General features: G+C 37.3%; 3 protein-coding genes across 9 annotated transcripts; 1 reads left to right on the top strand and 2 right to left on the bottom strand.

The window, feature by feature from the left end:
• Nucleotides 1-54,388: 54,388 nt before the first annotated feature.
• UCHL5 (ubiquitin C-terminal hydrolase L5) lies at nt 54,389-137,050 on the bottom strand. Of its 6 annotated transcripts, XM_036084185.2 has the most exons (12): nt 136,906-137,050; nt 88,636-88,699; nt 87,127-87,232; nt 78,202-78,355; nt 72,701-72,826; nt 72,558-72,619; nt 72,350-72,480; nt 70,725-70,788; nt 65,668-65,770; nt 64,244-64,357; nt 62,178-62,276; nt 54,389-56,746 (listed from the first exon to the last, which is right to left on the bottom strand). In XM_036084185.2, the coding sequence occupies exons 4-12, from the start codon at nt 78,208-78,210 to the stop codon at nt 56,702-56,704; spliced, it is 753 nt and encodes a 250-aa protein (XP_035940078.1). In that variant the 5' UTR covers nt 78,211-78,355; nt 87,127-87,232; nt 88,636-88,699; nt 136,906-137,050; the 3' UTR covers nt 54,389-56,701. The 6 variants fall into 6 exon arrangements, with proteins under 6 accessions (XP_035940078.1, XP_035940072.1, XP_077934476.1 ...); XM_036084179.2 differs by lacking the exons at nt 78,202-78,355; nt 136,906-137,050 and adding an exon at nt 97,374-97,781; XM_078078350.1 differs by lacking the exons at nt 78,202-78,355; nt 136,906-137,050 and adding an exon at nt 97,374-97,781 and having other exon boundaries at nt 64,244-64,354.
• Nucleotides 97,341-125,608, top strand: RO60 (Ro60, Y RNA binding protein). The gene is made up of 9 exons (XM_036084169.2): nt 97,341-97,471; nt 107,326-107,925; nt 111,253-111,473; nt 111,969-112,115; nt 112,578-112,715; nt 115,751-115,867; nt 116,825-116,938; nt 117,222-117,368; nt 119,165-125,608. Exons 2-9 carry the CDS (start codon nt 107,346-107,348, stop codon nt 119,315-119,317), a joined length of 1,617 nt encoding a protein of 538 aa, XP_035940062.2. The 5' UTR covers nt 97,341-97,471; nt 107,326-107,345; the 3' UTR covers nt 119,318-125,608.
• GLRX2 (glutaredoxin 2) lies at nt 129,680-137,034 on the bottom strand. Of its 2 annotated transcripts, none has more exons than XM_078078354.1 (4): nt 136,906-137,034; nt 133,596-133,659; nt 130,840-131,016; nt 129,680-129,964 (listed from the first exon to the last, which is right to left on the bottom strand). In XM_078078354.1, the coding sequence occupies exons 2-4, from the start codon at nt 133,656-133,658 to the stop codon at nt 129,833-129,835; spliced, it is 372 nt and encodes a 123-aa protein (XP_077934480.1). In that variant the 5' UTR covers nt 133,659; nt 136,906-137,034; the 3' UTR covers nt 129,680-129,832. The 2 variants fall into 2 exon arrangements, with proteins under 2 accessions (XP_077934480.1, XP_077934479.1); XM_078078353.1 differs by lacking the exon at nt 136,906-137,034 and adding an exon at nt 136,528-136,803.
• Nucleotides 137,051-144,179: the final 7,129 nt, after the last annotated feature.

The raw sequence follows: 144,179 nt of genomic DNA, 5'->3' as shown, positions 1-144,179 counted from the left end.
ACATTCATTTTATATATAGTTGACCCTTAAACAACACAGGGGTTAAGGGTGCCGACCCCACGTGCAGTCTAAAATCCATGTATAGGGCGCCTGGGTGGCTCAGTCGGTTAAGCATCTGCTTTTGGCTCAGGTCACGATCCCAGGATCCTGGGATCTACATATACAATATACAATACTACATATACAATATATATATATACAATATATAGAATAATAGAGATGTACCTGTTCATGAAATTCCTATGACTTCATTTACTTACAGCACTTCACAGGGCACCTTGCACGTACGATATACTTGGTAAATTTAAGAAGTTCATAAATTAAAGTTAACCCTCTTTCACAGATTTACTGCTTAGAGGAACACCAAAGAAGTAGCAGAGGTCTCTCCAGTGTCCACACGAGCCCCACCCCCCCCCATATGCCCGATAAAAAAATGGAAATCCAGGGCCCCTGAATGGGGTCTGTCACTGTCATGTGGCTTGTGAGTGGTAGGACGAGAGCTAGAGCTACCGATTTCCTCACTTCAAGCACAATTTACCATTTGGAACTTTTTACTCCAAAGATATCCTTGATTATCTTTTCTTAGGAAAACATTATCTTTCCCAACTAGGTTGTAATCTCCCTGAGAGCAGAGATAGTCTTTTATCCTTTTGTACACCTGCTTCCCCCAACAACACATCTACAATAATTTGCCGATGTTATTAATTAAGAAAGAGGGTAGGGGGCTTGGAGAACATGATGGTTTTAAAAACTTCCATAAAAATATGGAGGCTAATTCTCTCCTTGAACATAGGCAGCCATAGTGACTCACTTCTAATGTTCTATGACCATAACAATAATGCAGCAGAAATGTGCCTTCTGAGGCTGGGTTGGGAAAGGGGATATGGCTTCTGCTTGGCTCTCACTCTCAAGACACATGCCTCACCAATACGTAAGACCATAAATCTCATCTAAAGGTTGAGAACACCTCTAAAAGGTTAATGGTACCATTACCCCACTTTGGAAATGAGGAAACTGAGCTATAGAAACAGTGAGTTCTCTAAGGTCACACATCAGATCAGGAATTGAATCCAGTTATAACTGACCCTTTATTACATACATACTTCTCTAATTTTGATCTCAAGCCACCCAGTTAAGTCCTCTGAAGCTCGGTCATTTGTAAAGTAAAGTGGTTATGAATAATCTGCCTGAGTCATGGGATTCTCGAAAAGACCAAAGACGAAAATAGGCAAAGTTATGCATTGTAAACTAATCTATAGTTAGCACTGAAATTCAGCTAAATTTATAATCATGCTTGTAAAAAGAAGGCTTTCGAATTAATAAATATGTAATCTGTTATTATTTCTGACCTATTTCTTACAAAACCCATAAAAACAAATTAATTTCAAAGATCTGTGTGCTGTGTTTAAATGAATTTGGAGGAAAATGCTATTTCTTGAAGCATTTTGAGAAAGCATCCTTAGTTTCTGATGAAGCCTTTAATTATTCAAACCCGCTATAAGCAAGAAATAACTCAGAACAGTAATTTCCAAAATTTCATCTTTGGAGACCTAGGAGTTCTTCCCCTGGAGCTGTTCTCTCTCTCTCCACATTGTACATCGACTGCAGGAGGAAATGGTATCATACATATATTTGTTTCTGGGGAGACAGCCGATAGTTTTTATCAGAGTCTCAAGAATTCAAGACTCATCAAAGGTCCTAGAACATAAAAAGAAATGGAAGAGATGTGAAATGTCATCTTTTCCAATCATCCATCTGAAAATGGTGGACCACCTTCAGAAATAGCGTGTGCCCTCTCCCCAGGCGGCCAATTCCGTCCCTAGGGGATTCAGACATTCGGGAAGAAATTGTTTTCCTGTATCTTCATGCACCCTTGGGCCGAAATCCCTGCACCTTCCTGCAACAACACTTGGTCCATATTTTACCACTTGGTATTTACCACAAAGCCAAACTCTTGTCCTCATGCTCACCCTTAAAATATTTGAAGGCAAGTATCATGTTCTCTCCTCTTCTTAATGACTCTAACTTTCTCAAGAGGGGTCTCACAGGAGGACAACATATTCTGAGTATTACCAAGTCAATAAGGAGAAGACTATCCTAGTCCTCCCCATTGGCCCCATGCATGTATTAATACAACCTCAAATTTAAATTGCTCTAACAAATCTATGGATATGAACATGGCATTCTAGCATTCTGGGTATTAAAATATGACATCTCCCCAAACTCCTCACTATCTAGATACTAAATAAATAAATAAGAAAATGAACAAAACTTAAAAGAGCTTGAGGATTTAGGGTCAACAAAGAGGACTGTAAGGTAAATAAGGAAATGGCCATTTTATTCTCACATCCCCCAAGTATAAAAAAAAAAAAAAAAAAGGAATAGATAGAAGGATAATTTGGAAGGCTGGAAGAAGAGAAGTGAATATTTGTATAGGAACCAAATAAGAAAAAACTCCCCAGGACTCATTTAGACATTTACTAATTTTTAAAAAGGAATTTCCACCTTTACCCCCCCACACACACATACATATTCCACACATACACATTCACCTTAACACCACCAGCATCATTTCCGTAATAGAAAACAATACTGAAGAATTTAAATGTATCTGTTTTTGTGAGTTAAAACAATGTTTTAGCTGGGAAATAAGGAACAAAACATTGACAGTTTGTGGACAACAAATAATAAAAATATTATGCCTTTATAAAACTCTTAAATAGGGGCGCCTGGGTGGCTCAGTCGTTAAGCGTCTGCCTTCGGCTCAGGTCATGATCCCAGGGTCCTGGGATCGAGCCCCGCATCAGGCTCACTGCTCAGCGGGAAGCCTGCTTCCCCCTCTCCCTCTCCCACTCCCCCTCCTTGTGTTCCCTCTCTTGCTGTGTCAAATAAATAAATAAATAAATAAATAAATAAATAAATAAATAAAATATTTTTTAAAAAATAAAATAAAATAAAAAAAAAAAACTCTCAAATAAAACTTTTGGCCATAAATAACACTGTCTCCTAGAAAAAAATTAAAAATTAGTATAGTCTCAAGGTTTCTTTCAAGTGCATCTTAATCAAACTGTTCTACCTTCTTTGTCCTTCTTAGGTGGACTTCCCCCCACCCCCGTCTTCCATTTCTCTGGCATTACAACAATTTAAGGACTATGTCAAATTTGTGACCTCCTCTTGCTCCATGTAATTCTGTGTTCTGTGCTTTTTCCCACAAGCAAAAATGGATTTGTGAGCATCGTTTGCCTTTGACATCATTTTACTAATAAATTAAATTGTTTAGTTGGCCCTGTTCCCAAAAGTATATTCCACACCAGAATCTCATTGTCATAGCTCAGGGACAGGGGAGCGTGGAGGATGTCACTGTGACTAGGGAATAGTGGGGATGGTACCTAATGAAGTGGATTCGAGAGAGAATGGAGGAAAGGAAGTATAGACAGCTCTGTGAGACAGATTTACTATTGACAGTTCTTAAGGAATTTTGCTAAAAGGGAATAGAAAATGGTGGAGCTGTAGCTGGGGTCATGAGAGGGATGCTTTGAAGATGGGAGAAATTATAGCTTGTTTGTACAAAACGAGGAATGATCCTTTAAGGCAGGAAAATTGAATGATGGAGGCTAAAAAAGAGACAGTTATAAGAGCACTGTCCTTAAATGGGTGAGGGGTGAGGAGAAGGGATTCAGGGCAACCTAAAGGAGGGCTGGCCTGTGGTGGGCATGCACCTTGCTCATCCAGTGGGATGGGAGGGCAAGCAGAGTGTGTGGGCACAGGTGCAGGGAAGATGACAAGTATGGCCATGGGAGCATGAGAAGGTCATCTGGCACTTACTGCTAAGGTCTCACTTTAAAAAGCAGGGAGAGGGCCCCTCGGTGGCTTAGTCGGTTAAGCGGCTGCCTTCAGCTCAGGTCATGATCTCCAGGTCCTGGGATCGAGTCCCACATCAGGCTCCCTGCTCGGCGGGGAGTCTGCTTCTCCCTCTACCCCTACCCCCAGCTTGTGCTCTCTCTCTCACGCTCTCTCTCATGCTCTCTTTCTCTCTCAAATAAATAAATAAAATCTAAAAACAAAGAAACAAACAAACAAACAAAAAGCAGGGAGAAGGGGTAGTAGAGTGTTAGGGGAGAGTGTTCTTCTAGAGGAGGAAGAGAACAACTAAACTGGATAACTGGAAATCCTGAAGGCCCAACTGAAGTTAGTGGTTAAGTTTTGGTGAAGAATTTTAAGTGAGATCAGTCAATATGTTTGTGTGTTTTTCTCAACCATGTGAATATATATATTCAGGTGAAGAGTAAAATATAAGTAGGGGTTGGTGTTCCGAGGGATGCATGCAACAGTGTGGTAGACAGAATAAGATGACCCCCAAGATTCCCTGCCTCCTGTTCTATACCCTTTCCCTGTAGTATGGCAGGGCTTGTGGGTATGATAGGATATCACTCCCATGATTACATACATTATGTGTAGAGGGAAGAGATTTTGCAGGTCCCTTATCAGTTGACTGAGAGTTCTTCCAAAGGGATTATCTTGGATGGGCCTGACTCATCAATTAAGCCTTCAGAGAAAGGTCAGGTCTTCCCTGAGCAAGAGATGCTCTCCTGAGGCTTTGAAGAAGCAAACCATTTTATGAAGCAAACCAGTATGCATGCTACAGCTACAAGAAATGAATTCTGTGTGCGTTTGGAAGAGGACTCCATGCCTCAGATGAGAACGCAGCCCTGCCAACATCTTGGCTGGTTGCGGCATTGTAAGACCCAAGGAAAGGACTTGCCTAACGTGTGATTGGACTCCTGACCCTCAGTGGCTCAAAACAACACCAAAGAGGTGTTGTTTTGAGCCACTAAGTCTGTGATAATTTGTTATTACAGTATACAAATCTGAAACAGAGGGGGAAAGAGGCAAGGAAGTGAAGGTATAGATGAAGACTGGTTATAATGAAGGATTACAGAAACTAAGCTGAGTGAGGAGGGAAGTGAGAACATGAGGAAGGTAAGGTACGGTGAAAGAGCATGAGCATCGGTACATTTAGTGTTTGAATATTAGCTGAGTGTCTAAAATGTGCTATGTGCCATGCTAAGGGAAAGCCTGCTAAACATGATATTGTGGCAACTCTTAAATGGCCCAAACAGCAGGCTCCACGTGGCTGTGATGTCTGGCAACCCAGTGTGGTTTGGAGCCACAAAAGATGGGGGTGGGGGGGTGGTTTCCCCAGAGACGCATGTCCCATCCCATGACACTGGCCAGAATGTTAACAGGTTTGCTGGGCCTCGTCAAAGGGCCCTCAACTCAGATCCTAGAGCCACAGGAAAGCCTATTTGACTCAACGCTCCTACGCTGAGGACCAGTTTGTATCAGCTCCCAGACAGGAAGCATCCCTTGCAAAGGCCCTGAGGAAGGAGGTTGGAGGGCACTTCGAAAAAACTGCTGGAATGCAGAGACCCAGGGAAAGAGGGTGTCAGAGCTGGAAAGAGAATCTACATATTTGGGGCAAAGCAGACTCCCCTACATCATAGGCTAGGACAGGGCAAGAACAGTGTTCTGAAACCCTTAATTAAGAGATGAGGCTTCAAAGTGATTTAAATGACACCAAATCCTAAGAAGTGCTCTCAAGTTGAAATGAATCACCGGCTCCATTGTGCACTTGTTTTTCCTCTGAGCCTAGATATTCCCACTGCAACTATCTTCAATAATCTTAAGTGGCGTCAGAATGTTCAAAACAAAGTTATATTTAATTCAAACAGTAAAGCTAGCCCACTACAGCTCTTAGGAGAAAGAGTAGAGAGTGACAGATGGAAAAAAAAAAAAAAAATCAGAGGCTGTCACAATACCAAGAGGTTAGAAATCATTTGCTCAAATCTTTAGTTAATAAATGCATAATGAAGTTTCTGATCTTACCACTGCGATTGTTTGTGTCCTGTAATGTGGGATTTTACTGTCATTTCATAATGTCATTTTATAACGGAAATGATGCAGAACAGGCAGGGTACTTTAGGAAATCGTATTTTCCTTAGCTGTACCAAAGTATCATCTTTTGTTAAACTCTTGCTGTTGTCTTTCAAGAGCTATCCCTTGCACAAGTATAAAAAAGAGTCCATTTAGTGCTTGTTTCCTACCATTAGCTGGTCTTCACTGTCTGTAGAACACATGATTACAAGGGAACCAGCAAGAACAAAATAGGAAAGACATTCAAGTAAGAAAAAAAGTAATTGGGTAGCTGCAAGATGGGTCTGCTCTAAGGTATTGTTTCTAAGCAATCAAGAGAACTCAAGTAACTTATCAATACTAACATTAAGTACTATGATCATTTTGGAGGATTTTCTATGAGACCTAACCTTTGTGTCTGTTGTTATCTTTAAACATTAACACAAGACTTAGAGGGAGGCTTTCTGACAAGGGCAATCCCAGCCTCATTCTCAAAGCCTGTTCTTCCCTTGGCTTCCAAGACAGCCCTCTCTGAAGTTTTCTCCTACTTCTAGGTCTCCTTTGCCAGCTTGTCTTTCCCTCCGAGACCCAAAAGGCCCAGACTTTCTGCCTACACTCTGTGAGGGGTTGAGCTTGTCTGGTCCTGCAGCTTCAATACTCACTTTATCTGGACCAAAGCCTCGAAAGCCTCGAGCTCTGACCTCTCCTCTGAGCTCCAAACCAAATTGCCAGCATGTTTTTTTTAATTTAACTTAAATTTAACTTATGCCTCTGTTGACCTCTTTCCAAGACTTCCTCTTGCATTTAAAAGGAAATGCAAACATCTCGAATGGCCTCCACTGTGCCCCCATCACCCCCCCACCCCCCTCCCCTAGCTGCTCCCCACCCCCCCCAGCCCCCAGCTGCACTGGCCTTCCTGCGTAGTTCCTGTCCCAGCCTGAGGAAGCACCACAGGCTATGGCATTTCCTCGCGCTGGGAAGTGCTTGTTGCTGATCTTCCCCAGGCTGGCGCCTTATTCCAGGTCTCTACTCAAGTATCCTTCTGCAAAGAGTCCCTGAACACCCCATCTAGAATAGATCCTCCTGCTCACACCCACCCACACTCTCTCTTCCCTTGCTTTATTTCTCCACAGAACTTTGTACTACTTCAAAATATTTTCTTACTTGTTATCGTCTATCCACTATAATGTAAGCTCCCTATGGCACTGACTTTGTATTATTCGGTGCTATATCTTCCAGGCCTAAGATAATACCTGACGTAATATGAATTTGTTATATAGCATTATTATTTTAGAGATAAGAAACTAAAGCTTGAGGTGTGTATTAGTTTTCTACTTCTGCTATAACTATCACAAACTTACTAGCTTCAAACAACAACGTTTGTTGGCAGGGTTGTGTTCCTTCTGGAGGGAGGCTTCGAGGGAGGATCCATGGCCTCACCCTTTCCAGCCTCTAGAGTGGTTTGTATTCCTTGGCTCACGGCCCGTTTCTCCATCTTCAAAGCTCATCATTCCAAAGTCCAGTTCTATTGACACATGTCCTTTTTCTGACCCTGAGTCCTCCTATGTATCCTCTTAAAAGGACACTTGTGATAACATTGTGCCTTCCTGGATGATCCAGAATATTCTCTCCGTCTCAAAGTTTTTAATTCAATTATATCGGTAATGAAAAATCCCTTTTGCTATGTAAGGTAACATATTTACACATTCCAGGGATTAGAACATGGACAGCACTGGGGAAGAGGTGGGCATTTTTCTGTCTACCACATGACGTTAAGTAACTTTTTCAAGGTCAATTAGATAGCAAGTGGCAAAAATGAGTTTTTAACTTAAGCTTTTTTGACTTCTATGGTCTGAGCTGTCTTTGAAGCCAAGACATACCACCATCCACGCAGTGCCGGCAAAGCCCAGAAGAAGGGCTCAGCCAGAAGTGTTCCAAGACTCCAAGAAGGAAATCCCAGTATTGTAGTAATGGTGGCAACATTAGTGTTCTCCCAGGTTCTCTTCTCCATCAAGGTATCTTTACAATATGTAACAAGCCATTCCTATCACTCCGGAAGAGTTTAATGTAACGAGTCTGTTCTAAATGTACAAGTGCTACACACTGATAAATACGTCACAAGCTTTGCTGAAGAGAATTACTTGTACGATTCTGAACTATACTAAAGAATAATAATACTGATCAGACCTACCATTTTCTGAGCACTGTTATTTCCTAGATAACTTCACATGTTCATTATCTCCTTTAATTCTTACTACAACCACTAATGATAGGTATTATCATTTTTGTTGATAAAGAAATTGATGTTTATAGGTATGGAGTGAATTACCATACAGCTCCAAGTGTAAAGAGGGATTCAAAGACTCATCTGCCTGCCTCCAAAGTTCATACTCTTCCAAAAACCCAGATACCTTCCAGGGCAAAGGAGAGATTTCCTGCTGAGCTATCAATAGCCAAAGGGGGGAAATTGAAATGTAGGGCACTAGTAGATTTCTTTCTGGAATTTTTTCTTGGGAACTTCAAAGACTAGATAGTGGCTTGTGAGGATTTTGATTTAGAATCCTCTACCCCTTGTGGGTTAGCATAGTGCCCAGAGCATTATAAATACCTAATAAATATTGGTGAAGGTTACTGAATAAATTTAGATGCAAATTTGCAACTTTTTTCAGAGGACGAGCTATTGTTCATTTCTTCTATGAGATCACATGGAATTTAATTGGGAGGAGATAATATAACCCCAGGTAGTACGCTAATAGCAGGATTCCTAAACAGAACCGGGAAGGGATGCTCGTCATTGCAGTGCTCCACGCCCTGATGGGAATGACAGTTTTCAAAGAATGAGTCGGAGGGTGGTAACCACCAGTGCACATATCTACCAGGTAAAGCTTTGAAATCCTTTAACTCTTACCAGTTTATCCTCTGAACCTCTCCCCGCCCCTCTTTGTTCATTTATTTACACACTGAGCTAGCATACATGGAATCCCTACAATGAGACCGCCTCTGTGCTGAATTATAGGGATATAAAGATAATTAAGAATCAGTCCCTGACCTAAAGAGGGTAAAAACAGTAATAGGAGAAAGAGATATAAAATAAGTGCACTAAAGTATTACAGGGGCTATATACATTAACCACGTATAGTGAGAAGCTCAAAATGCAGATTGATACATTTTCCCTAGTGAGAGGTAGATGTGGGATCAGGAAAACTTCAGACAAAGGAAGCTTTTTTTTTTTTTTTTTTTTTAAGAAAGGGAGAATGAGAGAGAGAGAGTAGACCATGCAAGTGGGGGGTGGGGGGCAGAGGGAGAGAGAGAGAGAGAGAATATTAAGCAGGCTCCATGCCCAGCACAGAGCCCCGCCCGGGCTCAATCTCGCGATCTTGAGATCATGACCTAAGATCATGACCTAAGATCATAACCTGAGCCAAAATCAAGAGTCAGAAGCTTAACCAACTGAGCCACCCAGGCACCCCAGACAAAGGAAACTTTTAAGGAGTGTAGGTGCTCCTACATTTAGAGGTGTAGGTGCTCCTACATTTAGAGGAAAAGTTAGGACTTACGTGAGGGGAAAGGATGTTTCCGGATAGAAGAAATAACGTGAGCAAAGATGCAGCGATATTGAGCCATTGTGTTTTATAGAAGCTAAAAACTAAAGGTTGGTTTAGTGGCTCCTTTTCATTGTGAAACTGGCCATCAGACAGAAACATAACTCGGTGTAACACAGCAGGTCCTTATGAGTGCCTTCCAGCCTGCTGTCTGCACTTGTCTGGACGTGGCTGCAGGCGGCGCTGCCGAGTTCCCCAGGCTGTGCCGACTTCTAGACCAGCGCACAGCAGGACGAGCTGCAGCTGGACGGGGGCTCCGCTTCCTGCCGCGGAAGACACGACGCTCCCCACTCCTGCTTTTTGACCCTCCCAGGGCTTCCTCCACACCCCGCCTCCATTTCTTCTCCGCAGTGGGACCTTCCAAGCAGCGAATGTGTACCTAGCTGCCAGCTCTCATGTGAGCCAATAGAACTAATTGAAGAAGTGGTGGAAAAACAAGCAGAGATTTGATCCATCATTAAGCTAAAATAAAACAGAGAGTCTCTGGGAGTTTTGTGTATGTGTCTTTCCTGTGTTCATAAACCCTAGAGATGAGAAAGTGAGGTAAGTAATTAAGGGAAAAGTTTTAGTCCTTGAACCTTCCATACTTTTCTCCATCTTGTATTAATTTGTACCCATCACTTAATCTACACAATAGGGAAATCTCCTACGAAAGATCATGTTAGCGGATGATTAAAATTTTGACTTGATATATTTTTACATCTGCACTGCAAGCTTATCCGGGGATAAGTATCTTGGAAACACAGTATTTCCAAATCTAAATGTCAAAGCAAGTTCAAAAATAGCCCACTGGAGTGTTTCCCTTAAGCAAAGCAAATCCCCCTCCAAGTCCAACATGGGCAAAGTTTAAAACAAGGGTGGATAACTCTACAATAAAGCCCAAAATACTGGCAGGCCTGTAAAAGATTTAGGACTGGTCACATATTATGAAAGACTATTTTTATCACTTTCCTCCCAGACAACGGGACTTTCTACATTTGCAAAGAGCTATCCCGGAGAGTCATCAAAAAGTAAGTATCATGAGTAAAGACTTCCAAAAATAAAAGTATAGTTTCAAAAATACTAATCTAAAAAGAAAGCATTTCACCACCACCCACATTTACAGTTTTCTTTTCTTTTTCAACTCTCAAACTTTTATATATCTTTAAGAATCATGGTTTCACTTCACCTTAGATATCATCAGCTCTGTCCCTTAGAGTCAGAAAGGATCCAAAGTATCACTTAATCCCATCCTTTCATTTCACACACGACCAACTTGACAAATTGTATGGAGCACCTGGTGCTACCTAAGAAGCAATGTACCAGGAAAGACACTAATATGAAAAATGCATGATTCCTCAAATCATTTAACAAAAACAATTTCACTTATGCCTTAAAGAAGTTTTCCATTTATTTGAGGAGACTGATACTGTATACATGCAGAGAAGGATAATTGCAAAAAGATTAATTCAAACGAGGTGCAATCCATAGACAGAAGGAAGTTATTTGGGCTGGTGAGATGTTGGAAGTAAATAGGTTGTGAACTAAATTTGAAGAAGGGATATAGTTTCACTAGAAATAAGCGCAGTAAAAAGTTGTTTTCCATAGATGTAAGTGTTGGTAAAGATTCATTAATAGTAAAAACTACGTGTATCCCAGGAATGCTACAATGCAATTTGATAGAAGCAATGAAGAAAGTATCCAAAGTTGGAAAAGCACAGAATTAGGCCAGGTGGAGAAGTCTAATTGCTTTTTCACCACTTTTTACAGCATTTTCTTTAAATAGAATTTTTGATTGGAAAAAGGAAAGAGAATAGGGATTATATCTATAAAAGCACTGGAGTCAAAAATTGACTGAGTTGCCAAGGGTCCTACATTAAGATTAGGGCCTCCTAATGTTGAGAGTTTAGCAATCAGGATGCTTCTAGCTGCAAGAAGCAGAGGACCTCAATTTCAACAAATCAGTCAACTTAATATCTCATGTGAGAAAGAAGACCAGAGGTAGGTTCTTCCAGGATTTGTTTCTCAAATTCATCAGGAAACCTTGTTTTTTCCATTTTTCTCTATTGTGCCATCCTTGCCATGTGGGGTTGGATGTCCCTTCATGTCATAAGGTGGCCTATGTGGCTCTTGACATCACTGCATGTACCACAGCATCCAGTATAAGAAGAGAGATGATTTCATCCCTGGGCCTCCTTTTAAGAATGAGAAGATCCATCCCATGAGCTGTCCAGCTGTCTTCCCATTTGGCTTGACCTACATCATATATTCATTCCTAAACCAATCTCTGAAAGGGAATGGGATTGCCAAAAGCAACCAAGATTTTACCCTTGATCTTCAAGGGAGGGGAGTGAACATCTAAACAAAGTCAGGGCTTTGCTAGCAAGGAGAAAAAAGAGGTTGGCTTTTGAGCAAGCAACTCAACCCCGTAAGTGACCACAGCTATTCCCTAAACCCTGTTTTGGGGAACTGTTAAAGTAAAGGCCCTCCCTCCCTATTCAGAACAATGGCTCATGCACAAAGCCTAGAGAAGATGAAGGCTGGGGGGTTCCTCCAGGCAGCAGCAGGCCGAGTATAATAAACAATGGTTTGGAGCTGGAGCCAGGGTGCCTTCACATCCTAGTCAAATCACTAGGTGGTCAGGTGCATGAGGACAGAAGCAGAGGGAGGAAGCAGTTCAAGATGCCAAGAAAAGGCTGGAAGAATTTAAAGAAGACATTTGGAGAAAAAGTAGGATCTTCTCGGCCCTCTTGGTGTTGGGCAGGATTGCCCCATCACCTCATTAACCAGTCTTAAACACTCGGAGGGTAGGTCCTTCCCAACTGCGTGCCTCTTGCCCGTAATGTAATGCTCAATACATATATTTAAAGATGTCTCAAATTAATTTATTATTTTCTCCATTACTTTATTTCATACTATGATGTCAGAATTCTTAATACCTCAGTAAAGGTAACGTTTTGGCTAAGGTAACTGTTGCATCCTGCGTCAGGGCACACAATCCCGGCAACCAAATCAGTTTTCATAATCGTCTGTTGCTACATTGTCATTTTAGTAAGGAAATGATGATGATGTTTCGTGAAACCACATTTTTTTTTTTCCCACTGTTTTCTACCTTATGATAAGAGAGAACACAAAAACAGAATGAGTCACTCTTTCCCCACCACTTCCCTTCCATTTTCCTTCCTGTTTTCCCATTGGAGGCTGTATGTAAGGTCAGCAACCGGCTCATTCGTTTCTCAAATCACACATAGATAAAAGTATTGAGATGTTTTGTCCTGCATTCTACAAATATTTATTCCAGACACTGTGCCAGAGAATAAAAACTCCACTAGAGAATGAAAATACAAGCCGTCTTCAAAGTGCCTTCATGGGGACACCTGGGTGGCTCAGTTGGTTAAGCAGCCGGCTCTTCATTTCATCCCAGGTCATGATCTCAGGGTCCTGGGATCAAGCCCTATGTTGGGCTCCCTGCTCAGCAGGGAGTCTGTTTGAGGATCCTCTCTCTCTCTCTCTCTCCCCCCACCACCCCTCCCACTACTCCCACTTCCTCTCTAAACTTAAAAAATCTTTAAAAAAAAAAGTGGCTTCATGAAGAAGCCACTGAAAATTATATTTTTTAACAAAAAAGTACACACAATTTTTAAAGTTTTTTAATGTACATTTTTTGTAATCATAAAACCAAAAAAGAGAACTAACTCTTTTCATAGCCTGAAGTTGTAGATCCTTGAGACTAATTCTTTCAGATTACAGTAACCCAAAGTGAGTCCCCAGGTTGGGGTCAGCCAGTAATAAATTTTCACCAGTCTAAGAAGCAATAAGAGAAATAAGTACAATGTAGTGAATTTGGTATACAACTTAAATCTACTCAATTTTTTGTGTGTGTCTGTCATTAACAAAACAAAAAACTGACAACCCTATGTTGGTGCCTCCTCATTCATTTTTGGTTTTTCACCCATGAACGAAAACTTAAGTTCAGTAAACTGCTGGACTATAGTTGTCCTGTTTCACTAGAAACTGAAAATAGCCAGAAAAAGGAAAATAAGCTAAGCAAAAACACAGGAAACACAAGAGAGAAATCAGAGAGTTAGAGGAAATTCCAATGGTCCAGGAGAAAGTGTGGAGGTGGGAAAAGAACTAAATTTACTAGCAAATATAGCATTTATTCCCCAAAAGGTTGGAATAAATCTTTAATTTTATTTTAAGAGAGACACAACACAGTATATCTTTCTTTTAGATTTTTCATACCAAATGTCTAGGTCACACATCTGTATTTTTAGGAGACTCATTTGGGGCCTGAAATATAAGGCAGAGGGATAAATTTCCTTTCTTTATGAGATATGTGTCTTCTGCACAACTGGCTATCAGGAAAAGTTTTTTACCCCGTGAATCTTTATTCTCCCATTTTTTTAATGCTGAAAAACCTCCCCCAGTCGATTGTGTTCACAAGTCTAACAAGGAAGGAATTGTTCTGGCTTGTGGAATGCAGCAGAATTGCAGGGTATTTGCTGGGAATTTCACCTTATAATTCACGTTTCCTTTGTGTGATCTTTTTTCAGCGTTGCTCTTGTTCTCCATTCTACAGTCCATCTACTCGCAAGAGCTTGGCCCTCATTTGTTCCTTGAGTGGTTGTATTCTGCCAGCCACAGGCACATAAACTCCTTGAGATTAGTTCTCTCGTTTTCTGTTTGTATCCCTGCAGGGCACCTACGCCCAGACTCATTCAAGTCTGTTTACCTTCTTCTTCCCACAGTGAGCAATAAAGAAAATGACCTTAGCTCCATAATCCTCATCCCTGATTTACAGACTGAGGTTAAACCATCAGTGGTTTCAATTTCAATCCTATCAATCAATTGTGTTTGGGCAGGATATCTCAAAGTTAAACATCATAAAGCTAGATTTAATGGTAACTTATTGCTATATAAATGGAAATATCCTTTTCATATTTCACTTTCCATTTATGTTGGATCATAATACAAATTAAGTCCGTCTGCCTCTAGCATCTGCATGGCATGTTTAGTTAGAGACAAGAGGAATAGAAATTAGAAGGGTAGATCTGAGGACAGGTTTGAAAATGACAAACAGATTTTCAAATTAGATTTTACCTTTAAAGAGCAAACGTGTGTGCTTTGTAATGAAACGTGTTTGTTTCCTTATAAATAATGAAAGAAGAGGACAAAATTTAAAGCTGCACATGTACATTTTAGAAATGTTAATTTTTATCAGATAAGAAAATATTTTCAGAGTATATCATTATTTTATTTTCTTCTCAATAATTATTTTTTTAAAAATTGATTTATTTATTTTAGAGAGAGAGAGGGCAGGAGGGAGAAGCAGAGGCAGAGAGAGAATCCTTTTTTTTTTTTTTTTTTTAAGATTTTGTTTATTTATTTGACGGAGAGAGACACAGTGAGAGAGGGAACACAAACAGGGGGAGTGGGAGAGGGAGAAGCAGGCTTCCCGCGGAGCAGGGAGCCCAATGCGGGGCTCGATCCCAGGACCCTGGGATCACGACCTGAGCCAAAGGCAGACGTTTAATGACTGAGCCACCCAGCCACCCCAGGAGAGAGAGAATCTTAAGCAGACTCTGTACCGAGCTTGGAGCCCCATGCTGGGCTGGATCCAATGACCCTGAGATCACGACCTGAGCCGAAACCAAGAGTCGGGCGCTCAACCTACTGCACCACCCAGGCGACCCTCAATAATTATTTTTAACATACAAATAACTTATAAACCTATTTCACCATCAATGGTTTAAAAATTGCATAAGTATTTTTAGTAAAACACATAAACCTCTCCTTATTCCTATTCTGCTTTTTTTAATTGCCCTACCTAAAAATAACTACAATAATAGTTGTGTGTATTCTTTCCCTCAGGCTATATTTTAAGCAGCTAACAATGAACCCAAATTCTTAATAACTCAGAGCATGTGTCAGAACGATACATAAATAAAGCATAGAGGCTTGCATTGAAAAAAATTAGCAATATCACTACTTCTTAAGATTAGCAGTAACTACCATCTAGTGAATACTTACCATATAGCAGGCACTATGCTAAAAATTTCACACATACATACTCATACATACATAACAGACATAATCGTTTATTCTTCATAATGATACTACCTATCGGTGCTTTTAATGTCCCCATACTACAGATAAGGAAATGAGACTTGCGGAATGGAGATACTTGGTTAGTAAGCAGCAAAGCCAGGAATGAAATCCAGTCTGTCTGTCTAACTCTGAAACCCATAGGCAATCGCCTGGATAATTATAAAACATGGAGGCACATTGGAAGCCCTGTAACTCATGACCACTCAACTCAAATGGTACCCAACACTGTCTAACAATCTTACTACAAATTCTCTAGTGAGAAGACACTCTCACTCTTTGCCAAGACCATTTCATACTTCCTCAATGCTTGGCACACAGGAGCCTCTCTCAATAAATATATGTTTAATAATAATAGTAGTGGTGGTAATAGTAAACACTTAGATAACACCATACTCCAAGCACTTCTCTAAACTTCATATATTTTTTGTTGTCAATTTTATTTTATTTAAATTCAATTAATTAACATACAGTGTATTATTAGTTTCAGAGGTAGAGTTCAATGATTCATCAGTTGCATATAATACCCAGTGCTCATTACATCACGTGCCCTCCTTAATGCCCATCACCTAGTTGTTTCATATATCTTAACTCATTTAAATCTCACAACAAACTTATGAGGCAGTTACTGTTGCTAACCCCATTTTACAGATGGAGAAACTGAGGCACAAACAGGTAGGAAAAAGTGGTTTGGGTCATACAAGTAGTAAGTGACAGAATTAGACTTCAAGCCCAGGCAGTCTTATTCCATAGTCCCATAACCTATAGCCTAAATAAATAGATGAATGAATGAACCAGAATGATTTTTGTCAACATAAATCAAATTGTATCATTGCCTTGGTTTAAACCCTTTGGGGACTCCCCATCAGGTGTATAATTAAAATACTAACTTCTCTGCCCAGCCTGTAGTCTTGCATGATCTCCTACTTCATCTTTTGCCTCACATTTTATGCCCCTCACTCTCTTCAGTCAGATACAGCAGATTTCATTCAGGACTTTCTTTCCAATTCAGGCACTTCACACATGCTGTTTCTCCTCTCTGAAAGGTCTTCCCCATACTCTTAACTGGCTAATTCCTACTCATCATTCAACACTCCACCGAAATGTAACTTCCTGCGAGAGGTTTCTCTAATATGTCTACATAACACAGATGTCCACTTTTGTTATATAATCCAATAGCATTCAAAACAATTTCAAGTTGTGTGTGTGTGTGTATAGATCTGATTGTCTTTCTCTTTTGACAGCCTGTAAGTCTGATGAGGGCAGATACTATGATTCTTTTTTCTTTCTTTTTTTAAAAAAAGATTTTATTTAGGGGCGCCTGGGTGGCTCAGTCGTTAAGCATCTGCCTTCGGCTCAGGTCATGATCCCAGGGTCCTGGGATGGAGCCCCACATTGGGCTCCTTGCTCCACAGGAAGCCTGCTTCTCCCCCTCTCACTTCCCCTGCCTGTGCTCCCTCTCTCGCTGTGTCTTTCTCTGTCAAATAAATAAATAAAATCTTAAAAAAAAAAAAGATTTTATTTATTCATTTGAGAGAGAGAGAGAGAAATCACGAGCAGGGGTAGAGGCAGAAGGAGAAGCAGACTCCCGCTGAGCCAGGAGTCTGGTGTGGGGCTCTATCCCAGGACCCGGAGATCATGACCTGAGCTGAAGGCAGACGCTTAACCAACTGAGACACCCAGGAGCCCCTGATTCTTTTTTTTTCTATTAATGGCCTATACTAGGTACTTGATAAAGGTTGTTGGAAGTAAGAATGAGTTAATGAGTGAATGAATGAATGAACAGCGCAATCAAGAGCATTAGTCATGATGAAATCTCATAATATTGTATATGCATGTGTATGATTGCCAATTGCCAGATACATCTTGCCAAGCACTAACTTAAAAACCAAGACGTGTTTGAGGAGCTACGATTGAATATGTTATCGAGTCAAGGATATAATGAAAACAAAGGCAGATCTAACTCCTCTTTTCCAACTCATGATACGAAATATGGTAACTATAGTTTTTATCTGCTAAACCTGTTTGGTAACAGCACGTTCCCTCTTCTTTGAGGAAGATCACCTGCATATGGCAACACTGCCACAGGTGGGAGCAAAGAACCATGTGAAACCAATCAGGGTCTCCCATACCTCTAACAACAGTAATTCACTCAGAGATGAGCACAAGGTCCCCCATGGGCCAATCAGAGTCCTGCATGTGCCTGTTAAGTTGTTCAAATAAGGTGCATTTCCTCTTTGTCTTTGGAGTCACAGATATGGGAAGATTTAAATATAAGTTTGCTTAATTGTCATCTTCCCAAGTCACATGGTGGAAACTGTTCTATATTACAAGAAAAAGAGGCCAAGGTGCTAACATAAACAGAAATAAACAGCGATAAGAAACAGAAAGAGAAACTGCTAGCAACATTTAAACCCTTGTGCCCAACTATACCTCAAGTTAGCTGTATCCCAGACTTCCAGGTATGTGAGCAAACAAATATTTTTCTTTTATGAAGTTGATTTGAGAAGTCCTTTCTATTCTTTGCAGCCATGTGCCCTGATTCACACAAATTCCCAACCAACAACATTTCTAATACTTGAAAACATAAGGCCTTACAGAGACCTGTCTCAAGATTTTCAGAAAACTTAAAGGTTATTGCTTTGGCTCAGGTTTATGGTGAGCTTACATGCAGTGTATAAAAACAGAAAATACTGTCCCAATCATAAAATCATACCAGGCCATAGAAAGGCAAAGAAAGTACAATGTCCCTGGGGAAGGAAGCAAGAAGGAAGAAAGTACCCCTTCCAGAGACGAGCTTCTGTCCCCCTCTCCACTGAGGGCCGTTGCTATTATGGGTAAGGATCCTGGGAAAACACTAATTGTGTTTCCTGTATGCCCTAGTGAGAATTCCATCAGATCAGGCCTGGCTTCCTCAAGAGAAGTGTGACTACAGAGGCTGCTATCTGTTTCAACCTAAATCTGGTTATAAACTTCAAGAACACTTAATCCTACCATCATCTGACTCTTCGGTGCTCTTGTAACAGTTGAAATTTCACATCCATTTGTGTGATGGGATCAACTTGGGAATTACACACCAATATTTTTATCCTTGTTGTTCACAGTGTTCCTCAGTGTCTTACGAGAGGGCAAAACAATACAGAAAGAACAGCAAATTTAAATGATCTTCTAAATAGATTTTTTTAACTTATACCATAAGCAATGGTCTGAAGGCAAAGTGTGGGCTCACCTACAAGGGTGAGTTTTTGGACATAGAAGTCTGTTTTTTAATATTTTTTTCTATCCCAGGAGCTTGGTTTTCCAAAGAGAAAAGGACTCAGGTCATATATTTTTTTTTTTTTAATTTATTTTAAGCAGGCTCCACTGGGTGTGGAATTCAAGGCAAGGCTTGAACTCATAACCCGAGTACAAGACCTGAGCTGAGATCAAGAGTTAGACATTTAACCAACTGAGCCACCCAGGCACCCTTGGACTCAGATCGTATTAATCACTAACATTTAGAAAGCATTTACTGTAAGGCAGATGCTTCTTCTTGTTTGAAATATTTTAACCTTTTTAATAATTGTATTGTCTAATTTTGCTGATGAGAAAATTCAAAGAGATTCGATTCACACAGCTTTGGGACCACAGTTCTGTCTACTATTGCCTTACCTCTACCTTTTCCAGAATCTCAAAACTGCCTACCAGTCTTGGGTATCTCCAATTCAGTTCTTTCTGCCCATTTGTAGATCAGCAATTTTAAATCTTTACTACTCTGCATGAAATCTTGACCCTATACTTTGTCTTTTGTTCTACTTTCTGGAAGATTCCTCAACTTTATCTTCCATTTCTTTTATAGAACTTTTAATAAACATCTTTAATTTCCAAGAACTGTCTTTCGTTCTCTAATTTTCTTTCTCATGGCATCCTTAATCCCTCTTGTGAGGATACTTATTAGAATTTATTCACATTTCTCTTTTGTTCCTTGCACTATATTTATTTCCTCAGGGATATTTTGTTTGTGTGTTTTCCGGTGGTGTTGGAGTGTTACCTCAAATGCACAGTAACCCCATAGTCATCGTTCATATTTGAGTATAAGGCACTAATAAGCCAGCTGGAGGTTTCATTAACATGAATGAAGTTTTTTCAACTGACAGTTTGCTTTAAGATCATAACTTAGTGAATAAGCCATTATACCAGGGTTCCTCAAAGATACTATTTGGAGGTCATTTGTGAGGGAATGCTGTTTATTTAGAGAAGAAACCTTTGATCTTCTGTGGATTAAAGGGAATCATACCAGCATTATGCACATTGTCGCAATTGACAATTTCATATGTAGACTTCCACTCCCTTGTTATGAAACCTGTATCTCTGAGTCCTCTCCAGATTCTGCAGAGCAAATCAGCTTTCTTCTTATTCCTTTTTTTTCCAAGACTCTCTGGGGTGCAGCTTCCTTGCGACATCTATGAAAACTCTATTCACTTTCTACCTTCTAGAATTTTGTTGAACTGTCTCATCTTCCAGTGGCACCTCTTCCATTCTCTCCTGTATATTTACACGAACTTATTCTTTTGTGATCATTTTATTACTGGGTCAGGAGGAGAAGTGATAAATACTGACTCCAACCAGAAGTCTCATCTCTATCCCCACCACTGCTTGGGATCCCACTCGATCTATCTCTGTGGGACTTCACTCTTTTTTTTAATAGATTTTTTTTTATTATTAACATATAATGTATTATTTGTTTCAAGGGTACAGGTCTGTGATTCATCAGTCTTACACAATTCACAGAGCTCACCATAACACATACCCTCCCCAGTGTCCATCACCCAGCCACCCCACCCCTCCCACCCCCTCCACTCCAGCAACCCTCAGTTTGTTTCCTGAGATTAAGAGTCTCTTATGGTTTGTCTCCCTCTCTGGTCTCATCTTGTTTCATTTTTTCCTATCTTCCCCTATGATCCCTGTTTTTTTTTCTCAAATTTCACATATTAGTGAGATCATATGATAATTGTCTTTCTCTGACTGACTTATTTCGCTTAGCATAATACCCCCTAGTTCCATCCACATTGTTGCAAATGGCACGATTTCATTTTTTGATGGCTGCATAATATTACGTTGTGTGTGTGTGTATATATATATATATATATATACACACAGACACACCACATCTTCTTTATACATTCATCTGTCAGTGGACATCTGGGCTCTTTCCATAGTTTTGCTATTGTGGACATTGTTGCTATAAACATTGGAGTGCACGTACCCCTTTGGATCACTACATTTGTATCTTTGGGGTAATAGTTTTCTGAGTACAGATCAGTGTGGGGAGATCATGAGATCATGACCTGAGTACAGATCCTTTGCCTCTTTGGTTAGATTTATTTCTAGGTATCTTATGGGTTTTGGTGCAACTGTAAATGGAATCGACTCCTTATTTCTCTTTCTTCTGTCTCATTGTTGGTGTATAGAAATGCAACTGATTTCTGTGCATTCATTTTATATTCGGCCACATTACTGAATTCCTTTATGAGTTCTAGCAGTTTTGGGGTGGAGTCTTTTGGGTTCTCCACATAAAGTATCATATCATCTGCAAAGAGTGAGAGTTTGACTTCTTCTTTGCCAATTCGGATGCCTTTTATTTCTTTTTGTTGTCTAATTGCTGAGGCTAGGACTTCTAGTACTATGTTGAATAGCAGTGGTAATAGTGGACATCCCTGCTGTGTTCCTGACCTTAGGGGAAGAGCTCTCAGTTTTTCCCCATTGGGAATGATATTCACTGTGGGTTTTTCATAGATGGCTTTTATCATATTGAGGTATGTATCGTCTATCCCTACACAGTGAAGTTTTAATCAAGAAAGGATGCTGTAGGGGCACCTGGGTGGCTCAGTTGTTAAGCATTTGCCTTTGGCTCAGGTCATGATCTCGGGGTCCTGGGATTGAGTCCCACATCAGGCTCCCTGCTCAGTGGGGAGTCTGCTTCTCCCTCTCCCTCTGCTGCTCCCCCTGTTTGTGCTCTCTCTCTCTGTCAAATAAATAAATAAAATCTTTTTTAAAAAGGATGCTGTACTTTGTCAAATGCTTTTTCTGCATCTATTGAAAGTATCATATGGTTCTTGTCCTTTCTTTTATTAATGTATCACATTGATTGATTTGTGGATGTTGAACCAACCTTGCAGCCAAGGATAAATCCCACTTGGTCGTGGTGGATAATCCTTTTAACATACTGTTGGATCCTACTGGCTAGCATTTTGGTGAGAATTTTTGCATCCATGTTCATCAGGGATATTGGTCTGTAATTCTCCTTTTTGGTGGGGTCTTTGGTTTTGGGATCAAGGTAATGCTGGCCTCATAAAATGAGTTTGGAAGTTTCCCTTCCATTTCTATTTTTTGGAACAGTTTCAGAATAATAGGAATTAATTCTTCTTTAAATGTTTGGTAGAATTCCCCTGGGAAGAAATCTGGTCCTGGGCTCTTGTTTGTTGGGAGATTTTTGATTACTGCTTCAATTTCCTTGCTGGTTATGGGTCTGTTCAGGTTTTCTGTTTCTTCCTGGTTAAGTTTTAGTTTTGGTAGTTTATACATCTCTAGGAATGCTTCCATTTCATCCAGATTGTCTAATTTGTTGAAATATAGTTGCTCATATGTTCTTATAATTGTTTGTATTTCTTCGGTGTTGGTTCTGATCTCTCCCCTTCCATTCATTATTTTATTTATTTGGGTCCTTTCTCTTTTCTTTTTGATAAGCCTGGCCAGGGGTTTATCAGTCTTGTTAATTCTTTCAAAGAACCAGCTCCTAGTTTCGTTGATCTGTTCTACTATTCTTTTGGTTTCTATTTCATTGATATTTGCTCTGATATTTACTAATTCTCTTCTCCTCCTGGGTTTAAGCTCTATTTGCTGTTCTTTCTCCAGCTCCTTTAGGTGTAGGGTTAGGTTGTATATTTGAGACCTTTCTTGTTTCTTGAGAAAGGCTTGTATTGCTATATACTTCACTCTTAGGACCACCTTTGCTGCATCTCAAAGATTTTGAACAGTTGTGTTTTCATTTTCATTGGTTTCCATGAATTTTTTAAATTCTTCTTTAATTTCCTGGTTGACCCATTCATTCTTCAGTAGGATGCTCTTTAGCCTCCATGTATTTGAGTTCTTTCTGACTTTCCTCTTGTGGTTGAGTTCTAGGTTTCAAAGCGTTGTGGTCTGAAAATAGGCAGGGAATGATCCCAATCTTTTGGTACTGGTTGAGACCTGATTTGTGACCCAGGGTGTGATCTATTCTGGAGAATGTTCCATGGGCACTAGAGAAGAATGTGTATTCTGTAGCTTTGGGATGAAATGTTCTGAATATATCTGTGAAGTCTATCTGGTCCAGTGTGTCATTTAAAGCCCTTATTTCCTTATTGATATTTTGCTTAGATGATCTGTCCATTTCAGTGAGGGGGGTGTTAAGGTCCCCCACTATTATTATATTATTGTCGATATGTTTCTTTGATTTTGTTATTAATTGGCTTATATAATTGGCTGCTCTTATGTTAGAGGCATAAATATTTACAATTGTTAGATCTTCTTATTGGATAGACCCTTTAAGTAGGATATAGTGTCCTTCCTCATCTCTTATTATAGTCTTTGGTTTAAAATCTAATTTGTCTGATATAAGGATTGCCACCCCAGCTTTCTTTTGATGTCCATTAGCATGGTAAATGGTTTTCCACCCCCTCACTTTCAATCTGGAGGTGTCTTTGGGTCTAAAATGAGTCTCTTGCAGACAGCATATCGATGGGTCTTGCTTTTTTTATGCAATCTGATAGCCTGTGTCTTTTGATTGGGGCATTTAGCCCATTTACATTCAGGGTAACTATTGAAAGATAGGAATTTAGTGCCATTGTATTGCCTGTAAGGTGACTGTTACTGTATACTGTCTCTGTTCCTTTCTGGTCGCTGTTACTTTTGGGCTCTCTCTTTGCTTCGAGGACCCCTTTCAATATATTTTTTTAGGGCTGGTTTGGTGATTGCAAATTCTTTTAGTTTCTGTTTGTCCTGGAAGCTTTTTGTCACTCCCTCTATTTTCAGTGTCAACCTAGCTGGATAAAGTATTCTTGGCTGCATATTTTCCCCATTTAGTAACCTGAGTATATCATGCCAGGCCTTTCTGGCCTGCTAGGACTCTGTGGATAGGTCTGCTGCCAATCTAATGTTTCTACTGTTGTAGGTTACAGACCTCTTGTCCTGAGCTGCTTTCAGGATTTTCTCTTTGTCTCTGAGATTTGTAAGTTTTACTATTAGATGTTGGGGTGTTGACCTATTTTTATTGATTTTGAGGGGGGTTCTCTGAGAGTCCTGGATTTTGATGCCTGTTTCCTTCCCCAAATTAGGTAAGTTCTCCACTATAATTTGCTCCAATATACCTTCTGCTCCCCTCTTTCTTTCTTCTTCTTCTGGGATCCCAATTATTCTAATGTTGTTTCGCTTTATGGTATCACTTATCTCTTGAATTCTCCCTTCGTGATCCAGTAGTTGTTTATCTCTCTTTTTGTCAGATTCTTTATTCTCCATCATTTGATTTTCTATGTCACTAATTCTCTCTTCTGCCTCATTTATCCTAGCAGTTAGAGCCTCCATTTTTTTTTTTTAAGATTTTATTTATTTGACAGAGAGAGACACAGCAAGAGAGGGAACACAAGCAGAGGGAGTGGGAGAGGGAGAAGCAGGCTTCCCGCTGAGCAAGGAGCCCGATGTGGGGCTCAATCCCAGAACCCTGGGATCATGACCTGAGCAGAAGGCAGACGCTTAACAACTGAGCCACCCAGGCGCCCCTAGAGCCTCCATTTTTTTATTGCACCTCATTAATAGCCTTTTTTATTTCGACTTGGTTAGATTTTATTTCTCCAGGAAGGGATTCTCTAGTGTCTTCTATACTTTTTTCAAGCCCAGCTAGTTTCTTTATAATTGTTATCTGATCTCTAGTTCCAACATCTTACTAATGTCTGTATTGATTAGGTCCCTGGCAGATGGTACTGCTTCTTGTTCTATTTTTTGTGGTGAGTTTTTCCATTTTGTTATTTTGTCGAGAAGAAGACTAGATGAATGAGAGAACAAAATGCTAAAAGGGTTAACAATGACCCCAGAGAAATATACACTAAACAAATTAGAAGAGACCCAAAACTGGGGGGGAAAGAAAGAAAAAAAAAAGAATATGATCAGGCTGGTGAATAGAACAGAGCCATACACTAGATTCTGGGTATATTTTGGTCTGTTAGAAGAAACTGCACCCCAAAATTTTAAAGAAAGAAAAACTTATATATATACAAAAAATGAGGTTAAATACAATGAAAGGACAAAATATGACTGTAAAAATGAAAATTAAAAAAGATTTTAAAGAAGGAATTGATAAGAAGTTGGTTGAAAAAAGAAGAAAAATTTTAAAAAAAGAAGAGAGAGAGAGAATGTGATCAGGCAGGTGAATAGAACAGAGCCATACACTAGATTTTGGGTATATTTTGTTCTGTTAGAAAAAACTGCATCCCAAAATTTTAAAGAAAGAAAAACATATATATATATGTTTTTATATATATATATAACATATATATATTTTTATATATATATATTTATATATATATATATAATGAGGTTAAATACAATGAAAGGATAGAATATGACTGTAAAATGAAAATTAAAAAGGATTTTAAGGGGCGCCTGGGTGGCTCAGTTGTTACACATCTGCCTTTGGCTCAGGTCATGATCCCAGGGTCCTGAGATTGAGCCCTGCATCGGGCTCCCTGCTCGGTGGGAAGCCTCCTTCTCCCTCTCTCCCTGCTTGTGTTCCTGCTCTCACTATCTCTCTCTCTGTCAAATAGATAAATTAAAAAATCTTTGAAAAAATAAATAAATAAATAAAAAGGATTTTAAAAAGGAACTGATAAGAAGTTGGTTGAAAAAGGAAAGAAGAATAATTCAAAAAAAGAAAAAATAAAGAAAATTTTAAAAATTAACTTTGAAAGACTAAAGCATCATGGGAAAAAAGCCATGAATTCTATGTGCAGTATTCCCCTAGCGCTGGGGTTTTGCTGTTCTCATTGATCGGTAAACTTGGTCTTGGCTGGCTGTTCTTGCTGATCTTCTGGGGGAGGGGCCTGTTGCCCTGGTTCCCAAACGTCTTTGGGAGGCGGAATTGCCCCGCCCTTGCCCTTCCATGCCAAGTAATCTGCTCGGGTTTGCTCTCGGGAGCTTTTGTTCCCTGCAAGCTTTCCGTACAGCTTTGGAGGCGGAGAGTGAAAATGGCGGCCTCCCAGTCTCCGCCCCAGAGGAGCCGAGAACTCGGGGCCCCGCTCCTCAGTGAGCCCCCAGAGAAAAGCAGTCAGTCACTCCTGTCTCCCCGGTCTCCGGCTGCACTCCGTTCTCACCCGGCCTGTGACCGAGCGTTTCTATCTCTGGTACCCGACCCCATGTGGAGTCTGCAAACCCAGCAGATCCCTGCAGTGCACTCCCGTGCCGCTCCTCCCAGGGGAGGAAGGGGAGTCTCCCCAGATCTGCCGCTTGTTGGGTCCCTGCTAGAGGAGCAGTGGCCCGACTGTGCCGCGGATCCCGGTTTATGGCAACCCCGAGCTGAGAGCCCACGCCTGGGCTCCGTCTCTGCAGCCGGCTTCCCCGCTCCGATACCTGGGAGCTCTGCCGCACTCAGTCACCCCCGGTCTTTCCGTGACCCCGAGGGTCCTGAGACCACACTGTCCCACGAGGGTTCTACCCCCCGCTTAACCACCGGAGTGATGTCCCTCAGCGGAACTGAGTTCTAAAAGTTCCGATTTTGTGCTCCGCGGGTCTATCACTTGCCAGAAGCGGCCGATGGAGTCCCCCTCCCCCGCCATCTATCCTCCTGAATATCGCCTCAGATTCACTTCTCCGCACGTCCTACCTTCCAGTAAGTGGTCGCTTTTCTGTTCAGACAGTTGTTGCTATTCTTTTCTTCATTCTCCAGTTGAGTTCGTAGGTGTTCAGAATGGTTTGATCCCTATCCAGCGGAATTCCTGGGACCAGACGAAATTTAGGTCTCCGCCGCCGCCGCCGCCGCCGCCATCTTGGACTCCTCCCGGCCTGTGGGACTTTGCTCTTGCCACGACACCCCGACTGTCATACATCTCTTCTGATCATTCCCTCTCTAATTGGCTTTTACCATGGCACATGTTCAGATCTCTATAAGCTAGAAGAAGAAGGAGAGCAAGAAGAAGGAAAGGAGAAGAGAGGAGAGGAAAGGAAAAAAAAAAACTTTTTTTAAAGATTTTATTTATTTGAGAGAGAGAGAGAGAGCACAAGCCAAGGGGAGAGCCAGAGGGAGAAGCAGACTCCCCGCCAAGCAGGGAGCCCGATGCGGGGCTCGATCTCAGGACCCCGGAATCATGACCCGAGCCAAAGGCAGATGCTTAACCAACTGAGCCACCCAGGCACCCAAGAAAAAAAATTTTTTAATAAAACGGTACCTAAACCCTATTACACCTTTTCATGACAACCTCTTTCCTCTCTCAAGAGCCAAGAATATTGAGGTTATTGTCTACATTTGCTTCTCTAGCTCCTTATTTCCCAGTGATTCTTCAGCTACTGCAATCCTGCCTTTGCTGTCATCCATGGAAACTGTCCTCATCAAGTTACATCTTTGTTATTAAATTTAATTGCTACTTTTCATCATCATACTTGACCTCTCTAGCACTTGACACCAATGCCTCCCCTGTCTTCCACAAACCACAATATCTAGGTCTCCTCTATTAGTTCCTCCTTAGTATTCCCCATGAGTTCCTCTTATTCTGTTTATTTTTTAAATGTTAATATTTTTCAAGATTCTGTGCTGAGTTTCTTCTATTCTCACTCTAAAAATTATTTATAAATTACTTCTTTTGGGGCACCTGGGTGACTGAGTCAGTTAAGTGTCTGCCTTCGGCTCCAGGTCATGATCCCCAGGTCCTGGGATCGAGCCCTACATCGGGCTCCCTGTTCAATGGGAAGACTGCTTCTCCCTCTTCCCCTCACCCTGCTTGTGCTCTCTGTCTTGCTCTCTCTCTCTCTCAAGTAAATAAATAAAATATTTTTAAAAAGAATTTTTTTCTAATTCTGTAACTATAGTTATCAGTTACATTTTAATAAGTCAAAAAAACTATAATTATAAATCCAGTATAAATTTTTCTCTTTTATTCCAATTACGTACTGGGCATTTGAACCAATTTGATCCATGAACATTCCAAAATCAACATCTTTTTCCCTCATCTCCCAATCTCACAAATCCACTTCTCCTATATTCCTCATCTATGGATGCCACATCATCCACCCAGTTGCCTAAACCAGATACTGTGTATCTTCTCCAAGGTCCTAGTTCCCCTCTTATATGCAATATCAACTCTTTTTTTATTCTGTTCTGTTCTATTCTATTCTATTCTATTCTATTCTATTCTATTCTCTGATATCTCTACAACAGATCCAATTCTACCCAACCCCGCTATTCTTTTCAGGCAACAGACATAATTTGTCCCTGTGCCTTGAATCTTATTCTCTAGAAAGGCTTCCCTGAAATTCCTCCCCCAGCCAGTTTCTTCCTTTCACATTCTTATTCAAATCTGTACTCCTCATTCATAGCATGCATCACAATTGTAAATAAATGATTCATTATGTTGTTTGCCATTTGTGTCCCTCAAAAAATGTAAGCTCCCTGAGGGAACATAACACTCATAATATTTGTTGGACAAAGGAACGGATAAATCCTTCTTAAATCCATTTTCCACACTGCCACCAGCCTAATCTCTCTAAAACACAGTCATGTCACTCCCCTGTATAAAAGTTTTCGAGGGACTCCCACTGCCTTTAGCAATTGACTTTACATCTAAACCTTTTCAGCATGGAATACAAGATTCTCTATGACCTGGCTTGCTTACCTCTCCAGCTTTGTTTCTTATAATGAGTGATTGCTTAATATCACTGCTCTTCTTCAACCTTACTGCAGATAAATTAAAAACTTCAAAAACGAAAAAGGAGAAAGAACACCCTTTTAGTACTTTATTATGCTCACATTAAGAGAACAAATGAATAAAAATTATTAAAGAAAGCAGCAGCCTTATTTCAAATAAACACCCTAAATTACCTAAATCACCTGGGATGCTTCTTTATTAAAAACCAAAGAATATGGTTAGAATATTCTGGTTAGAATAACCAGGTGAGTTAGAATTAAGTATAGCACACCCAGACAGAATTCCTTAACAGGAGTTACTTACCTAGTATTACTCACTTTGGACATCAGAATCTTAAAAAAAAAAAAAAGTGGTGTCCATTAGGTTTAAGCAGATAGATAGATAGATGATAGATAGATAGATAGATAGATAGATAGATAGATAGATAGATCAACATGCGGGAGGATTTCCTGAGAGTATAAAGGAATTTATTGAAAATAACTAAACTGGGGCACCTGGCTGGCTCAGATAGAGCATGAGACTCTTGATCTCCAGGTTGTGGGTTCAAGCCCCATGGTGGGTGTAGAGATTACTTAAAAATAAAAATCTTTAAAATAAAAAAAAATTTAAGGAAATAACTAAACCAACTCTAAAATAAGAATTATATAAAATTTGTTCCACATATCTAGGAAGGTAGATCTCTATGCCCTTTCTTCCCTAGTAATTGACCTCTAATTAACCCAAGACAGACTCCTAACAAATAATTTAATCAAACCCTTGCAAAAAGGTAGTTTCTAAACTTCTATTTTGTCATTACATAGCTAGAGGTATGCTGAAAAAGAAATATTTACTCAGTAAATGGTCAGCTTCCTATATTTCTAATAGACCCAAATCTGCATAATTCAAAATTGAGGAACAGGGTGGGAATTAAATGAAATACTCCATGTATAATATCAATTATACCTTTGGGGAATAACTTGACTTCACAAATTTGACAATAAGAAAACATGTTTCTTCTTTCTTAAATGTATAGTCTGTCTTGGAAGGAGTTTGTGTGGGTGATTTTGTTTTTTGGGAGGAAGGTGGGAGATTCAACAGTTATTTGCCAGACAAGTGAAAGAATAAAGAGAAGTCTACAACTCACACTGGTGCAAGCCTTAAAGAGAACCAATCTTGAGTGTCTGATCAGTTCTTCGGGGTTCTGGGGTACCAAGGTCTCTGGTACAGTCATTCTCACTCCCAAAGTGAGCTAAGGACTTAGAGCACCAACACCCACCAAAGACTCTCCTGCATGAGTCCTACCAAATTTCATTCTGAACAGATCCATTCAGATTTGGCTAATAATACTGCTGAGAAGGAAAGTGTGTATCTTGAGAGGAATGTCAACCCTCATGAGTAAAGACAGAATTACCTAAAAACTAAATGGGGAGTAGTTATGGTTTCATGAGTTTATACTTATCCCCAAACTCATCGAGTTGTATATATTAAATATGTACAGCTTTAAATGTATATATATTACAGAAATAAATCCAAATACATCACTAATCACACATCAAAAAAAGAATATGAGGGGCGCCTGGGTGGCTCAGTCGTTAAGCGTCTGCCTTCAGCTCGGGTCATGATCCCAGGGTCCTGGGATCAAGCCCCACATCGGGCTCCCTGCTCCGCGGAAAGCCTGCTTCTCCCTCTCCCACTCCCCCTGCTTGTGTTCCTTCTCTCGCTGTGTCTCTCTCTGTCAAATAAATAAATAAAATCTTTAAAAAAAAAGAATATGAAACACTGTGGGCAGATTTAGAAAGTAATGCTCTTACTGGATGTTATACACAACTGATAAATTGTAGAACACTACATCTGAGACTAATGATATACGATATGTTGGCTAATTGAATTTAAATTTTAAAAAAATGAGGTGCCTGGGTGGCTCAGTCAGTTAAGTGTCTGCCTTTTGCTCAGGTCATGATACCAGGGTCCTGAGATCAAGCCCTGCATTGGGCTCCCTGCTCAGTGAGGAGCCTGCTTCTCCTCTCTCTGTCCTGCAGCTTGTGCTCTATCTCAAATAAATAAATAAAATCTTAAAGAAAGAAAGGAAAGAAGGAAGAAAGAAAGAAAAGAAAGGAAGTAATGGGGATGCCTGGGTGGCTCAGTCAGTTAAGCGTCTGCCTTCAGCTCAGGTCATGATCCCTGGGTCCTGGGATTGAGTTCCACATCAGGTTCCTTGCTCAGTGGGGAGCCTGCTTCTGCCTCCACCTCTGCCTCTCCCCCCTGCTGTGCTCTCTCTCTGACACATAAATAAATAAATTTAAAAAAAAAATAAGAAAGGAAGTAATGTTCTTGCAAAGAGGTCCAAATTTGAAGACAGAGGGAAAGAGAGTTGATGACAACTGTAAGGTAACTAGTCCATGGCAGATTCAATTTCTTACATGCTTTTCCTTTGAACATGAGGAAAAGTCACCTTTAGAAATAGGTTTTTTTGGGCACCTGGGTGCCTGAGTTGTTAATCGTCTGCCTTTGGCTTGGGTCATGATCCCAGGGTCCTGGGATCGAGTCCCACATCAGGCTCCCTGCTCGGCGGGAAGCCTGCTTCTCCCTCTTCCACTCCCCCCTGCTTGTGTTCCTGCTCTCGCTGTCTCTCTCTCTCTGTCAAATAAATAATAAAATCTTTAAAAAAAAAAAAAGAAATAGTTTTTTTTTTTCTCATCCCACACTATAATTTCCATTTGTCACCCAAACCCATCAGTAAAATCTAATATGCCCACACAGTCTTCTGTGTGGTTAATATGGAGAACAAAGGTGCAGGACAGTAAAGGGAAGTATGATTTGCCCACATCTCATAAGTTTGGTACTTATAGGAACAGAGCTGTTACCACTCAAGAAAACTGGGTTAGGAGGCAAAATTTGGCTCCTAATAGAGGTGGAGATGACGAGAAGGAGAACATGCTTTGGAGAACATTTACGGGACACAAACTTGAGAATAGATATAAGACACCCTCCTTTTTGACCCTCATATAGCAGCATAAGAGGACATGTAAGGAGAAGCAAAACTGGCACCTAAGTTATAGCAGTTATATTGAATGATCTAGAATGTGACATTCTCCCAGTTCTCACCAAGGTACTGGTGATCGCAATTAAGTGGCTTGGGTTAAAAGAACTGACTCTGGGCTTGGAGAATTTTCTTTTGTTTCCCTCAAGCTGTTGTGTCAAGATTTTTCTGAGATATTTTCATCTTTTCTTCAAGGCCTTTGCAGATGAGTCTTTGCTTATTAATCCTGGGATGACTGTGTAATACTCTGTTTTCCTCCCACTGGAATGATCTGATTCGTTATCCTATGTGCTTTCTTAGATAACCGCCTTCTCTAAGCAGAATTAGCATTCTTTGATCTGACTGCTTTATTCTTTTGTTTGTTGTGACAATGGGAAACGTTTCAAAGCTTCTCTGGCTAAAAGCGACTATTTCAGCTGGAGTCCAAAATGAAAATACATCTAACACTTGGAGAGTGCCATTAAATGTCCTTCTGTAGTGGATGCCATGATGACCACCTAGGCACTCACTACCTCAGGACTCAGGCACTCACTCCTCAGCCCCAGTCTGTGTTGTCTACTCCTGGTTCATATCTGAGAACCTCCTAGGGAACTAGCCTCAGCTGAGGGAGCTGCCTTGACTCTGTACATGTTCCTCTCCCCACCTAGGATCAGCCTGCTTCAAAGTAGATACAAAGGCTTGGCCCCCTTGCCTTAATTGGGACAACGTTGAAGACCACCCCAGCTCCAGAACTCCTGCAGAATAGACTGAGATCACGGCAATCAGGTGGGCAGATCAACTTCTTTCTCTGTCTTCCTTCCTTTCTTATAAAACTTCTACATGCAACCATTCATCTCAGAGCCTGGAATCCAATCTAATGACTAATACTATAAGGTTTAATGATCACTTCATTTCCAATATCTTATGGGTTAGAAAGATATACTGAAATTCATTAGATCCATTGAAATGTGGAAACAGAAATTAATAATTGAGGACAGAGCACCTGGGTGGCTCTGCCGGTTAAGTGTTTGCCTTCAGCTCAGGTCATGATCTCAGGGTCTTAGGATCGAGTCCCGCATCGGGGTCCCTGCTCAATGGGGACTCTCCCCCCCTTCCCCTGCTGGTGCTCTCCCACTCTCGCTCTCTTTCAAATAAATAAAATCTTTAAATAAGAAAAAATGTAATAATTGAGGACAGATTCTGCCATTATAAAAGAAATACCTAATTCATAATTATTTAAATATTCCTCAAATTATTGGTCATTTTGCATTTAGTAATTTGTACTTATTCATGTATAGTTCTTTTATTAATGAGTTTATAGGGAAAATATGAATTCAGTGAAAAAAAATGCACTGACTCAAGTTTTATTCAGTTTTGAATACTTCATTTGTCCTAGTTTTAGTGTAAAACATTTCTAGATAATTTGAAAAAGCTTGTGCATAACTTGCCTTTGTTTTCATTCCAAAACTTCAACTTCACTGTTAAATATGAAGATTGTTTTTTAATCTCAAGAGAAGCTTCAAGTATAACTCTAAGTTTATCTGCCCAGCATCCCTTCCTATGGAAAAATTTCCCATCCCTACAACTTATGGTCCTGATGGGGTGTCAGTCATGATGCTACTCTACCCCAAGGCATGAGCAGTGATCCAAGCTGGGCAATAAGAGTACTCTATCTCCTAGCATTTGAGTTTATGAGCTAAATAGGGTGAAAGGGACTCTTCCCTGGGATGGATATACACATGATGGAAAGAAAAAGGATATGGCCTTGAAGCTTCCTATAGCCAACTTTGCCTCTGTGTGCCAAGATCTTGCCAAAAGAATGAAGCCAATACCCAGAGAGAAGCAAAGCCGAAAGATGATAGCATTTAAGCCCCTGGTTACCGTGAGGGGTTCAGCCTATCTTTTGGACTTCCCAATTATATAAGCCAATCAATTCTATTTTACTTGACTAGTGTGAGTTGGGTTTCTGTCACTTCAAAAGATACCTAACACAAAGTTTTACATCAGCACCTTTATACTCACAATCATCCCTCTGAGGACTCAATTTCCAGCATCTTTTTTCTAAGAACAAAAGCAAGGGCTACTATGTTCCACACTCAACTAGACTTTCCCAAAATTTTTCCCACCCTCTTCTAGCTATTTTCCTCATGTAGCCATAATACCTGGTAGTGGTAGTCAGCCATTGCTTACATTTATTCATAAAGCAGCACTTTACCATTTTGCAGGAAATATCATTTCCCATTTTCAAACACAGACCAATTTCTATTCCAGAGACATAAGTCCTGGTGTGCTACATTTTCTCTGACTTAATAATTTGTCTGTGTGCAAATGAGCTTTTGGACTATGAAACCGCAGCCAAAGCACCACGGTTTCCCTGATGGCAATTTTCTCAAATTGCTGACATATTGCTTAGGAAAAAATAGCCTCTGGAGTGCTAAATTTGCAAACTTCAATCTGTTGAGGCAGCAAATATCACATGCTTCATTAGAATAGTGAAGGGAAGTCAGTCATAGGACAATTAATTATGGAAACCTGCCACTCAAGTGCCTAATAAATAAGCATCCCCAAGACTCGGTGGTGCTGGCTTTTCATGCCATTTTCAATCCGTTCCAAGAATCACAGTGACAAGATTAGTTCATCAAACAAGTGATTTTTGCAGCTCTAGAGTAAAATTATTCTACAAATGAAAAGCCCATGACTTCAGCTATAGAGCAAGTTTAAGTTGATGTTCAACGCATCTGTTAACTGCTGACATTTTTACAGGTGCTCAAGAAGCGTGAATAGGGAGGCTCAAATAGAAGCACAAGCAGAACACACACAGTTGATCTCTCTCTGGTAGTCAACAAGGGAAGCTTTGTAGCTTATATAAAGCATGATTCGTACCCTATTTGCATAAGCAATTCTCGATTATAGAATCACAGGATGTTAGAATCAGGAAACACATAACAGATCATCTAGTATAATTCCTTGAAATTGAGACTCAGGGAGGTGCAATGATTCACCTAAGATTTCACAGCTAGTGAATGACATAGCCAGGAGCAGGCAGGTCCATTTCTTTACAATTTGTCTGGAGCTACCTCACCACTTCTCTTCTGTAAACTGTTTCTTCACGATAAATCATTGGTTTGTTCCAACCTCTAGCTGTGATTTGGTGGCAAAACCATTAGACCTAGGATTAGAGTGCCAAGATTTAAGTCCTGGCCTCAACACTCTAGATTTATGATCTTGGGTCAAATCGGGTAAACTTTCTGAGCTCCATTTTCTGCATCTTCATCTTTAGATGAATAGAGGTATCTTATGGGGCTGTTACTAGAATTAAATAAAATAACACATAAAGTGCTTTGGTAGACTATAAATCACTTTGCAAATACAAGGTATAATATTTATAACCAAACTGTAACCATGGTTAAAAGAAAAAAATCAATCATAGTAATCATCGATAACTGTTCAGTACTGTTCTTGGCATAGTATTGAGGTAATTCTTCTACCAGAACTTTCCCAGAGGGTGAATCCCTATCGACAAGCAGTTTATATTCCAAAGAACAACAAAGGAACAAATGGATTTCTGTTCTTTGTCTAAGTCACAAAAGTCAGAATATTTTGCCTATTAAACGAAGATATGATGAATCTGGGAGGCTGTCATTTAAGATGCCTTGGGCTGTGGGTACCAGGAAGCCCCGACTCATAGTGTCTTAAACAACAGAGGTAGGACAACTTCAGCTATAGTTTGTCAGGGTCCCAGTTCAGCTTCTTAGCAATTCTCTTGGCTCTGCCCTTCTTCATATGTTGGCATCTTCCTCGGCTGGTAGCAAGATGGCTGCAGCATTTCCAAGTATGTGATACTTGGAAATTTGATTAAAGTTGTTGAAAAGGTCTGTATCTTTAGTGTCACCTACTTAAAAGCAAAGAAATTTTTCCAGAAGTCTTCAGCAGACCTGTCCCTGTATCTCTTTGGCCTGAAATGGAAACCATAGAACTCCTCCGAATGGCTTAAGATAGTCAGAATACATTTGCCTGAGTGGCAGATGGAGCCAACTTTTCCTTGAGCTTAGGTTGTATGGTGAAGGGGTGGATACTTAAGCAAAATTAGGAAGGAGAGATGCAAAGAATTCTGATGCCATACTTTTCTCATTGTTCTGTGGCTTCATCATTAGTAATGCCTCCTAGGCAGCAATTATCAATAAAGGTGATGGCCCTGGTAGAGGCAGAGGGGAACCTGTTTATTGATACCAGTTCAGTCTCTAGGTTTTCAATTGTGGAACAGTGAGAAGTACCTGGAAACTAAATCAGTTTGAGTTTTGTCAGCACTCTGTTTCTTTGTTGTATGTTACCTTGCTGTGTGGCGTTTCGGTGAGAAGCATGCTGGAAAACAGAAGAGCAAGTTGTAAGTAATCATTACAAGTTTAGTGGGAAAAAAAAAACAGATTTTCAGAAATCTAGAAAGAAGAGCAGCATCAGTCTGGAAGACTGAGAAAAATAATTATCTGAGGTTGAGAAAATGGCATCAGATGGATCCAAGAATGGCATAGGAAATATGACTGAACACATGAAGAAGGTCAAGCAAAAAGCAGGAAATCAAAGAGCAAGGTTGGCAGGACAGTCCAAATGGAGAAAGACATTCACATTCAAAACAAGTTCAAGAAAATGTACAAGCCAAAAGAAACCCACTTGAGAGCCTAATTTGGTTCTTGGGCTGCCAATCTGTGACTCTTGGTAGAAGAGTTGAGAAGAATCATTTGAAGGTATCTAATTTCTAATGTTCAAATGTAGAAACATTTGCAGAAGCCTAAAGTTTGATCATTTTTTCTAAAACATTTCTGTCCTTTATTTTGTGTTTAAATTTTCCATATATCCAATTCTTTTCCAAAAACCAATTCTATTGGGTTCTATTTCATTTGTATGGATTTCACATATAATATCAAATGTAAAGAGTTTCTCTAAATTATTATCCCAAAACATTTTACATTTTCAAGACTGATTCTCAACATAAGTAAAACAGCTCCTATTCCTCAGCAGTAAGATTCTTAAGTACCCGGGCAATTCAATCATCTTGTTTTATTTCTATTCGAGTGGCAGCGGATCTAGCAGGAATTCAATGTGCTTTTGTTCTATCCAGTGTATCAAAGATGGCTGCTTTCCACCTCTCCTCTAAGCATTCTGAGCTGTATGTGCCAACCACATGCAAACAAAGAGAGTGGATGATTTCCTACACCATTTTATAGAGGGTTTTGCTTTGCAGGCATAGTGCTAAGAGTCACCCTGAAGCTCAGCTTTGCAATCTTATTTCCTCTCATCCTATTCTTGCCCCCAAATTGAATTACCATAAAAGACAACTGAAGTCACTTTCTCAACCATGTCAGGAGACCAACAAGATGACTGCATAAATGTCAAAATAAGTCAGTGTTCATAAATGCATTGAGACAGGGCAAATGTACCTGAATCTATTTTTGGCTGGTGAAAACTCTTAACCATTTTTGGCAGTGTGAACAGCCACGCACATGCAAGCTCAGCTCAATGCAAACACTGGCAGTAGCCTTGATTCGTTTCCATGGTTTCAAATCACTGCAGATGACAGCCGTGATGCAGCTTACAGTGATGCCTCCTGGGAAAACTCTGGTTGTGATACCCTCCTTCTCGAGCTCCCTTTAAGAAATACTGTTACAAAACCAGCAATTCTGATTTTCTGAGGTTGGTTTTTTTTTTTTTAATCACTACTTTAAGTGCTTGATATGTATTTGATTATGGTGTAGAGAGAAAAAGAGTTTGGGTTAGGTTAATGAAATATCTAAGTGCTAAGGAAGAAAAATGTTAAGTTTTGAATTTCAAGATTGAAGCACTAGGCCTCCTCTTATGTTAACTGGCTGATTCTCCTGACTCAATAATCATCACTGATATTTTTTTATTGTTTGTTTATTTGAGAGAGAGAGCACAAGCAGGGTGGGGGAAGCAGCAGAGGGAGAGGGAGAAGCAGAGGGAGAGGGAGAAACAGACTCCTGCTGAGTAGGGAGCCCGATCCCAGAACCCTGGGATCATGACCTGAGCCGAAGGCAGACACTTAACCAACTGAGCCACCCAGGCGTCCCTATCATCACTGATATTTAATGACATCTCAATGTGCCCACTCCTGTCTTTTGTTTGGATGGTATTTTACTATGTAATTATTCACTTTGGTCAGTTGAAAACATTTAAATGGAACATTATTAGATAAGTCAAATACCTAAGGCAATCTTTAAGAAATTTAAGGAGTCACAATCAAAGTTAGATAGATGTATTCATTATAATGAGGGTAGCAAGGAAAAAAAGAATTTCTTATGATGAAGATAGGAAAGAAACTTTTTTTGAATTCTAGACCCACCACTTCCTGCCATAGTAAATTTGTGAGAGACATTTGCAGAATGGATACTCTATAAAAATATACACTTTATTCTATAGGGCTTTGACTAAAAACTCCTATGAGACTCTCACTCTTATGTAGTGGGTTGAATAGTGTCCCCCAAAACTTTAGATCCACTCAGAACCTTGGAAGATCATTCTATTTGGAAATAAGGTCTTTGTAAATGTAATTAACTCAGATGAGGTCATATTGAAGCAGGGTATTGGGGCTCTAAATCCAATCACATTTGTCCTTATAAGAAAAGGAGACACATGAGGAAGAAGTCCAAGTGATAACAGAGGCAGATACTGGAGTGGCAGATATTGGAGCTCCATGCCAAAGAACACTGAAGATAACCAGCAACCACCAGTAGCTACAAGAGAGGCATGAAACAGATTCTCCCTCAGAGCCTCCAGAAGGAACCAAACTTGTCAACACCTTGATTTCAGACTTCTGGCCTCCCAAACTATGAGAAAATAAATTCCTATTGTTGTATGTCACCCAGTTTGTGGTACGTTGTTATAGTAGCTCTAGGAAATTAATGCACCTTATAGGGGGCTAAGCCACGTATATCCCACAAGGAGTCCCTTTACCCATATTCCTAAGGCCTAGACTAAAAGTTGGCTCTCTTGGCTCCTTTCTTTAAGCCTACAGCCTACCTTTAGCCACCAAGGTCTTCTACCCCCACAGCATGACCAACTCAAAGAAAAAGTTTTTTTCTTAAAGTCTTGAGCTTAGGCAGCCTAATAGTCCATCCCATGGCTTCATTCCCACTAGATTCCACCTTGACCCAGAAAAAGAGCTAAGGATCCTTTCCAGGTCAGAAGCTTCACCCATCCTAAGGCCTTCTTATGATATCAGCTAAATGGGGATTTAGAGAAAGAAGGAATTTAAGGAGCAGTCCAAATTAAAGAAAGGATTCTTACCTCTTTATTTTTTTTTTATTTTATTTGTTAAAATGTAAAATTGACATACGACATCATCTTGACTTCAGGTGTGCAAAATAATGATTTGTATATACTGCCGAGTAATCACCACAGTAAATCTAGTTACTATCTGTCCCTATACAAAGTTAAACTTGGGACACCTGGGTGGCTCAGTTAGTTAAGCATCTGCTTTCAGCTCAGGTCATGATCCCAGGGCCTGGGATCTAGTCCCACATCTGGCCCATTGCTCGGCGGGGAGCCTGCTTCTCCTTCTGCTTGCCATTCCCCCCTGCTTGTGCTCTCTCTCTCTAACAAATTAATAAAATCTTTAAAAAAAAAAAAGTTAACCTTTAGGATTTACTCTATTGACAACTTTCAAGTATGCACTACAATATTATTGACTACAGTTACCATACTGTACATTATATCCCATGACTAATTTATTCTATAAACAGAAGCTTATACTTCTTGACCCCCTTCACCCATTTCATCCACTCCCCATCCTCCCTCCCCTCTAGCAACTACTCTGTATGAGTTTTGTTCTGTTTTGATTTTGTTTGTTTTGTTTTTTAGATTCCACATATAAGTGAAATCATACAATATTTATCTTTCTCTGTCTGACTTATTTTGCTTATCATAATACCCTCAAAGTCCATCCATGTTGTCACAGATAGCAAGATTTCATTCTTTTCTATGGCTGAGTAGTATTCCATAATATATATATTATATTAATAATTAATAATATTTTATATATATATATATCCCACATCTTCTTTATACATTATCCATCAATGGACATTTAGGTTGTTTCCATATCTTGGCTATTATAAATAATGCTGCAGTGAATATAGGGGTACATATATCTTTCCAAATTAGTGTTTCATTTTCTTCAAATAAATACCCAGAAGTGGAATTGCTGGATCATATCGTAGCTCCATTTTTAACTTTTTGAGAATCCTCCATACAGTTTTCCCTAGTGCCTGTACCACTTTACATTCCCACCAACAGTAGGCCATTGTCTTCTTTTCTCCACTTCCTCACCAACACTTGTTTCTCATCTTTTTGATAATGGCCATTCTAACAGGCATGAGGTGATATCTCATTGTGATTTTGATCTGCATTTCCCTGGTGATTAGTGATGCTGAGCATCTTTCCATGTGACTATTGGCCATCTGTATTCTTTGGAAAAAAATGTCTAGTCAGCTCCTCTGCCCATTCTGTAATTGAATTATGTGGTTTGTTTGTTGGTTGCTATTGAGTTGTGTGAGTTCATTATATATTTTGGATATTAACCACTGGGGTTAGCGTAACTTGAAGAGAGTAGTTTCCATGCAGTGATGGCAAATACCTGTTGCCATTGTTATAAGAGAAAAGGAAAGGAGAGAAATTGATGACAGGGAATAATAATACTTTTAAGAAGGAGATTTGCTGCAAAAGGAAACAAGGAAATTGAGTGTTAGTTGTTGAGGGAAGTGGAGTCAAGATACTTTTTTTTATAAGCTAACTGGAATGATCCAGTAAAAAATGAAAAAAATGATAATGTAGGAGAAAGAGGAGAGAATTTCTGGAATGTTGTTCTTGAGCAGACAAGAGGGGATGGCATCTAATGACAAGTGAAGAAGCCAGCTTTAGATAGGAAGATGGGTGGTTCATCTGCAGGAACAGGTAAGAATGCAGAGGAGGTGCTAATGCTTTTAAGTAAGTAGTTGCAGTGGTGGAAGTCTATGCAAGTTTTCTTCTGATCGGTTCCATTTCTCAGTAAAGGAGGAAGTTACAATCATCAGCTGAGCATAGGAGAATGTTGAGATTTAAGTAAAATGAGGGAAGTCCCTATATAATCACCTCAAAAAGAGAGATGAAATGGCCTACGGATGTATAGAATGCCTACCTAATAGAATTAAGGGCCCACTTGAGGTTCATGATCAGAATTTCAAGGGAAACAAGGTAACTTGGTTTAGTGTTTTTTTTCCACCAAATCAGATGCAGGTTCAGAATAACAGCGATTTGGACTTAACCAGAATGTAGTTTTGCCAAAAGAATAGCACAAAGAGAAGGGCAAAAGAATTAAGGGTGTATGCAAGAGAGAGCCTGTAATAACTGACCATGAAACTTAGGCTGGGAAACGAGACAATAAGGATATCAAAAAAAAAAAAAAAAAAAAAAGAGGAAAATTGGAAATGTGGGATTGATGGAAATGAGGGCTCCAGTGGAGTCAAAAGATTGCTGGCATTAGAATTCTGGAAGGAGCCAGATGGGGGAGATAAGAGGTGGTGTTCAGAGAGTGAAGGGCATGAAATTTGGGTTAAAGAGATGCAATTATTGGTGATAATAAATGTCAAGGGTATGATCGCAGCATTGAGTGGCTTGAGGGCAAGACTAGAGAATATTGGTGAAGAGGAAGACTTCAAAGCCCTGAGTGACCAGGGCGCTCTGCATTGAAATAGTCAAGAATTGAAACTAGAGTTGTGTAGGAGTAAATAACATGACTTGGGAGTTAAAATTACGAAGAAATGATGGGTGTTGACAGTAATGATGAGTCATATAATTTGATGACATGAGATCCAAAAACAGCAAGTTTTAAGGAGGAAAGAGGAAGAATGAAAGAGGCAATGGTGAACAAGGAAGACAAGACCTACCCAATCTCAAGACGCAGTGGGAGGAAGAAATAGCAACTGCTATAGGGCAGTGGAGAAAGTCACATTTTCGTTAGAGCAAGAAGGTAAAAGAAATGTTTAAAATCTAGATTGAGGACATAAATTACATAAATTACACTGTGGGCAATGTGGAAAGGTTTCCAGAGTTGGAGAGGGTGGCAAAAGGACACAAAGAGTCTACAGGTGAGTAGAGTCAGGGGGATAGGGAAGATGTGGGAGTCTGTGGAGTTTTATGGTACATAAATAGATATAAAGAGCATGATGGGCATCATGCTTTATTTGTCCATTCCTTTCCATATCCACGTTTGCTCCCTCTTTATCAATTCTCTGTGTTATAGCAAGTGTGATCTTATAAAAATGCAAATTTGACCATATCCTTCCCCTTCTTAAACTTCTTTAATGGCTTCTATTAATTTTAGTATGAAGACTAAAATCCTTAGTGTAATTCACAAAACTCTGCACAAGCACCCCTCTCAGCTCTCCAGACTCAACACATGCATTTGCTTTGTGCACCCCAGTCATACTGCCTTTTTAACGTTCTGAAACACTAAATTCTTTCCTGTCTCACAGACTTTGTACTTCCTTCTGTCTACAGTACTTCCCTCCACACACAAACCCCAGGTTTTGCCTACTTAACTCCCACTTGTCCCTCAGATTTCAGCTCAAACTGTAACTCAGATAGGTCAGGTTCTCCTGTTTGATAATCTCATAGAAATCTTTGCTTTCACAGCACTTACAATGGTTCGCAAATACGTATTTGTGATTATCTGGTTCACGTCTGTCAACCTCACTAGAGTAAATCCCATGAAGACAAAGATAATATCTGTTGTTTTTACCATTACATGCCCAGAACCTCATTAACCTGATGCTTAGTATATGTTCAATAAATATTTATTTATTTATTTTTTAAAGATTTTATTTATTTGACAGAGAGAGACACAGCGAGAGAGGGAACACAAGCAGGGGGAGTGGGAGAGGGAGAAGCAGGCTTCCCGCGGAGCAGGGAGCCCGACGCGGGGCTCGATCCCAGGACCCTGGGATCACGACCTGAGCCGAAGGCAGACACTTAACGACTGAGCCACCCAGGCGCCCCAATAAATATTTATTAAATGACTTGATCTAGAGGCCACGGTCTCCAGCACTACCAGGCAGATGTCATTAGCCTTAAACCATTCATGTCAATGTTCCTCCTTATTAATAATCTGATGGTAGAGAAGCATTAGGAATAAGATTTCAGCTTTCCTTAGAAAACAAAATTTCTTAATATCTAAAAAGCTCTTACAAGTGAATAAAGAAAATATTCACACAGCAATAGAATAATGGGCTAAATACACAACAGGTACTTCATTAGCAAAGAAATACAAATGGCCATCAAACACACAAAAGATTAACTCCACTGATAATCAAGGAGCATGGAAACACAAAGTATGTCATTGCTGCAGAGATAAGAACTACATGTATTTTTATATTTTTATTGAAATTACTGTCAATTTTTTTTAAATAATTAAAAACTATTAGTAAACATTGACAGTTTTTACATATAGGAATGAACAGAGAAAGAAATTCATTGTCTACTAATGCTGTCCTGGGAGTGGCCTAGAGCTCCCACTTACAAGAACTTTAATTAATTAAATTAATTAATTAATTTTTTTAAATGGATGAAATGAACAAAGTACCAACAAAATAGTAAGGAATTCCCAGACCAAAAGAAAAAAAGAAAAGAACAGTTTAAGAGAGATAAGAACACATGAAGATGTTTTTGCCAAACTCTGAAAATTTTAACTTTCATTTTTATGGCCTCCCAGGTCAGCGGGAATAAAATTCAAAGCCCTGTCTCCCATAAAATAATTCAATTGGAGACCCTTCCCACAAAGATCCTTGGGACTCCAAAGGGTTATACACCATGATAAGAGAGACCATACTTAGATCAGCCTTGCGTCATTTTGTAGTCCAGGTTTGAATAACTTGGGTAGTCCAGGAAACCCTGGGTCTTCAACATAGAATAAGGGGCACCTGGGTGGCTCAGCGGTTAAGTGGCTACCTTCGGCTCAGGTCATGATCCCAGGGTCCTGGGATCGAGCCCCGCATCCCCGCATCGGGCTCCCTACTCAGTGGGGAGCCTGCTTCTCCCTCTCCCTCTGCTTGCTGCTCCCCCTACTCTCTCTCTGTCAAGTAAATAAATAAAATCTTAAAAAAAAAAAAAAAAGAATAAGGCTCTTCCAAACTTGCTGAGCCTTTAGGTGCTGCCATAAGCAATGTAAACTGGAGGAAAACTTCATCCTAGGCCTCGAAACATTCTTACAAATAACTTTTCAAGAACGATGAGGTAAGAAACACATCCATGCATCCATGCGCATGCACACACACAGACAGCTTGAGCAAGAACTAACAGAAACCACAAAAATTAAAAACAGACTTCAGATATTGGAATTATCAGACTCATTATGTGGTAGCATAACCTTATATCAAATAACCTTATTATCAAAATCCAAGCAATGTAGTATGAGAAAGGCAAAAAGGAGACCGGTATTACTGACAGATACTTGAGGCACAAATTCCAAATAACAGTAGAGTCCAGTAATACATAAAAATACATACTATAGCAGGACTGAATTAGGTTTATCCAAGAAATGTAAGGTGGGTTTAACAATGGAAATACCTAAGTGTTGAGATCAGAAATACTCAGGCATTTCATAGATAAGACTCTTCCTCCAGACGTTCTTCAATAAATTCTATGACTCTATTGTATCTGCACTTCTAGAGCTGGCCGTTCCTTTTTGATTAACTCCTTGCTTTACATAAGTATATTTAATTATGTTATAGCAGAGATTACAAAGTAGAGACTTTGGGTCAGGTTCAGCCCACAGATTGTTTTATTTGGCCTGAGATGTTTTAAAGAAACTGAAGCCCACATTTACAAACTGAGAAACTTCAATAAATTTAGATTTTTGGTGTCTCTCAAAAAAAAAAAAAAAAAAAAAAGCCAAACAGAAATATCTGGCAATACTAGCCCATTTCTACCTGGAAGTAATCAGCTACAGCTGAGGAGTAGCTGTTCCCTTTAGATAGGGTGTCCTCTCCTGTTTGCTAGAGTCTCTGCCACTCTGGCCAAGTGTCATTCGCCATTAATCTGTGTATGTTCTTTCTTCCCCCTTCTTAGAGTAAACTTGAGAGAAAAAAATAACACTTGTTGTTCTAGCTCTCAGATGAGGGAAAGTAGAAAACTGGACAAAGAATGGTCTATATGTCAAGAAAAATGGAGGAAAGCACATATATTGATGGAAGTGGAGACTATCACTTTGTGGTTACTACACCATTATCTGGTCACCTTCACTCCTTCACATTACTCACCTAGCTCGGTATGTGTTATGTTAGTGACCTCTGAGTTGGTAACAACCAAATGGCCTGGAAACAGTCTGTTTCATTCTAGGAACTTTCCAAATTCATACTCTGTTATGTGTTGGCCTTACAATTTAATTTTCAGAATGCAATCTTACTTCTCTAATTCCCAAGTTCCTGGAAAGCACCTCACTAGCCCCCAAATGCTAATAGAACTTAAAAGTTGCAATTGCTACTTATTATCTACCTTGAACCTTAACATAAATACAGCTAACACCTCAGTTCTCTTTTCTACTCTTGTTTCCTCCTCCCAAAATAAGCTGTTACTAAATCTTAAAAAAGAAAAAAGTTGACAGGAATGTTCACTCTGTGACCACAAAATATAATAGTAAGCTGGTATCTCAAGTGTAAGTCAATTCTCATAAACGTTTGTCCAAACTACATAAACATTATTACTGCATATGGGGCAAAATAGACTTATTCTAAGACTGTTTTGTCTATTCACTGGTAACAATTACTTATCATAATGTTGTCCCTGCTCTTTGAGGAAGTTATCACCAGTGAGATTTATAACCCCCCAAGGCTAACACCCAGTCCAAGCTCACAGAGCAAGACCATGTCTTTGCATTCATGTATCCCCAAAACAGAATTAAATCTCACTCTGAGTAGATGCTTAATAATACCTTTTGATTGAATGAATTAATGAATGAACATTCAAGCCCATCTTCAATCTTACTTCTTCTATTATAATACTATCATGTGGTATTTATAGTAGGGCTTCTGTCCTGACATATACTGATGCTAAAATATATCATCCAAAATTCTTTAAATGATAATTCTATCACAAGTCTCCAGAACTGTCTACATTTATTTAAATATGTATCCAGAAAGGAGTTGATTTTCCTTTTTGTGAATAAAGATTGTGTATAAAAATGACTAGATTTCAAATTGGAGATGCTGTGTCAGAATAGTTCATATAGATGGTTCCCAACTTAATAATGCTTCAACTTACAATTTTTCAACTCTTCAATGGTGCAAAAGCGATACGCATTCAGTAGAAACTATACTTCAAATTTAGAATTTTGATCTTTTCCTGGGCTGGTAATATGCAGTATGATGCTCTCTTGTGATGCTGGGCAGCTCCCAGTCAGCCAGGCAATTATGAGGGTTAGGCCAACTGTGGGCTAATGTAAGTGTTCTGAGCACATTCAAGGTAGGCTAAGCTATGATGTTTAGTAGTTTAGGTGTATTAAATGCATTTTAGACTTAGAATATTTTCAACGTACAATAGGTTTATAATCGTAAGCTGAGGAAGATCTGTACTAGCTTACACTCTTAATACCATCTTAGAGGTTAAAATTAGCAAAAGGACTGCCTCAAGATAATAATACAAATTAGACGTATAAGTTTATAAGGTTGTCAATGCAGGAGGCTGAGAGATCCCCAAAGCATAGGGATAAAAGCTTAGGAAATGTAACCAAACTTTTTCTAAATATCATCTGTGTTTTAAAAGAAAAGAAAGTCCTATACGTGTGATTTCTTATGTTTAGACTCAACAATGAGAGACAGCAAGAGAGGGCCAGAAGTGTTTGTGCCTAATACAACAAAGCTTTAATTTTAATTTGTTTTAGGGGTGGGAACATACGTGAAATTTGTTTGCTAAGTGCTATTTGAAATTCATAAGAAAGGACAAAGTACATTCCTGCAGATAACACAGCATAGGCCAAGATCATACAATAGTTAACAGCACAGCAGGACCAGAATCCCAGGTCTCCAAAGTCCAAGTCTGGTAGTCTGCTCTCCCACATACTGCACCATGAGGTTACAATTTGAGAATAAACTGGTATGCAGGAAGTTTAGTGTCTTACCTGTGACATTGTGTTTGCCAACTTCAAGAAAGTTGGCAAGAATGTATAGTTCGTAGAATGATAGCAGAGGCTAGAGTGGCCAAGTTACTCATGGAAGATATAATGAGTCTACTTAGGTTGACACACCATTGTTTTTTATTGCAAATGTTAATTCAAGTAAATTTTGGCCTAAAATCTGAAAGAGTAACTGCATCACCCAAGGCGGTCACTGTATTAGCAACACAACTATCCCAATAACAATCCTGTGTGCTCTAAGAGAAACACTTCCCACATCACCTTAAGTGTGCAGGGCATCCCAAATATGTAAGTTAGATATAAACTATTTCAGGCAGGCATGCGATATTAAGGAAGGTCATAGTGGCCATATTAGACCAGAAACACTGATTCCTCACACATAGGCATTACATAGGTTATAGAAAATATATATAGAAAATTCATGAGGAAGCCAGATAAAAATAAAATTGAAATAAAATGAATATAAACTTAAATTACAACATATTTGAGAACATTTTTTGATATGAGAAGGGGAGTAGGAAAATATCAACCAGAAAAGTGATCACTATGGAGTTTAAAATTTTGTCGTTGTGTCTCTAGTAATGTGTAGAAGGATGCAGTAACATTTTGGCCAAGAGGTGTGTAGTGTACCAGGCAGATTTGGTTAGTGTCTAGTATGGCAAAACATCTAATAGGTTATCACAGCCAGTATCTCTAAAAAACAAATAATTTCCTTTGGACCAGTTCTATAGTCATCCTACCTCCTGGTCTTAATTTGGTTTCCTTGGTAAATTTATCTGCCAGGGAGAGAATGTATTGATAGGTTGATAGAAATGTCTGGTCTGCTTGGCAGTTATAATAGTAAAGTAAATTAGTAAATTGTCTTTCAGGTGTACATTAGTCTCTAAGTTTTATTAAGTTGTCTCAACTACCTAATGTCCTTATCACCTTCAGTGAGTGTACACTCAATGCCTCAAATCATAAGCTGAAAGGGCAGACCTTGGACTTTGGTAACTTCACTAGGAGACACAGCCTGGGAGGCCCAACCTGGTTAGCTTGTTAGTCTCTTATCAAAATCATTATAATTACCAGCCCACAGAGAGCCACTGGATCCCAGAGCTCACGATTACCACTTACTCTATGCATTCCTTAATAATTCAGTGAAGGTAATTAATGTCTCCTATAGAGCTTCTAATAAATCCAGAGATAGGGTAGTTTTTTTTTTACCAAGAACCTCCACTTTTCGTTTCTGTCCGTAAGGCAACTTTCACCCCTAAGAATGAGGGAAGGGGGAGTGGAGGAAGGAAGAGAGGGAGGGAAGAAGGGAGAAAGATAAGAAGGGAGGGAGGGAAGCAAGGTAGGAGAGAGGGGGTTGTTAGTGAGGACGGGAGGGAGGAAGGAAAGGAGGGAGGGAGGGACAGAGGGAGGGAGAGAAGAATTCAGGACCCAGTTAGTTGGGTTTGAATCCTAGGTCTACTGCTTACAGAGCTGTGTGAACTTGAGTAAATTACTTACTGTTTTAGTGCTTTAGTATCCTCATATGAAAATGGGAATAACAGGATGTATTTCATATCTTGTGAAGATTAGAGTTAATATGTAAAAATACTTAGAACAGTGCCTGGCACATTGTGAATGGTTTTGCATTTTCTTTCTCCCTCCCTCCCTCCATCTCTTTCTAATTTTCTTTTATTTTTAATTCTTTAATTTTTTTTTTTTTTTATATTTTAAGTAGGCTCCATGCCCAACATGGGGCTTGAACTCATGATCCTGAGTTTGAGTCACATGCTCCACCGACTGAGCCAACCAGGCACCTGCTGCATTTTATTTTTTTTATATTTAAATTCAATTAGCCAACATATAGTACATCATTAGTTTTTGATGTAGTGTTCAATGATTCATTAGTTGCATACAACACCCAGTGCTCATCACATTACATGCCCTCCTTAATGCCCATCACCCAGTTACCCCATCCCCCCATCCACCTCCCTTTCTACAACCCTCAGTTTGTTTCCCAGAATCAAGAGTTTCTCATGGTTTGTCTTCCTCTATGATTTCTTCCCATTCAGTTTTCCTTACCTTCCCCTATGATCCTCTGCACTATTTCTTATATTCCACATATGAGTGAAACCATATGATAATTGTCTTTCTCTGATTGACTTATTTCACTTAGCATAATACCCTCCAATTCCATCCATGTTGATGCAAATGGTATGTATTCATCCTTTTTAATGGCTGAGTAATATTCCATTGTATATATGAACCACAACTTCTTTATCCATTCATCTGTTGAAGGACATCTCAGTCCTTCCACAGTTCAGCTATCGTGGACATTGCTGTTATGAACATTGGGGTGCAGGTGCCCCTTCTTTTCACTACATCTGTATGTTTGGGGTAAATACCCAGTAGTGCAATTGCTGGGTTGTAGGGTAGCTCTATTTTTAACTTCTTGAGGAACTGCCATACTGTTTTCCAGAGTGGCTCTACCAGCTTGCATTCCCACCAACAGTGTAAGAGGTTCCTCTTTCTCCACATCCTCACCAACATTTGTTGTTCCATGTCCTGTTAACTTTAGCCACTCTAACTGGTGTAAGGTGGTATCTCATTGTGGTTTTGATTTGTATTTCCCTGATGACAAGTGATGTGGAGCATTATTTCATGTGTCTGTTGGCCATTTGTATGTCTTCCTTGGAGAAGTGTCTGTTCATGTCTTCTGCCCATATCTTCACTGGATTATTTGTTTTTTGGGTGTTGAGTTTGATAAGTTCTTTATATATCTTGGATACCAGCCCTTTATCTGATATGTCATTTGCAAATATCTTCTCCCATTCCATAGGTTGCCTTTTAGTTTTGTTTTTGTTTCCCTTGCCTCTAGAGATGTGTCTTGCAAGAAGTTGCTGTGGCAAAGGTCGAAGAGGTTACTGTCTGTGTTCTCCTCTAGGATTTTGATGGATTCCTGTCTCACATTTAGGTCTTTCTTCCATTTTGAGTTTATCTTTGTGTATGGTGTAAGAGAATGGTCCAGTTTCATTCTTCTGCATGTGGCTGTCCAATTTTCCCAGCACCATTTATTCTAATCAATTTTCTAAACCTACTAATTCTAATGCTACTGAAACTGCAAAAATCCTAAGATCAATTTCTTAAGTGCAGAAAATATAGTACAATATCCACTGATTATGAAAACAGTATTTCCATAAATATAACAAATGAGCCTGTGCTTGTTAAATTTGAATGTGCACAGGAATTAACTAGGCATCTTGTTAAAATGCAGATTCTAATTTCATTGGCCTGGGATTCTGCATTTCTAACAAGTTCCGAGGTGATGCTGACACTGCTGGTCTGAAGACCACAATTTTGAGTAACCTGGTTATAGATGACTTGATTTAAATACATACATACATATATACATACATAAGATGAACAAAGTAAAATAAAATATTTTTAATGCTAGGGATGGAGCTAGAGACTATTATGCTAAGTGATATAAGTCAGAGAAAGATAAATACCATAGGATTGCACTCATATGTGGAATTTAAGAAACAAACAAATGAACATGGGGGAAAAAGAGAGAGAGGCAAACCATAAAACAGATTCTTAACTATAGAGAACAAACGGAGGGTTGCTAGAGGGAAGTAGGTGGGCGATTGGTTAAATGGGTGATGGGTATTAAGAAGGGCACTTGTGATGGGCACTGGGTGTTATCTGTAAGTGATGAATCACTAAATTCTACTCCTGAAACTAATATTACACTATATGTTAAGTAACTGGAATTTAAATAAAAACTTGAAAGTACAAAAAATTAATTAAAAAATAAACTGCTATGAGAATAGCCACCAGTGGGGAGTACGCCATAAACACCAGTATTATTGCTAGGAAGACATAGGTATGCCTTAGATTACACAATAATTATATTACTCAAATGTATGTGTTATACATGTATATATATATACATATATATATATGCTGCATTTATGTTTTGTTCATATTTAAATGCATTTAGGGAGCATCTTATTGAAAGAAATCCTGACAATACTTTTGTCACAAGAATAATTGGCTAACTTATTGATATGGTTTAGAACACAAAAGTAATATATTCTGGTAGGAAAAAATTCTATCATGTCAGAAACCTGTAACTTTAAAATGGAAAATTCCCCACTTCACCCTTCCACTTCTAAGCCCCTGGGCTACTAACTGTTAAGAATCTCATGTGATACTTTCAAATATTTTTCTGTTTTCATGTATACACATGTAAGAGTTTTCTTCAGAAAATGTATTTATACTATACCACTATAGTGTAGCTTTCCTTTTCCTCAAAAAAGGATCACAGACGCCCTTCCATTTAAAACATAGAAATTTATCTCATTATCTTCAGTGATTTGCATAGTATTCCAACATACTATAACTTATTTTCCCATTCCCTCTTGCTATGCTTTTAGGTTGTCTCCAATTATTTGCTATTACAAATAACGCTATGATGAATCTTCTTATACGTCTTTATACAGTTGTGTGAATACGTATGTAATATGGTTCTTGGAAGTGAAATTATTGTAAGGATATGTACCATCTAGATTTTGAGAATTGCTAAATTGCTTTTCAAAAAGACTTCTACCACTGGTCCATCAGCCTGCCCATTTATGCCCACACTGTAAAGTGGATGTTTACAAGCATTTCAATTTCTTGATAATCTGACAGGAAAAAGGCATCTCTTTAAATTTTGATTTGTATTTTCTTGATCACTAGTGGATTTACCATCTTTTACAATGTCACTAGCCATTGTTTAACACCTTCTGTGAATTGCCTGTTCATATCACCTGCCAATTTTTCTCCTGGGGGAGAACTCTCTGTATATTAGATATTAATTATATTTCTAATATACATATTACATTTTGTTATGTATGATGAAATTTTGTTGTCTTGCTTTTAAGTTTTTGTGGTGTTTGTTGTACAGAAATTTCTATACAATCAAGTGTTTCTCTTCTGGATTCTTTTTTTTTTTTATGTTTTATTGCTTGCTTAGGAAGCTTTTCTCTATCCTGAAATAATAAAATATCCTCCCATATTTTTCTAATAACTTCATTGTTTTAGTTTTCATGTTTACTTCTTTAATCATTGTATATGTCAAATTGTTTTTAAAATATACTTGCATGAGACTTTTCCCACTAATTTTATGGTTTAGTCAATACTATACTACATTGTTACAAGAAAGTGTTATATAAGTTTATGTAGAATATCTGGATAGCCTAAAAAAGCACATAGGCCAGTGGTCCTAGCGTTTCCTACATGTAATTTTTATTCAACCTATTTTCATATTAAAAATCAAATCAAAATCACCCCAAATCAACTTTCATAAACCATTTAACTATCATACATTATTAAAAATTAATATTCAGAATTACTGCATGTTGATTCTGCCTGTATGCAATCCTCTTTTGTAGTGCTGAGTCAGTACTACAGAGAAAATTCTCTTCATTTAGATCTCTGCTTCAATATCATCTCTTTAAAGGTATTTTCCATGGCCATCCCATCAAACCTCACCTCCCTCCATCCTTTTGGCCTGCTGTTTTTTTTATAGTTCTTACCAGTACTTGAAAAACTGTATTATACAGGCGTGCCCATTGCCTCTCACCTTGAGGGCAGGGTCTTGATCTCCAGCATCTAGAACAACTCAGATATATGTTGGATAAATTATCAAAGAAAGTTCTCAAGACATTAATATAAAGTCAAAAATAAAAAGTACTAGGTATGCTAGAAGTGGTGACTCTGTGACCTCTCAGTCATTGGATTTAAGCCAATTAATCACATGTTAAGGAAGAGAACAAATTGAAGAACATTCATATTTGACAGATCTAGGAATTCATGTCAGTTTAAAAAATAAATTCCTCCCCCCAAAATCAAACTATCCAGTTTGCCCATTTCATTTCTATGCTTTATTCCACACTACTAGGGCCTTGTTAAATACAATAGAGCATACTTATATAATGGAATACTAAGCAACCATTTTAAAAAAGATGTGATACAAGCATATTTATTAATATGAGAAGTTTGTGGGGGGGGAAGCATGCAACAAAATATTTAATTGTAATCCCTCTTTCATAAAAACAAAAATATCTATTACATGTGTGAGTGTAAACACATTCTCTGGTGAGATATACATCAGAACGCTAACAGTGATTATCTCTGGGTAATAGGATTAGATTTTATTTTCATATGTTTTCTCTGTATTTTCTCATTTCTCTAAAATAAACACGTATTACTTCTGTAAAAAGAAAAAATTGTTACTGTAGAAGAATGTAATAATGTGTGATTGGACTTGCCAGCCCCCTCCTAGAATGCCTTCCTTATCTGCAGAGACTGCAAAGCTAAAAACTCACTTCCTAGATTCCCTTGCAGAAAACCTAATATAAGTTTTGAAAGTCAAAAGGCGGAGGCCATCTGACTGTTGCTTTAGCTATTCTGAGCGGCAGAATTTATTCTAAGTGGCTTTCACTATTCTGAGTGCTTAGCCGTGGAGAGGTTGAATTTTCCTACAGTTCTAGTATATATATACGTGTATACGTGTATACACGTATATATATACAACACACAGCTGAAGCACATTCCTCATTCCCAGACCACAGCTGTTGCAGCAGGTCCTAACATCAGGGACTCCAGTGGTGAACCCCTGACTGCTGCAGATATAGCAGTTCTGCTGGTGGGCCAGTAACATAGGTTTTGCCAGGAGTCATTCCTGGAAACCCAAACTTGAGCCTACTCCTCCATATCTTCCAATGACCTTGTAAGAAACTAGGTAGCTTTCAAAATGCTCAATATTAATCCCCATTCCTCTTCAAATAGCTGGAGTGGTTTGTTTCCTGTGAATAAGTTGTCAGTGTTACAAAGATGATAAATTGCATATCATCTGCTTTAAAAATAACTTATAGTACATAAACCTATTTTGGCATATGGGGAGGGCATGCAAGACTAACACACAGAAACGCACACATATGGGGGAAAAGAATCACTAAACACACTAAAATGTCAATGTAGTCATCCCTGATGGTAGAACGATGGGTAATTTAAATTTTATTTTTGCTTATCTTTCTTCAAATTTTTTAAAGGAAAAACCTTAAAAGCTTTTCTCCCCCGCAAGACACAAAATACTCCTACAGGGAAAAAAAAAAAAAAAGTGATTTCTGAATGTATCTTGAAATATTTTAGGCAACTAGATTAACTGAAGTTATTAATCTGCATGTAACACCATAATACACACTGAAGTATGTATCGTGGTCTAAATAGGGGAGCAAGTCCCCATGGTTCACGATCTCAGAACAAGTATTTGTCTATTCCAGTGGCACAGTCAAGCAGACTGCTCTCTGCTAGAAAAAGGGCAGCTGTCTTGGGAACTGAACACATGAGGTGAGACTAGCCAGGGCAGCAGCTGCTGGCAAGCTTTCTTTGTTTATGATAGCAAAAGTATATTGCTTAGAATCGGCTAGTTATTTTAAAAGGCACAAAACAGAATGGAAGTGCCTTCACCTATCCAAGCATTAAATGAGATTTCAGAAAAGAAAGGGCAAAAGTGAAATGAACAAAGGAGACTTTCTTTTAAATACTCCTTTCAATACACCTTTTTAAAAAAGAAAAAACTTCCCACATAACTAACATATATTTCTGGATTGTTCTTCATTCATCCATTTTCTCTACCCACCAGCTTCATGACCAAGACCCAGACAAAGACAAGTCATATTTCTTTATTCACTGGCAAACATTATCATGAAGGATCACAATGCATTTACAATTATCCAAAGAAGAAGCAGATAAAATAAGCCATTCTTAAGCTATGGAAATTCCTATCAAAGAATTTTATTAGAATTAGATTATAAGAAAATATCCTTATACCCATTAACACAGTTTTATAAAGCTATTTTTAATGTCATTTGATACTGGTTATTCTTATTAAAAGCATCTTTCAATGACAAGTTTTTAATTTTTATAAACAGATTTTGGATCTTTTATGGTTATTGCTTTCTGTGACCTAAGAAACCTTTGGCTACACTCAAGTCACAAAGATATTCACCTATGTTTTCCTCTAAAAACCTTTGTACTTTAGCTATTAAATGAAGGTCAATGATCCATCTCAAATTCATTTTTGTGAGGAAGGTCTTGGTTCATTTTTTTTCCACATGGAGGTTTAGCTGTTCTGGCCTCATTTATTGAAAAGACTTTCTTTTTCTGTTGGATTGCTTTGCGACCTTTGTCAAAAATCAAGTAACCACATAAATGTGGATTTATTTATAGGATTTCTCTTCTGTTCCACTGATCGATTTGTTGTTGATCCTTATGCTAGTGTCACACTGTCTTGATGACTGGATACTACTGACTATAATATTCCTTGTATTGCTTTACAAAATTTAAGCCTCTATGAAATGGGTATATAAGGGCACCTGGCTGGCTCACTCAGTAGAGTGTGCAACTTTTGATCTCGGCATTGTGAGTTCAAGCCCCACGTTGGGTGTAGAGATCACTCCAAACTAAAAAAATCTTAAAAAAACAAAACAAAACAGAGTATATAAATTAAGTTGAAATAATTGCATGAGATCAAGATGAGCCTAAAATAATCCTTAAGAAATCACTTTTTAAAATTGTATCATGGCTTTGAAAGCACTCCATAATTACTATTGTATCCAGAGCAAAATACATTTACCCACAAATGAAAAACTACAAATTCTTTATTACCTTCATCTAAAATTATGTATGAAAAATATTTCATTAATTTTTCTACTCAATTTCCCACCAGATTTTTTCACATTAGTTATTTAATAATACCACAATGTAGTAAGTTTTAAAATAATCCTTAAAAAATTCATGTGTTTGAAGCTAGAAGATGAATAAGCAGTCGCTCTATGTATGTTTAAACTTTTCCATAATAAACTGTTAAAAAAAAAAGTCATGTATCAATTTCAGAAATGAATCTAGTAAGAAAAAAAAACTAGATAATTTCCTTTATAAAAAGAAGTTCCATAAAATCTCCTTTAAAGTTTAACTTGGAGAAGATTAGGAGCAAGAATACAATTATTTCATAAAATTAAAAAAAAAAACAAAGCAACTCCCAAAAGTAATTTTAAAAATTCCATTGTGAGTGAACTGTACATGGTTCTTGAAACTATTGGGCTCTACCAATTTCATTCAAATTGGCATAGAAGAATCCTCCACCACCACATCCTATTTTTTTAAAAAAGCAGATAGCCTAAATTGTCAAACATCTGATTTTTTATAAAGATACAGCTTAGCAGCCTAAAAAATGTTGCCAGACTGACAGTAACACCAAAAATCTTTTAAGATCTTTCATTTGTTCTTAACCTGAAATTCTGCTTTGAAGCATAATACTCACACCTTCCTGAAATAATTCTAATAACAAATAACCCCAAACACTTAAAGAAAGTCTGCTAAAATAAACTGAATGTTTATTACTTTTTCTACTGGCAGCAATAAAAATCACTAGAAACTATACTTTTGTCTTTTTCAAATGATCTGCATTAAAACCATACTTTCTCAAGATAAAATTCAGTTTTAAAATCCTCAAAATGTTTAGATATCATACACAAATACTGATTTTTTTCATTAATGATGAGGAGAAACAAGAGATCTAATTTAATCAAGATCTGACATTCATAAATTTTAAGCATGTAACTGAGCTAAAAGATTGAGAGATTAATTATAACAATTACAAGTAGAGAATAACATTTGTGTAATTCCTAGGTTCATTATGATAGTATATATCCACAGAACCAACAGCAGAAGTTCTCAGATCCAATGTCAAATAATGGAATTTGGGCAAGCACTCTGAATATCACTTTTATTTAATATGCACTACATGCACATGATGCAGGTAGGGAAAGAATCCATGCATTAAAGACAAGACAGACTGGTACTATTGCCAAACGTGCATTGAGTCAATTAGGATGATGCTCAAAGTTCTTTATACTTAATGGTTTCCATGAAAATAAGTGCAGAAGCAGAAATGTGTATACATCCCAAAGCATCTTCTTCATTTGGTTTCCTGTGCTTTCTTTGCATTCTGTTTTTCTTTTGCCTAGAAGTTAAAGATAGTATTCTATAAAATCTTAAAAGTCCATTTTAGATCACGTTAAAATGTGTGTAAGTGGGCATTCTTAAGCTAAAAGGCTTGAAATGCATTGTTTTCAAGATTTCTAGAGTATTATCTTTCATAACTCAAGACTTGCAACAAACTACTGCTGGACAAATTATAGTTATGTTTTGCCCTCAGTAAAAAAGGATCATGTTTGGTTTACAGTTCTTTCTTATCTGCAGTTGAAATATATTATTATAATTGTAATAATTTAAATATACATAATTACTCATGCCACAAAGTCATACTCATTCATAAATACTTCAAAACGATATATTTACATATGTGCCCATTTCTCATTCAAATTGAGTATAAGAAAAATCTTATATTAGTTTCTGCATGTTTGAATGAGTTTAACAGAATATCAGTAAAGGATCACATATCTGTAGTATTAAGAAACATTACTTATAGAACTTTTTTTTTTTTTTTTTTTTTTAAAGATTTTATTTATTTATTTGACAGAGAGAGAGATAGCGAGAGCAGGAACACAAGCAGGGGGAGTGGGAGAGGGAGAAGCAGGCTTCCCGCCGAGCAAGGAGCCCGATGCGGGGCTCGATCCCAGGACTCTGGGATCATGACCTGAGCCGAAGGCAGCCGCTTAACCGACTGAGCCAGCCAGGCGCCCCCTTATAGAACTTTTTTAAAAAATGCTCTCTTACCTTATTTCATTTGATCCTCATAACAATTATATAGCTTGAACCCAGTAATTCTATTTTTCAGCAGATGAGAAAGACAGCTTATAGATATCAAACTTGACAAAAGTCACACAGCTAGTATAAAATAGAACCTCAAAAGGTCAAAAGACACCTGTTCTATAGTGGTGCTTTTCAATGTACAGACCAATGACCTGGGGACCCTGCTATAATGCTGATTCAATAAAAAGCCTGAGATTCTAAATTTCTAACAAATTTTTAGGGGATACCAATTCCACTGGTCCTCAGATGACACTTTGAGAAATAAGATTTTAGAGTACTAGAATATAATGTTCTTTCCACTATGGCACTTGAATCAGAAAGGAACAAATAGAGTTTTGTTATCATACAACTAAGAATAAAAACTTCCTTAGATTAAAAAATAGGGTAATTAGAACTACAATATTTTTATAATGTATTAGGTAGTATAATTATACAACTATATGATAAAGTGCTATGCCTTAGAATATATTAAGGCAAAATATTATATGTACCATATAAAATAAAATTGCTTACATGAACATCTTTAGTTAGCATAATTTATAATTTGATATGTATATGATTTTTAACAAAGAAGTTCTGTTTCCAAATAATAAAAATACAATTTAATTTCAGATATAATTTGAAATAAAAATATGTACTTTTCCCATATTGATCTCTGAATATACTCTGAATATACAGAATGTTTAGTAGAATTAACAAAAATAAACTTACTGGTTTATGACATAAATTTTACAATATAATTAAATGAGCAGACATCTAATACAGAGAGTGTACATACATTTATTAAACTATATAATTCAGATAAAGTTAAGAATAAGTGAAATAAGTTAAAAATAATTACCACCATTTATTGAGCACTTATTTATGTACTTTATAGATATTTAGTCCTCAAGAATGTGAAGTAGGTATGATTCCTAATTTATAGATGAAGAAATGGAAACTATAAACAAATAACTTGCCTAAAAGCACCAGCTAAATTCACACCAGCAATCTAAAACCAAAAGCCTGTATTCTGTTCAGCCTTTGCTATAAATAAAAAACAATATTACGTTTCTACATAGCATGGAAAAAAGGTACATTGTTACCTTCTATACAGTATGTCAATGAAACATCAAAAATCATTGACTCAAATCAGGTAATTCTGTAATCACAGATATCAATGTAGATATTATTGTGAATACCAACTATTCTTCTACCTTATTTCTATTAAGGAATAGAAAAAGTAAGTTCTAAAGATTATTATTATTTTTTAAAGATTTTATTTATTTATTTGACAGAGAAAGACACAGCGAGAGAGGGAACACAAGCAAGGGGAGTGGGAGAGGGAGAAGCAGGCTTCCCGCCGAGCAGGGAGCCTGATGCGGGGCTCCATCCCACTACCCTGGGACCATGACCTGAGCTGAAGGCAGACGCTTAACCGACTGAGCCACCCAGGCGCCCCAGTCCTAAAGATTATTACCAACTGAATTATAATGTCTTAGTAAAATGTGGACAAAATTCAGTATTTTGAAGGTGCTTTGAATCCCATAGCAACTGATTCTATGATTTTATATTATGGTAGGTTATTGGTGATTATTAAAAACCTGGGATAGACAATGATCCAGAATTACTAGGTTAAGATAAAAATATTAAAAGAATTTTACTAAGTATACCTGAACTCAGTAAAAGTTTCACAAATGAAATCTTCATCTAGCTGATTTTATATGTTAAGAAATAGATTTGGTATAGGGCACAAGAAGTTTTATAGCTATGTATTTTTAAGTTATTTCCCAAGCAGGTATTACATAATGTATATTCAACTCCTCAGAAAGTAGTAGAAGCCTCATATAACAAAAATACTTATAAAAGGTAAGATCTTAACCTAATTCATTATAGCCATACGCCCTCAGGAGAATCAAAGTCTTGATCTTTTCTTTATTATTCTGTAAAATAAAAAGATGTTCAAATTCAAATACTTTCATGCCATCACAGGCTCTAACCAACTACCTCAGTTACTCAGAGATCTGATCCTGGACAGGGTTGGCATTTACACCACTGCCAAGAGTAGCCACATCTTTCCTCTTTGGTTCTTTCTACCTCTTTTATACTTTGTTCCTTTATTCTACTTTCCCTTGGCATAGGGGACTGAGGGGTCGGGGGAGGAACAGTTAAACTTATTAATTTCTTAGTAATTTCAACTTATGCATTTCTGAATTCTACATGTTATTTTTCTTAGAAGTATTACTATTAAGCAATTATCACTATTAAAGCCTTTGTATTGTATATAATTATAAAATCTCATCATTATTGTTTTTTCATTTGTAACATGTTTATCTGCAGAAAGTAATATTCAATATGATATAATGATTTCTTTTTTTCAAAATGAGATGAACAAAATACATTTATGCTTAAGGAAGCTGATTTATTGGTAGAGAATAAGCATTTGATTCTAACCACAGATTTAAAATTTTATGGATGTGAAACTTCAAGTGGCATAAGGCTATTAAGGAGCCACCCTGTGCTCCCCCAGGACTTTCAGCATGTATTGATTCTGGCACTTATCAGAACAATCCTATTCAGCACAATACTATAATTATTTATTCCTTTCCCCAACTATATCATGAACTGCTTAAGAGAGAAGAGTATATCTTAGTTATACATGTATCTATAGACTTTAAGAAGTCCTGCAATATACTTACAGCTAGATAAATGTTTGATGAATAATTTTAAAATTTCAAAAATTTTAATCAAATAATGCATCTGAATTCCTTATATTCCTTAGGGAATATTCCTTAGGGGATAACAGAATGATTCCTTTAAGGGAATTCCTTAGGGGATAACAGATATTGTATATACACAAGGAATAAATGTAACCTCAATATTGCTTATGCAATATTATGAATCAAAGAGTAGTCTGAAGAAATAGGCAAAAGTAGATCAATAACTATCCCTTCAAAAAAAAGGTGTAAACACAAGAACACACTGAGCTGGTGTCCCACTAACACCAGGCATTCATATACTGCCACCCTGTGTCCAAAATGTGAAGTAAGAAATTACAGTTCAATGCCTGTTCTCCAACTATGCTTTCAAAAATATCTGGGGATATATTGTCATCAAAATCAAACAAGAACGGTCGTTTTCCTAATTTGCACCAAAAAGTTTATTCACAGACCAATTTTAAAGGAAAATACATATATTTTAAATTTCTCTAATAACATTTGGCCTTTAGTAATATTTAGCTATAGTTAAAATCTGATGCAACAGATCATATGATTTAACACAACAGTATATTATTATTTTAATATTTTTAATAGAGAAATATTTCATAGTGTTTCATACAAAGAACACAGTATCTAGGAACTTCTGAGAATCACAGAACCCTAATTGTTCATCTAAAACTTTTAAAATCAGTTTCCCATCTTAGAATAACACCATGGGATACATGAACAGAAAATCTGTATGGAAAAGAGAAGACTTAGCAGTTTTCTGCAATAATTTGTGCACTTAGTGCTAAAAGCAGAAGCACACGTTTCAGGATCTGGATAATAAGGTATACACAAAAACCTTAATTCTCATTTCCTATTATTTATGATGATATAAAAAGGCTGGGTTGAAATGTATCTTTGCTTCAGAAACTTTAAAATTAATAAAAACACATACCTACCATGTACTCTGCTCTTAAGTTAATGGTCCAAACTTTTATTTGCCTAGTAGTATCTTCTCAAAGTGTTCCTCAAAATGTGGTACACAAACCAGCTGCATTAGAGTCACTTGGGGTAACTTATTAAAGATTCCTTCCCCTATATCAGAATATCTGGGGAGGGGCCAGGTAACATGTATTTTAAAGAGTATCCAGTGATGGTCACTTTCAGAAACACTGATTTACAATATAAACTTAAAAACAATTTAACTGTATTGCAATTGTGCAATTAATATTTAAGTGTCTTATACTGAAGAAAAAAAATCTTAGAAATCAGAATTTTTCACAAACCTATGTGAGCTTTTCTTTGGCAGAAAGAATACTAGCTTAGGAATGAATTAAAAAACCCATTTATTAGTCTAGGCTATAGTTATTTTTTCCCCCTTCAATGTCCATTCTAGTTTTAAATTCTATGATAATTCAAATTTTTCCTAAATTAAATAATAAGGAATCTATTATTTCAACTGTTAACATTAAAAAGTTGCTTTCAACTTAGGGGCGCCTGGGTGGCTCAGTCGGTTAAGTGTCCGACTCTTGCTTTCGGCTCAGGTCATAAGCTCAGGGTCATGAGATCAAGCCCCACGCATCAGGCTCTACACTCAGCATGGAGTCTGCTTGAGATTCTCTCTCCCTTTTCCTCTGCCCCTCCCCACTTCTCTCTCTCAAATAAATAAATAAAATCTTTAAAAAAATTTTGCTTTCAGCTTAAAGACAGGAAAAATTTTAAATTTTATTCTAATATTAGGTACAACCTAAGTTCTTAACACTAAGGATTTGGGAAGGCTAAAGCAATGGGACAATTCCTTATTTTGATTTTATATCAGGCTGAACTAAAAAAAATATCAGGTTGAACTAATGCTCATCTAGAATATACAACAATAGATAAATGCAAAAAAAATTAAAATAGGACTGCTTCAACAAATTTTATCTCTACTCAAACCAAAAAAACATCTTGTTTTGGGGGAATCTAAATCTAAGTATTCATCAGTAAAATACTTACCTTTTCTACTAGTGGTATTAACTGTTGGTGTTCTGCTAAAGTCTTTAATAATTCCATAATGAAAGGCAGGTAATTATGCTTCCTTCTGATATTTTCGATCTGAAAATAAAACAAATATCAAACCACGCTAACTTTACATTTCCACTAAGTTTCTGATATTTTGATCTTTGCATCCAACTCAAAATAGAAATGGGAGAAAACCTTCCATTCTCATAAGAAAAAATATTAGAAATAATGAGATTCCATCCCCACGGAGAATAAAGACTAATACAATAAAACATGTGAGAGTTTCTTGGGTGTGGCTTCCTACTCTTGGCTTAGCAAATAACACTTTTAAAAGTCTAAAATTATTTACGAAAACTTAAGATGAAAGTAAATTTAAGAAGCCCACATGATAAATTAATACTCTTACTACAACTATGCAAATAATCAGGCCACGCCTAATGAAACCAGCTTTATTTTGTGATCAAGAATAATCTTTCTTTGAATAACTTTTAATGAAGAAGATAGACTATAGGGAAAGATCTGTGCTTCAAGTGAAAACTATGCATTGTCTAGAGCACCCCTCCCAAGTTACGTGATTCTAGTTTTTCACTGCCATTGAGCTATTAAATACTCTGTCTGGTAGAGGTTCAATTTACTTCCCTTCTCCCATAGAAAAAAAACAGTTTCCATCTTCAGTAAATTCATTTCAACATTCCTTTACTTCATATAAACTTGAGCTGCTTTAACTTCTCGTTTGAACTAGTTGTGACTACAGGTTCCTTCAATTAATTAATGAATTAAATAAAATCTTAACACATGTTCATTTTATAGCAGTAAGAGAATCATTTCACCTTCTTGAACAAGCATTTTCAAGCAATGTAGCAGGTAAAGATTCTGAAAACTTAATTTGTGTTTTATTTTAGGCTAATATTAAAACTTCGTGATGAAATAACCCTGCATTAAGAATATATAAGTGATGGCTAGTTATTTTTGTATACCACATAAAATGGAAGATTAATATTCAAGCTTTCATCCCTTACTTTCCTATCTCCATTAACTTGGAATACTCTGGAGCCAGCCCCTACCATTTCCAACTGAAGAAACCGTACCAGTTCAAGGTTCATTTATTTTATTTAACAGTCATTTATTGGCTGTTAAGTATGATACAAAGCACTATGCTAATGCTTTGGTGAGCAATAAAAAAGAAAAAAGGACGATCCTTGCCTTCAACTGAGCTTCAAATGAATAACAATGCTTTTTCTACTATGATACACATGAGAAATGACATAACTACCATTTCCAAACTCACACAGCTTAAGAGAAGAGATGCAAATGGTTAACTTCAAGTATAAAGCCCTTTAATTCTTTCTTTTTTTTTTTTTCAGTAGGTTCCACGCCCAACATGGGGCTTGAATTCGTGACCCTGAGATCAAGAGTCGCATGCTCTACTGACTGAGCCAGTAAGGTGCCCCAAGCCCTTTAATTCTAAATTTGAAGACTGAATTCACATTGTACAAATTCACATTCTATTTTCTCTTCAAAACTAAAATAAGAAGCAAACAAAAATGTATTTCTTAGCTCTGAAAAGGCCTAGACATAATGACTAATCAGTATCACTGAGCATCCAAATAGTGGTTTCTAAATAAGATTTCCCAACAAAAGAACCCAGGGCTTCTTGAAAAAAATGGCTAATCCAAGTCTGAAGTAGAAAATGGACAAGATGAGTCTGAACCATCTTGTCATACTGGAAATCAAGGAAGCTATCAAAGATGAAGAGAATCATATCAGAAGGACTTAGGACTTGAAGTGGATCCTAATGGCCAAAGATAAGACAATTTGATCATCATTAATTGCAATGAACTGAAACATCAAATAGGTTAAAAATTTGTTCATAATGATACTTCAAAAAAAATTAAAAAGAAAGAGACCTCCTAGTTACCTTTGTGGGGTGCCAAGAAACCAACTCATTATTCTGAAAACTAGTAAATGATGGGGGAAAAAATCAAATATTCAACATACCTTCATGTCAAAATATACTACTCTATATTAAAACAAAGGAACAAAAAAAAAAGAAAACATACCTTATATCTTTTTAGTTTCTGTACTTCTTCTTCAATAAGCATCTGGTTTTTGGCAACCTCTGACTGAATAGCACTTAACATATTATTACCCTGGTCTGTATCCATGGGTTCCTCCTTAGGGTAAAGAAAAAGGAACAGCATACCCTAATGATTGAGGCTTGAGTCCAAAATATTTTAAAATGATAAACACAGTACAATTATTTTCAAATTTTACTCTTAATATTGGTGACAGAATACCAGTCTAACTGCAATATTAAAGGACAAAAGCCCTAAGTAGTACCTCCCATATTTCCATGTTCTACAATAACACATATGAATTTTTATCTAAAAAAAACCTATACTGCAAAACACTATATTGCTACAATCTTTTGCTTAGCTATAAAATAAATATGCTTAAATATGCTATTAAGAAAATGTCATCAAAGGAATGTAAAAAAGGGACTATTACTAATTATCTTCTCCAATCATATTTACTACAAAAAAACAATCAATTACATAGACTAGTAAATATTACATGTAAATCTAAATGTACCCAATTAATTCTGTGAGAAATATATTCTAACTTGCTTAATTATAATAATGAAATTAAATAGTTAATTGCTAACACTTACTTAGCATGTAATATTTGTCAGTCTGTTTTAAGTGGCTTACATATATTATCTCAGTTAACCCTCACAACAGCTTTCTAAGGTAAATACTATTAACTTCATTTTTCATTAAGAAACTGAAGCACAGGGGCAGGAGCTCCTGGGTGGCTCAGTCAGTTAAGCGACTGACTCTTGACTTAGGTTCAGGTCATGATCTCAGGGTCATGAGATGAAGCCCCTCGTGGGCTCCATGCTCTGCATGGAGCTTGCTTAAGATTCTCTCTCCTTCTCCCTGCCCTGCTACCACTTGCACGCAAACGTGCTTGCTCTCTCTCTCAAAAAAGAAAGAGAGAGAGAAAGAGAGAGGGAAAGGAAAGGAAAGGAAGGAAGGAAAGAGAGAGAAAGAGAGAGAGAGAAAGAGAGAGAGAGAAAGAAAAAAAGAAAGAAAGAAAGAAAGAAAGAAAGGAAAGAAAGAAAGAAAGAATGAAAGAAACTGAAGCACAAAGAAGTATATTCCAATTCATACATCCACTAAGTGGCAAAGCCAGGAGCTAAATCTAGGGAGCCTGACTCCAGAGTGTATTCTCTTAATCATCACTCAGGACACTTAATTAAATCAAGAAGGGAGGAAGGGAGGGAGGGAGAGAGAGAGAGAGAGAGAGAAAGAGAGAGAGAGAGGGAGGGAGGGAGGAAGGAAGGAAATGAAAAAGAACAAAGAGAAAGAAACAAAGAAAGAATAAAGAAAGAGAAAGAACAAAGACAGAGAGAGAGAGAGAGAGAATACTTTCCCTGAGACAACTAAACTAGAACTTTGCACCTAAAAACATGGTCACAAACCTCAGCAAGTTGTCTTTGTAACTCCGCTATCTTCTGTTCATATATCATTTTTCTGTCAGACACAATGGCCATTAAGTTAAATCGAATTTCACCTTCACTGTACCTAAAAAAAGTTAAAGTTTATAATGTAATAAACAATTGTAACACTATTATAATTAAGATAATCTATTGTGACTACCCCATGGTTCTTTAGGATAAACACAAATCTATCAATTGGCTAGCAATGAAAATTGACATTTAAAAAAAGCTTTCACATATGAAAGGCTAAAACTGCAGAAAAAAAACTAGCTAAATTTAATCACAAACATTTTTAAATCTTCTAAAATAAAATTATACCACTAAACATGTGAAATAAAAAAATATTTTGTTTTCCTACTTTTATAAGAAACATGGCAACCATCATTTACTTCAGATCTCAGAAAAAAATAACTAAGACCTCACAGTTGTTGGATTAATTATACTGGCATTATGATGGTAATTAACTATATACTTTTTTCCAAGTCATGATGTAGTTATTTTTAGTTCATATATTTTTATATTTCACTTTTACTTTACATTTTATTTTAAATTATAAAATATTTGTATAATATTTTATTAATATAATATGGTTATATCCTGTTGCAAAATTTCTGAACGCTGTTTTATTTTCACTACTCTGATACCAGAGTATCACAATGAGATATCTCATAGTATGTTTATTTAAGGTAAAGATTGACATTAGAAGAATTACTGGTAAGATTATGGAAATGGTGCTTAATCAAAATGAGAATATATAGAAAATGTAAGCTTGTTTTTGCATTATTCACTTATAACAGTTTCTCATACATATTTCTATTCACTGAAAGAATATGGAGCAATATTAACTACAGTGCTTTGAACTATGTAAAAATGTTGTTTTTAAAACTCTGCTGTGGGGGTGCCTGGGTGGCTCAGTCATTAAGCATCTGCCTTCAGCTCAGGTCATGATCTCAGGGTCCTGGGATTGAGCCCCTCATCGGGGTCCTTGCTCAGCGGGAAGCCTGCTTCTCCCTCTCCCACTCCCCCTGCTTGTGTTCCCTCTCTCGCTGTGTCTTTCTCTGTCAAACAAATAAATAAAATCTTTTAAAAAAAATTAAAAAATAAAAAAAATAAAACTCTGCTGTGGACAATTATCATATGATCTCGCTGGTATGTGGAATTTAAGAAACAAGGCAGAGGATCATAGGGGAAGAGAGGACAAAATGAAACAAGATGAAACCAGAGAGGGAGACAAACCATAAGAGACTCTTAAGCATAGGAAACAAACAGCGTTGCTGGAGGGGAAGGGGGTGGAGGGATGGGGTAACTGGGTGATGGACAATGGGGAGGGTATGTGTTATAATGAGCACTGGGTATTATATAAGACTGATGAATCACAGACCTGTACTCCTGAAACAATTAACACATTATATGTTAAATGAATTTAAATTTAAAAAAATAAAATAAAATAAAAAAATAAAAAATAAAATGGAACTTCCATTTCCTTATTTCTCTCACTAAGAAACACCAAATAAAAACACTAGACATAATATATATTTTTAAAAAGAAAATGAAAGGATGAACGAAAATTCTGAAAGGTGGAGAGAAGGCAGACAAGCTAGGGAACCAGGACCCAAAAATGACACAGTGGTGAACTCCTTGAGTTATCTCATTTGCCTTCATATAGCCTAGACTTGGAATTAAAGAAGCCAGCAACTAAGAAACGCCAACAGGCACAGACAAAAAAAGCATCAACAAAAGTCTGCTCCTTCTTTCCAAATAGGAAAGGGGCGACTCATGAAACAGAAAACCTTTAGACAATTACCACTCTACCATAGGTAAACACAACTGAAAAAACACTGTGCCCTAACCCTACCCACCAGCAAAGACTGAGTAGGGAGATAGGACTTTCATCCCTGTGGGCAGTAATGACACCTATTTGCAGTGTCTAGAAGAGACTAAATGGGAAGCCAAGTGGGAAGTCACTACCATACAGTGGTAAAGAAACCTCCCCCACTTCAGCGACAGTGAAGCCATGTAGTAAGGAGTAACAAGGCATTCCTACTCCTTCCAGCCAGGGTAGTATCAAGTGGACACCCTTTTGGGGGCCAGAACTCCCACCCCTGCCCAGCAATAACAGGGAACCTCTTCCCATCTCAAATGTCAATGGAAGCAGAGTGGGGAATCTGAACTTCTACTCTCACCTGGCAATAATGAGGTAGCATCCTGATTTACCCAGCCAGAGCAGTGCTCATAAAAACCAGCTTAACAGAAATTTTATTTAAAAAAATCCAGTGTCTTATTATATAAAACCACAAATGTCCAGGTTTCAATCTATAATCATTTATCATATTAAAAATGATGAAAATCTCAACTTGAATGAAAACACTAAATCAAAAGAAAGCAGGACTGGGGTGCCTGGGTGGCTCAGTCGTTAAGCGTCTGCCTTCGGCTCATGTCATGATCCCAGGGTCCTGGGATCGAGCCCCACATTGGGCTCCCTGCTCCGCGGGAAGCCTGCTTCTCCCTCTCCCACTCCCCCTGCTTGTGTTCCCTCTCTCGCTGTGTCTCTCTCTGTCAAATAAATAAATAAAACCTTAAAAAAAAAGAAAGAAAGAAAGAAAGCAGGACTGGCTATATTTCTATGAGATAAACTAAATTTCAAAACAAAGAAAATTACTAGAGAAGGACATGACATAATGATAAAAAGATCAATCCACTAAGAAGAAATAGTGATAAATGTTTAGTTTATGCACCAAACAATAGACCTGCAAAATATGTAAAGTAAAAACTGATTAAAACTGAAATTAGAAGTAGACAAATCCAAAACTGTCCCTATTTGCAAATGACATGATTACGGAGAAAATGCCAAGGAACTCACAAATAACTTCTAAAGCTGGTGCATGAGTTCAGCAAGGTTAAAGGATGCAAGAAAAAGAAAGAAAACAATCAACTGTGTTTCTACAGACTAACAATGATCAAATAAATCAAATATGAAAATACAGTGTCATTTGTAATCACTCAAAAGACTAAAGAATATGTGGGTATAAATCTGACAAAACATGTACAGGACCTGTATGCTAAAACGTACAAAATGCTGATGAAAGAAATTAGAGAAGATCAAAGTAAATAGAGAGACATACCATGTTCATGCACAGGAAGACTCATCATAGTAAAGATGGCAATTCTCCCCAAATGGATATAAATGTTTGACACAATTCCTATCAAAATCTCAGCAAGAATTTTTGTGGATATAAAAGATTATACTAAAATTTATATGGGATTATTATACTAAAATTTATATGGGAAGACAGAGGAACTATAACAGCTAAAACAATTTTGATGAAAAAGAATAAAGTTGTGGGTATCAGTTTATCTGATTTCAAGACTTACAATACAGCTACAGTAATCAAGACTGTGCAGGATTGGCAGAGAGCAGACAACCAGGTCAACAGAACAGAGTAGTGAACCCAGAAATAGACTCACACAAATACACCCAACTGGTTTTTTATAATTCTACCAAATTGCTAGAGGAAGGATAGCCTTTTCAACAAATGGTGCTAGAGCAAACGGACATGCATAGGCAACAAAATGACCTTTGACTTAACTTCAAATATGTACAAAAATTAACTCAAAATGGATCACAGACTTAAATGCGAAATGTTAAAATATAAACTTTTTAGGAAAAAAGACAAAATCTTTAGGATCTAGGACTAGACAAAGAATTCTTAGATTTGACAACAAAAAACAATTCATAGTGGAAAAGATTGATAAATTAGATTTCAATGGGATTAAGAGCTTTTGCTCTGTGAGAGACTGTATTGGGAGAATTAGGAGATAGGCTTCAGACTGGGAGATAGTATTTGCAGGCAACGTGTCTGATGAAGAACTAGTACTATCTAGAGTATGTAAGGAAACTCAAGGCTCAACGGTCAAAAAACAATCCACTTACAAAACAGGCAAAAGGCATGAAAAGATTTTCAACATAATTAGTCATCAGGGAAATGCAGATTAAAACAATAATGAAATATCACTACCCACCTACTAGAATGGCTAAAATAAAAAATTTTGACAAAACCAAATGCTAGCAAGGATGTGGAAAAACTGGATCGCTCATACATGCTAGTAGGAATGTAAAATGGTACAGCCACTTTGGAAGAGTCTGGCAGTTTCTTAGAAAATTAAACATCCATTTACAACTCAGCAGTGGCACTCCTGGGCATTTATCCCAGAGAAATGAAAACTTATGTTCACACAAAAATGTGTACACAAATGTTTCTTGCTGCTTTATTCATCACAGCCAAAAACTAGAAGCAATCCATATGTCCTTCAATGGGTAAATGGGCAAAAAAAAAAAAAAAAAAAAAAGATCCTACCCATACCGTACACTAGCACCCATCATTAGAAAAGAATGAAGCACTTATGTACTTAATGACCTGGATAAATCTCCAGAAAATTATTCTGAGTGAAAGAAGCCAATCCAAAAAGGTTACATATTGTATGTTTCCATTTACACAACATTCTTTAACTGACAAAAATTATAAAACTAGGGATTACAGATGGGAGGGGAGAATGGCAACAGAGGAAGGAAGTGGCTGTGGCTCTAAAAGGGCAACATGAGGGAATCCTTGTGCTGATGAAATCATTCTGTACCTTGACTGTATCCCTGGCAACATCCTGGCTGTTGATCCTGTACGCTAGTTCGATAAGATGTTACCAGTGCTGGGTAAAGGGTACACGGGATCTCTCTGTATTATCTTTATAACTGAATGTGACTATATAATTATCTCAAAATAAGAGTTTTAATTTAATAAAAAAAGATGCTTAAAAACAACTCTACAAAACAACTATATAAAATATCTAATGGAGATCTGCATGTTTAACTTTAGAGGACATATTACTATGTAGAATTTAAATATTTCTGAAATAGATTTCCTGAACATACTAATCCAATCAAAAGTAGATGTTCAACAAGCACTGCTAAAATAATAATAAAATAAAAGTTGAAAAAATGTTTAAAAACCAGAATACTATGCCAGTGAGAATAGCTGAGCATTTACTTTTGTATCCTTTTTTCTATGACTGGCCTCACTGCGCTGATCCAGTCATCTTGATTGCATGCACCTAGAAAGAAATATCAAAGCAATTAAATCAAATAAAATCAACATTAAAATTATTTCAAAAGTTAGTCTAAAATATCGTTTTATAAATATTTTGGGAAATTCAGGATGGTAAAAATCCTTTTAGCATAACAATGTTAAGCTTCAATTCTTAGTTTCGGAGTAAAGGTAAGGGCAAAAAGCGTTAGTGTAATTTGCATTACCACATTATTGTGTCACTTAGTAGGTACTGAACAAATGTCTGGAAAAGTAACTAATTAGGGAGTGATCCCATTACAATCCACAACTTTGTGAAATAAGAATAACTACCATTTTACAGTAATAAAACTGAGGGGTAAGAAAAATCAGCACAAGTCAGTAGCAAATAAGGATTCAATCCTTACCAGTCTGACTCCCTACCATCATAACTGTAAAATAAAAAACTAAAACTACATATTATGCAAAACCAATTTTACCCAGTTGTTTTAATCCTCTTTTTCACCATAATTTTTAGCATAGCCACCAGTTGTATAGCAAAACTGGCTGTTCTACTTTATCTTTTACGTTCTTTGTGTTTGATGGTTCTAACGAATATAGAATAAGTGACCAGATAGAAGCCAACAGAGAAAATGCAGAGATCAGCTCAACCATCAAACTACAAAAAACTTCAAGAGAATTTAAAGAACATTCTATTAATTTTCTGTGACATAGAAAAATAAATATTTTTAAACATAGAGGTAACACGTAAATCTGCATTAGACAAATTATTGGTTCTATGCAGGGGACATGGTCAAAAAGTACAAACAAAATGAACCAATGTTCATTTTTTAATCTAAAATAAACTATAAAGTTTTATGAACAGCAGATATTAGGTTCAATAAAAACAGGTTTCGTTGGACTTAAAAATGAACCTAATTTTTGAAAAAAGGAAACTTAATGAGGTAAAAATAAGGAGTTAAAATTCTTTGTGGGTCTATGATTTTAGTACTATATCAGAACCACCAATTATATCCTCAACCTTGCTAACCATTTATCATTTTTGCTTAAGGTTAGAGATGGGTGGGATTGGGACAAATCTACCCTTTGGCCCAAAGGACAGCATATTAATACACTATTTAAACAGAAACCTCAAAGAAAAACACTTCTTAGAGATTGTTAAACACTGAATTAAAGTGATTCTGAATGATCCAATTCTAAGTGAAAATATTTTAATGCAAGATGGCTAGAAATGCTTACTACCCCTTATCAGTAGGTTAAAAATGACAAGAATAATTTACATTCACTATAAAAATTAGCTTTTTAAAGTTAACTGGAAAATAAAAAAAAATAAATTATGTAATCTATGGGTTAAAGAAATTTTCTTAGAAGAAAATTAAAGATCTCAGTTGAACCATAGTAGTTAACATGTCCTTCCTATGTTATTTAACCTCATAAAGTAATGAAAAGCTTAAGACTTTTCATGACATTATACCTCATAGTCACCTTCCCCTTCAAAAACCTAAGCAGCATTGTGGCAAAAACAAAGGAGAATACCCAATCTTTTTTCCTTGTCAAAAGTGAAATAGCAGGAACAGGAACCAGATTACCTAAATCAATCGGTCCTTCTCTTAATCCATCTAATTCATACAATCTTCCATTTACAGGAACATAACTGACAAAGTGAAAAGCATCTTCTTCTTTTGCTGATGTCTTTGCATCAAATTCAAACATTTGCTGTCTACAGTGAAGAAAAAAAAATAGTGAGAGACAAACAAGCAAAAAAGAAAGTGTTTATTTAACAAAAAGTCTCTTTACCTGGCAAAACTGTTGTGTACTTGTCGAATCACATCTGAATTGCTCAGTGCCAAACCTTTCATCTAAAATAATTGTTAAAGTAGCCTATTAAAAAGAGAACTATCACAAATAGGGCATTTTAGGAATAATAAGATTATACTCACAGCTGCATCAAAACTTTGTGAAAATTCCTTAAACTCTGATAATGTCTCTCCCAAATGGACATCTTGATGGGTACAGTTCAATAACACACTTACTATAGCTTGGGTAGCACAAGCATTGTTAATTACCTATAAAACATAAAAGCAAAAATACGATCAATTTATTTTTTTAAAAAGCAGCTTTTAACTGATGACAATGCCCTCCAAAATATGAATAACGTTAACAGTTTTCAAAATGTATTTCATATAGTCTTAACATAAACATAATAAACGTGCTTAATTCCATTCTAATGTATTTTCAGGAATTTGCTGCAATTCTGGAGTTGAGGATTCTAGGAAACCAAATAAATTAAATAAACTCATAACATCAGTGAAACCAATCCAGTTAGGGTAATAAGACCAATCTTTCCTGATCTAAACACAGCAGATTAAATCAACAGAACTTGTCCCCCCTCCTATTCACACTTCTTCCTAAATTCACTTCTGCCTATCCAAATTTAACCCATATTTCGGTATTCAGCACAAGCTCCAACTCACCTAGGTGGCTTTTAGAGAAATTATCCAACAATTGCTATTAGTTTCTACCTTCAGGTTCCTAAAAAGGATATATACTGTCCACACATATTTTCACCTCAGTCAGATACAGTCTTTACACTAAATGCTGTCATCTAGTTGTTAACTATTTATTTAACAAATTATGTGGACCTTACATTTTAGAGTGAAAAACCATTTAGACAGCACTTACTATGTGCCAGTTACTTTTCTAGGCACCTCACATGTATTAATTCTTTTAATTCTCTCAACAACCTATGAAGGAGTAATATTATTATCCCCATTTTACATTCGTGGAAGCTAAGGCACAAAGAGGTTAAGTAACTTGCCCCAATGGCACAGAGCTAAGCAACAGGCAGACAGTCTCGTTCTAGAGTTTGTGCATTTAGCCACCATGTTAGGCTGGCTCTGTACATATATGTGGTCTAACCAGATTATAACCTACTGTGGACAAGGGCTTCTTCCATATTTCCTATAGCCCCTATATAGTCACACCTCAGATGATCAGTGTGAATACCAGCAAAGTTAATTATAAAGTTGAACTAAATTTGGTGAACGATTTTTAAAAATACAGTTTAGTCCTATTGCTATATTTTGTTACTACATTATAATTAAATACTATTTTCTAATTAAAGTCTTTCTAAAATGCTAATTCACTTATGATTTTACAATTTAGCAAACTATTTATATCCTGCTGGATTTCAGAAGAAAAATTTTCAATTATCTTCTGTCTTTAATTCTTATATTCCTCTACTTATTGTGTTGCCAGAGGCTTCGGAGGTCTTGTGAAATCCACTAGATCTTACATCGTTTGCTGCAGTATATTTGAAAAATTCCTTGATAACACTGCTTTCTCTACTAGGAAACATTCTCTTACACCCAGTTCTCAAACAAATATAATGATACCACCACACTTCTGATATTCTTCTCTGATAATATCTTGTACTCAAAACTATCTTATAATTGACACATTAGAGAAAAGTAACAGGAAGTCTAGAATCCAATTAATATTGCTGATTTCTTTTAATATGTATTTTTCTCTGAATCACAGTTCTTTAGTAAATTTGGAGAAAAAATTTCAATGACTAAAGGAGACTTCATAAAGGTGGTTAACTAAAACTTTGTAAGACTCAGTGCCCCCTTATCTTGGACCAAAATTATCTGGGATAAAATTATCTGGGAATGGGTTGGTAGGAGTTAAGTTAGATGAAGTTAAAATTTATACTCATTCACACGTTCTTTCAAATTCACACATTAAGGACACACTATGTACGCAGTGCCAGGCTAGATGCTGAGGCTATGGCAGAGAATACTCTCAAACATTCCTATGACCTAAGGACTTCAAATCTGTAATCCATCACTTTAGAAAACTTTTTTAAAGAATTAGAAAAAAAAAAAAACTCCTTCCAAAGTCATCAAGTTATATACATTAAACATGCAGTTTTTGTATAATCAACTTCAATATATTTTTTTAAAAAGACAAATATCCTGTCATTACTATTTCTCCTTCAATGTTAATAATGATTCATACTGTCCATGATTTATTACAACTTATTTTGTGTGTGTATGAAGAATAGTAATCATGGTGTGCATGAATATAAAAATACCTTTCCAGGTTTAGAAATGAGTTTAGCACCACCAAGTGGTTATGCTACATATAGCATAGAATTGCCAAAAGAAAAAAGACCTTAGGGGCGCCTGGGTGGCTCAGTCGTTAAGCATCTGCCTTTGGCTCAGGTCATGATCCCAGGGTCCTGGGATCGAGCCCCGCATCGGGCTCCCTGCTCCACGGGAAGCCTGCTTCTCCCTCTCCCACTCCCCCTGCTTGTGTTCCCTCTCACTCTGTCTCTCTCTGTCAAATAAATAAATAAAATCTTAAAAAAAAAGAAAAGAAAAAAGACCTTAAAAAGGGTACCTCCATATAGTCATTCAAGTATTTACTAAGCACCTGCAGTGTGCCAGACATTGTGGTGTGTGGGATGCACAGTGAACGAGAGAGTTAGAGAAGTCTTTTATCTCACGAAACTCACATAAAAATCACCTTATAGACATCTATTTGGCAGAACTTTAACTTTAGTTCATGTCACAAAAATTCACTGTAGCATACATTATTTTGTAGTTCCCAACTTTTTAAATCTTTAATTTATCCTGAGTATTCTATTATATGCTCTGGCTTGCAACACATTTTCAAAAAGAGTAGTAGAGTTTAACAGGAAAAGGAGGCTAGAGTAAGAGATCACATCTAGATAGGGCTGGCCCAGGCCCTTAAGAATTTGGTTTGAATTCCTTTGAGAGAATATATTCTTTAGTTCATCCAGGCTCTTCACTCCTTATTTCTTACACACAACCAGATTCATGCATGCATGCATGTTGCCAACCTGATACTGCAGCCATTTGACTTATAACCTCTGGACTAGAGAATAACTTCTTTTCATAGTTTATATTAAAGAATATGGTGGGTGTTCAGAGGAATGCTCCTAAAGCAGTTTAAAGTACTGCATTATAAATTACAGTCAATCTTCACTGAGCTGTAGCTATAAAATAAAGTTTTCACTATTTATTTATACTCAAAGGAAAAAAAGGTTGAGAATGAAACTGTGGGTTCCTAAAGGGAAGGTGACTCTAAAATGGGGCGCCTGGGTGGCTCAGATGGTTAAGTGTCTGCCTTCGGCTCAGGTCATGATCCCAGGGTCCCGGGATCGAGTCCTGCATCGGGCTTCCTGCTAGGCGGGGAGCCTGCTTCTCCCTCTCCCTCTGCCTCTGCCTCTCTCTCTGACTCTCATGAATAAATAAATAAAATATTAAAAAAATAAAATAAAATAAACACAAAACAAAAAAAAGTATACAATAAATGCCCTGCCTGTGAAAAATTTAGAAAAAAATCCATACATGAAAGAGATGAATAAAAAACCAAAATGATGAAGGAAGAAATCATCTTTAACTGAAGTATCAGAGGTTTCTCTATGAATGTAAAAAAAAAAAAAAAAATTAAGATTTATTTATTTATTTATTTGACAGAGAAAGAGACAGCGAGAGAAGGAATACAAGCAGGGGCGCGGGACAGGGAGAAGCAGACTTCCCGCCGAGCAGGGAGCCCAATGCAGGGCTCGATCCCAGGACCCTGAGATCATGACCTGAGCCGAAGGCAGATGCTTAACGACTGAGCCACCCAGGCGCCCCTATGAATGTAAAATTTTTAACAGAACTTTGAAAGTTTGACAGGACCTAGAGAATAGAGAAGGAAATTCATTCAGGGAAGCGAGAGGGTATGAACAAAGGAACAAATTTACATGGTATGTTCAAGAGACAATGTGCATACTGGTTTGTATTAGTATGGTTGTGGTCAGGGTATGGCATCATTTGCTACCTTGAAAATCACTGAGCAATTAGTAGTTTGCCCTAGGAGCAAAAGATTTTTAATAGGGAAATAACATAATAAAAATAGGTTTTTTTATTATGAAAGATTCAGTCTGACAATTTACAGCAAGGATTGAAGATGGCTGAAAACAGAAACAAGATCAGCTGGATTCTACCCTAACGCACATATGAAACAATAAAAGGTGATAGATTAATGGATATATGAAACCTCTATCACACAAATATGCAAGTCAGAATTCTAGGAGTCAGGAATACAACTATAAAAAAAAAAAAAAAGTTGGGCGCCTGGGCAGCTCAGTTGTTTAAGCAAAGGCCGTCGGCTCAGGTCATGATCCTAGAGTCCCAGGATGGAGCCCCGCATTGGGCTCCCTGCTCAGCAGAGAGTCTGCTTCTCCCTCTGCCCCTCCCCTTGCTCATGCTCTCTCTCTCTCTCTCAAATAAATAAATAAAATCTTTAAAAAAAAAAAAGGTTAAAAAGGATAAGGGAATACTAATAACCATATGAAACAATTTTGTAAATTTAAGCTAAAATGGAGAAATTTTTTAAAAATCTTATCAAAACCAAGTCAAGAAATAAGTGGTCTTTTAACTATTAAGTTGAACCAGTAGTTACATATATACTTACAAAGAAAATACCAGGCCCAGAATTGGCTGTAAAGGCCCAGTATTGGTTGTAAAGGCCCAGAATTGGCTGTACAGGCCAATTCTATCAAAATCTGAAGAAAAAGATCATCTAAATTTTATACAAATTCTTTGGAACAATTAAAAAAAGAGGAAATTCCAATTCATCCCATGAAGCCAGCAAACCCCTAATACTAAACCTAATCAAAGCCATTATGAGAAAAGAAAATTAAGGCCCATTTCATTCATAAATACAAATGCAAAACACTGAACAAATAATAAATCTGACAGTACATAAACAGAGAATATATCATGATCAACTGGGCTTATACCAGATATGAAGGATGATATAATATTTAGAAAAATCATTAATATGACTGCACTAATCTATTAAAAGAGAGAAAATAAACATGATCATTACAATAAGTACAGAAAAAGCATTTGAAAAATTTTCATAATAAAGACACTCAACTAAATTAATAACAGAATGCCCTTACCTGAAAAAGAACATTTTAAAAAATAAAAATAAAAACCTGAGTAAACATTATCCAAAACAAGAAAATGGTAAAAGCATTCCCTTTAAAATCATGATGATTTTATTGAAGGTCTTAGCCAATAAGAAAAATAAATTAGAAGCATAAGGATTTGAAAGGAGGAAATAAGACTGTTATCATTTGATATAGTAATTTAGATAGAACCCTCTCAAAAAAAACAACAAATAAATATTAGAGATAATAGAAGAGTTGAGCAAGATAGCTAAATATTAAAACATAAAAGTGAATTGCATTTTTTTACCAGCATCGAACACCTAGAAAATTAATTGAAGAGAAGATAGGATTTATAATTATAACAGAAATATCAAGGAGTTAGGATAAATCTAACAAAAGAGGAAATGACCTCTACAGAGAAAATTATACATGTTAAAGATAATAAAGATCTAAATAGATACATACTATGTTCATGACTTAATATGAAGATATAAATTCTCCCCAAATTGATATATATAGTCAATGCTATTCCAGTCAAAATTCCAACAGAATTTTTCATACAACTTGATGACTCTGAAATTTACATGAAGAGCATGGGGCCAAGAACAGAAGGATATTTCTGAAAAAGAGCAGGGAGGGGAGACATGACCTATTAGATATCGGACCTTATGAAGAAGTGAAAGGAATTAGGACAGTGATATTGGCACAGAGACAGACTAATGAATGTAACAGAGTACAGCCCAGAAACACACACACACACACACAGAACTCTGATCTACAACAGAGGTGTAATGTTAGATAAGTAGGGAAAACAACAGATGTTTAATAAATGAGGCTAGAAAAAAATGATGATCCATATGGAAAAAGATAAAACTGAACTCCTACTTCACTCACCAAAACCCAACTCCCGATGAATTAAAGACATAGATGTCAAAAATTAAAATTTAAATACATAGGTAAATATCTTTTACAACTTCAGATAGATAACAATTTCTTAAACAAGATACAAAAAGCACTGGCTCTAAAATATAAAATTCTATTCATCAAGACACCCAGGTAAAACATTAAGGTGCCAACTTGGAGTAGCAATATCAAGAATACATAAACAACTCATACAAATCAAAAAGAAAAGCACGATTCACCCCACAGAAAAATAAAAATAAACAGAAATTTCAGAGAAGAAACACATATGGCTACTTTCAAAATGATTAGTGTCCAGGCAGATGTAAACCAAGACCATAATGAAGTACCATTTTAGGACAAGCAGGCTGGCAAAAATTAAAAAGGCCTGACAATACCACGTCAGAGCATGTGGCTACATAGTTACTCAGATATTGCTGATGGGAGTGTACTTGGAGCATCTACTTCAGAAAACATTTCGATACATTTATGTATCACATGAAGTAGTCAGTTCTACTTCTAGGTATACACCAGGAGAAATCTGCACATATACAACAGCAGACATGTAGAAAAATGTTTATGGCCACACAATTCATAGTAACTCAGATGTAAAACTCAAATGCCAACCTAGGAAGAGTAAGTAAATAAACCCAGCATGTTCATGCAGTTGATATTACACAGCATGCAAAATAAAGTAACTACTATGATGAACAACTTACAGAAGAATCTTAATGATATAATATTAAATCAAAAAGTAAGTCCCCCCAGGAGTCCTGGAATCGAGCCCTGCATCAGGCTCCCTGCCTGGCTGGAAGCCTGCTTCTCCCTCTCCCACTCCCTTTACTTGTATTCCCTCTCTCGCTCTGTCTGTCAAATAAATAAACAAAATCTTTAAAAAAAAAAAAAAAGTCAGTCCCCCAAAATCACACAGAGGATGTGAGAGATGAAATGAAATGAATCACTTATGTCAAGGGGTTTTAAAATGGAGCCATGAGGGATGCCTGGGTGGCTCAGTTGGTTAAGCATCTGCCTTCAGCTCAGGTCATGATCCCAGGGTCCTGAGATTGAGTCCTGCATCAGGCTCCTTGTTTTATTAAATAAATAAAATAAAATAAAATGGAGCCAGGAGGCCAATAAGGAAATGGGCTTTATGCACATCCTCACAGGATAAAACCACAAACTTTGAATTGGGCAAAAGGGAATAAATTCCAAGGCCTCTGCCCATACACCTGCAACTTGCTACAGTAAGACTTTGCTTAGTGAAAGCCTTAGCAACCAATTATATTCAGTCAAGATTAGTTTTCTGTGAGCCAACACCAATAAAAATTCTTTGTAAACAACACATACAAACATTCTTTTTGTCTTTTAAAACCCTTGATTTTCAGGGCGCCTGGGTGGCTCAGTCGTTAAGCGTCTGCCTTCGGCTCAGGTCATGATCCCAGGGTCCTGGGATCGAGCCCCGTCTTGGGCTCCCTGCTCCGAGGGAAGCCTGCTTCTCCCTCTCCCACTCCCCCTACTTGTATTCCCTCTCTCACTCTGTCTCTCTGTGTCAAATAAATAAATAAAATCTTTATAAATAAATAAATAAATAAATAAAAATAAACCCCTTGATTTTCATTCCCTAGGGAACACAATTTGGCTTACTACCCAAATCTCTGCTCCCCGACTACAATTTTGAGACCCCAAATAAATGCTTTTATTTTATTTCAGCACTGTCTCTTTTCTCAATTGATAAGCATAATATTTTTATCTAGCCAAAATTTTATATACATACACCCTTTTTAGGATTACAAAAAATACGTAAAAGAGAAAGCAAGGGGGTTGCTGGCTGACTCTTGGTTTTGGCTCAGGTCATGATCTCGCAACAAGCCCCAAGTCTGGCTCTGTGCTCAGTGCTGAGTCTACTTCAGATTCTCTCTCCCTTTCTCTCCTGCTCAAACTCTCTCTCTCTCAAATAAATAAATTCGTTAAAAAAAAAAAGGCAAGGAAATGATATACCAAATTCAACAGGAAGATTACAAGCAATGGAGGGAGGGAGAATGAGAGTTATGTTGAACAGTGGGTGAGAGAGAAGGACATAATAGATGAAGTTTACTTGGGTGGTGAGTTCTTAGGTGCTTAACGTATTACTTAAAATTATGAAATAAACAAATAAATAGGAGTCATGAGTGTGTGTCATCAATCAAGGATTATCATAATCCTATTCCATGTACCTGAAGATGGATTTTTTTAAAAAAGGAAAAAAAAAAACACAGGCATCATCATTGATTGCTATATCTTCCTCCTTCATCCCCACATCCAATCCATTACACATTAAGGGTGCTAACTACTTAATCTACTAAGTATTATTCAAATCTGTTCATACTCATCTCTACCACCAGTCTTTCATCTACTTTTGCATGTACTTCTGCAAAAGCCTCCTGATAACTAGTCATATTCTATACCACCGTCTCCTCAAATGCATTCTTCACACTATAGCCAAAGGGAATCTCTTCTAAATAAAAATCTGATCATGTCATACTTCTTTAAGCACTTCAATAACCTTCTATTACTCTTAGGATACAGACAAAAAGTCTCAATCATGGCCTAAAATACCATGCATGATATGACCTCTGTCAGCATATTTGGCAGAAGGCTGATATTCTCTAATAACCGTCTTCTCCTTCTTCCATATGAATTAAGTACCCAAATTTTATCTGGGTCCATGACCACCTGGAATGAAGACAACTTTCCCACTCTCCTTTGCTGCTAAGTACAGCAATGTGACTGAGTTCTGGCCAGAGAGAATTAAGTATGTGACATCGGCAAATTCTAGAAAATGTCCATAAAAGGAGAGAAGTGTGCTGTCGTCCCCCTTCTGCTTTCTGGAATGTGGAATTAAGATAGAATGGCTAAAACTCCAACAATCATCTTGGGCCACGAAGTAATCTTTAGAATAGAATCCACACACAAAGGAACAAAACAAAAGAGCCTGTAATCCTGACAATTTTTGGAAGTGAAAGAGAAAAACTTCTATTTCTTATAAACCATTGTGTCTCTACACCTAATTATACCTAATTCTGATTAACATGCTGCCTGTTCAGCCTCACATCTCATGCCATCTGCCCCTTGCTCTCTATATGTCAGTTACACTGGCCTTCTTTTAGTACATTTTACTAGTCTTACTCCCTTTTGCTATATAAAGCTGTTACTAATCTGGGATGATCTTCAACCTCTTTTCCCCATTTAATACCTACTTAACCTTTAGACTTCAGCTGAACTGTCACTTACTCAGAGCTTTCTCAGATCTCCCTAAAGGGGTCAAGTCCCATTTTTATATATATAATAAACAACTTAATCTTGCCCAAAAAGAGGCCTTACCTTTACCCTTGGCTTCTGGGAGGTAAACTCTAAGCTCTTGAAAAGCCAGGCCTCATAAGAGCATCTTTGTTTACTTGGGCATATGGTCCACAAAGGTAGTCTAACACTGATTTCAGGTGGAATTTTGGGGCAACAGTATCAGCTCAACCTCCAAGGTGACTGGAGACTAAAGTCAGCCACGTTGGGTGGTCAGCCAGGTCTATGTGACTGAGGCCAAATAAAAACTCTGGATACCAAGAACTGGTTGAGATTCCCTGGATGACAATACTCTGTATCTACTGTCACATATGGTTACCAGGAAAGTTAGTGCCATCTGTGACTCTACTGGGAGAAGACAACTGGAAGCTCTCAGCAAGGAAATTTCCCAGACTCTGCCCCATCCATCTCTTCCCTTGGCTGAATTTAATCTGGATCTTTCACTGTATTAAACCATAACTGTAACTATAACAGCTTTCAATAAGGTCTATGAGGTTTTTCTAGCAAATTACAGAAACTGAGGGTGGTCTTGGGGACCCCCCAAATTTGTAATTGTCAGAAGTGAGGGTGGCTTGGGGACCCTGAATTCTGTAGTTGGTGTTCGAGTGAGGGTGGTCTCAGATTGTTTTCAAACTTCGCAGTATAATATGGTTGTCATTTCACTCTACACAGTCCTTATCACCACCATAATTTTGCATTTCACTGATTAAAACCGATCTCTTCAACTAAACTCTAAGCACCTTGTGGGAAGGGATTACGACTGTTCATCATTCTTCAAGCACCTAGCAGAGTATCTGGCACATTGTAGGCGATCGTCCTTTCCTGGAAGGTTGAATAGATAGACAAACCCAGTACAGTCTTAGCAAGTAAACCAGTGAAAAATGGTAACAAGACAATGATGTTTTGCAGAGAAGTATTACCAAAATGTCACTTCTTACACACAAATTATAATTACTAGATTCTTTTCTCAATACTCTATTAATCAGTGATCCATGTACATGCACTCCTACAGTTAGAGTCTATGACCAGCTTAAGATAGTCAGTTTTACTATTACCTCTCTAAATTGATGCAATCCCATCCATAAAGACCAAAAATATATACTTAGTTAATATTTATGAACTTATCATAAATAAATTTTAATTACAATTTCTGAAAATAGGAGACTCCTGGATAAAATTATTAGTTCTTGAAGCCTAAAATTAAGGATTATATATTTACGTAATACAAAGTTTCTGGCATAAGCTCACAGGAAGCATACACTAAAAAGACTAAAAGATATTATTGGGGAATTACTGATCTGTCAGTTCAATAAGCACTGTTGAGATAATATAGTACAAAAAACACCCAGTATTATTGGAAAATCACTAATCCTAGACATTAATAAACATGGCAGGAATAATATAATACAAATAAAACATTAAATTATAGTTAAGACAGAAATACAGACCTAAAAAAATACCACAAATTCACACCCTAGAAAAATATCACAAATTCAAACCCTAGTATCACTTTTCTTTAGAGTACTTTCTTTTACCTTAAAAATACTTAGACCTCTATAAATCATTAATGCCGTAGTATTAGTGAATACTAGTGTTAACTGTAATATTCTTAGAGATGAAGAGCTCAGTCTACATTTATTGAATATCTACTATGTGCCAAGGACTGTACATAGAAACAAAAGCCCAGACTCCCAGGTTCACAACTTAGTGTGGAAGAAATTAAATGCACACATACACAGAGAAAAAATCCGGAAGAATATAAATCATTTTCAGGGGTTATCTCTGAAGCAGGGATTATAAGGGACTTTTATTTCCTACATCATATAGTTACAATGCTTAAATTTTGTAAATTGAATATATATATTCATATAACTTAAAATATAAAACCTTCCTTTAAAAGGAGAAAAAACACCTGAAGGGCTTTTAAAATTACCTGTCTCCTACTTTTTCTCTATATCAAGATCTTGAAAATCACAAACTGTGGTTTTAAAATTATAATTATTGTTGTACAATAATACATCAGTACAAGTAATATAATATATAAATTATATATAAATATATAAATTATTTGTGTTAGAAAAATAACTAGAAACTCCAAATGTTGATCATTAAGAGAGTAGTTAAATAAATTAGAGGACATTTACACCAAGAATACTTCTAAAAGAGGCAATGTGGTCATGTGGTCAAGAGCATGAACTTCAGAACTACGGTGCCTGAGCCTGTAGCCCAGCACTGCCAGCAACGAGCTGCGTAACCTGGGCAAGTTTCACAAGCTCTCTGGGATTCAGCTTCCACATCTGTGAAATAATAAGGAATCTATACAACCACACAGCATTGTTGTATCAGCTACTATAAATAAATTAATACATAAAAAATAATACATATGGAAGTACCTAATAAGCCTTCAGAAAATGTTAGCTAATACTATTATGTGCATGGAAATGGAACAGAGTCAAACTTTTACCATTAAGTGAGAAAAAAGATGCAAAATATTTTGCATAACAACCCAGTTTTAGTAAGAAAATTATAATGAGAATGTGTTAGCATATAAAAAGACAATGTGGGAGGTAGTATGACATGTGGAATCACAAACCTGGGTTTTAGACCTGGGTTTAAATTCTGTGTGACCTCTGAAAAATAAGTTAAATTTTTCCAGGTCTCAATTTCTTCATCTGTGACATTAGGATCATAACCTTACAGAGTTGTTGCAGGATTAAATAAATATTTCTAAAGCACAATATCTGATACACAATAAGAATGGTAAATGTTGGCTACTGTTGGTATTGTTTTCATTATTGTTGAAATTAAGAAGAGACATGCCTGTCTTATTCACCATTATACCCCTAGTACCTAAAACAATGCCTAGCACAAAGTGGATGCTCAATAATTACTTGTTAATTAAATGAATGAATCAAACCATTCAAAGTGGTTAGTAGAGATGGGTTTGGGATTACAAAGATACTTTTATCACTATCTATTTCTGTACTTTAAGTTCTGCTATCAGAAAAAAATACACAATAAATGTTCTCTAAACCCTTAAAGTAAAAAGAAGAAAGTGCTAATTTCTCTAAAAAAACACTGAATTTTAAAAAGTTGGGGGAAAATGGAAAGAAGTAGTAAGAGAAAAAGGGAAAACAAATTACTAAGTTGAATAGCAAAGGCTTGATCCAAAGGGCAACAATGAGAATTAGCAGTTTTATTTTCAACCTTTCTTTTTTTTTTTTTTTAAAGATATTATTTATTTATTTGACAGAGAGACACAGCGAGAGGGAACACAAGCAGGGGGAGAGGGAGAGGGAGAAGCAGGCTTCCCGCGGAGCAGGGAGCCCGATGCGGGACTCGATCCCAGGACCCTGGGATCATGACCTGAGCCGAAGGCAGATGCTTAACAACTAAACCACCCAGGCGCCCCTATTTTCAACCTTTCTAAAGGTTAAATAGATTATCCTAAGCAATTTTTTGAGTCTCAGAAATAAGTGCAATTTTCAAACAAATGCCATCATATTTAGCTTAGATTTTAAACATTAATCAAACCTCTTTTATCATTCTCTTTTTCAGCTTTTCCAAACAACGGACCAAATGTATGGAGGCATCTAATAATATTCAACACTTCACTGTATATACTAGAACAGCAGTTCTCAAGTGTGGTCCATGGACCCTGGGAATTCCTAAGACACTTCTCAAGGGGTTCATGAGCTCAAAAATTGTTTCCTTAATAATTCAAAGACAGTTTTGCCTTCTTCCCTGCTTTCACATTTGCACTGATAGTATAATAGCAATGGTAGATAATACTGCTGGTATTTTAGCACCAGTCCGGGCAGTGGCATTAAACTGATTGACACAGATAGTTTTAAAAAAAAAAAAAAGCCAGGTTTACTGAAGACTGTCTTTAATGAAGCAGTAAAAGTTATTTTTATTAAAATCTGACTTGAAGTACAAGTCTTTAATATTCTATCAAATGAAATAGGTAGCACAAATAAAGAACTGCTGCTGCAGAACAAAATATGCTAGTCATTTCAAGGAAAGGCAGTAGGACGATTGAGCTGTGAGCTAGGTTGGCTGCTTTAATCTTGGAACATCTTTTTCACATGAAAACACAAATGGCAGACAAATACAGTTGTCCAAACAGGGTATGTGGCAGATATTTTTCTTTGAATTGAGTGAAATGACACTGTTACTTCAAAGAAAATACCTGACAGTATTTGTTTTTTTGATAAAATTTGAACTTTCAAGTGAAAATCAGAATTTGGTAAGACTAAGATCCTCCACTGTTAGTTTAAAAGTGTCATGATACTTAACCCACTGTGAGTTTAAAAGTTTCATGATACTTAATGACTTTTCTGATGATACACATGTGACTTGTTGATAATGTAATCAAATGTGTCAACACTTAGAAGATGTGTATAAGTCAGTGAACTTTCAAAATGACCAATGCACCATATTATCAAACGCTGCATGAGTAAAAGATCCATTTGCAGAACAAGACAAACCAAAGAATTTTAATATAATAAAGAATAAAGTTCTTTGATAGGGTTTCAGATTTCACACTGCAACTAATCTTTATGAAAGCAACATTTTTGGAATTTTGATATCAAAGAATATCCATAATTCTCTGATATAAAAAGATATTAAAATACTCCTCCCTTTCCAACTACACATAGGTGTGAAACTGAATTTTCTTCATATACTTCAACCAAAAACAAAACAAAACAAAAATACTGCAACAGACTGAATAAAGAAGCAGATAGGAGAATCCAGCTGTGTGCTATGAAGCCAGATATTAGATCTGAAAAATTGTAAAACAATGTAAAACATAAATGTAAAGTTTCTTGCTATTTTTTTGTTTTGGTAAGTGTGATTGTATTTCGCTAAAAAATGTGTTATTTATGTTAACAGGTAATGCATTTACTGTTTTTTAAAATCAATTAATATTCTCAAAATGTCTCAATCTTAATGTCTAATATAATAAATATTGATAAATATAATCCATATAAACAGAGAAGCTCTTTGGAGATCTCAATAATTTTTGAGAATGTAAAGGGGTCCTAAGACAAAAAAGCTTGTGGACTGCTACACCAAAAACACAAAAGTGAAATAGAGTTCTGTTTATAGAAAGGATTGCTCTCAAGACTTCAGAGTATCCAAGGACCATACCTGCTTGGCAAAAAATATCGTGTCAAGTCTGGAGTCCTGAACTACAGAGCCTGCGGGTTCTTCTCCCGGCTGCCACTTGAAAAGAAAAATTAACCCATGAACTGGCCTACAAAATAAAATACAAATTAGTGACACCAAATCCTGCTTCTTTGTGAACACACTGTCAATACATTACATTTTAGCAGCTACTTAACAAATACATTGCAAACAAAGTAAGTTTGAGAAAACTTTTTAAGATTTCTATTGCTATTCACAGTCACTAGAATGTTGCCTATGACATGGCTAATAAACCTTAAAATTACATTAGATAAAATAATTATAATGAAAGGTTTATTGTCAAATCTGGATTGTTCACTTCCGCCTTGTATCACTTCACTTAAAAACTAAAAATAAGAACATAGCAGAACTAAAAGAAGCTGTTAACCCTAGACTGAATTCTAATCTATATGAATAAAGTCCATGTAGGATGTTTATAGATAAATGGCTTATAGCATATATATTACAAAATATATTAAGTCACCTTTATATAATTGTTGGATTCATGAAAAATTGTCAAACTGCAGTATGAATGGATGCTATCATCTTATACATAATTAAGTCATCCACTTTCCTAAAAGAACTCTTGTTGCCCACGAAACATTAAATCACCACTTTAGGATTCTCTCCAGTCTTTTATAACTGTCTTCCATGCAACAAAACCCTTTCCTATCCTTTGAAGACAGTTCAAATGATGCATTTTTAACTAACCTTTCCTGATTACTCAGCCAGAGTTAATCCCTTATTTCATCTCAAGTCATTGCTCTTTCTGTGGGGAAGGGGAAAGTAGGGGGAAGCAAATGATCTCTTTACTATTAAAAACAGTAGCTATATCCCTACAGTCCCCATTTCCCCTTTAGAAGCCTACTCCTTGTCACATTCCAAGAAACCAAGAATTCTCCCTCCAATGAAAATTCCTCTAGCCCTCTATTGACAGTACAGGGTCAATGCTTGGGGGCATGGAGATTGAGGGTAAGGGGAGTCTCAGAAAGGTGATTCTAGTCAGAAGGATGGGGGAAAAGGAAGATACTTCCTGGCATCTAAATTTGGAATTTGAACTGTAACCTCCCCAAGAAGCAATGTGAAAATATATAGACAAGTTCTGAATTACTATTCATATATGTTATCTACTAAATATGTTTTTGTAGACTAACCTATTACTCACGTTTTTAATGTTAAAATGTGTTCTACGATCTAACCCTATTGATCTATAAGTGAATATTGTAAAAAAATCAATCAACCAATTCTGACATGGAATTACAGAGACTTAGTTTTTAATCCTTTAAAAGTTACTTATATCTGAGTCTCAGGTCTGGGTTATAAAACAGAGTAATAATACCTATCTCACAAGATCAAAGAAAGACTTAAAGGAGATGATGTAATCAGCCCATAGCAATCCAAGTAAAATAAACAGACAACAGTCTGCTTAAAGTACAGACATATTATTTTTAACACAACTAAGATCATACTTACTTTAATTTTTCAAAATTCTCAGGCTCTAAACTCCATATTTCTTCTACTTGGGCTCCTCGGCAACCTGAAATAAGAAATTATTTCTTTAGAAAACGAAATAACTCATTTTTTTCCTTCACCATTAAATAAAATACTAACTGAAAGAAATGCACATTTAGGGACAATGAGACAAGACAAATTAAAATGGTAAAACTGATAAAGCTCACAGTCAAATCCTTTTACTTCCTTTACTAATTCCTAATTATTTATAATGGGAGCATATTACTTTCATAATTTAAAGAATTTTCAAGAGTTTATTTTCACTGAAACACCACCCCAGACTTCTCAGTCTCTCTCAATCTCTGTCTCTTCTGCATTTGCTCTTTTCACTCAACTGCCGTTTGCCTAGCTCTGCCCTTGACCATTTTCTTCTTTAACTATACTTTTTTTTTAAGTGGTAATAAATAACTACCATTTAACAGTAACTTTCATATCACATGTTTAGTTCTGACCCTTTTCCTAAATTCCAATTCTATATTGTCTTTAATATAATTTTATTTTCAACTACCTCAGAGTCCCCCAAACACACCCTTCCTTAGGACAGTGTTTCTCAATCAGGTGATGTTTTTTGCCCCCACCCTGCTGCCTGGGAAATATTTTACAATGTCTGGAGACATTTTTATTGTCACTACTGTCACCAGTGGGAAGGCCTTGGCATCTAATGGATAGAGGCCAGAGATGCTAAACATCCTACACTGCACAGGACAGCCACCAACAGCAAAGAATTATCTGGCCCAAATTGTCAACATTGCCAAGGTTGAGAAACCCTGTCCTAGTAGATGCATCATAGTAAAAGTGTACTGGTTAAGATGTTGGCTTCAAAAATGCCAGGGTTTGAATCCCGGCTCCTCCATTTACTAGCTGTATGACTATTTAACCTCTCTGTTCCCCATACTCATGGAGTTGTTATGAGGAATCAATGAGATAATTTAGTATGCATGAGACACATTTAATACAGTGCCTGGCACCCTATAAGGGTTTACTAACTGTTAATTAATATTATCATAATACAAAAACCAGCCATATTTACCATGCCTTTTATCTGTAAAGTGCTTTAAATGCACTTCCCTAATCACCACAAGGCAAGTATTATACAAAAGTATTTTAGGGATGTTAAGTGGCTTGCCTAAATTCACTACAGCCAGTATATGCCAAAAAACTAATTAAAACCCACATCTGGTTCCAAAGTCTGGACACTTTTTAATATTCCAGATTATTTTCAAGTAAAAGCTAGAGAAGCCTTTGACCTGGGGAGGAAAAAAAAAGGTGGGTCAACCAACTATATGACTTTGGGCATTCATACCATCCCAGGACTCAATTTGCTCTGTTCAGCAAATACCTATTAAGTACCTACTCTTGTATTAAAGATATATGTACAAGGGAGAGTTACTAGGTTGTCTGTAGTAGAAAACATGTTGCAAGACATTCACACATAGGAAGTTGGAGGAAAAAGCCTTGTAAGTGTGAACCTATATTTATATGAGTGTTGAAAAGGGCATGAAAGGACACTAATGCAATTGTTTTTTGGGGTCTTTTTTAAAGATTTTATTTATTTATTTGCTAGGTAGAAAGAGAGAGCGCACGCACAAGCAGGGGGAGCACCAAGAAGAGGGAGAAGCAGGCTATTCGCTGAGCAAGGAGCCCAATGTGGGACTTGATCCCAGGACTCTGGGATCATGACCTGGGCCAAGGGCAGACGATTAACTCACTGAGCCACCCAGGCGTCCCGGAAACTATTCTTTTTTTTTAATTTGTCAGAGAGAGAGAGAGCATGCACAAGCAGGGGAGTGGCAGGCAGAGGGAGAAACAGGCTCCCTGATGAGCAAGGAGCCCAATGCAAGACTCGATCCTAGGACCCTGGGATCATGACCTGAGCCGAAGGCAGAAGCTTAATCGACTGAGCCACCCAGGTGTCCACTAATGTCCACTAATGCGACTGGTTACTGCTATTGGAAATCAATTGTAAAGAGGCCAAACATTAAAACATTGCACATATCATACTAAAACAACAACAAAAATCCATTGAATAAACATGTCCCAAAATCTTCTGCATAGGGTGAATTTCAAGTAGTCACACTTGTTTAAACAACCTTATGCTAAACACACACACATCTCTTTGTGTAAAGAAAACAATATTCAACTTAGTATCTATCTCCTTATATACACTCAATATCTAATAATCCCCTTATGTACACTCAATTTCAAATAATGCATGGTATAGGAAAGAGGAAGAAGCAGTGATTCAAGAGACCTGGGTTCCAATCCCAGCACTGCCTTAAAATTCTTAACCTTGAGCAAGAACATAATGTTTTTGAGCCTCACTTTCCTTGTGTTAAAACAAGGGTATTCCTACTCCCTGCTTCATCCAATCCACACAGTTCTTGTTAGGTATACATTATTAAATACTAAATATAAAGAATCCCCTAACGCAGACTCCCTAACATGTATTAAGTAAAAAGATGGGGGCAGGGTGGGAGGAGGCTTTAAAAAGTTAACAAAATATTGGTATTTTACAAACACCTTTTATGTGCCAAGCATGGTACTAGGCCCTGGCAAGGACAGAAAATAATAAACTATTGTCACAGTACTTAAGAACATCACAACTAGGGGCACCTGGGTGGCTCAGTCGTTGGGCGTCTGCCTTTAGCTCGGGTCATGATCCCAGTGTCCTGGGATCGAGCCCCGCATCGGGCTCCCTGCTCAGCGGGAAGCCTGCTTCTCCCTCTCCCACTCCCCCCTGCTTGTGTTCCCTCTTTCGCTGTCTCTCTCTCTGGCAAGCAAGCAAGCAAGCAAGCGAGCGAATAAATAAATAAATAAATGAATAAATGAATAAATGAATAAATAAATAAAAGAACATCACGACTAGGGGGCGCCAAAATGAATGAATGAAGGAACGGATGAACATCACAACTAGGGGGCGCCTGGCTGGTTCAGTCAGTAGAGCCTGTTACTCTTTATCTCAGGGTCCTAAATTCCAGCCCAACACTGGGGTTAGAGGAAGGAAGGAAGGGAAGGAGCGAGGGAGGGAAAGGGCTTCACAGCTAGTAGGAAACAAGTATACACAATTCAAAGACAATGCAGCATACATAGTTTGCATATGAAAGGTACACTGGAGAGCCTTCTGGAAGTTAAGAGGTAGGAGAGACCACTGCTACCTTTGCTGATCAGAGAAACTTTCCTGGATAATTGAACTGGGTCTTAAATAGGATGACCATAGAATCTGTCATCCAAACCGGAACACTACTCCAAAGCGAAAGGAAGTACTAAAATTAAAATATGTTTGAAATATTTACGTATTGACACATTTGCATCATGATACAATGATGTATGATTTTATGATGACTCCATAAAATAGTTCTATTCAAAAACTAATTTCAAAATAATTCTCTTAAAAATATACCTGGAGCATTTCTCCCCAAGAAAAATACCCTGGTGGGGCCCTCCCTAACTGTTGCCAGTGCCTTAAATTTAAATTTAATGCTATCTTCCAATCCCCTAACCTCACCAAGTCTACCAGAAGTAAAAGCATGGCCCCAGCTTCTGTACCTCCTACAAAAAAATAGTCCCAGATAGCTTCCTTAATCGTGTCATTCCATGTTAGTTAGTGATGTGACCAAACAGGAAAAAGTGGATTGTGGGCACTCCAGGCAAGCACTCCAAAAACAAGGACTAGACTCAACTATTTGGGAACCTCAAGTTGGAAAGCTGTTAATTTGTATCCCTAATGAGAGGGTTCCATTTTGGGGGCCCCAACGATTATAAGCAATACTTGTTTCTAGGGGTACCAGGTGCACTCTCATAAATATACTTTTACTTCTTGTGTGAAAGCCAGGCATTAACTTGCCTCTCTCCTCAAAACAGGGAACATGCACCTCAAGAGAAGTGATAACTGACCTTCTTGTCAAGGAAACACTATGTTGGCCCCAAAAGTCATTCAGATTTGTCTCAACTCCTGGGCCAGAGTTGTGGATGATGGAATTCTGCAAGACTTCTTCCTTGCAAGCCCAGGAGGAGTCCGTGCAATCACTAAAATATCCTGCTATACCTGAGTTCATGCCTTAAGCCAAGATGAAAAGTCAATACAAAAATTTAAGGAGAAAGCCACCTGCTTTCTAATGTAAACACTACAAGAGATAAATTAAATAGGATTTGGTACCAGCCCTGTGGGTCAGGTCAGATTAATCAGAGTAGCTGAGGGAAAGGCATGTTTGGTATAGAAAACAAGAATGGATTTTTTTGAGAGACAACTTTCAATGAGTTTCTCCTGTTTCTGCTTGTCTTCTGAGAGTTCTGGACTACCTTTCCAAGGACGTTATTTTAATAAACAGACTTAAAAGACAAAGCGTCTCCTCCTGGTGCAGAGACAAGACTTATTTGCTATCCATAGAATCTTCCTAAAGCTAAAGGTAGATCAGGTTTGTTAGCAACCTCTTTAATAAAACTGGGAGTTCCCTAAGCTCAGGGTTCCTTAGCCATGACATAGACCCATGTGTGCAACATCCACCTGGACCCACCTTCACTCCCATGGACCTGTAAGACAAAGGAACCAACACAAACGTGAATCTCCTGCTGCTTACTGTGCCAACAGTAATACAATTCTTTACCTCTTTATCAATATATCAATAATACAATCCTTTATAAAACAGTGGCAGGCTAACTCATTAGCTGGCAAACAGGATAAAATATAATAGTACATATTTCTTAACAGATGTTGGATTTTATCAAATGCTTTTTGTGTCTATTGAGATAATCATATAGTTTTTATTAGTTTGTTAATATGGTAAATCACATTGAATCTCAAATGTTAAACCAACATCGAATTCCCAGGATAAATCCCACTCAGTCATGATATATTGTCCATTTAATATACTATTAGATTTGATTTGCTAAAATTTTGTTTAGAATTTTTATATATATGTTGATGATGGAGTTAGGTCTGCAGTTTACTTTTCTTGTAATGCCTTTGTCTGGATTGGGTGTTAGGATAATGATGGCCCTCAGAGAATGAGATGGGAAATATTCCTTCTTCTCCATTTTTTGGGGGAAGTTTGTGTAGAATTGGTATTACTTAATCCTGAAATATTTGAAATAATTTACCAGTGAAGCAATTTTGGCTAGAGTTTTCATTGTGAGATTTTAAATTATAATTTTAATTTATTTAATAAATATAAGGCTATACTGGTTATCTATTCTTGTTTGAGGTTTGGTAATTTTTGTCTTTCAAGAAATTTATACATTTCACCCAAGTTGTCAAATTATTGTCATAATGATGTTTAGAATACTCCCTTATCTTTTTTAATCTATAAAATCTATAGTGATATCCTCTTACTCCTAATATTGGTCATTTGTGTCTCCTCTACTTTTAAGATTTTATTTTTAAGCAATCTCTACACCCAACATGGGGCTCAAACTTACAACGCCGAGATCAAGAGTCACATGCTCTACCAACTGAGCCAGCCAGGCGTCCCTCTCCTCCTTTTTCTGATCAGGCTGACTAAAGGTTTATCCATTTTATTGATCTTTGAGAAACCAGCTTTTAGTTTCATTGATTTTCTCCACTATTTTTCTTTTTTGTTTCACTAATTTCAACTCTGATCTGTATTATTCCTTTCATCTGCTTACTTCAGGTTTCATTTGCTCTTCTTTTTCTAGTTTCTTGAAATGAAAAGTTGGGGTCATTGATTTGTTGTAGGAAAAGTAAATGCAGTCCCTGTTATTCCATTTTGGCTGGAAACAGAAGTTTACAGCTTCTGTTTTTAATCAGTAGATCATCATAGCTTGTTTTGGTGCATTTACGAATTATGTATGTACCACACCAATTAAAAGTTTAAGTTCTGCTCCATCAGTTTCTTAATAAGAACTTTGTTTTTTGGGGCGACTGGGTGGCTCAGCCGGTTAAGTGGCCCACTCTTGGTTTCAGCTCAGGTCATGATCTCATTGTCATGAGATTGAGCTCCGCATCTGCATTGGGTTCTGTGCTCACCCGGGAGTTGGCTTGAGGCAGGAGTCGGCTTGAGGAGTCTCTCTCTCCCTCTGCCCCTCCCCACACTCGCACACACGCATTCACTCTTTCTCTCAAATAAATAAATCTTTAAAAAACAAAAAAAGAGTCTTGTTTTACCATGACGTTATATTCCACTAAAATTTGTATTTATATATTCACTGACACCACAAATATTTCCCCTCCAGTGAAGAAACTTTCAAAATAAATTGACAATAGCATTCATAACACAGTAAGATTGTCCACTTTTTAAAGAATGAACTTCAAAAAGCTTTTTAAATCCATGAATTGGATAAGAAAAAAAATGGAAATGCTTGGAATAAACTTATTTTCTCTTTGTAGTATCTGATGATGATATACAACTTCCATCATTTAACTTTTTGCAAAGTTTTTCTGCTAATGTAACCAATCTATTAATAGCAATTGCTTCACTTTTTATATGTGCCAGTGCAGAAGATACATTTACATATCACTGTCTTATGCATGACTTTTAATCATTTTCAATTATAAGTTTTCTATACATATGGAACTGAAGCAATAGCTGTTAATGGAGTGGATTAATTTAAAAACAAACTTGCCTAGTATAATATTTCTTAAAGTTAACTTTAGTTATGTCATAATAGTTAAGGTTTTGAAAGTAAATATTATGGCTAAACCTGCAGACATCTCAAACTCAATACCCAAAAATGAATTCATTTTCTTGTCCATCAAGCTTGTTCATCAAGCTTCACCAGCCACTCAAGCTAGAAACCATGGAGTCATTTTCACACTTTCCCCTACATCCAGTCAGTCAGCAGTCCTGTTGATTTAAATAGAGCAAAATTACTGCAACAACCTCCTCCTCTTTACCCATTACTTTATGTCAAGCTAATCACCTAACTCCAACCATTTTAAGAGACTTCTAGCTTCTTTCCCTTCATACCACTCCACCCTGCACACTACACATAGTAAACCCTTTTAATTATATATACGTCATTTCAGCATTCAATATCTTTGGCAGTTAAGTCCCCAGTGACAAACTATACAACTCAGCATACAATCTGGCCTCAGTTTACTTTTCAGCTTCAGATTCAAATAGTCCTCTTGTCTGTTACATTATGTGTTTTCTGTCACTTTGCTATTTCCTATGGCGTATACTTTAACATTACTACACTTTGTTTTTCTTTGCCTGTGTTCTTCCATAACGTGTGTTCCCATAACATTTTGTATATGCTCTAACATGGCAATTAATACACCATATTAATTTGAGCGTCATATCTTTAGAAGAGCAGTCATGGTTTATTCACACTGAAAATTCCCAAGCCCAACCAGCGTGCCTGAGATATAGTAGGTAAACAATATATGCTTGATAAATTATATTCCAAATATTCAGCTATGCACAATAGACAGTATCTATATCAACGTTTAGTTTTTATCCCGAGTACAAATTTTAACATAATAGCTAGAATTAATACTTGAAGAAATGTAGCAATAAAGTTACTGCCCAAAGAAAAGGATGGGTACAAGGACAAGGAAGGATAAAAAGTCAAATATGCTATTTAGGATGTAAGACAAGGAACACGGCCAGAAAAAAACCTGAGGAAAGCATGTGGCCTCTAGTTTAGAGCACTAGCTCAAGAAACCACGCTTTACCGGAAGCCAAAAAAACGAGCAGGGAGAAGAACTAGCGAAGTGGCTTGTCAGTCCCATGCAGTCAGCGTGTGTGAACGTCCGCAGAGCTATTCACACACTCAAGGTGTTCTGCTTTGAGTAACCAGAATCTCGGGTTCCTGCGCGGCTTGGGCCATACACACCCCACCGTCGAGGAGGCACACCCTAGCTTTTCCTGCAGGACTGAGGGCCTGAGAACGTGCATCTAGACACACCTGCCGGGTAAGGGGAACGCGCCCCAGAGAAGCGACGGTGCAAAGGGAAAGATGTGCGTTAAGGGCGGGGCGGGGAGCGCTCAAGTCAATTAACAAGTAATTGAGTGCCGAGTCCTGAGGATACGACAGTGCACAAGACAGATACGATCCCTGCCCTCGTGATGTGGCTCTCAAATTTACTGCGGAAACGCGACTGCCCAGGACTGAGGAAGGGGCGAGAGACCTCCGCGATCCAGGTTTCTGGTGTCGCCTCCCTTCAGACGCGAGGCGGCGGTGGCCGCAGAGAACCACTCCATGCCCAGCTTGGGCCTCCTCCCGTGACCCCCGGCCCAGGACTGTCCCTTGGCTCTCACCGAATCCTTTAATGAGCTCGGTGAAGACCCCGGGGTCGCTTTCCATGAGGCACCACTCCCCGGCATTGCCCGTCATGGCCCCGGCCACACACCGCCCCGCTCCACCTCAAGCTCTGGCCGCCCCCCACACCAGCTGCAGCCAGCCACTGATCTCGGCAAACCCGCCGCGGAGCTCGTCAATCCCACGTCACCCCGCCTACTTCCCGACAGCCTCCGGGCGCCGTCACCTGCAGCGCGACAGAGCGCGGGAGGACGCTCTAGCCACCCAGGAGACAGAGAAACTCTTCCTAGGCCGTGCAGGACCCGTAGCGGATTCGGAAGGGGCTGGGGCCTAAGAAGAAAGGGCGGGGATTCAGAGCGCCGTAGGAGGTAACATCCGGGATCCTCTCCAGCCAGGGGTGGGGCAAAAGGAGAGGGGCGGGGCTCGTTCCGGGGAGCCGAGCCTGGAGTCCCCGGCGGCGGTGGAGTTGGAGCAGTTACCGGCCGTGGGGTTGCAGCAGCTTCTTATCGTCTCCACGCACCGCGCAGGGCTTCTCCCGGTGGCGCTGCGGGTTCGGAGGGTCGGCCGCCAAGCATAGGTGAGGAAACTGCGGGAGGCCGGCTGGGGCCCTTTGTGCGGTCTGAGCTGCCCCGGGGACGCGCAGGGTTTGGCTGATCCTCCATGTCCCTCATCCAGCATCCCGGCGGCTGAGGCCAGAGCAAACACTTCGCCAAACCATCGTTCTCCCCCGCCCTGCCTCTGCGTCCTGCCGTTGCTGGATAGCGGAAGCAGCATCTCTGCGGGCACAGCCTCGCTTGGCCCGGCTCGTTCGCTCCCGAGGGTGGGCCCTTCCCAAATCCCGGACCGCTCCGTCTTGTGCTCGCATAGCTTTCCACAGGCCAGCGTCCGGAGGGCCTGCTTTAGCTTTACTCCTCCTCTTCCTCCTCCTCCTCCCGCGGCTTCTGCGCCGAGAGGCGTTGCCCCGGATTTGGGGTTTGGGAAGAGGAATCTTTGTGGGGAGACAGAAGGTGAATTTATCCTCGAGGGAATGACGAGAGGAAGATCTGTTCTGTAGTTCGTGGGGATGATAGATGCCTCAAAGAAAAGGAGGTTGAAAAAGACGTAGTGTATTAATTTAAAATAATTTGTAGTGTTTCTAAGATTAAATGAGGAGTTAACCCCAAAATGCCTATTTTCGCTAAACCGTGAAATTGCCCTCATTCAGCAGGCTTTTGCAGAATAAAGAGTAAAATCTTCCGGAGTATGTGTATTTATGCATCAACTCCTTAAAGCTCTGAATTCCAAGAAGGGCCTTTGGATTCCAGACAAAAATACTTCAGTAGACAAAACTGACTTACACCTCAGAGTTAGCGAGCATTGTGTTACGGACTATGTGAAGCCACAAAATAAACATGACAAATATTACTGAGGGAAACAACAGAACAGTTTTTACATTAAAACAAGCGTGGCTATGGGGCGCCCGGCTGGCTCAGTCGGTAGAGCGTGCAACGCTGGGTCTACGAATTGTGAGTTCGAGCCCCACATTGGGCGTAGAGATTACTTTTAAAAAAGGGGTGGGGCGTGGCTATATTATGGAGTAGAAATGGAAGTTCGTATCAAGTGTTTGATTTTTTTTTTTTTTAATTTGAAACTTTGGAGGGGGGAGGATTTCTGTTCATTATTTGTTCCGTTAAGTATACTAAGTGGAAAAGTTTGTGAGGCACAAGAGTCTAGCTGTATTTCCTCCCAAAGCTGTTTGTGACGGTTTGTGGCATATTTTAACGTATAATATTACTGTGAACTTGAAAGTGTTTCCTGTGCTGAATATGTACTCATAACTAACATTTATTTGATATCCAACTTAACATGGTGCCTGTTGCAGAAAGACCGAACTGAAAATTTAGCCCTTTACACAACCTAGAAGTAACCAGAAAGGAGGGTTAAAATTTCTTCAGTTATGTTAACATTTAATCCTAACTTCACATGAAAATCCAGATTTCTGGGTCTTTGAGAAAAATAAGAAGATTTGGTAATACAAGGTCCCTACTACATGGCAGCCAGTTGGCTGAAAGTGTGTGCCTTTCAGGATGGCATGCTGTCATGTCTGCCACAGTTCCTCACCACTTTTTATTGCATCACATTTGACTTGATCAACTCAGGTACAGTTGTTTGAATTTGTGGCCTCAGTTTTTGCAGTAATGTTTCTTTTAAATTGTCTTGCACGCTCATAGATGTATGTCAGCTTTGACTTCATTTAGAAAGAATTAAGCTGCAAAACTTGTTTGACCTCTTGGGATGAAAGCATTTTCAAATAACGATGGTTATCAAGAGATCAAGAGACTTTGGAAAATGATCAAGAGACTTTGGAAAGATACTCAGATGTGTACATTTAAGAAAAACAGTAACCCAAGAAATAATATTAGTACTGTTAAAAGATAACTTTTGGGACGGCTGGGTGGCTCATTCAGTTAAGCTTCTGCCTTCGGCTCAGGTCATGATCCCAAAGTCTTGGGATCAAGTCCTGCATCGGGCGGGAAGCCTGCTTCTCCCTCTCCTTCTGCCTGCAGCTCCCCCTAATTGTGCTTGCTCTCTCTCTCCTCTCTCTGACAAGTAAATAAATAGTCTTAAAAAAATTTAAAAAAAGATAACTATAAATGTTGTTCTAATGAACACAGCAGAAAGAAGTGCTATTACATATTGTGTATTAATTACTAGTGTTCACTGATTTTTGCATTCAATATTAAGAGAGAAGTGGGCCCCACTCCCACTCCCCCTGCTTGTGTTCCCTCTCTCGCTGTGTCTCTCTCTGTCAAATAAATAAAATCTTAAAAAAAAAAGAGAGAGAAGTGGGCAATGTATAAAATGGCCACAACCAATTTCAAATCGTGGCCATACCTTTAAAAATACTGTGATCTGTTTAATTCTTCCCTAACTTAATTTACTGAAGTTTAAAACAACTTTAGCTCTATTAAAGTCTTTGGAGTAGTGTGCTTTAAGAGCACTGGATAGGACAGGCCAACCCAAAGAATTAACTATCTTTTTTTGTTGTTGTTGTTAATCTGGATTTACAACACTTGATTATTCAGGAGTGGATTAATTGATGACCAGGCTCTGACCTCACTCACTGCCCAAAATGCCTTCTAAATCACTGACAATGGAGCTTAAGCTTTGAGGAGGGAGATGATGGGAGTTGGGGAAAGGGGAGATTAAGGTCCTGTATATGTCTGTGTATCTCAAATTGCTTTCTGAAGACAAATATAAAAAATACAGGGTTAAATATCATTTGAATGTCTATTTATTTAAATAACTTCCTGGATATATTTTAATAGAGTCAATTTTTAGTTTTCATTTTTTTAATGACAGATTTTTGAGACAGAATTTCTGTGTCATGAAATTCACTATTTTTAAAATATGTCATACAGTGAATTTTAATATATTCACAGACTTGTGTTGATATAGGCAGACTGAGTCCATGGAACCAGAAGGAGTCCTGCAGGACCAGCCAAGAGGGTCCTTGGTTTTACAAAGGATAGAAATCAAACACCGTTTGAGAGGAAGTGGGAGCAGAGTTTATTGAAGATACAGAGAGAGGACAGATAGAGACACAGTATCTGAGAGACTCCGAAAGGAAAGGAGAGTGAGTCTGTTTTGCTTGGGGGATGGGGTTTTTATTGAGGATTGTGATCTGGTGTGCATGTCTTCTCAGACATCCAGAAACTGGGCAAAACAAGGACGAGTGCTCAGGTGCCCTCCTTAAGTCACTTACACCAGGAAGCTTGGCGTCAGGGTGTCTAGAGTCAGTGGTCTGCAAAATGTACATGACAACCTTGCCCTGTCACTCCTGTTTATTGTAATGGAAGACTTCAAAGAAATCATTAACTCCTGGACCCTTACAAGAAGGGCATACATTTTTGTACTATAAGTATAAGGCATACATGTATAAGGTGGGGGTACAGGTCCTAGCAAGAGTAGAAGCAGGAAAAGGAGCAAAAAAGCAGTTCTTCATGGAGTCCCTTCAGTTTCCCTATCTCAGTGTAACCATCACCACTATCTAGTTTCAGAACATCTTCACCATACCAAAAAGAAACCCCTTACCACTTCGGAGAACAGACTGGCAGTTCTTCAAAAGGTTAAATATAGAGTTACCATATGATCCATCATTTTACATTACCACTAGCAATGTATGAGGGTTCTAATTTCTCCAGATCCTTACCCACACTTACTGTCATTTTCATTGTAGCCATCCTAGTGAGTGTGAAGTGGTATCTCATTTCAGTTTTGACTTGCATTTCCCTGATGAGTGATATGAACTGTTGGGGTTCAGGAGCAAACAGTCAAGAAAGAATTCTTGAGATGGCTTTAGTGCAGAAAGGGTGGTTTTATTTAACTATAGGAACAGGACCCGTGGGCAGAAAGAGCTGAATTGGGGTTGTGAGGAGTGGCTGATTATATACTTTCAAATTGGGAAGGTGTTAGGGATAGCGTAAGTCTCCAAGGAATTTGAAAGCAAGGTTTCCAGGACCTTGAGGGGCTAGCTGTTAGGAAAATGTCATTTATTACTGTCTAATAAAACCTTAGTTATGAGACTCAGATGTATATCAGGAGGCCATATGCTTGGAGGATGATTGCTAACATATATCTGGAGGAGGGGGATAGAGATAAAGGAAATTTTCAAAAGGATTGTGATGGGATCCTGGAGGTTGGGCTAATGTCAAGCTAAGGTTGCCTTTTGCCTTATTAACGTTGAAGTAGCTACCTAAGCTCCTTGATACCAAGTTGTCTCTGCCTGTCCCAAGTACTTGTCAATGGGCTGCAAAGGAAATTTAATTTTTTCTGTATTTCTTTCTCCTTTGTTCTCCACATCAATGAGTACTGATATTCAGCATCTTTTTATGTATTTATTGGCCATTTGTATATCTTTGAAGAAGTGCCTACTCAGATGCTTTGCCTATTTTTTAATTGGGTTATTTTATTATTATTGAGTTAGGAGTTTTTTTTATATATATTCTAGATATAAGTTCCTTATGGTATGATTTGCAAGTATTTTCTCCCATTCCATGGGATCTCTTTTCACATTCTTGGTGGTATCCTTTGAAACACAAGTTTTAAATTTTGACGAAATCCAGTTTATCTTTTTTCTTTTGTTACTTTTGCCTTTGTTGTCTGTTTTGAGATCAGTTCTCTGTCACAGACTCTGTCCTGCAATTCAGTTCAGTTCCAGAGTTAGCTTCAGATCCCACAAGTTAGAGGGCAAGATGCCCAACAAGACTGCCCTTATTTCAGACACCAGCTAGAGTAGGGTCCCTAGTCTATGCAACCAACTACAATAAGTCTTCCCACAACCCCCCAGGGTCGATAATTCACTAGAATGACTCACATAACTCAGTAAAAGCACTATCCTTATGATTATAGTTTTAATATAAAGGATATGACTCAGGAACAGCCAAGTGGAAGTCACATAATAGGCCAAAGTCTAGAGGCAAGAGAGGGAATACCCTCAGTGTTGAATCCTGGCAGTTCATAACTCCCAGCAGATCAGTTTCTTAACCAGTTAGGAAGCTCCACTGAACTTCGATGTTCAGAGTTTGTACATGGGATTTTATTATGGGGCATGATTGATTGTGACTGGTTGACTATGTGGTTGAGCCCAACCTTGGGCCCTACACCCCTCCTGGGGTGTTTGATCTGGCCCAGAATTCCAACTCTTTAATCAAATGATTGGTCTTTCCGGTGACCAGCCCCCATCCTGAAGCCCAGAATGAATCGCCACATTAGCATAACAAAGACTCCTATCAATCTGGAAATTCCAAGGATTTTTGAAGCCCTGCCAAGAAACATGGACAAAAACTAGATACTCTTTATTATACCACTGTCTTATCACCCAGCCAATTTTAAAGTTAATTTATATATCAGCACTTAGGGACAAGGAGAGTAGCTTAGAACTGCTGCCATTCCGCTTTTCATATTTCACTTTTAAAAATTTGATTGTGGCAAATTTACACAAATGAGGAGAGAGGGGCCATTCATGTGATCTGTTCCACTGTTTTATGTTGCATCCTGGAAAGAATAGTCAGCGAAGCATGTGAAAGCTGAGCCTTTTTTCCTGCAGAAATGTTTAAAGGGTAGGTCTTCGGGTTGTTTTTAACATATGCAAGAGTAAGATTCCTTTGATAAGGCAATGAGTAAGTAACTACATTTCTTATAATAGGGATTACAAGGATTACATTTAGGGATTGCTTTTAAGCATCTACCCTAGATTTAAAAGTTCATTTTTCTGCTTGCTCAACAAAAGATAACTTGAATACCTAATATTAAATATATTAGAAAAACTTAGAGATACTGTTCTGCTCAAAAGACATTTTTACTCCATACTCATTACTTCCTCTTTGTAACTTTTTCACGTTTAATTTTTCTTGATTGTATATCCACTACCTGTATGTAGTATATTTTTTCTTGATTACAGAATTTATCTTAAAGGCTTGAATTACATTTTTAATTGTACATGTTGAGTCTTATTTTCAAAATAAATGTGTTACAGGAAAGAAAAACCAGTCATACATGATTCTTAGATGGTTCAGAAAATCACTTTAATACTGCTTAGTTATCCTCAAATATGCATTACTTAAGTGGTGTTCTAGGTTCAGAGAAGGGATACACAATTAAACCAGATCCCTGCTCTTAAGGGAACTAATATTAGCTAGACATACGAAGAATAATAACAAGGGAAAGAATTTGGAGGGGAGGGAATTTTGAGATTTGGATTGGGACCTTTAAATCACACCTCTTGGGTTTTGGTTCAGGAAAGCTGTTTTATTAGCATAATTTGATATTGAGTATCATTTCAATATTATTCATCTAACAAATACAACTAATAAGCAGGAATAGCCAGGTTAAAGTACCACCCAAGGGTATTTTTGTAAAAGCTTAGAGATGAAGCTAGCAATGTCAAACGCAGTGTAAAAGTCAAAATAATAGAAAATTTTCTACTGGAATTAGCAGTTAAGGTGTCAGTCTTTGAGAAGCCTGTTATTCTCAAAGTTTTTTTGATTGAAAGGCAGATAAGAAGCCATATTGAAAAGGGTAAGAATAAATAGCAGAAGCATCATCTGTTGCACCAGGAGTTTCAGCCTATACTGCGCTGGGTAACTATAAATCAGTCCTTAATGACTAATATAATATGATCATTACACTTGACACCTGAGGCCTAGGTCTGCCCTAACATAAGCTACTTTATACCAGAACTTTATTTGAAATATGACGCTGTTTATTTCCAACACCCCCCTCCCCACCTACAGTCACATTCAAAATGTGAGGGTTTCCATTCTCCAGTGCATTTATCCCCACACCATTCTGAGACCCAACTTCATTGCTCCCTTGCATACCAGACTTCCCACATTGGAAACTTCCTCAATTTCCTTATTCTTCTCTCTTTTCTCAAACCCATCTTCACCCTTAGTGAAGGAGATACCTCTTTTGCTGTCAATAGGCCAGTCTCAACCTGGATGCTCTAAAGCTCATTCTGTTCCACTTTTAGTGATCTCATTCCCTCAGTTATATTCTTTCTTTACTGTCTTCCACTCTCCAAATTGAATCATTCAACTTCAGCCTCAGTGTCTTCTCATCTAGAAAGGTAAAAAGATTTTTCTTCGTGTTCTCATCTTCTCTGTTACCGTCCCAAAAGAGTAGTCCACCTTTGAAGTCTCTCACTCATTGCATACTCCTACTAATCTTACCACTGTAATCAGGCTCTCTCTTGCAGAACTCTACTACAGTTGCCCTTCCTCATCACTACTGTTTGCTAATCCAGTAGTCATTTTCCCGAGTTATTTTACTTCATCTCTGAGCATTTGGCAATTACCAGCCACTGACTCCTTGAAATTCTCTTCCCTATGGTCCATGATATTACTGTTCTGGTTTGCTATGTACCCCTCCTTCTCTTTCTCCTTTAAAAAGGGCCCTTTTCTCCCTAGTTCTTTTTTTTTAAGATTTTATTTATTTATTTTTGAGAAAGAGAGCAGGAGCAGGGGGAAGGGAGAAGCAGACTCCCCACTGAGCAGGGAGCCCGATGTGGGCCTCCATCCCAGGACCCCAAGATCATGACCTGAGCTGAAGGCAGACACCCAACCGAGCCACCCAGGCGCTCCTTTCCCTAGCTCTTAATTATTAATATTCACCAGGATTCCATCTTAAGGCTTACCCACAATATATAAACATGTTCAAACTTGTATCATCCTCAAAACAAAATTTCTTTTACCTTGTGTTGCTTTTTAAGTTACTACCTTACCTGCCATTTCTTTATAGCTGTGCCAGTATACTTAGTTCTTTTTCTAAAATCTAAAGATAGCAAGATTTCAGAAATCCCTTTCTGGAACACATTCCCCCAAACTTAATATACCAGTTTTTCAGTTTGCCTTCTCTGCACAAGTCTTTTTGTATTACTGAAACAGCATTATTTTATTCTCCTCTGCTGACTCACACAGTACTTTTTTATTAAAGCACTTAATTACAGTTGGCTTTGTATATGTATATATTTCTGCCTCACCAAACAGAATGTGGTTTTTCTAAGGGCAAGAAAAAAACCTTTTTGGGGGGATGGGGGAAATTAAAAAAAAAATCTTTTTATTTGAACAGGAATTTCTTTAATGTCTTACACATAATATGCAGTAAATGCTGCTTACGTTTTTTTTGTTGTTGTTGGTTGTATTGTTTTGTTTTGTTTGCCATGGGGAGAAGCCTAGTGCAGTGCACTATAATGGTATAGGCAGGAGACTTGGAGCACCTGGATAAGTAGCTCTACTGTAGTAAGAGTAGCAGTGGACTGATACAAGTAGTGGACAGTTGTGGTTGCTCCATTAGGAGGATAAAAAGGGATATTGCTGTCTTACAGCTAGTTCTAGTAGCTTTAGGGATAATGGAAGGAGGAAAGCACAGGTAGTTACAGATCACATAAGCGATAAATGAGCATAGTGATAGGAATTTAATCAATTAGGATGCTCTCAACCATAGGTAACAGAAAACTTACAAATGGCTTAAACAATAAGGATACATTTATGATATATTATGAAATGTGTAAGTAAGGCATTTCCAGGTAGCTCAAAGATACCAGGGACCCAGATTCTAATTTTTTCTTTTTTCAGTTCTACTGTGCTTATAAATTAGTGTGTCTTCATATACTGACTCCCCTGTGGCTCTAGCCCACTGCTCCAAGCATCACTTGTAAATGAATGTCTGAAGGTAGAAAGGGGAACATCCTTTTTAAGAGCCCAAGCCCACTTTTAAGAGTGAAGAAAATCACAGAAGTATTCTCTACAGACTTAATCGTGTCACAGTGGCCAGTTACGTGCCCTTTCCTATACTTGTCACATGGCCAAAGAAATGAGAGCATCACCTGGGAACTTGTGATAAGTACAAATGCATAGGCCTTACCCCAGACATACTGAATTAAAAAAGAAACTTTGGAGGGGAGCCTGGGTGGCTCAGACAGTTAAGCATCTGCCTTCGGCTCAGGTCATGATCCTGGGGTCCTGGGATCGAGCCCCACATCGGGCTCCCTGCTGAGCAGGGAGCCTGCTTCTCCCTCTCCCTCTGCCTGCCGCTCCCCCTGCTTGTACTCTCTCTCTGTCAAATAAAAAAATAACAACAATAAAAAAATCTAAAAAAAAAAAAAGAAAGAAAAACTTTGGGGATGGTGGGTGGGACCCACCACTCTGTGTTTTAACTAGCAATTCAAGTACATCTGATGCACACAGTTTGAAAACCACTGGCTTAGAGCAATCAAGATTCATCCCTTAGGGCTGGAGAAAAGGCTAGCCTCCCCTGAAGAACTTTCCTGCTTGGAAAAAAAGGGGAGGGAAGGAATGGATGTTGGATATGCAACCAAAACTGCGTGCCCAGTTATTCAGAGAGATCTTTTTTAGCCTCAGCTACCATAGCTGCCCTCACTAACCCTTTTATTCTCTTTCTAGGCCCCCAGAGCCCATGCTGAGCTGCCTGCTTAGTCTCTGAAGCAACAAACTATGCCTCAGAAATGTAACCTAATTGCTTCTGGCTGTCATGCTACCACTTAATGAGCTTAAAAAATACTTGTTAAGTTAAAAGATTGTGTAACAGGGGCACCTTGGGTGGCTCAAGTGGTTAAGCCTCTGACTTCGGACTTCGGCTCAAGTCGTGATCTCAGAGTCCTGGGATGGAGCCCTGAGCTGCAGGCTCTACTAGACTCTGGGAAGTCTGCTGCTCCCTCTGCCCCTCTCCCCTGTGAGTGCGCGTGCGCATGTGTATGCTGGCACGCGCACGCGCACACACGCTCTCAAAATCTTTTTTAAAAAAATCAAAGATTTTGTAACAGATTTCAAAAAGCATAGATTAATAAATGTTTTCAAAAATAAAGACGTTTTCCTTTTTGTAATTTTACTGTTTTCTTTCTAGCTATAATAACATTTTGCTTTTTGATAGGTTTCCTAAAAGACAGAAAAATGGAGGAATCAGTAAACCAAATGCAACCACTGAATGAGAAACCGATAACCAATTCTGAAGATGGATATGTATGGCAAGTCACTGATATGAATCGACTACACCGGTTCTTATGTTTTGGTTCTGAAGGTGGGACTTATTATATCAAAGAACAGAAGTTGGGCCTTGAAAATGCTGAAGCTTTAATTAGACTGATTGAAGATGGAAGAGGATGTGAAGTGATCCAGGAAATAAAGTCATTTAGTCAAGAAGGCAGAACCGCAAAGCAAGAGCCTATGCTCTTTGCACTTGCCATTTGTTCTCAGTGTTCCGACATAAGCACAAAACAAGCAGCATTTAAAGCTGTTTCTGAAGTTTGTCGCATTCCTACACATCTCTTTACTTTTATCCAGTTTAAGAAAGATCTGAAGGAAAGCATGAAATGTGGCATGTGGGGTCGTGCCCTCCGGAAGGCTATAGCAGACTGGTACAATGAAAAGGGGGGCATGGCCCTTGCTCTGGCAGTTACAAAGTATAAACAAAGAAATGGCTGGTCTCACAAAGATCTGTTAAGATTGTCACATCTTAAACCTTCCAGTGAAGGTAAGCATGAGATCTTTGGGTTGGGGGAGGTTGCAGATATCTGGTAAACACCAAGTTTTTATCTGACATAAGATAATTATATAATATCTTCTAGAAATAGCCTTTCAGCTTCAAAACACATTGGTTGATTAATTCAAATGTTTAATGCCAACCTGGAATTAAACCCCTACCACAGGCAATCCAGACATTACTAATCAAGGATCAAACGACAGATACAGATTAATCTAAATCTCAAAATGTCACCATGCTAACTAGAATGCTTACCCAAGTGATTATGCACTATGAAAGCAGCATGAACATGATTAAAGTTGTAGTAATAAGCAAAACAGCTCCTAGCCAGTAGATGGCAGATAGCCAGGCTATACTGCTCTAGTCCCTTATGATTTTTTTCCCTCCCTGTCTTCCTAGGATATATGTTCCATGGAACCTAAAGGCTACCTGAAATAGTGCTGAACTTAACAATTCAGGATGTTAATTGTCTCCAAGCAGTCAGCCAGGGGACCTGGTAACCTGGGGCAGTTTTTCTGTGTCTATGGGAAGAGACTTTTGAGAAGTTAGTTGGATGTATGATAATTACTTAGTCCTTCTTAGAAGGGAAATAAGAAAAACATTTGGGCAAGAATAATGTAAAATATGAACTTCCACAACATTTCCAAAATATGCTCTTTTTTAATACCACAAGTGAAACTTGAAAAGACAGTTCCTCATTAATTCCTAATTTATCCATTTTATTATGAATGGACCTTTTAAAATGAAATTTAAACAGTAAATTATTGCAAATAGTTATATAAACACACCCATTTGTATTTTGTTTTTTTATTAGAAATTATATGTTTCTTTTAAAATAGCTGGATAATACATAAAAATATAATGCAGAAAGTAGGAGTCCTGCCCTTCAAAAGAAATCACTGTTACGTGTTGTATATGACTCCTAAACATACACTGTTTTATTTTTTAAATTTTTATATACCTTCTTTGTTTCAGTTAAAAGCATATTGATATTTCTTCAAGTCAGTAGAAATAGTTGCTTATATAGCGTATGAATATACTATAATTTAGCTAGTCTCTTACTGATGACACTGAAATAGCTTCTGGTTTCTTATACTATTACAAAACTGCTACAGTGAAAAAACTTGCATAATGTAAATATTTATATAATGGGTAAACCCACAGAGTATATAGAAGTGGCCGGTTTCCCCACATTTGAACACTGACTATTACCAGTGTTTTTTAATCTCTGCCAATAGGATAGGTGAAAAATTATATCTTATTGAATTTGTGGGCAAATGTTCATCTTCTCATATGCTGCTGATTATATGTAATTTTTTGAGTATATCTTTGTCCTTTTTTCCATTGAGTTGCTATTCTTAATATTGATTGTCACCATTCATTCATTCAACAAATATTTATTGAGCACCAAATGGATGGGCACTGTTCTAAGAACTTGGGACACATAGGAATTTATAACTTCATATTATATACATATGATGCACATTCCCCCCCTTTTTTTCTTTGTCTTTCAATTTTTTTTGATGGGGGTTTCTGGCATATTGAGGTGTGGAATTTTAATGTAATGAAACTTGACTGTTTTTCTTCATAGATTTTTGTTTTGTGTTGGGTTTAGAATGGCCTTTTCCAACCTAAAGTCATAAAAATATTTACCTGTTTTTTTTTCTCTAATGTATTCATGCTTTAATTTTTTACTTTTAAATCTTTAATTCAGTATAAGAAGAATGTAGGGATCCAGCTTTGTCTGTTGAGACACTACATGGTAGTGTGTACCTAAGTGCTAGTTCTAATTGGAAAAACTAGTTTCTGAATTTGTGCAGATAGTTATTCTGGGTTTTGAATTCTTGTTCTATAAAATGAGGAATTAGTGGATGTTCCCTAAACTTGCTCCCACAGAGAGTATTCTTTAATTCTAAATTTTTTGAGGGCAGAACTCATACTTAAAATCTTTTAGTAATAGCAATATGTTCAGGCGTAAGAGATCCCTATGCTTCTTAGAGTGAAAAGAATTTGGAAAGAAACTCTAAGCTTCCAGAATAAGTAATATTGTAATACTTTAACTGAAATGTGTATTTGAAACAGATGAAACACGTCAAAATATAATTTAATTAATCAGGTATTTATTGTATACTTACTGTGTGGCCAACATAAACTTGAGTAAGATAAAAATAATAATAAGCCTGCCTTTAAGGAAGTTATATTTTAGTTGGAAAGACAAAATAGAGAAGACATGCTCACATACGAAACATTTAGTAATTTAAGACAATATAAAATTTTGTTACTAAAAACTGGATAACAAGAGTCACAATACTTTAGAAGTCCCTACATATTAGTATTGACTTTTGATCAAATTATTTAGAGTCCAGAGATAACACATAGTCTCAGTCTGCCTTAAGGATGGATTTTATTTGGCCTGCACAGTATTTTAGGGAAAAAATGAATTCTTTGCTAACATCACTTTAAAAAAATCAGAAGACATCACATAAAAATACGTATTCTAGCTTGAAAATACTTTATTTGGTAGCACTAAGCCAAAACTTCACTAAAACATTAGTAGGTTGTACTCTCTTTAGTTTGTTCCATCATCTTAACCACTGTCTATTACATGACCTGTGCCATTTATTTATTTTACCAACATTTACCCCATAGGCCTTTTTGAGTCTGATAACTCAAACATCCCCTTCCCCATTTTACAGAAGTGAGAGCTAAGGCCCAAATTGGTCACACAGCCATTTATTGACAAAATGTAGGCTTAGAACCCAAGCTTCCTCAGCATCCCAATCCAAAGTTCTTTCCACTATTAAAAGAAATTACAAAAGAAATGAACACCTTGTTTTCCTTTAATTTGGCCTCATTTAATTAAAAAAAAAATTACAAATTACTTACCTACCTGTCCACTTCCACTTATCTCTGCTACTTGTAAATGCTTATTTATTTAGTAGCAGAAAGGGACAAGTGAATAGGAGAATAATTGAGACAGATCCGTACTTTGTGAATTGTTCTGAGATTGTAGACCTGAGATAGGTATTGTCTACCAAAGTTTCTAATGCTGGTGTCTCAAGAAAGAAAAAAACTCTATAATAAAATGACTTAGAATATAGGAGATTTTTTTCCAGAGCCTCATATTAAAACGATTATGATAGAATAAACAAAATCATTTGACTCCATTGGTTTAAATGTCTTTGTTATATCATAGAAAGCAGCCTCACAGTGTAAAGAGTTTAGCTCCTCTGTATCTAGTTATTTCATTCTCAGTAAACATGTTCTGTTTTTCACCCAGAAATTCTCATGCCATTTCAATTCTTTATTTTCTTAAAGGACTTGCTATTGTGACCAAATATATTACAAAGGGCTGGAAAGAAGTCCATGAATTGTATAAAGAAAAAGCACTTTCTGTGGAGACTGAAAAATTATTAAAGTATCTGGAGGCTGTAGAGAAAGTGAAACGCACAAAAGACGAACTGGAAGTCATTCATCTAATAGAAGAGCATAGATTAGTTAGGGAACATCTTCTAACAAATCATTTAAAGTCTAAAGAGGTAAGTATAGCATGTGATTAAACATGTGAGTAATTTGTGGTTTGTATTATGTATTAAAATTTATGATGTGATAGGTATAAAATTTAAGATGTAATTTATAAGATGGGTAACATCAGTTCTTTTTAACAAAAATGTAAATTAATATCTTGAAATTAATATTTATTTAAAATACTTAATACAATGTCCAGATGTAGTTGGCATTCAGTTAAGTGTTATTTCTGCTTCATAAAGGCTGGTTAATTTGCCTTGCTAATTAAAAATAAATAAAATTCTTCTGTGCAGTTCCTTCATAATACAGGCTTTACTTTCTTACTCTAGTAAAGAGCAAGTTAATTTGATAAGCCTTTAACCAATGTGTAAATCTTTTTATTTAGGAAATACTTAGAACCCCAAAAGAAAGCCTTAAAGAATATGTTAGTGATATTATTGATACCGCTATTATACTGATTCATTTGCCCTTAATTTCTTATATTTCTACGTGTTTTACTTTAATAGGTATGGAAGGCTTTGTTACAAGAAATGCCTCTTACCGCATTACTAAGGAATCTAGGAAAGATGACTGCTAATTCGGTGCTTGAACCAGGAAATTCAGAAGTATCTTTAGTATGTGAAAAACTGTGTAATGAAAAACTGTTAAAAAAGGTAAGCATTGGGTGGCTCGGTTGAACATCTGCCTTTGGCTCAGGTCATGATCCCGGGGTCCTCAGATCCCCCTGCTCAGCAGGGACCTACTTCTCCCTCTCCCTCTGCCCCTCCCCCCGCTTGTGTGTGTGTGCATGCGCGCGCTCTCTCTCTCTCTCTCAAATAAATAAATAAAATCTTAAAAAAAAGAAAAGAAAAAGGTAAGCATTACCTTTGTTAGCTACTACTAATTGAAAAAGTCACCTCCTAAATTTTGGAAATGTAGCCAGTGCAGTTTCGGGTGTTCTGAGACTTGGATACTTTTATCATACCAGATTTCATTTAACTATGAAGTCTATGTCCTCGTTTTTGTTTTTTCTCTATGAAATATATTTATTAGCTACAGTAACAAAACCTAAGACACATAATGACTATCTTTCATTTGAATTTTGCATTTACTTTCTGTTTCTGTCTTGTTTCTAGGCTCGTATACATCCATTTCATGTTTTAATTGCATCAGAAACTTATAAAACAGGTCATGGTCTCAGAGGAAAACTAAAGTGGCGCCCTGATGAGGAAATTTTGAAAGCTTTGGATGCCGCTTTTTATAAAACATTTAAGGTAATGGTTGACTTTTGTTTTATAACAAATGACCCAGTTGGGACTTGATATATTTTATAAAAACACATTTTAAAGATGATACTAATAGTTTAACCATTTTTTATTAGATACTCATTTGTTTTTCCATAGTTCGTGTAAATGTGGATATATAATTAACATGGTTAAGTTTATGAGTAAAGAATTTCTCCTTACCTGTGGACAATACCCAATCATAAAATCATTTTGTTAAGTTTTAAAATACCAAATTTAAAATTTTTTATTCCTGTAGAGTCCTTTGACTTGGTCCTCTGTCATTCTATTAATCAGTAGTGGATCTCCTCTGTCTTCGTGGGAAGTGATTTTTTTTTTTTTAGGACTGAAAATCCTACATCAGAGCTATAAGTTAGTTTTTGGTTTTAAAATGTTCTTGTTATTCCGCAAAATAGTAGTAACTAAATTCAGCAAATTAAAGGGATTATACAAATGAAATTTATCTTCAATATACAAAAATCAATGTAATACATCACATTAATAGAATGAAAGGACAGTCACGGGATCTCAGTGCAGAAAAAGCATTTGACAAAATTCAGTACCATTTCATGATTTAAAAAAACAATAAACTAGGAATAGAAATGAACTTCCTCAACATGATAAAGAACATATATAAAAAACCCACAGCTGTCGTTATACTCAATGGTGAAAGATTGAAATCTTTTCCCCTAAATCTAGAGAACAAGACAAAAATGCCAACTTTTTTCCACTTCAGTTCTACAAAGTACTGGAAGTTCTAGCAGTTAGGCAAGAAAAAATAAATAAAAGGCATCCAGATTGGAAAGGACGAAAAATTATCTCTGTTCTCAGATGACATGATCTTATTAGGAGAAAAGCCTACAGAATTCACAGAGAGCTTAGAGCCAACAAACAAATCCAGCAGAGTTGCAGGATATAAAACCAATAGGTTTTTCTAAAATACTAAAATCATTAGTATTTCTATATACTAGCAATGAACAATCCAAAGGCCTTAACCTTTGATTAGCCTTAAGAAAACATTTCCACTTACAGTAGTATCAAAAAATAAATACAAGACGTAGGAATAAACTATGAAGGTGCAAGATTCGTAAACCGAAAACTATAAAACATTGTTGCAAGAAGTTTAAAAAGACATAAATAAATGGGGGGAAAGACATGGTTTGGAAGACTTGTTAAGATGACAGTACTACCCAAAACAATCTACACATTCAGTGCAATTCCTCTGGCTTGTTTTGCAGAAATAGAACCCACTGTAAAATTTATGTGGACTTTAAAGGGACCCTCAAATAACAAAACCAATCTTGAAAAAGAACCAAGTTGGACTACTCATACTTCCAAACTTACAGGTTTCAAAACTTAGTATAAAGCTACAGTAATCACAACCATGTGGTACTGGCATCAAGGCAAATACATGGACCAATGGAATAGAATGCAGAGGCTAGAAATGAACTCTCACACGTGTGATCAATTGATTTTTGACAAGAGTGTCAGAACAGGCTAATGCAGGAAAAGCTGGTCTTCAAAAAATGGTGCTGGAGAAACTGGATAACCACATGCAAAAGAACAAACTTGCCTCTTTAAATTACACCACATACAAAAATTAAAGTGGACCAGTGACCTATATTTAAGAGCTGAAACTATAAAATTCTTAGAAGAAAACAAGAGGGAAAGTTTCATGACATTAGATATGGCAGTAGATTCTTACATATGTCACCAAAGCACAGGCAATAAAAGGAAAAGTAAATGAATTGGACTTCATCAAAATTTAATAAACCTTTTGTGCATCAAAGGACACTATCAAGAGAGTGAAAAGATAACCTACAGAATAGGAGAAAATATTTGTAGATCATGTATTTGATAGCTTTTTAATGTTTAGAATATATATAAAGTGCTACAGCTCCACAGTAAAAATACAAAAAGCCAATTCAAAAATGGGGAAAGTAGTTGAACAAGATATTTCTCCAAAGAAGGTATCCAACTGGCCAATTAGCACGTGAAAAGATGTTCAACATCATTAGTCATCAGGGAAATGCAAATCATTGGTTCTTATCAAAAAAGCAGAAATAACAAGCCTTTGGGAGGATAGGAGAAATTGCAACCCTAGTACATTGCTGGTGGGAATGTAAACTGGTACAGGCCTGTGGAAACAGTTTGGTTGTTCCTCAGAAAGTTAAACATAGCATTACCATGCCATCCAGCATTTCCACCACCTATGTATATACCCAAAAGAATTGAAAACAGAGAATCAAATGTACCTGTAAATGAATGATAATAGGAACACTATTCACAATAGCTAAAAGGTAGAAACAGCCCAAGTGTTCATCAAGAGATGAATGGATAAACAAAATACAGTATATACATACAGTGGAGTATTCACTTACAAAGGAATGGATTTTGAAACATGCTACAACGTGAACCTTGAAAACATTATGCTAAGTGAAATAAGCCAGATACTAAAGGACAGGTATTATATGATTCCATTTATATGAGGTATCCGGAATAGGCAAATTCATAAAAAAGAAGTAAAACAGAAGTTGCAAGGGGCTAAAGGGGGGTGGGAATGGGGAGTTATTAATGGTTACAGAGTTTCTATTTGGGATGATGAAAAGGTTCTGGAAATAGATAGTGGTGGTTACATACCATTGTAAATGTACTTAATGCCATGGAATTGTACCCTTAAAAATGATTTAAAAGCAATTTATGTTATTTATATTTTACCACAAAAAAATTTTGCTAGAAATTCTCAGTTTACTTTATGAGGAATGATTTCTAAAAAAGAAAACACAGGAATATGGTAACTTCTTTAAATAAAATTACTAAGTAGGCTATCTTATTTTCTTTGTTTTTCCCCTCTAGTAAAAGCTAAGCATTTTCAAGTACTTGTCAATTAATTGGTAAATCAAAAATCACGTCTTTTATCTTAGAAGTCTCTCAAGTGAAAGATGAGTAAATATGATTTTTAGGAATCTAATTGTAATTTCTATGATTGCTTTTAATGATTGTTTTGTTTTGTTTTATTTTTTTAGACAGTGGAGCCAACTGGAAAGCGTTTCTTGCTGGCTATTGATGTCAGTGCTTCTATGAACCAGAGAGTTTTGGGTAGTGTACTCAATGCTAGCACAGTTGCTGCAGCAATGTGCATGGTGAGAACACTAAGACAATTTAGAATTTTTGCCGCCCTAAAAAATGTTTAATGGGGGGCAAAACTATAAAGTTAGATATGATCAAGGATTATGTTTTCACTTGTTTTTGTCATTTTGCTTCATAAGCAAAGTTTTAAGCCTGGGTGGCTCAGTCAGGTCACAATCTCAGGGTTGTGAGTTTGAGCCTGCATCGGGCTCCACACTGGGCATGGGGCCTGCTTAAGATTGTCGCTTTCCCTCTGCCCCTCCCCACTGATGTGCGCGCTTTTTCTCGCTCGCTCTCTTTCTCTCAAGAAAAAACAAGTTTTAAGTATACAGTATTGTAGGTAATATTTATAAAGCATGTCTAAGGAACAATAGAAATCTTAATTTTACCAAATATTAAATATTAATGTATTGTTGAGAAAGTAGATAATGCTTAGAGAAATTATTAATAAATATAGAAGTTAAAATACCAGGAACTAAGAATAACAGACTTTGGTTTTAGCCTGACTCTGTCACTTCTCTTCTGTGGCTGTATTCTTTATTTAATAAAATGAGAAGAACATATACTCTATTTGCTTCAAAGGATAGTTATGAGAACCAATTGCTTTGTAACAGTTTGTGAAAGTACTTTGAAAGCTATACTGTTACTGTGTAGTTCTAAAACAAAATAAGTTTAGAAATAAAATAAATATCTTTTCTTTTAAAGATTTTATTTGAGAGAGAGAGCACGGAGTAGGATGGAGGGGCAGAGGGAGAGGGAGAAAAAGACCCCCCACTGAGCAGGGAGCCCGATGCGGGGCTCCATCCCAGGACCCCAGGATCATGACCTGAGCCGAAGGCAGACGCTTAACCAACTGAGCCACCCAGGCGTCCCAAATTAAATATTTTCTAAAGATGAAGTTTTATGAACTTCAAGGTACTGTATTTATTTCACCGAAATCTGCTGAAAATTACCATCTTTGAATTTTTCAGGTTGTCACACGAACAGAAAAAGATTCTTATGTAGTTGCTTTTTCAGATGAAATGGTACCATGTCCAGTGACTGCAGATATGACATTACAACAGGTTTTAATGACTATGAGTCAGGTAAGGAACTGTTTTATTAAGTTTACTTAAAGTGTTGTATAATAATCTTATTTTGATGTTATGCCTGATATTAATAAGTTTATGAGAACAAATAGTTTTATCTCAATTTTCCCATGAGCACAAAATAATAAATATATACACATGCTTTGAGAACGTCTGTGTATTAGCTGTAAGCAAAATGATAATGTAAGAAATAGTATTTTTAAGTATTTAATTATTTCAGACATCTCAGTATGGAAACTAGGACACTTTTATTCTTATCCATGTTTTTGTTCTGAGTTAGATCCCAGCAGGTGGAACTGATTGCTCTCTTCCAATGATCTGGGCTCAAAAGACAAACACAGCTGCTGATGTCTTCATTGTCTTCACTGATAATGAGACTTTTGCTGGAAGTGTTCATCCTGCTTTTGCTCTCAGGGAGTATCGAAAGGTAAAATTCTAATATTCTTTCTCACCCCAAATAAGACTCAGTTCTCAAATATCCACTATGTTTTTCCAAAAAATACTGAAGATAGTTCTGTACCTTTGTATAGGGATACAACACCAGTTCAACAGTACTTGAAATAAAAAATATTGGCTATAATTACATGGTTTATTTCAACTAGTCCCAATTCTATACATTACTAAAATATCCTCTGCAAACTGTTTTTGGCAATAATAAAAATATTTTCCTTAACTCTGAATTTTTAATAATTCATTGTGCTCCTTGAAAAATTAAAGTATCATTTATTAATTTTGTTAAAGCACTACATAAAGTTAAAGCAAAGCTATCGTCTGTTTTAAGTTTTATGGCTACTTCTGTGTTCTAATCAGTGCTCTCTCTGAAATCATGGAAATGTTCGGTATCTACAGTATCCAGTGTGGTAACCACGAGTCACGTATGGCTATCAAGCACTTGAATTGTGGCTAGTATGTTGAGAACTAGGACTTGAGGGGTTCTGGTTCTCAGATTGGGGTTTTCCTATCAGCAGCCTTAGCCTGGGACCTTATTAGAATTGCAAATTCCTGGACCCCATGGGAGACCTGCTAAATAAAAACTGGAGAGTGGGATTATGTTTTAACAAACCCTCCTGGGGATTCTAATGTATGTTAAGTTTGAGAAAAAGGGAGAGAATAGAAATTGTAGTCAAGGCAACCTGGGTTCTGAGTCCTGGGTCTTTCTCTTTTACTAACTGTGGACCTATGCAAATGATTTAACTGATACATGTCATAGTATTTAATAGTACCAACCTTTTAGAGTTATAACAATTACATTAGATAAGTTACTTAAAGAGTTCATTATGGTATCTGGCATATTGTATACTCAGTGGTTATTGGGTTTTCTCCAAAATTCAATTATTTTAACCTAAAGTCATAGCTGTAGAGAACAAGTTCTTACATGTGACATGTATATATCACATATAACAAAAACATAGACCAAAAGTTGAGAATCGCAGGGAAATACTTCTTTATATATACCCACACACACTGCCCCAGTGTGTCATATATTGGTAAAAATACTTGATGCCCCCAAATGTCCTGACAGGTTTCATAAGTAGAAAGTCTCTAGGCTGCATAAGAATGCACTCTATAGGGGCGCCTGGGTGGCTCAGTCGTTAAGCATCTGCCGTCGGCTCAGGTCGTGATCCCAGGGTCCTGGGATCGAGCCCCACATCAGGCTCCCTGCTTGCCAGGAAGCCTGCTTCTCCATCTCCCATTCCCCCTGCTTGTATTCCCTCTCTCGCTATGTCTCTGTCAAATAAATAAATAAAATCTTTAAAAAAAAAAGAATGCATTCTATGGCCCATGGAACAGAGAAGTGGGAATTTCAGGCAGGCTGTTTACACAATTTTATTTTCTGTTCTGAAGATCACAGAGTCTGACCCTGAAAGATTAACAAATTTTGGGCGCCTGGGTGGCTCAGTTGGTTAAGCGACTGCCTTCGGCTCAGGTCATGATCCTGGAGTCCCTGGATTGAGTCCCGCATCGAGCTCCCTGCTCAGCAGGGAGTCTGCTTCGCCCTCTGACCCTGTCCCCTCTCATGTGTTCTCTCTCTCTCAAATAAATAAAAATCTTTAAAAAAAAAAAAAAAAAAAAAAAAGAAAGATTAACAAATTTTATGGAGAGAAAAAAATAATGACTTTGAAATGAAAAGTTGTGATAGAATTTGAAGTGTTTTAATTTTGGAGGTTATTTGCTTTTGCTTACATAAATTTTTTAAATATGTATTTTGATCTTTTCCTACAGAAAATGGACATTCCAGCTAAATTGATTGTTTGTGGAATGACGTCAAATGGTTTTACCATTGCAGACCCAGATGATAGAGGCATGTTGGATATGTGTGGCTTTGACACTGGAGCTCTGGATGTAATTCGAAATTTCACATTAGATGTGATTTAACCATAAGCACCAGCATGATCTAAGAGGTCCGTTGCCATCAGTGATCTCACTAAAAATATGTAGCTACTTCCCAGCTAATCTTAATCCAATGAAAGATGATAAGATGATAGTATAGTATGTGCATAATGGAAAATTTACCTTACCAAAAAAAAAAGATGAGCCCAAAGTTCTTTCTGTCTACTAAACTAGCTCTTGGGAAATAGCTTCAAAATACACTGTAGCTCCCTCTATCTAACAGAGAACTTCTTGTTGATAGACACTGTAAAATAGTCAAACAGTTTTGCTGTGGTGAATAATCACATTTGTACGTAAAAGAAGTGAGAGCCAAAAGTAAGTAGTTCCTTATCATGTCACTTGTTTGAAAAGTGCTTAAAGTTTTCTTAAATGTTTGCATTGGGAAAGGACAGCTATGATAATGTCCAAATACTCTGAAATGCACTGGACCATGTAACTGTGATGGAATATGAAATTCATGTGTAAATTTTTATACCAAGCAGTTTAAAAAAAAAAAAAAGACATTTGATTAAATAATGAACAAGTTTTACAAATTCTTTGAAGTTTTCTAAGATCACATAACTAGCAGCTTTCTTACTCGGTGAAAAAGATGCTTTGATATTTTATTTACACTTGTAGGATTGTTACATTAACCAGAAAAATAGTGGAAAAACCCCTGAGAAAAGACACTAAAGTTTGTGTCAACTGAGGAAGTCTGTTTGGTTTGCATTTTGTTTTTGTGCATTTTATTGCTGTGAGTGGGGGCATGACTTGACAGTTTGTGCTGAAATATAACAACAAGCCAGGTGTAGCCACACTTTTTCTTTTTTTCATAGTCCTACCAAATGAAAACAACAAACTGTTTTAAGCATTTAATTCCCCCACTCATAAATCTGAAAGTGACAATTAAAATCTCAACTGTAACCAGCTTAGCTTTTTCATTACTTGAAAATAAATATTCTAATTACCTTTAACTATTTTTTTAGTCAATTGTCAGTGGGTTTTAGATATTTCCTAATTGTAAACATGTCAATGACATATCTCTGTCCATTATTCATTTGTGGCAAGACATTCTTTTTTGATAGTGTAAAAAAATAATAATAATAAAGCAAGCTAAGTCTTTCACGTTTGAAAGGCAACTTTTGAGTAACATTACCACTAACCAGTCTGTAAGAAAATTTTTTTTCTATTTTACTTGTTATGTATAATTAAACTTCCTTTTCATTACACTAAAGTGCATTATTTTCTTGAGCAAATGTCCCTTCTTTCTGGGGAGGCTTAACCTATTGAAATGCCAATATTTTTGCTCATAATTATATCATGGTTATTTAAGATAACATAAAATTTCAATTTTTATGTATTCTTTTCATAATTAATGATTTACTGAGGATTTATAAAGCCCTTCTCACTGTCATGTGAAAAGTCAAACTAGTAAATGTAAATTATAGCCTTCTGTGGTTAGGAGTTAGAGGTTTTGTTTTGAGGGCAAAGGGGACTTCAGTAGCGTTAGAATTTGTGAAGATATTTTGTTTCATGAGAAATTTGGGCTCTGGAAGTGACAAGAAAATGTCCCTTTCAACCTTATTTGACATTAATGCTGGCTCTGCTATGAGTCATTCCTTCAAGGCAACTGGTAGCAATTTGTAAACATTGTGATTTACCTGAGATTTTTTTGTCAACAAAGTAGTGTGTGCATACTACCACCCCCATACATTGCTTCTGATGTCATTGTTTTTTGACACTCTGTCAAACATTGGATGTAAGGTGTTAGCTACTTTTGATAACATTAAAATATGTTCAGATTGAACTTAAAGTTTAAAGAGCCTAGTAAAATTATATAATAGTTTTTGAAGTTTCTAAGTAAACTCAAGATCTTCTTAAATTAAAAATTATAACATGATCTAACTTTTTATTCCTAATAGAAATGTTAACTGGAATATAGCATAAAAGTTTATTTCCTTCACTTATGTACTATTCTTATAGTGCTTTTAGATGTTCACAAGCTAATCAATCCGTCAGAGAAGATTAGATGTGACCTTTTTGAAGTATTTAGGTACATCTAATTAAATGGATTAGGGTAAAATTTAAAGAAGAAAAAAATCTGAAATTTAAAAGATGATTTTTAAGTGTAGGTTAGGGATCCAAGGTCTAAAAGAGTATGGCTTTGGAGTACTAGATCTAGCAATCTTGGACTCTTCATTCCCATTCCAGAATTCATCTCCCCACAGAATGGGAAGACATGACTCACAAGAGTAGGAGGTAAAATAAAATTATTCAAGACTTTTATCTTTTTAGGTATTAGGAAATAATCTACATGATTGCTTTAGGGGTAGAAAAACAGATTGTGAACATGTATACTTTTGTAGTTCATAGTAATCCTCAATTACAATTAATGTCTTAACAACCTGTGTTGCTATATATAACATAACCCTATAGAAAAAATTTTAAAACTTTACCTCATTATGAATAAAATTTACTCAAGTGATGAAGAAGTTTTATTTTCTGAATTACTTTTAGGATTATTGCTACATTAATATTTAGGGAAATGTTGCTTTAAAAACAATTCTAAGAAAAACTTTATTTCTTAGAAAATATGTAAATATTTTCAGGATATAGTTATAATTAGTGAAACAAAACTAATGTTATACTCATACCCTTCCTTATTAGTTGAAATTTCTTGAAAATGCCATTTATTAACACTGTTACATATTATTTAGTTTAGTTACTGTTTAATGGGAACATGAGTGAGGAAGATGCTAGTGAATGGAATTTAGTGTTACCCCTCTGGAACCTCTTGCTTTATCTTACTATGTGACTGTAGACAACCAGTTTAACCTTCAATTTTGTTACCTTTGAAATGTGACCTATCTTGATGCTGAGATCTTAGAAGAATCAATGATTTAATATCTGTATAAAAGTTTAAATTAGGAGGAGGGCTTGCAATACAAATTAGAACTTTTTTAAATTAAAAACATTCTTAATAGGAGATACATATTTCAAATGATAAAATGTTTTCAAAAAACCGTTCAATAGGCTCAGTAATTTGTTAAAACATTCCTGTTCTGAGTGGGAAAATGTGGAAGATAAATGTTCACAGTGAAGGTGAGTATTACTAAGAAGTCACTATTGTCTGATCAAGAGAAAGTAACATATTCCAAGTCTTAAGATCCACTTGGATAGACCTAGAAAAACTTACACTCTAAATGAAGAACACTATTAATAAACATTTGATTAACCTTTTAAAATAACAGATAAATCTACAAATGATAGTATAACATTTTATGAGGATTTTGCCCTCATTTTCAGAGATTTTGCAAAAATAATACAAAATTTTGGAAATTTAAAGCAAAATTCCGAATAAATTGGAGGATCTGACAGTTAAGTGAAAAACATTTCAAAAGCACATCTAAACAATAAGTGAAAGGAAATCATTGTGATCACTTACTGGACTTAGCCTAATTTAACCTAAAGGTTACATACCCACAAATAAAACTTTTTTGAAAAGTGGTGCCCTTAGAGTAAGTTATCAAAAATGAAAAATTCTAGTCTTCTATGCCACAAGTTTGGGGTGATTTGTTAAGGCAATGTCCCCTTTAGAGAGATGCTCCATAGCCTCAATATAATACATGCACAAGGAAGAATTAGAAAAAAAGGTATGAATTTAGTTATATTTACTGTACAGATTTTATTTAGCATTTCCCTATTATCTGCTTCCTAAACTTATTTGTTGGAAGATTATACATTTTTTTTTCCTTAAAATTACTTTATTCTGACATTTTTGTCTTCTGTTTCTAGTCCTGCTCTTACCTCAGTAATAAAATGAATGACAGGAAAATCACCCATATTTAGGGTTGGGATGAATTTCTTTGCAGCTTTCCATTTGTTCCATACAGATTTAAGATCATATTTTTTCAAACTAATAATGGGCAGGTCTCTTGGAACAATAATTGGATTAATATATTTTCTCCCCAAATCAAATTACATTGTATACTTTTTACGTTAGATGGTTGCAAAAATTTTGTGGCCCTTAAGTAAGATTATTCAGCCTTTGTTTGCAATTCTAGATCTACTTTGCTCTTAGAAAAAGCACTCTTAGAAAAATAATTAACTGAATACTCAGAAAATAGCACATCATGCTCATATTTCCATATAAAAACCACTTTCAAATCTTTCATCTACTAAGTACTTCACTGAGTTTATATATACATCATTTGTGGTGTACAGGATCTTGTAAATAACTTGTATTCACATTTAACATTTTTTTAATTGATAAGTTTTTTATTTGCTTTTAAAAAATTATGAAGTTAATTTTAAAATTCTATGGCAATATTTTTTCATGTAGTTAAGCATACTGTTTGAATAAAATTATAATAAATAACACATTTTCCTAAACCATGAAAGTATCAAATTATATTAGAAATTGGTAGAGACAAACTAGAGGAGTTGCATTGCAAAATTCTATTACTGAAATTAAGGTGATTATTTTCAATGATTATGAATTTTATAAATACAATGAAAATATACAAAAGCTGTTTCTGAGCCTAAAGAGATTTTTCCCTTTGCTTTTTTTTAATTTAGCACGACCATGTGTCATATTAATTTTATGAACATGTCATACTGAATTTTAAAATATATTTGGATTTCTGTACTTTTAGAAGTTATCAGAAAACTGAACAAAAGAAACAGTAAGTTAGCTACATTTTTGCTGGTTTCACTTAATGAACACTTGGATTGTTGAGGGTAGTAAATGAGGTAAAGCCTTGCTATTTTATATATCATTACCACATACAATCGATAGAGTATTGAAACTTTTATTTAAATACTAGGCTTTATTTGCAGTGTAAACTTTAGAATCCATATATAGCCAAATTAAGTTTAAAATATTATACAACTAATGAATAGTAATCAGGAAATGTTTTTGTTGCACTATTATTTTAAATATGGACTATATATAATGTGGTTTGTGTGAGTAGACATTTCTGTAATGCATTTGAGTTATATTTTCTTCCTTTATGTCAGCTTCTGATAATGAAGAAGTTCTCAAAAGGGATGAGATATATGAAATCATCTTTTTAAAAAAGTTGCTTAGGGGAGAGGTGTTATAATCTAGTTCTAAAAAACTGTCCATTTGTTTTATATAAAGGCTTTGATTTCCATAATTGACCACTTACTGAATATTTAAATTACATAGAATAATGCCTGCATAGAATAAAATATAAGTATGCAAGAGCCTTAAAGTAAAAAAAATGAATCTTCTGACTGCCTTAAAATATGACTAACTCTCCAACAGGCATACTAGTTATTTTCCATAGGGTCTGTTCATTAAGTAATGCCTTAATAGTGTTAGTGTTTCTGAAGTACAGAACTCAAAGGGTCTTTTAGAGCTTTCATTTTTACCTAATGGAAATTTAACTGTTAAGTTTTAAAACCTGATAGTACATTAGTAGTTTAAGCACCTATTAACAGGATAATCTGGGTACACTGATAACATTCTACATACATGACTGTTAACATCAGTAATATTTTGTGGTAGTTTAGGGTTTTTTTATTGTTTGGTATAACAAATTATCCAAGAACCTGGACTTTGTGTAATATAATCTCCAAGGACCAAGCTGCAATATTTAAACACTATGAATGAAAAACACAGTTGTACAGTTTCAAAAATGATTACTTTTTTTGAGGGAATTTTTCAAGACAAAAGGCAAATACTTTGTTTCAAACCTATAAGCAGATTCATTCAAAGAAGTGAATATAGTTGTAAAACATTGTGATTGTTGCAATAAAAAGTAACCAGGCCAGTCATTTGTTTAATTACATTCACATTTTTACATTCACTTTGCCTTTCAAAGCAGGAATATTTTATAAAACTGAAAGGAAACTTTAAATTGTCAAGCTGGTGCTTAAGGATACAAAGTTTTATTTATACAAGTTTCATTTCAAAGGAAGGGACCCTGAAAAAGGGGGGGGCGGTTCTTAGGTCTGTTGATAAACTTACTGATACTTTGTTGAGTCTTCCATGTTTTCACTGTAAATAAATATACCTAACAATGTAATTTTGATGTTTTCTGGTAGAAAATGGATGAAATACTAATGAATTAAATTTATTTCATGATAAAAGTTTTCACCGATACTGTGAAATCTTGACTTTCTCTCCTTTTCTAGCCTCGCAAAATACCATACTGAATACATCACTGTAGACATGGGGTGCAGATGCACATTATGGGAACTGCTTCTGGTCAATTATATTATTGTAGAAATTGATAGATACACCAAATAAACTCTATGCACATCAAATAATGGTCTTCGTTTCTTTAAAGAAATAAGATTTTAAGGTTATAATATGCCTTATAAAATCTAAGGCTCTTAGTAATAAGACGAAATTAGTTTGATAATTAACATTAGCCTTCTAATGCCTTCTAATTATATATATTTAAAATACATGTGGGGCACCTGGGTGGTTCAGTCGTTAAGCGTCTGCCTTCGGCTCAGGTCATGGTCCCAGGGTCCTGGGATCGAGCCCTGCATCGGGCCCCCTGCTCGGCGGGAAGCCTGCTTCTCCCTCTCCCATTCCCCCTGCTTGTGTTCCCTCTCTCGCTGTGTCTTTGTCAAATAAATAAAATCTTTAAAAAAAAAAAAATACATATGGTTGAGGAATCTTTCCCAGTGGATTTCTGGATTTAACCAAAATGCACATTCTTAAAGAGTTTTATAACAGGATTCTTTTGTGAAGAAATTACTCAAAAGTTACCTTTGGGAAGTGATGTTAACACCAAAAATCAGTTATGTAAACAAAAAGTTTTAGTGCCAATGCAGACATTTCTCTTTTCTCTGAATTCCCATAAAACTTATGAAAACTTCTAAGATCTGAGCATATAGGTTATACAAAAGAGTAAACGCAAGTTACATCAGAATATACCTACCAAAACTTTGAACATTTGGTTGATTTTACAGTTCTCTATTTAAAGATGACAGCAGTTGTATAAAGAAAGTAAGATCACAAATGACGCATTTCTTCATGGATGAAGAAAACTAGACTTAAAAAATGTTTAACAATAGGAGGTGCCCGGGTGGCTCAGTTGGTTAAGCGGCCCACTCTTGATTTCCACTCAGGTCATGATCTCAGGGTCCTCGGATCGAGCCCCACGCTGGGCTCCCTGCTCAATAGGGAGTCTGCTTCAGGATTCTCTCTCCTGCCCCTCCCTCCGCTTACTCTCTTGTCTCTCAAATTTTTTAAAAAAGTTTAAAAAAAATTTAACAATATTAAACCTTATCAAGAAGATGTGACTTTAAAACTATTCAAATAGTATTTTTAATAATATTAGTAAACAATCCAGATCCATTTAGACAAAAGACCCAATTTTTTTCTCAACAGCTTTTTAGCTTCTCTATTAGATATTTTGGCAATTCAAGGATAAAATGATTAGTGATAAAATGAGAAACGATCCATTTTTTAATATTAGTAGGCTACAGTAAACAGCTTATCTTCCAAATCTCAACATTAAAAATTAAATAGACTGAAAAAAAAGGTAACATTACCTTTTCTTAAACATCACCATTCTCGTCTTTCTAGCCTTTGGTTCCAGAAAAACAGCTGCGGAGACAACTTATACCTAGTTTTGCCTTAGACCTGTATTATACTTTTATCAAGCTGTAAGATACAGTGTTCCGGAGTAAATGTCTCCCCAAAGTTTGTATGTTAAACCCTGATTTCTAGTGTGATGGTATTTGATGATGGGGCCCTTAGGAAGGTAATTAGGTCGTGAGGGTGGAGCCCCCGTGATGGTTTAGTGCCTTTGTAAGAAGAGACAACAGAGCTTGCTTTCTCTCTCTGCTGCCACGTGGAGACACAGAAGATGGCCATCTGCAAACCAGGAAGCGGGCCCACACCAAAAACCAAATTAGCAGGCACCCTGATCTTGGCCTTCCCAGCCTCCAGAAATTTGAGAAATAGATATTTCTTGTCTCAACCATCCAGTCTATGGTAATTTGCTATAACAGCCCAAGCTAAGACATGGGAAGAGAGAAGAAATGGAAATCTACCCCCCCTAAAATCTTAACTAGGACGCTGGAAAATCCTGATGGGTCCACAAGAAAACCATACATACTTCTGAGCCATTGTGATTATAACAGCCATTACATATTGAAAAGTCTACTGTCTATACTAAGCACCATGCGGTGTGATTTACATTATTTCCATTTCCCAAAATAAATACTAAGGAAGATGGTATCCGTATTTTATAAAAAGGAATTTATCGTTCCAAGAGATTCAGCTACCTACTGGTCACACCCAGTTAAGTGTGATTTGTGTTTTGAACACTTTTCTGTCTTGATAGGTATTAATCCCTGTTTAAGTACTAGGGATGATTTTCTTTCACTGAGGATTTAGTGGTTTGTTTAGTCCCTATCCAAATCCCTCCCCCCTTAACCCTAGGCTTTGTAACTAGCTCCTTTTAGTTAAAACTAAGTAAGTATTGGTTATCTGGGATGGGCATGTCAGGGCAGCTGGTCAGTCCTACAAGACTGCCCCTCAAACCCTGCTTCAGGCACCAATCTGAAATCCAGGTTGTCACCTGTTATTCTGACTGACCAGCTATAGATTAAGGGTTCCAAGGACCCTGCAATGACTGATTTGCTAGAATGGCTCACAGAACTCAGAGAAACATTTTACTTACTAGATTACAAGTTTATTATAAAAGGACATAGGAGGAACATCCAGATGGAAGAGAGAACATAGCAAGCATCTAAAATTTCTCATTGGCTGGGGCGCCTGGGTGGCTCAGTTGATTGGGCGACTGCCTTCGGCTCGGGTCGTGATCCTGGAGTCCCAGGATCGAGTCCCGCATCGGGCTCCCTGCTCAGCGGGGAGTCTGCTTCTCCCTCTGACCCTCCCCCTCTCATGCTCTCTGTCTCCCATTCTCTCTCTGATAAATAAATAAAACTTTAAAAAAAAAAAAAAAAATTTCTCATTGGCACAATGCAAAATAAAGGACTAAAGGACATGCCATTCTGTTCCATTCCAGTGTTCTAATTTACCACATGAGAATGAAATAATTCAAATTCTTGCTTTACCAAGGTCTCCTAATGGCAGTTTAATAAATCCATGTATGAAGCATCATTGATGGCATATGGCCAAAAAAGCCACCAGCTGTCTCCTGCAGAACTGTCCCCGATTCCTTGGTCCATCTTGACCAGAAAGCAGAAGCACTTCACTTAAAATGCATTGTCCTCCCACCTTTGAGGAAGTTTTCTGTAACTAGCATCTAGCAATCTGCCCTAGTGACTCTGTGGGATCAGCTAGGAAAATGCTTCCTAGGAAGTGCACTTAAAAAATTCTTGTTGATAAGAAGTCTGAAATAGGGGTGTGATTAATCAAGTATCCAAAATATTTTTAATTATTCTATTTTTTTTAAGATTTTATTTATTTATTTGACAGAGAGTGAGACAGCACAAGCAGGGGGAGCAGCAGAGGATGAGGGAGAAGCAGGCCCCCCACTGAGCAGAGAGCCCAATGCAGGACTCGATCCCAGGACCCCGGGATCATGACCTGAGCTGAAGGCAGACGCTTAACCAACTGAGACACCCAGGCGCCCCTATTTTTAATTATTCTAAAATAAGACTTCCTATAGACTAAATCTTGTTTGCTAAGTTTATCTGAGATAAGATCAGTTTGAATCAGTCAAAGAACTGAAGAATATCTACATCAGAAATTACTTTAAGGACAGTCTAACCTCCCACCCAATACTTGGCTCTCTTATGGAATGTTTCCAACAGCCTTTCGACACATTTTGGAAAGCAGAACTTTCCACCTCACAATAAAATTCAAGTACATTTCTGAACTATTTCAAAAGTTCATCTTCATACAATGCTGAAATCTTCCTCCTTTTAATTTCTGCCCCTTACATACAGTTCCATTCTCTGGAACTACTAAGACATTAAAGGAGTAATTTGGTTTCTCTGAAATAAATTTCATTCCATCCTACAAATTTAATATACTTCTCTTACTCTAGAAGTACAAAGTGTGAAGATTTGTCACAATACAGTACAAGGATATCCCTACTGAGTTGACAGCTACATATGGGAGAACCTTCCATTTTAACCGACTAAGCCACCCAGGCGTCCCTGAGAACCTTCCATTTTAAAAAGAAATCACAAATCAGTCCTCACCACTGAAAGCCATAAAAGGTAAGGAGTCAACTCCTTCTGAATATTACACAGAATAAATAATCCCAAATGCTTACCTTCTAGCTCTTGGCTGTGAAATTCATATATGAATTATTAATAAAACATTCTTTCCTTTTGATACAATTTCTCACTCCTGTAGTTTTAAATATCATCTCCTTTGGTCAAGAATTGGCAAGTAGGAAGAAGAGATTTCCACAGCAATTTATTATTAGTTTTACAACTTTTTCAGGAAGATAATTTACATATTTAAAACATCCTCAAACATTTAAAAGGCATTATCAGGCATTATCACTTTAAATCACTGACATTTTACTAGCAAGGTTATAAGCACCTACATAACTAAAATTCTTTCCTCTTACTTTTTTTTAAATAACACTGATGAACTAGTGGAAGCAATTTCCCTTCTTTGTGAAGCCTATGAGTGTCAGTTGCACCTCCAATAAAAGTTCCATTGATAAATATTCTTGGTACCTGTTGGATAAACAAAAGATGAGCTGTCACTCTATCGTCAGAAGTTATTAAGACCTTTCACATAATAGTAATAGATGCTCATACTCTGGGTACTTTTATGGGCCAGGCACCAGACTAAGCTCTTCCACAAAGTACTTAAATCTTTACAACCCTTGAGGTAGGTACTAATTTTAGCCTTATTTTGGAGGGAAATGAGGCACAGGAACTTGTCCAAAATCACAATGATAGCAAATGACAGGTAGGATTTAAATCCAGGGCAATCTGACACTCAAGCCTTTCCTTCTAATTGCTATGGCATATAAAAGGTAAAAGAATACAGTCTGTAATTACTGTTTATAAACATCTTCCATGCACATTAAAACAAGAAGGAAAATGGCAACATTATATATTTTCCCGATAATGCATTTCGCTGAAAAAATGCATATGGTTGGACAAATTTCAGGAATCTAAAAATATGAAGAACTAAAGCACTCCTATTAGCACAGTAACTGAAGACTGACCCATGGTCTGTACTGTTCAAGTAAAGGGAGGAAGGATTTCACCTTGAGAAGAGCTCCAGGAGGATCTTAAAGATTCACAGACAAGCACTCATGACAACACCATCACCCCACTCTCCTAGTCAAAACACACACACATACACGCACGCACGCACATATGGCAAGAATAAAAATAAAATGAATGAATTCTGCTGTTTCCATGTCTCTGAATCTTGTTCCCAGATCTGCCATTTCTTTATCCAAAAAGGATTCTCAGAGTCTCTCTCTGTCTCTCATGAGACAGACAGAACGCCTGGCTCACTTTACATAAGCGTCTAGGCTCTAGGTGACCCAGGTACCACCTATTTGGAGGAAAAGCACCATAGAGGATACACTTACAGTTTTTTCACCAGTCATTTTGTAGAGAGCATCTTGAAATTGACTTCCATATTCAAGCATGTCCAATTCCACCACTTTATACTTAACATTCATGTCATGGAAAAGTTTTTTTGCCATTGTACAGTAAGAACAAGATGTTTTTGAGAAAATCACCACACAATTATCAGAAATTGTTTCCTGAAGTCAAATAAACAAACAAAAAATTTTTTTTAATTCTAGACATTACCTTCTGGAAAGAAATCATTATTATAGTGGAAACGGGATGGATTCTGGAGTCTCATGATTCAGTGTTCAAACTAAGTCTCCATCATCTATTTTCTCATTTGCAGATTAAGAATATTATTATTCATTTAAAAGGGATGTTTTTAGGAAAAAAGGATGTAACAGATGCAAAGTTGGCATGAAGTGATAACAATAATCACAGCCAATTCATATACAGCAAACATCTCTGTGTGCCAGACACAATTCTTAACATCTGACCTTTACTAGCTCATGTAAACCTCACTATAATCCTGAGATAGGTCTTATTATTATCTCTACTCTACAAATGGGGAAAGTGAGGCACATAAGAAGATAAGTGACTTACTCATAGTCCTAATAAGAACTGGAAAGCTGAGATTTGAGCCCAGGCAAGTCTGATTCTACAGTCCAGGCACTTAAACTCTGTTACATTGCCTCTTAAATACTCAGTAGGTGTTTAGGAGTTAACTCCTTACCTTCCTTAACTTTTAATGGTGAGGACTGATATATGATTTATTTAACATGTAAGGCTTTCATTGATCCAGGTATAAACAACAGCTTACCCCCTCAACTTCCACCCCTTCCTATATATCTTTATAGTTAAAAAAAACTGTCATTGTCATGACAGTATTGCTAAGGCATTCTTATATTGTTGTTCCTGGAAAAGCTACTACCAGAAATGCTGATTCAAAGGGTTTCAGGCAGGGCACCTGGGTGGCTCAGTCGTTAAGCGTCTGCCTTCAGCTCGGGTCATGGTCCCAGGGTCCTCGGATCGAGCCCTACGTCGGGCTCCCTGCTCAGCGGGAAGCCTGCTTCTCCCTCTCCCATTCCCCCTGCTTGTGTTCCCTCTCTCGCTGTATCTCTGTGTCTCAAATAAACAAATAAAATCTTTAAAAAAAAAAAGGGGGGGTTGGTTTCAGGCAGAAGTCAGAAACTGTTTTTGTTTTTTTTAACTTCCCAGATTATTCTAGTATCAACCCGGTTTGGAAACTACTCTCCAGGCCTTTATCACAAAGACTATGAGATTTTGCTATGCATCTGCATTGCTTGTAAAATTTGTTTTCTTTTTTGTTTCTAAATATATGAATGTCCAGGTCCTTCAAGAGATTCTGAATAGATAAGTAGCACCCAAGCATCTGTCTAAGTTGTTCTTATGTGGGTCATAAGCAACACCTTCAAGATGAAAGCCAAAAATCAGAAAGTAGAGTACCCAGGCAAAGTAATTCTAAAGTTACATCCATCCTTGGGTGTCAGAAGGGTTTTTAAGGCACAGTCTAGCTCTCTGCAAGTTGGTCTATTTTTATGCTTTCTCTTCTAATTACTCATAATATTCAGTATAGAAGTCTGTCTCGGAGAAAGCCAGCCATACCAGAGATGTATGCATGAATCCATTTTATAGATGAGAAAACTGAGGCTGAGAAGTTCACAACACTAGGATTTAACCCAACCTGTCCCAACACCAAAGCCAGTGCTCTCTCCTCCACCATGCCACCTCAGGTTATAGGCACACTGAGGCCATCGTGTAGAGAGAGCTGAGCATCCTGGGTGCTGATATGCAGTAAAAACACTGATGAAGAGATTCCAAAGTGAGTTGAAACTCAAGATGACAGTGCCAGAGTGTCTCGAACAATCCTTCTCACCTTCTCTCGAGCTCAACCTTGCTAAATTTTCATCATTTTGTATTCTTGTTTTAAAGAGGAATTCCCTCACAATAGGTTTCTAGCATTGCTGTTACATTCATCAGCTGTGAGTGAATACTTTCTTAGCCAAATAAATTAAAGGCAGAAATGTTATGTATGTGGTGGTGGTTGGTGGTGCTGGGTACTGTTTTCCTCTCTTTCACTGCAAAACCCAGTTCATTCTGCCTCAGAAAAACTTCTCTTAGACAGATGCTTGGGTGCTACTTATCTATTCAGAATCTCTTGAAGGACCTGGACATTCATATATTTAGAAACAAAAAAGAACAGAGAAAGGAAAACATGAGTACGTCTTGTAGACCGCAAGGGAAGAAAAACATACGAGAGAAGTTTTTCTGAGGCAGAATGAACTGGGTTTTGCAGTGAAAGAGAGGAAAACAGTACCCAGCAGCACATGGGTGTCCCTGAGAGGATCATTTATAGAGTAACTACAGCATACTAAGTTCTGTGTTAGGGGAGAAAGCTGTTAAGCAGCTTCCCAGGCCAAAATCAAACAGTATCCCTGGCTAAGAGCAGCTTGACTGGTATCAACAGGATACCTGAGGTAGGTCTGAGGGAAAGGAAGAGCTAACCTCACAGACCCAACTTAGAGGGAGTAAAGACTCCGTTAATAATAAATCTCATAAATTTTGACTGTCAGTATGATCTAGAACTTTTCTGTCACATGGATTATTTTGATAGCAGATTTTAAAGTATACATTTAGTAATTCATTTGCTGAACTACGTCAGGCTGGATAATGAATAAGCATATTAAATGTGTAAAACACAGTTCTTTTTCTACAGAAGAAAGGTTTCTCCTATGTCTCCCACATCACTCACTTGAATCTGATTCACAGGAACAGTTGCTGACTTCCCCAAAGATGATGATGTGTTGCTCCCCATCCTAAAAAGAATTTTAAAAGGCAGTGCAGCTTTAAACATTAAAAATAATCATTAATGATAATATAGCAAATGAGATCCATGTGAAGAAAACCTGATATGCAAATATATATACAAATCTATGAAATAGAAAAAAGTTTTACTTATTATTAGTCCAAAAATAACCAAAAGGGACTGTATGCTTCTCTAGCCTCCCAATGTCCTTAATTATTTGGTAAAACTACATTTACTGTGTTTAAAGCCTGGCACACTCTTATTTCCGAACACCAAATTTCGAATAGACTGTCCTAATGATTGACCTTAACCTGACCATTAGTTTAAAAAAAGCTTCCATTTTCATATTAAAATATGCCAAATCTCCATGAACATGCTATGACACAGAGAACCTACAAAAATTCAAAGATTTTAAGGAAACTAAGGTATGTCAACCACAACATTCATAGCTCTAAGTTTCCCAATCCGTAAGGTAGGAATAATAGTCACACCCACCTCAAAGGGTTTTATGAAGATTAAATGAAATGATAGAAAGCAAAACAGTGCCTTGATCACAGTAAATGTTCAATAACGTTTAACACTATTAGTATCATTTCCTGATTACAGGGACCCTCTAGGTATGTATTATCTAAAACCCAGCTGTTGGGAGCTTGTAAAAGGAGGCATTTATTGTAACAGGAATATATTCACTAAAGTATTGACCAGTTTTATATCATCGAATCTCTCTGCCTACCCCTAGAGTTTTCCCCATCCACTTTATCTTTCTTGATCAGCCAGGCCCTATTGCATTGTCCAAACCATATACAACATCCTGATGCAAACTAGTTAGAGCAAAATTACAAATCTTAGAAAAGAATCAGAATAATATGGGCTTCAAAAGAGAATTTCTTGAATATCTAAAGATTAAGAGAATATCTTAAGATAAAGAATTGAAGTTTCAAATATTTCCAAAAATAGTCTCCTTATGATTATGTTCCAAATTCAAGTTTTGATAGAAAAACTTCTCCTTGCAAACACTTCATTCATTCATTTTGAGTGCATTTAAAATTTAAATGTTGGGGGCACCTAGCTGGCATAGTTGGTAGAGCATGTGACTCTTGATCTCAGGGCTATGAATTTGAGCCCCACATTGGGTGTAGAACTTACTTAAAAAAAAGAAATTAAATGGATTTTTTACATTTTATCCTTGGATGATGAGTGGCTGATCTACACAGCCATGCCCACACACTTAGAATAAGGATGCTGTAACAAACATCACCTTCAGTAATTACAAAGAGTTAGAGGCAGGAACTACTCCAAGGGAATATTACAACATTAGAACTCCCCAATGTTCACAGTCTATTATTCCTTACTTCCCAATAGTCGGTAAGGAAATCTTTAAAACAAAAAGGGCTTGTGTACTTAGGAAGGGGTTAGGAGTAGTATGCTAGGGAGACTGCAACCAACTTAGGTGGAGGGCAGAGGTTGTGTGTTAAGAAAAAAAGCAGGCTGAGTTCCTGGAGCGTAAACAAACAAACAAACAAACAGAAATGTTAATCGGCATGGCCTGGCAACAAGAACTTGTTTTGGTGTAATAAATCAGCAGCCTATTTGGTTTATCAACTAAGAAAACAAGTCCTTTTCATCTCTGGTCCAACATCTAACCGTCATCCCCAAACCATCTACCACAATATTTACTACTGAAGCAGGAGTTCCAGTAGAACCTTCATCCCCAAGTTATCTTGGGCAGTGAGAGGAGGTAGGAGGTGCATCTGAAATATCACCCCCTACCCTCCCAAATAAAAGAAAAAGTTTCTGGAAAGCACCTTTCTCCTTCAATTCTGGTTGAGCTTGGCAAAAGTTATTACCTAGTAAGGAAAGAGACATCAACAGAGAAGCGCACAAGAAACGTTTCACTTCAACACTGATGTACCATCAGCCATGCCAGATTTATGGAGCGCTTCCTATATACTAAGTAGGCGAAATGCTCAATGCCCCAGGGATACACATCATTGGAAAAACACGTCAGGGGCTCAAGGACCTGTCAGTCAAATAGGTAACACCACGTGGTCAGCACCTTCCTGAGTGGGTCACCAGCTTAGAATAGAAAGATAATTAGCAGTTCCTACAGTCTGGCAGAACTGATCAGAGTTACCAAACCAAGTAGGAAGGAAGAGACTCCAAGACAGAGGGATGGACGCACAGGGGCAGGCACAGACATTCGAACTGGCAGAACCACCGTGGAGCACAGGCTCGGGCCCGAGGGCGGCACAGCATCAGCCCAGGCAGCGGGTCCTCCACCGCAGGCCTGGTACTGGAAGCGGGGAAGCACAGGGAAAGCAATCCTCGGTCTAGCCAGAGGCGACATCTACATGAGTAAGTCACAGTCCCCATCCTCAAAGCCTGGGCCATTTAGTAGGAAGCGTCCCCTTCACTTCCTGCGGTAGGGTTGCCAGGTTTAGTAAATAAAAATGCAGAACGCTCGATTACATTAGAACTTCACATAAAAAGCGAGTAACCGTTTAGTCTAAGTACAATCCGTGCAATATCTGAGATACACTAAGACCGAAAATTAATCGCTGTTTATCTGAAATCCCAATTTATTAGCCGGGGCGGGGGGGGTGGGGAGGGTCCAAGCCTCCCCAGTACCACGACTCGGGTATTTTCGACGTAAGAGTCACAGGATCCGTGAGAAGGCACAACCGCTTAGGGCATCATTCACCGCCCCCCACCCTTCCTGAGCTCCCGCCGCCCTCCGAGGGCCCTCCGCTCACTGGACCCAGGGCCACCCGGCGCCGGGGAAAGAGGCGCCCGCGCCCACCGCTCCGTCCAGACCCCTGCGAGGCCTCTGCGCCACGCCGACCCCCACCCCCCGTGTCCTGCCCGCCGCACCCCGTACCCAGAGGCCGCAGCTCCTGCTGCCCCGCCGAGCCGGCCCGCCGAACTGCTCCCGCTCCGAACCAGCCTCGTCCCAAGCAGCGCCGCGCTGCGCCAAGACATGGTCCGAGCGCCGGGGTTGCGGCGATCGGAGAGGGCGGCGACCGCGGCCGGGGAGAGCCCGCCTCCGCCGGCTGGCCGTGCCTCCGCACGCCCGGCCCTAGCCGACCTGGCCCGCCTCTCCCCGCCCCGCCGGGCTGCCCGAGCCGCCGCCGGTCTCCTCGGCGCGGCCGCGTGAGTCCTCCCGACGCTGGCGGCCCGGCGCCCGGCGGTCCCAGGGCGGAGTCGGGGCGAGTGCGGCACGCGTGTGGTTAAGCTGCGGTCCGGGCCGACGCCTCACCTGCTGGCTTCGAGGGCTCGGCCCCGCCCTGCACCTGTTTCTTTAGGGGTTAGGGACGCCCATAAAGGCCCACAGGCCCGTGGAAACAGCGCGTGGGGACTGTGGCCAACATTCTGGCGAAACGGAGAAGAAAAAATGTCCGAAAGAAAGACTCGAAATGCCTGGGATGTTTACATGAAGAAGGTAGCGTCATCACAGCTTCCGGTCAGACAGGTGTTTCTGTCGGTGAAGTAAGAGCCTAACTATGTCATCTTAAAATTAGGCTGCTGATCCAGAAGCCATATAAATCGTGGGACTATTAGATTTTACATCCAGAATTAAAAGAAAAAAGTAATCCAACGTAGAACATTCATTCCAGGGAAAACAAAATTTGTGTTTATAAATAAAAATGAAATTAGAAAATAAAACTTGAACTAGCCCAGAGGGTTTTTGCCATGGCTGTGGAAATAGCTGAGTGCTAAGGACAACATTGTGCCACTCGTAGTAATGATAGCCCTTTGTGCGTCACTATTTGAGGAGGGTAGGTCTTTATTTACTGAGGACATTGAAATCTATTTGTTAAGGTCAAAGGGCAAATACGGTATTTTAAAAATTCTAAACAATTATTAGAACAATCCAGACCTTTTATGATCCTTCATATTCAACTAGCTAAGTTTAAGATTCGTGTTACCAAATCACAAAATTAGAACGTCTGTTTCTGACGGTTTTTTTTTTTCTATTTTCAAGTGAGTTGTTTCATTACTTCATAAAAGGATGAAAGTTAGTTGCAAAAACAAATACCCTAAAAGGTGTGAAGTCATTCTTCATAAATTCAAAATTAACTTCAAAATTAACTTTCTATAGTGTTGTGGGGTTTTGTTTTGTTTTGAATCAAAGATAGCTATTTAGGAAATTTACTCTGTTATTTTTGTTTTGAAATAAAATTTTACCTTATTGTAAAGTTTTACAAAATAAAGGCCATTATGAAGTGAAACAATCATGTCACAATTTAATTTTCATACAGTACAGGGCTATGTTAAGCACAGAATTCACTGGACAGGTTTTTTAAAAGGGATCCCCAAAGAACGTTATTCAAACAAAAGTGTTATGTCTGAATTAAGCATAATATATTCATAACCTTCAGTTTCTTTGAGCTTCATTGGGTAGCTACAGAAGTGCTGATTCTTGGTCATGATTTTGATGTCCATAATAGTACATTAACAAGTATGCCTGCTGGCTGTTCACTCAAGTGTATGGTGGGAACATAATGGGGGGTGGCCAGTATAAGTACATCAAGAATAAACGATTAAATACAGCCTTATGAGTTCTGTACTTTTTTTTTCATGACTGAACATGATATCAATTAAAAGCATTGACATATCTTGGGGTGCCCGGGTGGCTCAGCCGGTTGGGCGTCTGCGCTTGGCTGGATCATGGTCCCAGGGTCCTGGGATCGAGCCCTGCGTCAGACTCTCTGCTCAGAGGGGAGACTGCTTCTCCCTCTCCCTCTGCCTGCTGATCCCCCTGCTTGTGCTCTCTCTCTGTCAAATAAATGCATAAAATCTTTTAAAAAAAATTGACATATCTTTAGATATTCTTTCAACTTGTTTTTTTATTGCTTAAATTGTCAAGTAAAGCTCATACTTTTTTTTTTTTTTTTTTTTTTAACCTCAAAACAGGTTTATCCCCTGCCTAGGGTTGAAAGCTACTGTTAAAAAACAAAATCCAGCTGAGTAAATTTGAAGCTCTAACTGGCTTTATTCAATGATTCATAAATTGGGCAGCATCTCCAAATAGAAAGGAGCTCTAAGATGCTGTACAAAATGGAAGGCTTTAAAAGGCAGAGAGGAGGTGGGACAAGGACATCATAAACAAATGAAAGGATTATTTCAGGCAATGTCACCTATCTTTCGGGAAGAAAGAGGTCTATCAAGCAGATTACCTCACTAGTTCTCACCAGGAAATTCCCAACTAACCTATTAAGATTATATTCCTGGGAAAGGCTGAAACTGCAATTAGTTTAGGTATTAAGTCTCGGTTTGGTGACAGGGGCTTATTTAGCACAAGTGACTCCATTTTGGACCTGTTGTTTCTTTTTTTTTTTTTTTTTAACACTTTTAAGATCAGTAAATTATGAAATCTTCTACTTGAAATGGCCCTTATGGGAGGTCCTCTATACTGGGTCCAACCTGTGGACCTTAGCCACATGGGAACCTTCATAAATTCTCCCTCAAAGAAACTTTTCTAAAAAGAGCATGATTGTGAACCCTAAAGGGTCAGCTATTGTATCCTAAGGCTGCTATAACAAATTACCACAGATTTGAAAGAACAGAAATTTATTTTCTCACAGTTCTGGAAACTAGAAATCCAAAATCTGGCAGGGCCGTGTTCCTTCTAGAGGCTACTATAAAGGAGAACTCATTTTCTTCTTCTTCTACCTTCTGGTGGCTTCAGGTGATCCTTGGCTTCTTTGACTTGTGGCCATACCACTTCACTCTCTGCCCATGTCTTCCCATTGCCTTCTCCTCTGTCTCTGATGATGAGATTTAGTCCACACCTGGATAATCCAGGAGGCTCTCATCTCAAGGTCCTTCACTAAATTGTATCTGCAGAGTCAGTTTTCCAAATAAGGTAACATTCACAAGTTCCAGGGATTTGACCTGTATGTTTTGGGGGAAGGACCATTTTTTAGCCTATCACAATGACAGTACTTAGGCTGGAGAAAGCCTAATATTTCATTAAAGTCTTGGGTATGTTAAAAATTCTGTGAATGTTGTGTTATATTCATTTTCTGTTTTTGTTTTACTGTATTACTTCATTCATCCTTTACTATGTCAGTCACTGGTCACACGATACAGACAAGGTCCTGCCTATAAGAGATAAAACTCTTATCTTTTATCCAATTTTTTGAACAAGGTATAAAATTCATGGTTCATAAAAATGTGTCATATTTTTACTTTGGCATCACTGTTAAATAGCCCCATCTGAAAAGGTAAAAACAAATTTATGTGTGCCCATGCATTCTTCTAGACTAAACAATGTCTCTCCCTTATGTCTGTTTCCCAAATATACTGCAGCTATAATTAAAATCACATTAGTTTAAAACCATTACTGAAGGGCACCTGGGTGGCTCAGTCAGTTGGGCATCCAACTCCTGGTTTCTGTTCAGGTCATGATCTCATGGTTTGTGGTATCCAGCCCCGCGTTGGGCTCCATGCTCAGTGGGGAGTCTGCCCCTCCCCCCTCTCTAAAATAAATAAATCTTTAAAAAATAATTACTGCAATTTATCATAAGCCTTTTATCATTATAGAGTTTCTCATTTTACAAGTACAAAAGTACAAAAATTATAACGTTATGATTTCACAAGAAGGCTTAAGAAGGACTGTTTGCTTTTCCAAACAACAACCAATCTTCCAATGTTCTCATATCAACTGGGTATTCTACAGTTCAATTCCATTCTAACACAGACAACCTGGAGTTAGTACAGACCCCACAGGTTAAGGGCTCAGTCCTACAAGACTGCCTCGACTTCGACACCTGCCACAAATGGGGTGTCCAGACTACCTGCACTTCTGCCTGGCCAAGTACAACTTGGGGTGTTATCATGACCCACCCTCAGGTTCAATAATTTGCTAGATAAACTCATTAAACTTGGGAAAATACTATCCTTAACAATTACAGCTTTATTATGAAGGATACAACTCAGGAACAGGCAAATGGAAGAGATGCATAGGGCAAGGTTAGACAAGGTTAGGTGCAGAACTTACATACTCCCTTCAGGTACACCACCCTCCTGGCAAATCAATGTTTTTACCAACTCAGAAGCTCCCCCCAAACCTTGTCATTCAGGAGTTTTTATCAAAGTGTCATTGCTAGGCATGATTGATTAAATCATTTGCCCTTGGTGCTTGAACTCAATCACCAGTGCCTTCCCCTCCCCTGAGGAGTGAAGGATAGGGGATAGGAGGAGAACTGAAGTTCCTTAAGCATAGCCAGCCCCTCTCTTGAAACTAAGGGACATCAAGAATCACTTCATTACCACAAACACAGGTACAGGGAAAGAGACTTGCTATGAATAACAACACTCTTCAATCCCTAAGAAAATACCAAAGGTTTTAGGAGCCAGGGACCAAAAAACCAAGTATAGTCATGCCTGCCTAGCTCAGATCTTGGAGCGTGCAGCTCTTAAACTGGGGTTTGTGCGTTCAAGCTCCACAATGGGTGTAGAGATTACTTAAAAATTAAATCTTAAAAAAAACAAACCTTAAAAATTAAAAAAAAAAATTAAAAACCCAAATATATATTTTTTATTAAATCACAAGGACCTATCTTGTCTTTTTATAGAAATGAAGGGATAAAAGCAGTAACAAATGGAGGTGTCTGATGTTATTTGAAATTTTATACTCAGAAGGCAAGAATTCAAGAATTAAAGGAATAAAAAATACCTTTGTTGGGTAGAATATCTGCCAAAATAGTAAGAATGGAAAGGATTACTTAAGGATTTATTCAGAATTTTAAAGTGTCAAGTTGAAATATATGTAAATGCTCCAAGCCCAGGGGAAGGAAAACAAGATAGTATTACATACCTATACGGAAGAATTGGGAGCAGGATATTCCTGAAGTAAGTATGTCCTGGATGTATTTATGAAGGAAATGAAAGATATACCATAGATTAGGGGAACTTCTGTTTAAAAATGTGGTAAGTTTATCACCTGAATTTACTGAAGAATTAGCATCCAGTATGTTCTAACGAAAATATTTATCTAAAAAGCTTTTTATTTTTTGCCAAGCATTATTTCCTTCCTTCTACATCATTTCTATATCCATAAAATGTGTGTTCTTAAGTCTTTGGGCCAATAGACTTGGAATAATAAGACCAGCAAATATATTTTCTTTTGAAGTGTGAGCAAATTACTTTTTTAAAGATCTCAGGTCCGTAAGGTCTGTAAGCCTTGCACTAGACAAATTTATGACTAACTCAGAGTGCCATCTGGTGTTGAACAAATAGCATTTTGTGATCGATGTTTCCTAACCTTTGCATTCTGAAATATTCTTTTCGATCTCTATGGAGAGGTTAATGTTGTTTTGCCCAGTCTTATTTTCTTTTTGTCAAAGGGAGGTTAAACTTGTATTTTTATTCTTACTTTTCTTATAAATTGAAAGAGAGAGAATGAGTGGGGGAACTATGTTTTCAACTTTACCGGTGAATTTAATCATATTTGAGACTAAAAATTTACCTAATAGTATGGAGAGTTTTAACTATTGATGCAGATGAATAAAAGATGTGTCTTGCAAAATTTAATAGAGACACATAGCGAGTAGGTAAATTCAAGTTCATAATTTAGTAACATTATTTCATTCAAACTAAAGACTGAGAAATTTCAGTGGTGTTTCAAAAAAAAAAAAGCTATAGTGTTTAGTCGTGTCCCACCGAATCTCTCTTTATAATGTAATGATTGATACAAAAGTGTGAGAGAACAATGCAATAGGAGTGCATCTAATCAAATTCCCTTAAACCTAATCTAATTCCTCTTTAATCTTAGAGGACTTTCCTGATCAACTTATCTAAAATAATACTTTTACTCTGCTTAATTTTTCTCTGAGACATTTATCACCAACTGACTTTGTACATAGGTATATATGTATTTATTGTCTCCTTTGCTGTGCAAATGAAAGCACCAAAGGGCAGAAAATTTGTTTTGTTTAATGCTAAATTTACTTAAGAAACTATAGTTTTGGGGGCGCCTGGCTGGCTCAGTCTGAAGAGCATGAAACTCTTGATCTCGGGGTCATTAGTTTGAGCCCCATAATGGGTATAGAGATTACTAAAAAAAATTTTTAAAAAACTGTAAAATTTTCACTATAGTTGCAGAAATAAAAATTTGTACATTTTAAAATTTGTACAATTTAAAATTTAAAATAGCAAAATTAATAAATGCCACAAAATACAGTATAAATAAATTTACATTGGAAATGTAGTAACATTTGGTTAGAACAGTAGGCTGATAATTCTTAGAGAAAAAAATTATGATCTTATTACTCATACTGAATTAGCTAATTTAAAATTTAATGGTTTCTACAATAGAATATGGGAGAAAAGAGGGCAATCATTTAGGAAGACATCTAATCAAACTCCTTTCAATCCATTCTAGCTCTTTTTTTTTTTTAATATAATGAAGCAGCTTATCAGAGAGGTCTTCTCTGATAATATTATATGAAATAGCTAACACATCCTGCACTCCCTATAGCTCTTACTGCTTTATTTTTCTTCAGAGCATTTGTCATCTCTTGACACATCTGTTTGTATTTATTATCTGTGTTCCCTCAAAGAAGGTAAGCTCCATGAAGGCAGGGGCCTCGACTATTTGGATCACCCCAGATTCCCAGGTTTTAGAACTGGATCTAGCATGCTGTAGCTATTCAATAAATAAATGATAAATGCATGAATTATTTCATTATATTTGAGTACAGAATATAATATTTTAATTTAGCAGTCCTTAAAACAAATTCATAGCAGTCTTTTGAAAAATAATATAATTTTATTATAATAGTTCATATGGTATAATTATCTCATTATAATTAATCTAATATTTCTACTCTGTTTCTAATTTGCAAGTCATAGAAAAGAAGGTATTTGACTCTAGCATTTCAGAAAAGATAATCCTTTTATCATTTGCTCCTCCAAACTAGATCCTCTAGCAATTCCTATTTCAGAAGGTGCCAAGTGTTTTAGAGCCATTAGTAGTTGTCTGATCTCCTTTTAAATTGCAAAAAATAATGTTAAGAACACACAGTTTCAATACATACATATATCAAATTATTGTATTGTACAACTTAAAACGAATACAATATTATATGTCAATTATATCTCAAATACGCATACACACATTGCTTATTACTCTTCATCATTCTTACTTAGAATTGGAATAAAAATGTGATGTTTTAGAAAGAGATTATGATTTTGTTATGAACCTGAAGTTATCTATACTCAAGTGGAAAGATGTTAAGCATATGTGAGATGGGTTCCAGAAGTAAGCAACTGCATAATTCTCAAACTAAAAATCTGCTATTATGAATAAAACTTCAAGATACAAATTCTTTAGTGATAATAGCAAAAACATTTCATTGTGATGTTTTCCTTTCTTTTTATAATTCTTGTCATCATGTATATTTTATGTCTTTGTGCTTATCTGCCTTGATATAAAGTAAATTAATTTTAGTATAGGCTCTTTATGTATTTCATTGCATTTCCCTATGTTTCCCCAAATCATTTTTTTTTTTTGTTTTCCCAAAT

The sequence above is a fragment of the Halichoerus grypus genome, chromosome 7, assembly GCF_964656455.1.
Source record: "Halichoerus grypus chromosome 7, mHalGry1.hap1.1, whole genome shotgun sequence".
In the NCBI taxonomy this organism is placed as follows: domain Eukaryota; kingdom Metazoa; phylum Chordata; class Mammalia; order Carnivora; family Phocidae; genus Halichoerus; species Halichoerus grypus.
Note: the sequence above shows the minus strand (reverse complement) of the source record. Positions and strands in the feature narration are given on the sequence as shown.

Bases quoted from the DNA above. Each gene is read 5' to 3' on its own strand.
- RO60 (XM_036084169.2), top strand. From the start codon at position 107,346: ATGGAGGAATCAGTAAACCAAATGCAACCACTGAATGAGAAACCGATA. The intron at 111,474-111,968 runs GTAAGTATAGCA...TTACTTTAATAG, and splicing joins ATCATTTAAAGTCTAAAGAG to GTATGGAAGGCTTTGTTACA. The intron at 116,939-117,221 runs GTAAGGAACTGT...GTTCTGAGTTAG, and splicing joins TTTTAATGACTATGAGTCAG to ATCCCAGCAGGTGGAACTGA.
- GLRX2 (XM_078078353.1), bottom strand. From the start codon at position 136,628: ATGTCTTGGCGCAGCGCGGCGCTGCTTGGGACGAGGCTGGTTCGGAGC. The intron at 133,660-136,527 runs GTACGGGGTGCG...AATTCTTTTTAG, and splicing joins GCAGGAGCTGCGGCCTCTGG to GATGGGGAGCAACACATCAT. The intron at 129,965-130,839 runs GTAAGTGTATCC...TTTATCCAACAG, and splicing joins AAATGACTGGTGAAAAAACT to GTACCAAGAATATTTATCAA.
- UCHL5 (XM_036084179.2), bottom strand. From the start codon at position 97,668: ATGCTGCTTCCGCTATCCAGCAACGGCAGGACGCAGAGGCAGGGCGGG. The intron at 72,827-87,126 runs GTATGGTCCTTG...TATGTTTTATAG, and splicing joins CGATATTTTTTGCCAAGCAG to GTAATTAACAATGCTTGTGC. The intron at 72,620-72,700 runs GTGAGTATAATC...CAATTATTTTAG, and splicing joins CACAAAGTTTTGATGCAGCT to ATGAAAGGTTTGGCACTGAG.